Genomic DNA, 135764 nt, shown 5'->3' on the forward strand with positions numbered 1-135764 from the left:
ACCCAGTAAGCAAATCTTCCTCCTTCTGATGGGTGAGATGGGGGGAGGCATGGGGAAAAACTCTTTAAAAACCTTCAACAAATATTTGTTGAATAAAGAAATGAGCAAATAAAAAAGTATTCTCTAATCTCACTCAGATCGGTCAATTTCTTCACACTTGAATGTTTTAGAACATTAATCAGTGACGGTTTTTCATCTTCAAACTTTCATATCTCCCTGAACTCCTCAACTTTGAGGGAGCATCCTTATAAATTTTATTGCTGGTGTATTTAAATATTGTTTAATCTAAAATGAAATCTTTCTAGGAAGAAGACTTAAGCTTGTTCTGGAATCTTTTGTTCTGTTAGTTCCGTTTCTTCAGGTCTTCATTCTTTTCTGTTGTCGTGGAGTTTGAGATGTCCCTTTCATGGTGTTGATTTTGGTCACATGCCCGATGATTCTTAGTTACCTGCTCATCTTCGTGTTTGAAAATTACAGTTCTCCTGACCCTTCTATTTGCTATAATTTGACTCAGGAAAGGAGTGCTGTTAACTTGACATTTTATATCCACCGATTTACCCTCAGGGCAAATTATACCACTAAATCTACTTACTACATGGGCCAGAAGAGAGAGTAAATCTAACTCAGCTAGCTCCCGTGTTTCTTTCTAAGTAATCACCTTGATAAATGCCCCCGAAAACTTCCTCCGATTTTTTAAATCCACTCACAATACATTTGGAGTTTCCTAGAACTGCCCCAGCTTCTAAGTTTGTGGTTTTCTCTGGTTTTATTTCTCAACTATCCTGACTGTGTCTGACTCAAATAAATACTTCCAATTTATATTTATAACACAGTGGAGGGACGGAAAGGGCAGAGACCAAATAATGAAGCAAATGGGGTAAAAATGAAGCAAACGTTAGCAACTGGTGAATCTGAGCATAGATCGTAGGGCGTGTTCTTTGTACTCTTCTTATTCAAATCACTTTTCTTTACATTTGAAATTATATTCCAATACTAACTTGTTTTAAGAAGCTGGCTATCAAGACAATCTCAAGTTCCTTACTTGTCACTAATTCCCCAAACCACACTTAGGCAACGGACCCACGCATGCCCCTGAAAATGGCCCTTATAAAACCACCAGCGAGTCTGATGGTTCAAAATCCGGTAAATGTTTTCACTTCTCATCTTAACAACTCTCAGCTGTATCGGACACCATCGGCTGCTACTTCCTTTTTGAAACAGATTCCTTAGGATTTTGTTTCCTAGTCCTGTGCCACTGCCCCTGCTCAGACTTTTGTGCAACCTGGCCTCCCACACAACCATTACTTCTTGGACCCTTGATCTTAGACCCTCGTTTCTTGCCACCTCTTTACTTGTTCTTCTAAAAGATCTCACCCTTGCCCAAAATGTCCATTAAATAAATATACCAATGACTCTCAAATTTCTATCCCAGCCAAAGAGTTTGCAGAGACCCGGAGTCACCTCAGCATTCTCACTGGGTCCCTTCAAAGGCACCTGGGAATTCCACATGTCCCGAAGTGACATATGCTCTTTTAGGGTCCCCCAAATCCATAAATTCATCCACTGTGTATTCAGTCGCATGAGCCAAAAGTCTTGGCTTCTCCGTCTCGACCATACTCAAACCCTTGCCAACTCCTGTTCCTTTCATCATTTATCTCTTGTATGCATTCGTTGCCTCTCCATCTTCAAAACCATCAGTTCCTCCCAAACTTCCTACTATCTCTCACCTGGCTCCATAGGCCTCCTTATCTCCTCTCTTTGCCTCCTGCCAGAGGTCTATCTCCTTTTTTTAAAATCTTATTTTTATTTTTATTTTTATTGGGCAATACTGGGGAACTGTGTTTTTCCATGACTAAATTTTTATTGGGGAACAGTGTATTTTTCTAGGACCCATTAGCTCCATGTCAAATCATTGTTGTTGGTGTTTTCAATCTAGTTGTGGAGGGCATAGCTCAGCTCCAAGTCAAGTCGTTGTTTTCAATCAAGTTGTGGAGGGCGCAGCTCACTGGCCCATGTGGGAATTGAACCGGCGACCTTGGTGTTCTGAGCGCTGTGCTCTAACCACTAGGCAGCCCTAGAGGTCTAGTTTTAACAAGCTAATGTGACCACTTGTCTCCTTACTACTCCATCGCCCTCAGGATAAGGCTTTGGGTTGGAGTCCACGAGCTTGCATGGTCTGACCCCCTCATCCCCACCTGCACTATGCTAGCCACTTTCCTACCTCTGGCCCTTTGTACATGCTCTCTTCCCCAGCTGAAACTCACTTCCCCCAATCCTTTCTTTACCTGATTCACTTCAGACTTTAAATGCTATCGCTCCCTGATCCAACTGATGCAATAATAACAACTTCCACATATTGAATCAAGGGTCAGTCACTGTGCTATTAAACCCATTGGCTGACTTCATATTCCCCATGAGCTACAAAGTTTGTTTCAGTTTTACAATTGAAATCACTAAGCCCAGAGATATGAGAACACTTGCCCAAGGATGCACAGCTTAGCTAGCAACGGCAAGACTAGGGCTGGAACTCTAAAACACATGTTCTGTATGAGCCAGCAATCCCACTTCTGGGTACATATCCAAAAGAATTAAAATCCCAAAAAGATATCCGCACTCCCATGTTCATGGAAGCATAATTCACAATAGCCAAGACATGGAAACAACCTAAATGTCCATCAATAGATGAATGGATAAAGCAACAAAGAAAATGTGGTATTGGGCCAGCCTGGTGGCTCAGGCGGTTAGAGCACCATGTTCCTAACTCCGAAGGCTGCCGGTTCGATTCCCACATGGGCCAGTGGGCTCTGAACCACAAGGTTGACGGTTCAACTCCCGCAAGGGATGGTGGGCTGTGGCCCCTGCAACTAGAAATGGTGGGCTGTGGCCCCTGCAACTAGAAAACGGCAACTGGACCTGGAGCTGAGCTGCGCCCTCCACAACTAAGACTTGAAAGCACAACAACTTGAAGCTGAACAGCACCCTCCACAACTAAGATTGAAAGGACAACAACTTGACTTGGAAAAAACGCCTGGAAGCACACACTGTTCCCCAATAAAGTCCTGTTCCCCTTCTCCAATAAAATCTTTAAAAATAATAATAATAACTTCTTAAAAAAAAAAAAGAAAATGTGGTATTATCCACACGATGGAATATTATTCAGCCTTAAAAAAAAAAGGAAACCCCACCATATGCAATAGCATGGGTGAACCTTGAAGACATTCTGCCCAGTGAAATAAGCCAGACACAGAATAACGAATACTATGATTCCACTAATATAGCTGAGGTCATCAAAGCGGAACATACAGTGATGGTTGGAGAGGCCAAACGGAAGGGGAGGGAGAGCGTTTTTACTGGGTCCAGTTTCAGTCAGGCAAGATGAGTAAGTTGTAGGGCTCCATTGCACAACACAACGCCTATAATTAACGGCACGTACTATGACGACAGTCCTCGGCGCTGATATTTTGGTAAAATAGATCTCACATTAAGTATCCTTAACATACTTTTTAAAAAAGAAACATACCCTGCAGTCTCATCTCTACTCCTTCCTCACTGGGCTTCTCCCAACACACACACTCACATGAGAAGCTGTGCCTGGATTCACATCCCAATCCTGCATACAATTCCACAATCCCTGATCCCAAGCCTTGGAAGCCAGACATGTTTTGGAATCCACAATTTGCAATGGGAATGGGAATGTACATAGCCTATTGTGAGATAAAATATATATGTTGGTCTCTGCCCGGGGTTCCTGACACAGGGCTCCTAAACCTTCCATGCCCCAACTGCAGCAATACTAACTTCCACATATGGAATCAAGTGTCAGGCACTGTGCTATTAAATCCATTGTCTGACTTAACATTCCCAAAAGCCCATAAATTCCTCAGTAATAAGAACACAAGGAGCATCTTTTGGTCTAATGAGGCAACTCTGGGTGGCCCCTGGATCACCCCTGGATGGGTCCTGTCACCAGAAAGACCCAGCCATGATTAGAAGCTGGGAATTTTCAGCTCCCAGCATGCCCCCATCCGCCAGAGAGGGGAGAGAGCTGGAAATGGAGTTAATAAGAGAGCCTCCATACAACCCTGACAGTAGGAGGTTCGGAGAGCTTCCAGGTTGGTGAACACATCCACACCGGGAGGGTAATGCCCCCCAACTCCACAGGTGCACAAGTTCCTGCACTTGAGACCCTCCCCTATCTCTTCATCTGGATGATCATCTGTCCCCTTCCTTATCTCCTTTAATACACTGGTAGACGCAAGTCAGTGTTTCCCCGAGTTCTGGGAGGTGCTCTAGCAAATTAATTAACCCAAGGAGAGAGTGGCTGGAACCTCCAATCTATAGCTGGTTGGTCAGAAGCACAGTTGATAAACGGCTTCAACTGGCCTCTGAAGAGGGGCCAGCAGTCTTGTAGGGCTGAGCCCTTCACCTGTGGGGTCTGGTGCTATCACCATGTAAATGGTGTCAGGATTGAGTTGAATTCTTAGACATCCAGCTGGTGTCTAAGAATTGCCTGTTGGCGTGAGGGAAAACATCCACATATTTGGTGATCAGACGTGTCAGAAGCCAAGTGTTTTGTGTGGGTAGTAAAGGAGACTCACATGAGAGAAACTCACAATAAGGAGTAACTGGGTTTTTCCCCGACAGGAAAAAAAAACCAAGAGGTTTTGCTTTACACATATGTTACTGCCACCAGGGGCTTCTGGAACACCCGAGTAATCAAGCATACTAATGCCCTTGCTTTATGGCTTAAGAATAAATAAAGACCGTAAACACATCTACACGGGTTCAGTTTGGACTGCCAAAAGAGCTGTGGAAATTGACCTGTTTGGGGATTTTAGAGTTGTGGGTACAAGATTATGAAGCTGTAGTTGTCTTTACAACACCCCATCTTTGTATAGTTGCCTTTGTCACTTTGTAACCCCCATTCTGGCAAGGGTATGTTTATAACACCACAGCTAGTTCATTGTAACCCGTCTCCTGTGAACTGTTGTTTCCCTGTAACGTGCCCATGCGTCATTATATAATTCCACGTGTATATTGGGTGTCACTGATTGAGGATTCCACCTCACTATTGCTCTGTTTTTGTTACACCTCCTTGATGTCCCATTCTATTTCCACCACGTACTGTCTCTGTTGCTGGCCTTGTCTATCAGCTTTTAACACTCCCCTCTGTTGTATCACTGTGTTGTTGTAACATCATTTCTGTCTGAGTGTTCTGCTAATAACAGTTGAAGTGTATTGAGTGCTTATCAAGAGCCAGGCTTGAATATGTATTAAATGTATCAACTCCTGTAACCCTCCATAATAGTATGCTGGGCTGTCATAGCAAAGTACCACAAACGAGTCCTTAAACAGCAGAAATTTATTTTCTCACAGTTCTGGAGACGAGAAGTCCAAAACCAAGGTGTTGGCAGGGTTGGTTCTTTCTGAGGGCTGTGAGGGAAGGATCTGTTTGCTCCAAGCCTGACTTGCAGATGGCCATCTTCATATTTGCATGGCATTCTCCGTGTGTGTGTGTGTGTGTGTGTGTGTCTCCAAATTTCCCCTTTTACAAGGGTACCAGTCATTTTGGATCAGGGCTCAGCCCAACGACTCCATTTTAACTTAATTACCTCTTTAAAGACCCTTGTCTCCAAATACAGTCACATTCTGAGGTCCTGGGGGTTAGGAATTGGGGAAGAGGGCACAATTCAACCTCAACTTTTATGTATTCTTTGAGGTCTCTTACAAGTGACTGGGGTTCCAAGCAGTGCAACTCTAGAACTTATACTGTCAACCACTCTACCTGTAATTGGCTGTATGACTTGGGCTAACCTCCAGGAATCTCGGTTCCCTTGCTTATAGAATAGGAATAAAAATAGAATAGTACCTTCCTAATGGAGTCCTTACAAAGCAATTCGTGTCTGGGACCAATAAGCATTAATAAATGTCAACTGTGGTTATTGTTGCTATTGTAGAGTTTCAACTGCATACCTTGAGTCTTGGGAACATCCTACAAGATTTGCAGCTGAAGCATCCTTGCTGTGCGATACCCACACACCCAACATAACCCAGAAAGTAGGACAGTCTCTCAGATCCCAAAGCCACAAGGAAAACTACCAACAGCCTTGAAGACCTGCTTCCTTGGGGACCTGTCTTCAAGGTCATTTGGCAGCATGGAAGTGAACCTACCCCAGAAGGAAATTCATAGGAGAATACTCAAGTGTCCCATGGCCCCCAAGGGTAGATACTAGATGTACCCGGTGGAAGAGTGTCCCTCCAAGATTCATGTCCTTCCTGGAACCTCATATTATGACCTTATTTGGAAACAGGGTCTCTGCAAATATAATTAAATTAAGATGTGGTCATACTGGAGTAGTGTGGGCCCTACATCCAATATGACTTGTGTCCTTATGTGAAGAGAAGAAAAACAAAGACAGAGACACACAGAGGGAAGAGGGCAATGTGAAGCTGGATGCAGAGAAGGGAGTAACACAGCTACAAGACAAGGAACACCAAAGATTGTGGGTAACACTGAAAGCTGGAAGAGGCAGGGAAGGATTCTTCCCTAGAGACTTTAGAGGGAGCATGGCCCTGCTGACACCTTGATTTTGGACTTCTGGCCTCCAGAACGGGGGGACAATATATGTCTGTTATTTTAAGCCACCCAGTTTGTGACATTTTGTTAGGGCAGCCCTAGGAAACTAATAAGGTCTCCCAGTAGGCATAAGGTATCCTATGGCACCAGGAAGAGACAAGTAGGAAATTTAGGCCCCTCCTCTCTCTCTCTAGGGCTCTATGGTCTCACCTGTGCATTCCTGTGCATCTTCCTCTGCTCCTTCTCTGTACTCCAGGCCCTTTCATTCTTCTCTCTCTGCACTTGGGGCCCTTTCATGCTTCTCTCTCAGGTACAGTTTCTGATTCCTGACCTGCCCACTTTCTACAGAGATCTGATTGGCCCAGCTTGAATCATGCATTCACCCTGGCCCAATCGTCTGTGCCAGAGGAGAGGCATCACCTGGTGCCAAGGGTGCTATTCAAAATAGGCAACAACCAGTGTAGCCAGATGCTGACTAATCAGATTTGACTGTGGCCCCTGGACCAACAATTCTGGGTGTGCACCAAGTGTGAAGGCTTTGGATGCTGGGTCGCAAAGGCCATCCTAGGGGTCCAGAGGAACCCTCCAGGAATGGGGACCGGGGGTGATAGGCACTTGCCAACCGGTATGGGACTGGTTTAATATAATGTAATGACTGGCATGGTCATATTCATGAGTGTCACCTCAACGTCAGCTGTGCCCACTCAGGAAGGTCAAATCCCTTGAGAAGGGGTAGAGATGGGTCAGGCAGATGGCATTTACCGCCACTTCCACATCTTCATGGCCGTCCCACAGCCTCCTGTCTGGCCACTGGAGGCCACTCTCCCACCTCTGCCTCACTCACCCCCATCTCTCCTCTTAAGGCCCATCAAGGTCACCTGCTCCAAAGACTTCTCTGTCTACCCCAATCCCTTTTGTCCCAGGTCTGTAGGGAGAACCAAAGTTTAGCTGGTTTATATGGTCCAGTGGGTGTAAGACCTACATGGTGGTGAAAATTATGGGGTTGGGGGAACTGGCCATGTGTGGAGGGAAAGAGGGATGCTGGAAACACGTGTGCTGGCACGTGTTTAACAAGCCGCTCTCCAGAGGGGGGACGTGACATTGTGTATTTATTATCAATTTTACAGGCATAAGTGATTGTGAAGCACACCATTTACAAATAAAATGGGAATACTCTTCATTGCAAATTCCATATAGTCAGTTGATTCTTACAAAATGCCTTACTGTGTCCTGCTCTTGTTGCCATAGCCAACCTATGGATGCAAGTGACGAGTGAATGTGGGTTGATATTTTCCTTTAAAGACTAAGATAAAATGGAATGACAAAGTCCACACTTCACCTGCCTGGCCGAGAGCAACTTCCTTGCTAAATCAGATCATGGTTTGAAAACACTAAACGAAGACTTCCTTGTTTTTTTATGTGCGACATTCACAATGTAACAGGCACAAGTAAGACACACTTTTCAGTCTAATCTAGAGGCTTAACCTCATTTCCCCCAGCACTTTATAAGTCTAGATAATCAACAGAAAATAAAGCAAGCCCTAACTTACAGCATTTGCTGATTCCTGTGGCTGATTTTAAGTTTCCCGTGTGATGTCACTGAACAGAGTTGGCAAGTGACGTCCTGCAGAACCACCTTATATAGTATTTCCACCACACATTTACAATAGATGGAAAAACCTCAAGAGCATAGATAAACTGGAAATAATAAAATCCTTAAAGCGTAGGGTGGTTGTGAGTCTCAAATAACACACTGTCTGGCATCCAGTAAACGCTCAATACACGGTAGTGATGAAGTTTATAAACATTTTATTATCTGGTACCACATACCATGTCACACTCTTCCCCATACCCCAGTCACACTGAGTCACGGACAATCATAGTTAGTGTCAAGCCTGACTATTAGATGTCAGCTTAGCAAAGACTGAGGTTTGGGTCTCTCCTGTTCCCAGCTGTGTCCCCAACACCTAAAACAGTGCCTGACACATAGTCGATGATCAATAAAAGTTGTGTGAATGAATGATGCTCACACAACAAAGAGTTCTGCAGACCTCCCAATAGCTAGCCTTTCGCATCCCATGGGGGGGCTAGGAGTGAGTCTTTATATCTCACATATTAACATAAATAAGGATTTTTTTTCGGTCTGCTTTGCTTGATGATGTTTTTCTATCCCTACACGGTATGTGACTCAATAAATATAAGTGGACTTATAATAAAAAGTGCACTATCTGAGCTCAGGCTCATAATAAATACCAAGGGTTTGGGCAGAGCAGAAATGGTAGTGGGACCTAGGAATCCTCCAGGAGGGGTTGAGCAGCTGGGAACCCTGCCCAGCCTGGTGAGGTAGAGAAGCTGGGAGCCATCACCACAGCTCCCAACTAGGCAAGGCAGGGTTCAGTCTCCCTCCAGGAGGTGACAACTGGGTAGTACCTCATGAGGGCTGTGGGGAGGGGAGTGCAGCGGGGACCTTGGTGGCCACTCGATAGAGGCCCAAGACCGTGGCACCTTGTGCAAGCTGCCAGGCCAGGCGTGCCGCTGCCTCCGCGCTCAGGCGAACACCCAGGCGCTGGCCAGCACCCAGATGCATCAGGCCACCCCGGAAACCAGCCACTGAGTCCCGGGCTTCTGAGGATAGAGGAGGCAGGTTCAAGGTCAGGGCCAGAGCTTCGGCCCCTGCACCCAGCGGCTGCAGATGCAGGGCAATGGAGACCCAGCCAGAGCCAGCGCTGGCCACCACGCGTCGCAGTTCCAAGTGCAAGAAGACATAGTAGATGCCGGCCTCATCTACTACCAGCTCCCGTGTGCGCTCGTCATAGCTCACACCGGGTGCCAGGAACACGCCTTTCAGGCCTGGGTTGCTGTACCAGTGCAGGAGCCCTTCGGTCAGCAGTGCTAAGGGAGGAAGAGAGGGACGCTAAGCATGGCTGTGGGCAGGGACACAGCCCTACGAAGTGGGTGGCAGCACTGAGGAAAGGGTAAGGGGCCTGTGAGGGAGGCAAGGGGTTTCCAGAGGGAGGTGGGGCTGGGGGTAGAGAGTGAAAGATCTTTAGGAACCGACAAGGAGCAGGAAGAGAAGGAACGGGGATGCCAAAAAGGATGAGGGAAGGGAACAGGAGACTTTCGGAGTAGAAGGAAGGGGTTTAGAGAGGGAGGTGCCGGAAATGGGGGAGATAGAAGGAAGGAGGGGGGGTGAGGGAGAGTGGGCCGGGGTTTCAGGAAGGCTGAGGAGAAGAGAAGAAAGAAAAGGGGTAGAAGAGGGAGGGGACGAGGGTCTAAGGAAGGAGGGAAGGGAAGCGAATGGGAGGGAGGGTCTGGACCTCCTAGAGCCTAGAGGGAGAGACCAGACCAGGCTGGGATTTGAGGATCCAGTCCCAGCTCTGAGAGGGCAGGTTTTAGGTGGGCACAGGTGGGGGTCAGCTGAGAAGGCACCTAGAGGTCAGAAAGAGGGACAGCTTTCAGAGAGGGGAAGGGAAGAGGGTCGGATTGAGTCAAGGACCCCTCTGGCTCCCCAGACCCTTCCTCCTTATTGTCCTCCTGCCCGGGAGACGGGGAAGGCGCAGGACACTCACCATCTCGGGCCACCAGCTGTGCGAACACGCCCATGCCCTGAGGAGGAAAGGCAGAAAGTGGGTAGAGGTTCTCCCTCCCGCAGCCCTCGGAAAAGGGGAGCCCTGAGCTCCCCTTCCCCCTGCTCCAAAAGAATACACCAAAACACACGCACACCCGACGTTGGGGTCTCAACCTGACCCAACCCGTGCGGTCTGCAAAAGGACAGCACCCGCAGGATTCAGTACGAAAAAGAAGCGAGATCGCTCCAGCGGTCCTTGGAACAGGGAGGTATTGGGAGAGAAAGCGGGACTCCCGGAGGGTACAGGCGAAAGTCGAGGTTTTCCGGGAGCTGGAAAAGGAAGTGGGGGTCCCCTAAATGGTTTCGCATAAAGAAGTGTCCCTCTGGGTCCGCGATGGTGAAAAGGTCCCGCCCTGGGGCGCTGAATGCAGACAGGCTCATACTGGGGGAGGAGATGAGAAGGGGAACCCCCGAAGTCCTGGATAAAGAAAGGGTGCCTTCAGGAGTCCGAGACGGACGGACCATCGGCCCGGGGGGTAGAAGTGGTCGCCTTGGGGGTGCGGGTGAAGAAGGAGTCCCAGAGCGGGGTAGGGGTCTCCCCCCGGGGCCGAAGCCGGGGCTCATCTCACCTGCGGGGAGTCGCCGAGGCCGGCGCGGGCGTCGGGGACCTCTGGGAGTCTCCAGCTGGGCGCGAGGCTGGGGCCGGGCGAGGCGGGCCACTGGGTCAAAGCCCAGACGCGGACCGCGCAGACGGCGCAGACCGAGGCGAGCAGCAGCAGCGCGGCGCTCAGTACCCAGGGCAGCAGGTGGCAGGCGTGGCCCCGAGGCGCGGGCGGCCGTGCGGCCTCGGGGTCCGGGACAGCGTCGGACGATGAGGGCATGGCCGACGACGAGCGGCTACAGCTAGGGCCCAGTGCTCCGCGCTTTATACGGAATCCGGAAGCCCCCCCGCTTTCCGGGGCGGAGTGGGTTGGGGACCTTGGCGCCCCGCCCCCGTCCCCATCGGGCCAAACTTTCCCTAACTTTCTTTTCTCCGGATTTCTTTTCTCTCCTTCGCCCTTCAGCCTGTTTCTTCTTTCTCTCTCTGCCTCTCTGGGCTCCTCTTTGTATCTCTCCTTTTCTCTGTGTGTTTCTCGCTCTTTGTCCATGTTCCTGTTGATTGTCTCTGAATTGGATCGCAAGGGATTCTTTGGTCCCTCTTTTTTTCCGTGTCTCTCTCTGTCTCTGACTGTCGCTGTCTGTCTCTAATTATCTCTGTCTCTGTGGCTCTCACTTTCTGAGTCTCTGTGACTCTTTGTCTCTTTCCCCTCCTTCCTGTCACGCCCACCAAGGTACTCTCAGGGATCCGCTAAAGCCAACACTTCTGCAAAGGGTTCAGAGGACAGTCAGGCCTCAGCCCCTTTCTCCTCTGGAGCATAAACCCCCCAGTGGAGCCCTGAGTGCCATGCTCAGCCCTTCCCCCACCCTCCCTCACCTTCCCCAGGATCACTGGGCCTTCCCTGGCCTGCCCCCACCCACCCACCTAGACCTGCTTCCTGTCAGGAGCCCCCCATGGACCCCACAAACAGAAGGCTGGAGAATCCAGGTAGAGAAATTCCCCTTGTAGGAAAAGGACACTTGAGTGAAGCAAAGGAAATTCAAATTTCCCATTCACACAGGCGGGGGCGGGAAGAGAAGCAGAAGAGCAGTTAAACTTGGCCAAAAAGAGGAAGCAACCCCGGATTGAAAGATGGGAACAAAAGCCCTGGGCTGCACTAGAAGCCTTGCTCTGCCCAGACAACCAAGGTAGACATGCCAACCCCCTGACTCACCCCAGGCCTCACTTTCCCTATGTAAAGTGGGAGATTGGATGGCGCCATCAGTTTCAGGCTTCTGCCAGCAGTCGGGGAATTTTAGTATCCGAGGCCTGCCATGTGCTTGATCTTGCACTGGGCCTGGGTGGGGACTTGCGGGTAGAGAACCATAATGATACTGGCTGGTGTTGATGCACAGGTGCTAAATGCTTCCGTTATGTGAGTGGTTTATAAAGTGTGATGTCCAAACAAACAATAGCAGCGTCACCTGGGGAGTTGAAACTATGCAAAATTCTAGCACCTCAGTCTGTTGATACTGTGGGACAGGACGAAGCCGGCAATCAGTGTCTTAATGAGCCCTCCAGAAAATTCTGATGCTTGCCCAAGCTGGAGAACCCAGGTTGTTCCTCCTCACCTGTAGTACCTCTGCCTGGAATGTTCTTTCCCCAGATCTGCAGCCAGCAGACATCTTCTTGCCATTCAAGCCCCGTTTCCAACTGTCCTGGGTAAAGATGACACATGGAACACCAGCCTCCACTTTCACTCTCCTAAAACCCCAGTGCAGTGGCCGTTCAGTGACTGTTTTAAACCTGAAACAAAATTGTAAGCCAGCAGGTGGAAAGCTAAATATAATTTCCCTCACAGAATTTCATCATCATCATCCGCCAAGGCTGTTGTTATTGAGGACTCCTGACAACCCTGAAAGAAAGTGTACACGTAAAATAGAAGTTTCGTGAAAGTAAATTTCCTAGAAGAGACATCCACTTTTCTCCTGTTAACCTAAAAATAAAAGGCTTTTCAAAGCAAGAAGCAACAAATGTTTATTTAAGATCGATAAGAATAGCTCTTCAGCAAGCGTTAACTGATTCAGGCAGAAGCCCAAATAGTGTCTCCAATTCGGAGACAAAAGCAAGGGGTATTTATGAAAAGGGGAAGGGAATAATTATATCAGTAGAAGGAAGGTGTTTCTATTGGTGCAGATAACATAACAGAGTGATGTTAATTCTAAATAATGATTTTAATTTTCAGTTCAGGAGTCCTCATTCTGTAGTCATTGCATCTGCTTTCTTATCCTTGCAAACAGTTGTTTGGGACACAATATTGATGTAGGCCCAATCCAAAGGATATTTTGCCATGTTTTAACACTCCAACGGTTTGAGGCACCAGATGTGCAAGGCAGTTCCTCTGGAATGGAAGCTCCAAAACTCCATTTTAAAATGGCTCCATTTATTTATACGTATATATAGTTTTTCTTTTTTTTTTTTTTTCTGACACTACCCATCTGGGTGGAAAAGCAGCTGGGTTTTTTCCCTCCAGAGAACGGAAATGGCAGAGTTTCTAGTCAAAGGAACGGAACGGCAGTCAACTGTAAAAAAATCACTCTGAACACAGGAATATTAAGCAAACCTGTGAATTTGAATGTGGGAGCTGAAACTTCCCCACCCTCAACCCTTGCCCCTACTCAGCGTCCGGGACCCAGGAGGTAGGATGGTGAAATACCCATCTCTGAGGAATATGACCAACCAGGAAGAAAGATTTAAAGATGCTGAGGCCAAAGGGCCCTCTTCCATATCATCGCCCTGCCAAGGAGCTCACCGGCCACTGTGGGCCTAGTCCTAGCCCATAGCAGGTGACAGCCAAAAAGAACAAAAAGAGGAAGTCAGAATACTCCAAAGTTCACCATCTCAAACAACCCAAACGAAAGTTCTCTTTCTCAGGCCTGATTACGTCACCCATCAAATTTCCTTACTAGCCAGTTCAGCCATCTGGAATATTCTTGTTTGTTTGTTTAGTTGCTTACAATTATTTTTCTCCATAAAATTGTTATCTTCTGAAGAGGAGTATCTTTGCCTGCTTTGTTTCCATTCTACCTCCAGTACCTAGAAAACTGCAGGCCTCAATAATATTTATTAAATGAGTGAATGAATGAATGAATGAATGAATGAATGAATTATAGCATAACAAGTAATAGCATGTGCTCTCAGAGGTCCACAAACTACAGTCTGCAAACTATGAAATTCTTGTTTGATTGTTTTTGTTTTTCAGTGGCTGAAAAAAGTCAAAAGAAGGAGAATACTTCCTAACGTGTACAAATTATATGAATTCAAATTTCAGTGTCCACAAATAAAGTTTTTTGGCACATAGCCATGCTCATTCACGTGCATATTGTCTATGGTGGCTTTTGCAATACTACAGCAGAGCTGAGTAGTTGTGACAGAGACTGGCCCACAAAACCCAAAATATTTACTCTCTCTGGTCAATTTCTGAAAAAAAAATTACTGCCTCTGCTCTAGAGTCTTGAATTTCAGCTCTGAAATTTCTTGCTGTGTGATCTTGGGCAAGCAACTTCACCTCTATGAGCCTCATCTTTCACACCTGTGAAAATGGGAATAGTAGATCTCCAAGGGCAGCTGAGAGCTTCTGTGAGCAGTGCAAGGCACATTGTAAAGGCTCAGAAAAAAAGAACTGGCATGATCACTGCATCTTGTCTAACAACTCTGGTACACCGTCATCCCCTATGCATGGATACAGAAACCAAGGCTTCACAAGTTGAAATCTTTTAGCCAAGGACTCACGGTGAGTGTTCTGAATTCCTCTCCATGCCGAGGGGCTTGGCATAGTTCTGTATACCCGCTTCAGGGAGAGCAAACAAAGTCTGGCAGCCTGAGGAAGGCTCAGGCCACAGCCAAGGAGCACCATGACGTGTAGCTGTGGTTGGGACATCTGAGCAAGGGAGCCCCGCCCACCGTGGAGCTGTCAGCATTAACCTCCTAGCACCTCTTTGTTCAGCTGTCTCCCTGAGGTGAGCGTGGGCCCATTTTCCTCATCTTTAGAGGAAGGACCTGAATTCTCATGCTCACCATCATAGGGCTCAAGGGAGCAATTGGGCAGGAAGCAGTTGGAGGGGGAAGCACCCCTCTTCCACGTCGGAGGCCCAATGAACAGGCACCTCCTCCAGGAGGTGTGCCTTGATTTTTCCTAGAAAAAGTCATCTTTGTTTCTCTGGGTTCTCCATTGACCCCCATCCCCTGCATATGGCCCTCCCAGTGTCAGCTTTAGCTGGCCTGGATCCTCTGTCTCCCTCAGGGCAGGGCAAAGCCTAACAGAGAATGTTAGTGATGTTTACTGAGTAAGAGCACAAGCAAGTGAGCAAAAGACAAAATGGGGGGGGCGGGGAGGTTGTGATGTGAATTGAGGGAAAAACAAAAGGGGGAAGGAAACCATGGAGTGAGGTCTATGGGAGTGTAAACACGTGTTGAAGGAGGAATTTCGTTGCCCACATTAGCCACGTCTCTGAAAAAGCTGGGTCCTGGATGGGTGCAGCATGTGAGTGTTTGCACCTATAGTATTGGGTAAATGCGCCAAACATGGTGGTGCAAAGCAAGGGAGCTTTGTGGAGTTAGAGTGCACAGCCGGCTACTCTGGACTTGTATTTCCAATGTAATAATGCATTCTCAGAGATGGGGTGGTGGAGTCCATGCATTCACGGGTGTGTTGCTAGTTGAGGAACAGCAAATAGCACAAGGTCCAAACTGGTTGGCTTCAAATCCCAGCTCTGCCTCTTGCTAGTTGTATAACCTTGAGCAAATTCCTTCATCTCTCTGTGCCTCCCTTTCCTATCTGGGAAATGTGGCTAACACCAGTGACCGCCTTGTAGGATTAGTGTCCAGAACAGCACCTGGCATACAATAGGTGCTCTGTAGGGTTAGCGGTCACGGCTGCGGATGTAGCTGACTGTCTGGCATCTCTGTGTGACTGTACGCAGTTGTTGAACTTGCGAACAAACACCCAGGGTCCAAAGATTAGTGTGCAGACATGTGTTGCAAAATATTCAATGAAAAGAGTAAAACTGGTCATAAAAAGCAAAATGGTCAGATTGTTTGTAGAATTGGTTCTCTAATCACAGGTGTGAAAGTTGAGTCATCTCTGAATTCCATAGAAATCTCTAAGGGTTGAAGAAATAGATTCAGGGTGCTACATTCAGGGTTTGTTTCAGAGCAGAGACATTACACAATGAATTTCTGGAAGGTACACGAACAGCGGGGGATTTGGGGCTGAGTTAATTTGGGCCTTCCACTATACATGCTTTTGCCCATTTGCATTTTCCACGTGTTACTGTTTTGCTTTGCTTATTCCTTTTTTTGTTTTTGCGCAAAATCGTGGTCAAGTACACACACACAAAGAAAGAAACCAGTGGCCTGAGCTGTTTGGAAGGGAAAATTTAGTACCGGTGACATCAAAGACAGGAAATCGTGTTTCCCTGCAAAGGACAGCGGAGTAATATAGAGATGGGGAACACCCAGGCAGACCAAGGTAGGGCCCAGGCAGCTCAAAGGGGCCCCGTTTGAGAAGCCAGCTCATTCTGCTGGGAAGCAAGCCAGCCTGCCCCAAGAAGGAAGTCGAAGCGGGGGCTACCACCTGGAAGGGACTCTCCAACTTGCCCGGGAGGCAGCTGCCACATAGACAGGTACAAGACACCCCTTTGCAGGCAATACACAATTGTACAAACCAAAGCAGACACACCACACAGACATACACATTCTCTCTCTCTTTCTCTCTCTCTGTCTCTCTCTCTCTCTGTGTTTCTCTCTGTCTCTTTCTCTCTGTCTCTCTCTCTCTCTCACACACACACACACACACACATACACATACACACACACACACACATACACATACACACACACACATTGAGACACATACCAACAGGCACACACAAGGACACACAGAGGGACACAAAAGATGTTTTCTTTTCATTTCAGGGCTTATACCATCAAGCACACGGAGAACAGAACAGTCGCACACAAAAAGACACACATACCAAAACAGACTTGGGGATACACAACACAGACATACGCAGTCACACACTGAGACAGACGCCCAGAGACACAATCAGATACACAAGATCAGTCACCCAAGCTAGCCACCAGCACACAGAAGGACACACCCGTGGCCATGGTCACACATACCCACTAACACACAGCCTCAGAGAGACTCAAATACTCTGGGATAGGCAATCAGGGACACACAATATCAGACACCCTGAGACAACCAAAGGCATAGAAATCACACTCCTATGCAGGCAGACCTGGAGAGACCAGGAAGACACACTTGAAACAAAACACAAGGGACTACAACCAAACGAGCCCAGGCCTCTCCCCCAGTGGAGACCCAGGCTCCATCCTTCAAACCGCTCAAAACCCACCATCTCCGAGAGGGGACCGAGGCTCTCCTTCTGGGGGCCTGTCCCTCCCTCGAGGGAGCTCTGGGTGTAGGCCGCGGGCGCCACCTGGTGGACCAAACGTCTCAGTACAGAGCTACACGGAGTTGGTGGAGAGAGGGGCTGAAAGGAAAAGGTGCTTTAGGTCTTCCACGTCAAAAGCAAAGCCCGCAGAGGAAAGAGCGTGGCGACGAGGGAGTGGGGAGACAGTCGGCAGAAGCTGTCTCCTTCTGGATCAGGTAGGGCCTTAGCTGGAGTGGGATGGAAGACTCTCACCAACCCCCCACTCCAGGCAGCTCCGCGCCCAAGCGGGGCCCGGCGGATGCTGCTGGGACAGTGGAAGACGGTGAACCCGGAGACGGATTCCCATTGGTCGGTGCCCGACCAATGAAACGCGGCGAGGGCACCCGGCGGGGCGACCTTTGACAGAGGGAAAGGTTCTCGCCCGCTTATCCATGGCTCTCAGCCAGCAGATGACTACCAGGGAATGGCCCAAGATGTGGAATGCCTATTCAAGGAGACTGCGGGACCAACAGGATTATCACGAGACTGTGACCCTCAGAACCTTGAAAAAGGTGGGTCCGCCCCTTCCAGGGCTGACCCGGGTCTCCCAAACCCTGCCCACTCCCCAGCCCCAACCACATCCCTGTCAATCTCCCTAGACCCCGCCCACTCCCTAGCCATCAGCTTCCCAGGTCCCGCCCATTTCCCCGGGACGTTCTCCCTGTGCCCCGCCCAGTTCCCCAGCCATCAGCCACCCAACCCTGCCCACTTCCCTGTCATTCTCCCTAGGCCCCACCCGCTTCCCTGCAATTACCTGCCCAGGTCTTGCCCACTCTCCTGCCCCACCCACTTTTCTACCTTTCTTAGTCCAACACCACCTTCTCCCCAGGCTACACCCTTCTATTGTCTCCTATCTAAAATCCTCGCTCCTTTCTTGGGTTCCACCTTTCCGGAGCTCTGCTCCCCTTCCTAGTCCAAGCATTCAATCCATCCCCATCCGTAGTCTGACCTCCCTGGGGACTTTGAGGCCTGTGGGTCTGACCATTTTGTCTAATTCCTTTAGGCCCCTCCCCTTTTGTGCCGCCCTATCCTCTTCCAGGCCCCACCCACACTGTAAAGACCCTACCTCAACACTGTCAAGTCCCTGGTGGGAGATGGGGACTCCTCCCTAAGGAGCAACAGAAGCCTCAGTTTCCCTGGCCCCGCCCTTCCTCGGGAAGCCCTCTCCCGCTTGGCCGTCTAAGGTTGCCCTACAATGGGACCCTGTCCCTGCGCGCTGTGGTCTTCATCAACCCCCATGGAATCAATAAATTTACTACATATGATCATGGCCTATTTCAAGCTGGTTGTCCCGTACCAGTGCCTGTGGCGCGGGCCCCACGCAGGTCACTCCTGTCCCATCCGCTGCCGCACTCCTGCACCGCCAAAATGTTGGTGGCTTTGGACATGTTCTGTCTGCTGCTGGGTGAGCACCCTTCCCACCAGTCTTGAGCCTCACATCCAGACACTCAAGAGGCGGTGGAGGGGTATGTCTGCCTGTCTGCCTTTATCTGAGGGTGGTTAGACTGGGGGCCCTGGTGTGTGTAGTTGGCCCGTGTATCTTTACATCCGTGTGTTGGGATATTTCTGGGATGTCTGGGTCAATATCTGTCTATATGAATGGGGAGAAAGGGACTCTCCAGAAGTGTGACTTGTGTATTTACCTGTCTTCCTGAGTCTGGATGCTGGAGTCAGTATCTGGCTTTGTGCGTTTTTTTTCTGTTTTTCGTCGGTTTTTTTTCAGTCTTTCATGACTTTATCTTCTCCCTTCAACCATTTATTTTTTCAGCCTTTTATATGATTTTATTTGCTGTATGTCTTTTTGAGTTGTGCATATGGGTCTATCTGTGTGTCTGGGAGTGGTCTGTGTTGTATTTACACCTGTGTGTGCATGTATTTCCATGTGTGTGCCTGTGTGTGTATGTGCATGCGTCTAGGTCTGGCTGTGTCTGTACTGGATTCTGGGTGTAGAGCGTATCTGTGACTGTGTATTGTATGTTTGTGTCTCTTGGGTCTCTGTGTTGTGTGTTGTGTTGTATTGTGTTGGGAAAGGTGTGTTTATTATGAGTGACGTCTATGCATGCACTTGGGACCTATGATTGTTCATCTGGGTTGGGGAGTGGATCCAATGGTATTTGTGTAGCCGGGTGTGTGTCTGGGTCCATATGGGCCTATGTATATTGTGAATATATTGTTATATTGTGTGTCTGTGTGTGTATTTCGGAATCTGTACTCATATGTCTGGGTTAGACTGTTTGGTTGTATTATATATGTCAGACTCTGTGTATGCATATATCTGTGCATATGCTAGCCCCGCAACTCCCCAGTGGGCAAAGCCAGTGACTAAAGCCCCCTCATTGGACCAGGCTGGGACATTAGCTTTGCCCTCCCAGCCCAGGAAGGGAAGTGGAGGCTGTGGGAGGCTGAGTTCCAGCTACCCAGCTCCACCAGACTTCAGTGGGCAACAGAATGACAGGGTCAAAAGAAGGGTGGGAGGCCTGGAGGGAGGTTCATAGAGTGGGCTGGCCTGACAGAGAGCCTGGCACCTGCTGGAGACAGACCCCCCTGCCCTTCCTGAATTCGGGCAGTGCTAGATGAGGGGCTCTAGGTCCTGCTCGCACACAACACCCACTCCAATATCTCCCAGCTCAGTCGGTTACAGAGCCATAGACATAGGCATGAAAACACACAGAGACCCCAGATATAGCCACACACACACACACACACACCCATGGATACACATGCATCCTCTCACACACAGACTCTAGCCAGGAGCACACACACCCACACAGGCACCCATATGCACCACAAACACCTATTCACACCTATTCACACCACACATATATGTGATGATATGTGCACATCCCAAGACACACACATCTGCATTCATGTACATCCCCAAGCACACAGGCACACATGCCACGACATACCACATACACATGCCTCCAAAAACACATAGTCACATACGAGGTGGGATCAAATAATACGGTGAATGTTTAAATTTTTTTAATGTATTACAGTAAAAGCCACATTGCCATTAATGCCCCTCAAAATACTCCCCCTCACTTCAAACATACTTATCCCATCGTTCTTGCCACTTTCTGAAGCAGTTCTGGAAGTCCTCTTTCATGAGTGTCTTTACTTGCACTGTCGTGGCTACTTCGATATCCTGAATCATTTTGACTTTGGGGAAGAGCCAGAAGTCGCACGGTGCCAGATCCAGTGAATAAGGTGGATGAGGACACACTGTAATGTTTTTATTTGACAGAAATTGAAATATTTATTTGACAGAAATTGAAATCGTTTCATATAACTGAAACAATGTGTAACATGGAGCATTGTCATGATGGAGGATGATTTATAGCACACTTTAAAACACACCTTTTCTTAACCATAGCTCACACCCGACTGATTACACTGAACAAGTTAAAACTTGTCACACACTGTTACTAAGGTTCAATGCGCCGCTTCCTGTATTGAAGAACCCTGACTCTCCATTGGATGGCACTCGGCAGCAGCATTCACCATATTTTGTGATCACAACAGAAAGGCTCTGTGTCATACATAACTTCTAGTACGGCAATTTCTGTTCAACAAAAACATTACGGTGTGTCCTCATCCACCTTATTCACCGGATCTGGCACTGTGCGAGTTCTGGCTCTTCCCCAAACTGAAAATGACCATGAAAGGTAAACATTTTGAAGTGATTCAAGACATTGAGGCAGCCATGACAGCACAAGTGAAGACACTCACAAAAGAGGATTTCCAGAACCACTTCCGAAAGTGGTAAGAACCATGGGATAAATGTGTTCGAAGTGAGGGAGAGTATTTTGAGGGAGATTAATGGCAATGTGTATTTTACTATAATAAATTTTTAAAATTTAAACATTCACCATGTTGTTTGATCATACCTGGTTACAGCAAAGACATCGAGACTCATACACACCAAAAGAGACACATGAGAAGATTCACACCAACTCACAGCTACATAGAAAAACACGAGAAAACGTACATCTACATACATTCATATGTCCACACCAGGAAACGTACATGCTCAGAGACACACTTATGTAGCAGGTGACATAGATATAGATAGCCATAAGCACGCACACACATTCACAGATGCAAAGACGCAAAGACATGCACAGCCACAATCACCCACACATATATTCATACATTAGGATGCACACACACGTACAGAAAAAGTGAACCCTCACACCCTTGTATATATCCTCAATATCCTAACACTTTACCCGCCTCATTCACAGTACCCCCTCTCATAATGGGTCCCTGCAGCTCTGTCCTCCTCTGGACTTCTGGTCAGACTATCCTCTTTCCCACCCTGCCACCATGTCCATGTTGTGGAGACACAGGGAAGATAGACTTCCCAGAAGGCCAAAGGAGAATAAGCCACAGGTGAGCCATCCTTGAGTGGGGTCTCCTCCACCGCCTGCAGTCAGCACCCCCACTGTGCTAAGTGAGAATGAGTCGCTAGTGCCCCACATCTGGAGCTTCTTTTGCAATGACACCGTCATCAAATACCCTTGGTGGCTCATTACATCCCTGAGGACTGAGCCCTCATCACCATGGCCTTCTTCTTCATCTCCGTCTTCACAGTAACGGGCGGGTCACTTTCACTCCGTGCAGTGATGACCTGCCACAGGCAGTCTTCACCATTTTTCCTGGCAAAGTGGGGACCCCCCCATTATAGGCCTAAGGCAGGAGAAAGTACCACCTCTTTTCCTAGTAAAATGGGAAATCTCACTACTCGATGGCATAGAAGAAATTCTTTCCTTGAGGAAAAGGTAAGGCTCACAGCTTGTTGACATTGAATAGAGGAAACGTCAGCCTCTTTACCTTAGGCATGGAACAAAAGGAAGTTCATCCCATTTCCCACAGAGAAGAGGGAAGCCCCATCCCTTATATGCATAAAGCTGGTTGCAGTCCTGCCCCTTTTGGGGGAGTTGGGACATCTCCCCCTTTCAAACACAGAGGAAACACCCTGCCTCATTTTTCTGCTGAGAAGGAAAGTCCCACCATTTTCAGGCATTCAGGAGGAAGTCTATCTTTTTTTCCTGGTAGAATGGGAAATCCTGCCCCTTTCAGATATGCAAAGAAATCCTGCCAATGTCTGACATAAACTAGGAAGATGTCCCACCTCTTTTCCTGGTATAACAGGAAATCCTGCCCCTTTCAGATATGGGACAGGAAATCCTGCCCATGTCTAACATACAACAGGTGCCACTCTATCCCTTTGCCTGGTGTAACAGGAAGTCCCACCCCTTTCAGATATGGGACTCCTGCTCGTGTCTGACATACAATAGGGACATGTCCCACCTTTTTTCTTGGTGAAATGTTAAACCATGCCCCTTGCTTCATTGACATAGGAAATCCTGCCCATTTCAGGCACAGTTGTGAGACAGGCCCCCATGCACGAGATGAGTGTGTGTGTGTGTGTGTGTGTGTGTGTGTATGTGTGTGTGATGAAATGAGAAGCCCCACCTTTTTACCTGGCTTAGTGGGAAACCACACCCTCCTTTCCATAGGAAATGTTATGTGACCTGTTTGGGAAAAGATGTTGAAGATTTCCTACTCTTATTGCCCCTTCCCCCTGGCAGTAATCCCTGCCTGCTCCACTCCCACCCTGCAGATCAACTTGGGAGAGCGGATGCATGTCCAGGCCCTGCAGCTGAGCTCACGGGCCTTCATGAGCAGCGCCTACATGGCCATGGTCTCTAAGCAACTGGGCGCCTTCATGTTTGGCGGCATAGCCCGTTTCTCCCTGACCAGCATGGCCACGAAGATCACCAATCACCTGAGCCCCCACTTCCTGGCCATGTGCCTGCCCCACCTGGCTTCCTCCTTCAACTGTGAGAGCAGCTACGTCACCAACTACACCTGCACCAGACACCCTGAAGACATCCTCGATGCCAGGGAGTGAGTGCGTGGTGAGGGGAACCCAGGCATTGTTGCTTCCCCGCCCTAGCCCCAGCTGATGTCAGCCGTACCCCTGCCCATCTCTCACGAAATCCTTCTATCCTGAGCACACCTCTTTTGGGATGTACACCATGGTGTATCTGATGGTGAGTGTTGGCTGGAGGTGGGCCACACACCCGGCAGTCGGAGAAAGCTCCATTGTCCCCCATTCCCCATCCCATGCTTGGTGCCAGCAGTGCCAGGCACGACTTCCATTGAGCTTGTGTGTGTACCTCTGGAGTTGGGAGGACAAGAATGGGGAGGGCCTGTCTCCTCTTAAGGCTCATTCAGCATCCCTGTCCCAGAATGACAGCTTCCAGAACCCTCTGTCTCCCCCTCCCTGCAGCTGGAGAGGGCCTGTGCCAGGCTGGGTCCATGCCCAGGGCTGGGTTCCACCCGGGGCTGGGGGAAGGGAAATCATACCCAGCTGAGGTGTAGGTCTTAAGTCTGGGCAGTGAAGTGTCAGGGGGAGCTGACGACCAGGGGACCCTCTGGGAAGGAGCCAATGACCCACATGCCCAATGGACAAGGAGAGGACAGACTCTGGTGGTGAAATTGGCTCACACACATGGAAGCCAGCCCAGCCAGCCCTGGGCACCGGGGTGGACAGACAATGACACAGAGGCCAAGGCCATGGAGCACGTGACAGTCACACAGCTGCTTTCACACCAGCAACCCAGCAACACTGTTTCTTGAAAGACAACCCATTTGACTGCCAGCCTTTATTTTTTTTTTTTAAGAATAAGTAACAAAGTAACTACAGCTTCTGTTGTGATAAAGGAACGGGGTCCTTGAGGGTGCAGTGTAATGGCCCTATCCCAGCCTCAACTGTGTGTGACACTGGGTGAGATACTCCTGGGGCCTCCATCTGTAAAATGGGCATGTAAACAGCACCTGCCTCCTAGGGTTATGGTTTTATGAGATAAGACATAAACAAGCAGATATACTCAAAGCACTTAACATAGAATGTGGCCTAAATGTGACTATAATATCTTTCATAATAGGCAAAACAGACTCCCTCTGCCCTCTGGGGTGGACTGAGGGTTGAGGTGTATATCAGCACAGGTGGGGTGTCAGTGTGGCCCCCACATGGCAGACAGATCACACACAAGTAGGAAGCAGGCTTTGCCCTCGTTTTGTGGATCTCATAAAGATAAGGCTGTCGATTTCCTGAGCAGGATGTTCTGGGTCTCCATGAATTCCCTCGCCTCGAGTGTTCCCCAAGTGCTGATGCCTGATTTCTCTCTGAAACACACAACAGCCACTTTCTCATTCTTCCTGCTCACATCAAGGAAGTCAGTTTAACCCGGTATTTAATAATGGGTTATTGGTTGCTTTTTTGTTTTTCTGTTTTCTGTTTTCCATTTCAAAATCGGGAGCCCAACCCCTGCTTTTTGAAGCTTTTCTGCTGAGGCCAGCCTGGCTCGTTTGAAGATCTGACACTGGCAGGAGGTGGCAGTTCGGGGCCAATAGGGCCTCATCTAACTGCTTGGGAAATCAGTCAACGTCTAACAATTCTCCCAAGTCTAAATCAGGGTTTCTCTACCTGGGCGCTGGCATTGACATCTGCGGTCCAGTAATTCTCGGCTGCAGGGGCTCTGCATTCCATAGCCATCTGACTCTGAGGTCCTGGTCCTGCACTCATTTACATACACAGCCTGAGTGGGACAGAGAGAGGAGGTGACTCAGACGCTGAGGGTCACCCTGGCTTATACCACCTGACCCATCAGGAACTTCTTCTGGAGTCCAGTGTGAGCTAGGGGTCTAACTCAATGTTTTGTCCCCAAATAATTAACACCGGGCTTATCAGCCCTCAGCACTACTGACATTTGGGGCCAGATAAGTCGTTGTGGTGGGGGGAGGACTGTCCTGTGCTCTGTAGAATGTTAAGCACCATCCATCAGTGGCATGCCATTAATTAGCGCATACACAACCTCCATCCAGGCATGACAACCAAAAATGTCTCCAGATATTGCCAAGTGTCCCCTGGAGGGCAGAATCGCCCCTGGTTGGGACCACTGGTCAAAACTAGAGGCCACTGGCGAATGTGAGGTCCCAGCCGTACAGCTGACCCCACTGCCACCCCACAATAGCCAGAAGCCCTGGAGGTGAGGAGGAGTCTTCTGAGATGGCAGAACTGGAGGCTGCCAGCTGAAGGTGATCCCAAGAGGTCTGGCCTTGACTTGAGGGACAGGACAGGAAGTCTTGTTCAGCCCTAGATAATAATTGTAATACAAACAGCTACAATTTATTGTTTACTTTGTGCGAGGGGAAACTGGGGCCACCTCATCGTTAACTGGGCCACCTTATTGTACCCTCCCAACCGGACTGGAGGGTGGGCATTCCTGACTGCCCCTTCTTGCCAATGAGTAAATCCAGCCACAGAGAGAGAAAGCTGCCAGTGCAAAGTCATATGGCCAATGAGAAATGGGAAGGTAGGGTGACGGCTTGCAATAAATCGTAACACTGGAGCAGAGAGGTGCTGATGTGGCGGGAGCAATGCAGCTCTTGGGTGCTCACTATCCCCCCTAATGTGAAATCTGGCTATAAACCTTAAACCTTGATGTTCCACCCAGGCAAGGCTGGGGTGAACCCCCCTGCGACGAACCCAAAGCCCAAAAGAGGTGTCCAGGGGGAGCGCATGGATCTCCCAAACCTCCATCAGCTTCCAAAGCATCCCCCAGTGAAACCTGGAAGGAAAATTGTGGTTTTACTGACTGCACAGCTTCAAGACAAGTCCTCCCGGAACGGACTGCCCCCCTCAAAGAAACAGATCGCAACTCCAGAGCCCCCAGCTCGACCCCACTAGGAGCCCTCCCGGTAATACAAGGGTTCTGGCGAATGGTACATAGACGGAATGTAGAGGGAGGCTGTGGGCAAATAAACTGAGACAGGGCCGCCCGGGCGTGGGGAGGCAGGATCTCCTCGCAGCTAGTTTACCGGGCCTTTCCCTTCCCCCGCGCAATCTCTGCAAAACCCGGGGGAAATGGTGCTGGTAGCGCCTAATGGGCCTCCCCGCCACGGTCCGAGGTGAGGGCTCAAGGGGCCCTGGCGAACCCCAGCGCGTGTCCCGGGAGGTCCCCAGGCCGCTGGGGAGGGAGCTCCCTCCACCGCGGCCCCCTCCGTGTTGGGGCGGGACCAGGGGGCGGAGCGGGCCGGTGACCGCGGTGACGTCCCGCCCGCTTTTATAGAGGCGCCCCGGGGGCGCAGGGACCTTGCTTCGTCGCTGCCACCGCCACAGCGTCCACCTCCTGCCCCGCCACCGCAGCTCCCAGCATCAGAGACACTGCCGCCGCGTCCACACAGTGCCACTGCCATGCGCGAGATCGTGCACCTGCAGGCGGGCCAGTGCGGCAACCAGATCGGGGCCAAGGTGCGCGGGGGACGGGGCCCCGGGAGGCGGCCGAGAGGAGCGGAGCAGGTCCTAGAGCTCCGCAGAGTTACCCGATCTTGGGCCTTTTGGGGGACGGGGTCGTCAGGAGGCCAGCGCCCCAGGGACGGTGGGGAAGGGGGTGCAGGGGCCGGGCCAGGCTGGGAACAAAGAGGCTGATGGGGGTTGGGGCCCAGTTTTCTGTCCGCTGGCCACAGCTGGCTTCACAGCTGGCCCACTGTCCCCTGCACACGCACAAAGAGACCCAGCCCATCCCCACCGGCTGCAGCCAGACCGAACTGACAGGAGCGGCTTGCCTGGGGTGATGACTGCTTCACCCCACCCCCACCTCTCCCTTCTTGCTGTTTCATCCCTGCCTCCCCACCATGCCTCTAGGTACCCCATTCACCTTGCTGGGGTATAGGTGGCAGCCAGGGAAGTGATTGGGGGTCCTGAGTCCAGAAGATGGAAGCCCGGGGCAGGCCTGGACCCCTGCCCCCCTCTCTTGGTTCTTACCACTGCCACCACCATCCCTCTAGTTCTGGGAGGTGATCAGTGATGAACATGGCATAGACCCCACAGGAACATACCATGGGGACAGTGACCTTCAGCTGGAGAGAATCAACGTGTACTACAATGAGGCCACAGGTAGGGCATAGGGATGCCTGTGGGAGTGGGGATGGAGAGGGGCTGGGAGGGGACAGCATGCTGGTTTCTGGCTCTTACCCCAGCTGCCTTCCATCTGCTTCCCTGCAGGAGGAAATTATGTACCCAGAGCTGTGCTGGTGGACCTGGAGCCAGGCACCATGGACTCAGTTCGCTCTGGCCCCTTTGGCCAAATCTTTCGGCCTGACAACTTCGTGTTTGGTGAGTCCTGGGCAGAAAACACAGTCAGGGAAGGCCCCTCATTCCTTTCATTTCCAAACACTTGGCAAAATTTTTCCACCTATCATCAGAAACTCAATGGTGACCGTGGGGCCCCACAGCCCAGTGGGGAAGGCCGGCAGGGCAGTCAGCATTGTGATGGGAGATGCATCCGATACAGCGGGGTGGGTGTGGGTAGGGAAGGCTTCCTGAAGGAGGTGGCATTTTAATTTAACAGTATTGACCAACACCAGACCACTTGCATGCAAATCCTAGTTCTTCCACTTCATGCATTGGACAAATACTTATTGAGCACCTACTGCATACCAGGCCCTACTGTATCCCCTGGGGATACAGCTGAGAACAAAACAGACAAAGCTTTTTGCACCCCCTCCCCCCACCAACCTGACATCCCGGTGGACGGAGGTGGGATGAGAATATAAATAAGTAAAACTCAGGCGCTGATCCTCTCAGCTAGGTGACTTTGGTGGGCTCCTGAGTCTCTCTGTACCTGTCTCCTCATCTTTAAAACAGGGATTATAATAAGGTCTACTTTGCAGGACTGTGAGGCTTAAAGCCATTGGTATGTGTAAAAAATTTAGAACAATCCCTAGCACAGAGGAAAAGGTAAATAAGCATTTGTTGTTGTTTTCATTATCATTGTTATTATTAATATCTGCAGCCTAAATGATGAGTAGGACCTGAAGTGACCAAAGGGCATTGAGGGGAGGAAAGATGTGCAAGGTGGAGGGAACAGCTGCTGGGTGAAGGAGTCAAAGATGGAAGCAAAGAGGATGATTAATAATAACAAAATTATAATAATTTACATTATATGTAATAACAATTTTATTATTTTTATTCATCTACTTGGATGGCTGGGGATGGGCTCGCCCCACAACTGCCTATGTGTCCCCTTCCCTCTTCAGGCCAGTCGGGAGCTGGCAACAACTGGGCCAAAGGCCACTACACAGAGGGCGCGGAGCTGGTGGACGCTGTCCTGGACGTGGTGCGGAAGGAGGCTGAGAGCTGTGACTGCCTGCAGGGCTTCCAGCTGACCCACTCCCTGGGGGGAGGAACAGGGTCGGGCATGGGCACACTGCTCATCAGCAAGATCCGAGAGGAGTTCCCGGACAGGATCATGAACACCTTCAGCGTGGTGCCCTCGCCCAAGGTGTCCGACACCGTGGTGGAGCCCTACAACGCCACGCTGTCCGTGCACCAGCTGGTGGAGAACACCGACGAGACCTACTGCATCGACAACGAGGCCCTGTACGACATCTGCTTCCGCACCCTCAAGCTGACCACGCCCACCTACGGCGACCTCAACCACCTGGTGTCGGCCACCATGAGCGGGGTCACCACCTGCCTGCGCTTCCCGGGCCAGCTCAACGCTGACCTGCGCAAGCTGGCCGTGAACATGGTGCCCTTCCCGCGCCTGCACTTCTTCATGCCCGGCTTCGCCCCGCTCACCAGCCGGGGCAGCCAGCAGTACCGCGCCCTGACGGTGCCCGAGCTCACCCAGCAGATGTTCGACGCCAAGAACATGATGGCCGCCTGCGACCCCCGCCACGGCCGCTACCTGACTGTGGCGGCCGTGTTCCGGGGCCGCATGTCCATGAAGGAGGTGGACGAGCAGATGCTGAGCGTGCAGAGCAAGAACAGCAGCTACTTCGTGGAGTGGATCCCCAACAACGTGAAGACGGCCGTGTGCGACATCCCGCCGCGCGGCCTCAAGATGGCCGCCACCTTCATCGGCAACAGCACGGCCATCCAGGAGCTGTTCAAGCGCATCTCGGAGCAGTTCACGGCCATGTTCCGGCGCAAGGCCTTCCTGCACTGGTACACGGGCGAGGGCATGGACGAGATGGAGTTCACCGAGGCCGAGAGCAACATGAACGACCTGGTGTCCGAGTACCAGCAGTACCAGGACGCCACGGCAGAGGAAGGAGAGTTCGAGGAAGAGGCCGAGGAGGAGGTGGCCTAGGGTCACCTCATTCACTTTATGTCTGCCCCCAGCCCCCAGGCTGCTTACTTTGACCCTTAGAGCCCTCCTTGGGTCCCCAGGAACCCCGCATCACCTCCAAGACTGACTGACCTCTGGCCCTTTGACCCTACTACCTTCACTTCACACCTGACCTGTCATCCTTTGACCCCTGAGCCCCACTTTGTCTCCTACCCCCTTGAGCTCTCCCAACTTCAACTCCGGCCAAGAGCCCTGCTTCACCTTTGACCCCACAATCCTCACCTTTAACTCCATGAGCCCTCCTTCACCTCGCCTTTGACTTTACCCACGAACCCAACGCACCCCCAGGCCAATAAGCCCCAGTTTACTTTTGACCCCCTACCTTAGAGCCTCCCTTCACCTCTGACTTTCCCTCACCTTTGCTCCCACAAGCCCACTTGCCCTCTGACCCCGCCTTCTCTCTGGCTCCTGTAACTCTGTTTGGTCTCTGAGCTCACTCCCCTCAGCTCCAACTGACCTTGGCTTTCCATGGGGTGGTAAAGGAGTGCCACAGGGGGAGAAGGAAGCCCTGGAGCATGTGGACAAGAGAGGCTGGGCCCCCAACCCTCCCCACACTTCTCCCCGCTGCCTGACCCACAATAAATAAATAGTTGTCCTGCCATGTTTCTGCCAAGTTCCTTTTTTTATCTCTCCAACAAGCAAGGGCTCCCTCCTGTGGGACGGCCAACAAGCAAGGGCTCCCTCCTACAGAATGGAGGTGGGCACCAAGGGGACATCTAATCTGGGGGTCAGGGGTAGGGGGTCAGAAGTTTTGGAGTCAGACAGACCAGGCTATGCCACTAATTAACTGTGTCGCGTTGAATAAGCCACTTGCCCTCTCTGATCCTCAATTTTCTCACTTATAATGGGATCATGTGCTTCCCCCTTCCATGATCCCACCCACCCACCCAAGGGATGTTTGTGAGGATTCGAGGAGATCTTGTGAGCAGAGTGCCTGGCACAGTGGGTGCTTGCCAATGGAGCTGCTGCCATTTTCTGTGGGGCATCTTGCAAGTATGGAAAGCAGAGGAGGGAATCTCTAGGGAAGAATGCTGAGGAGATGGCAGCCTGGGGCTAGCACCCAAGGGTCAGTCCTGCCAGAATAACAGTCACTAACATGGATGGAGCTCTTCAATGTCCTGGCACATGTCTCATCTCATGTAACTCTCACACCAACTGTGTAATGTCTGAGCTTTTATCTTCTTTCAAACAAAGGTTATGATAGACAAGGTGTATCAGCTTTTTCTGTGTAACAAACTATCCCAAAATGTTAGGGGCTTAAAACAGCAGTTATTTATTTTGTTTCCAAATCTGTAATTTGGGCAGGGCTTGGCAAGGCAGCTCATCTCTGCTCCCTTTGGCATCAGGTACAGAATCTCAGCTGGAGGCTGAGGAATCTACTTTCAAGGTGGCTCAGTCACATGGCTGCCAACTTGATGCCAACTGTTGGCTGGGGATTCAGCAGGGGCAGGTAGGAGGGCATCAGTACCTCTCCACAGTCTGCTTGGGCTTCCTCACAGCATGATGGCCGACCCCTTCTCCTCAAGAGCAAGTATCCCAGGAGAGCAAGCAGAATGCATTGCATTTTTCTGACCTAGCTTCAGAAGTCACTGGTATCCTCTGGACGCCTAATCGAGGCCATCACCAAGATCTGTCCAAGTTCAAGGAGGTGGGATATAGACTCCACCTCTGGAGGGTAGAGAGGCAAAATACCAGAAGAGCCTGTGGGATGGGAGTTCTCACTGTGGCCGTCTTTGGAAATTACAATTTGGCCCCATGACTGTGAAGCAGTGAGCTGGGTTTGAAAGCCTGACAGTTTAAGTCTAGAACTCTGATTCTAGTTTGTCAGCCAGAGTCCAGTGTGGAGACCACTCTAGGCATATTAAGCAGAAAGGGATTTAATATAAGGATTTAGGGGTTTATAATCGTTGGAAGGGCTGAGAGAGTGGGCTGTAGGCCAGGGCTTCTTAAACTTCAGTGTGCAAAAGATCACCAGGAACACTGCTAGCTAACACACAGCTTCCTGGGCCTCACCCTAGAGTTTTTGATTCAGCAGGGTGGGGGAGGTGGGACCCAAGATTGCATTTTTAACAACTTCTCACGTGATGCTGATGATTCAGCCTATGAGACCACATTTTGAGTAGCCCTGAAATAGGCTGAAACTACACAAAGCTGAGCCGCCAAGGAGCTACTTCCTCTGTTTGATGAGAAAGGTGGAGATTCAACAGGCTGCCATCAGAACTATCAAGTTCAAGAACACCTACCTCCCAACACCCACAAAGCTGGAGACAGGTCCGCTGGAGTGCTGAACACAAAATTAACTAAAATAAATATAAAATAAAATTAATTAAAATGAATATTATACAGCAGGACACACACACACACACACACACACATGCGCGCGCGTAGTTTCGGTGGGGGGGGTCACCTCACTTCTACCTTCCAAATCTTTCACAAGCATTTTTAATTGGTAGAATCAGTTCTGCAAACAGAGCCAGAGCTGCAAAGAAGTCTGGGAAATGTAGTTTTTTTCCTAGCTTCTGCACTACAAAGGAAGGCAATCCAGGAGTGTGAGGAAGAAGGGAGGGATGCTGAGAGCCCATCAACTGTTCCCACCACACTCTATGCTGGACCACTGGGCCCTGACTGGGACCCCAGTCTCCTCACTGGGTCCCACTGCAGCCAGGAAGAAGTGTGAGGAAGGCAGCCTGGATACACAGCCAGCAGCAACCCTCATCTGAGCTGGGCCAGCACAGTGTTGGGTAATGGAGCAGGAAGACAATGGACTAGGCAATGAACTTCGCTGTCTATCATCTCAAACCTAATGTGGCCACAAAAGAACTCCCTATTCTACCCCTAAAACATCCCTTTCCCCAATGAGAGGCACCACCTCATTGCTTACCCCAAATCTAGGAGTCAGCCTTGATTGATCGTTTCTCACACCTAGCACACTCTTCCTGTCTTTTGTTGAGTCCAGTTGTCTCTGTCTCCGAAATATATCGCAAATCCAACCTCTGCTTTTCACATGTCTTTACTCTGGTCTAAGCCACCATTATTGTTCGCCCAGACAACCCCGCCAGTCACTTCCCTGAGCTCCCTTCTGCCACCCCTGCCCCCTGCAGTGTATCCTTCCACAGAAACCAGAAAGGAGCCTTTATATGCAAATAAGAGCCTGTACCTCCCCTGCTCAAAACTGTCCTGTGACTCCCATCTCATGCAGATTGAAACCCAAACTCTTGCCTGGGTCTCCACCCCCTGCTGACTACATCCCATCACCCTCACCCTCTCTCATTAAACTGAAACTACAGTGACCTTCTTTATGTGTTCAATCATATCACGCTTGATTCAACCTTAGGGCCTTTGTACGTACTGTTTCTGCTACCTCTTTTCCCAGATGTGTGCATGGCTGGCCCCTTCTCATCTACAGGTTTAAGTTCAAATGGTACCTTCTCTCAGCAGCATTCCCTAGCAACTCTAAATTAGCACCAGCAGTTCTCCATCACTTATCGATTTGTATACTTGTTCCTTTTGTCTGTCCCCTACTGTCCCCACGGGAATGTAAGCTTCATGAGGACAGGAATCTTAGTCTACCTAGAACAGCTTGATACAACACAGGCCCTCAGTAATTATTTGTTGAATGAATAAGCAAGTGAATGAATGACTTCATGCCACACTGGGAAGCAAATGTCTTGTTTTCTCATCTTAAAGTCAGAAAATAAAGACATAGAGAGTGTGGTGGGGGTGGGGGTGGGGGCAGCTTTTAAGATGGCTCCAATGATCCCTATTTCTCCCACTCATGCTCTTGTGTGATCTCCCCTTGAGTGTGGGCTGGCCCTGGTGATGGCTTCTGACCAACAACTTATGGCAAGGTGATGAGATGTCACTTCTGAGATCAGATTACAAAAGTTTCTGACTTCTGTCTTGACGAACGCTATTGCCTTCTCAGCTTGTTTAAGTTGATAAAGCAAGCAGCATATTAGGAAGGTTTACATGGCAAAGAACTGAGGGCAGCCTCTGGCCAACAGCCAGAAAGGAACTGAGGCTCTCAATCCAACAATCCACAATGAACTGAACCCTGCCAGCAGTCACACAGTGAGATTAAAAGCAGATCTTTCTCCAGTCAAGCCTTCAGATAAGGCCATGGCCCAGCAGATATACCTTATTACAGCTGAGACACCCTGCCGTAAAGGACTCAGCTAAGCCAGGACCCAGAGTCCTGGCCCCCACAGAAACTGTCAGATCCTAAATGTGTATTCTTTAAGCCATAAATTGCAGCCATTTGAGATACAGCAATAGTAACTAATACAGAGAGCTCAAATGACTTGCCTAGGTCACACAGACACAACAGAACTGAGTTAGGTCTTGAACCCAGGTCTCTCTGACTCCAAGGTCATTCTCTTAACCACTTACCTGATCTGCCTCTCATAAGAACAGACAGAACATAGCAGAAACTTGATTCAGGTTTGCAAGTGTGTCTAGGTATCCTTGTGTTTCAATATGACATCTGTCTGCCTATGTTTCCATCTCTTTCTTAGTCTGCAATTCTGTGTCCAGCTGTGTCTCTCTCCATGCATGTGACTATGTCTGCTTGTGAATATGACTTGCAGCTGGGCCTTAAGACTTGTGGTCTATCCCTTTGTTACTGCTCTAGCTATGCCTGTGCTCTATGCCTTTCTATCTTTTGTCTGTGTATAGTTCTCTGTTATCTTGTTTGTATGTCTATCTGTCTGTCTGTCGTCTCTGTGTAAACCTATTTGTAGCTGCATCTGTCTGTTATCATCTGTCTGCATCTATCACCTGGCTGGTCAAAGACTGCTCCTTGTGTGCGCCATCCTTCTGTATTTGTCAGTTTGTGTTTATGACTGTATCCCGCCTGTATGACTTCGTATTTCTCTGTGTCTGTCTGCTATCGATGGCTGTTCCAGCCTATTTGTCTGTCAGTCACTTCCTGGCTCTGTGTGTGTGTGTGTGTGTGTGTGTGTTGTCTGTCTGTACCTGTGTTCTGACTGCTGTTGGCTGTCCACTTCCCTGGTGATCCAATGTCCACTCTCTGGTCCAGCTCCCTCTGGTGGTCCTACAAGGAATGGCCAGTACAAATGGACCAAAGGAAAGAGGAAGAGTTGAAGGAAGAGGAAGCATTTTAGGCAAATTGTGAATCCTGGCTGCACAGAGAGGAAAAGGCTTGGGTGTAATGGTGGGAACCAGACATGACCTGGTCTGGCAGGATGGAACTGGGGGTCTGCTCTCTGAGACACCGATTGCCCACCGATCCCGGGAAAGGGCTGGGAGAAAGGATGCTTGGGTTTTTCACAGTGGGTGGGGGCAGGGGCCTCCCTCCGTAGACGTCACCCACTAAACTTCCTCTCTCAGCCACACAGGAAGCTGAGCCGGCTCAGGGCCCAGCCCTGCGCAAGCACGGCCCCCAGGACCCCTAGGGAAAGGGCCCCACCAGGCCGGCCCTGCAGGGACCATGGGATCCAGAGCTGAGTAAGAGTGGCCCTTCCCCCATCTTCTGAACCAAGATTCCCAGACTAGGCCTGGGCTGGGGCCAACGGGAGGGGGGCTGGCGCAGGCCCGGGAGGGACTAAGAGTCACAGGGGCAGGTGCCAGAATTGGAATCAGGGCAGGACTCTCAGCTGGCTTACAATATGGACTCCACTCTCAGACACACTCAGGCCACTCTCGGCCCCTCCTCCTCCTGCACCTCCCCAGCTCTGTGTGGCTAAGTTTGTAACTCAGAGCGTATACCTTTTGGTAGATCTGAGTGACAGGGAGCATGGCTTCTGGTTGTCAGCAGGGTGGGAGGGAGGACTCTGTGTGTCCCTGTGTGTAAGTGCTTGTGTGATATTTGTGTCAGCATGAGGGCGAAGTGGTAGGGCTGCCCATGTCAGGGACTGTGCATCTCAGTCAGACCCCATCCTCTTTCTCTGTTGCCCTCCAGGTCTTGCTGTCTCTCTTCCTGAGAGCAAGTCCCAGCACCCTCTGCGTGGTGGGCAGAAGGGGGGATAAGGGAGGAAGTCAGAGATTGCAGGGTTTACAGAAGTACCAGGGCACACTGCTCTCCTTTCTCTGATGAGAATTTTGGGGTCAGCCCCTGGGGCCCCATAAAGCCTCACATACAGAGATGCATGGGCAGGGCCTCTTGCTCTCAAGACCACAGAGACGCTCGCACATTTACTCAATCATAGTCACAGCCACACAAGAAAATGTGGACTTATTTACCTTTACACTGGCTTGGTCACACAGACTCACCGTCCCGTCCTACCTGACACATACACTGAGCAGCCTCATTCTTTCAGGTTGACATGAATTTGGGATAAAATCACAAATACACACACACCTGCATGCTCACACCAGTCATGCACACACACACAGAGTCACACTCTCACTCTGCTTCATACTCCCAGTCACACACACACAATCAGTACCATCACATGCACAGCCTCACACAACCTACACAATCAAATCCTACACAATCAAAACTGTATGTGGGTCATGCACACACAGTTGCACCAGTCACACACAATCACACACATACAAAACCCACATAGACACAGCGACAAACAGAAGCAAGTCCATGGACCCACTACACCCTTTCTTGTCCCACAGAGGGGGTACCCCTGCCGTGTTTGATTGGTTCTTTGAAGCAGCCTGCCCTGCCTCCCTACAGGAGGGTGAGTTGGGGGCATTGGGTGAAGGGGGAAGATGGAGGGTGGGCCTGGGACCCTGAATTTAGAGGCCTGCTCTTCCCACAGATCCCCCCATCCTGCGGCAGTTCCCCCCAGACTTCAGGGACCAGGTATGCAGGCTGTCTCCTTGCTCCCCTGGGCCAGGGCCAGTCCCCTTGGGGGAGGGGACTTTGTCTTGGATGGGGAGCTCAGGGATGGGGCCCAACCTAAGTGGCCAAACTGTGTGCTTTTCTCCACCCCCAGGAAGCTATGCAGATGGTGCCTAAATTCTGCTTCCCTTTTGATGTGGAAAGGTACAGAAGGAAACAGACACCAGGGACCCAGAGACCCAAGGACTCAGGGATTCACACATCCAGGGGCTTAGGGACCCAGGGACTCAGGCACTCAGGGACCCTAACAACTAGAGACCTATACATCTAGGGCCCCACACTGGTGGACACAGTACTAGGAGAATTATAAGGGGAGGGTGGGAGCTTGGGGAGCTGTGATTCCCGGGTCTCTGAGAGCCTCTCCCACCTCCAGGGAGCCCCCCAGCCCCGCGGTACAGCATTTCACGTTCGCCCTCACCGACCTGACCGGCACCCGTCGATTCGGTTTCTGTCGCCTCCGGGCTGGTGCTCACAGCTGTCTCTGCATCCTCAGGTGTGGAATATGGGGCGAGAGGGAAAGGAGGTCTCGACCTAGAGGCGCTTCATGGAACCTGTGTCCTCTCTCCACAGCCACCTTCCCTGGTTTGAGATGTTCTACAAGCTGTTGAACACAGTAGGGGACCTCCTAGCCCAGGACCAAGTGAGACCAACCCCCCTATCATTCTTGGGAGTCCCAGCCCTCACCCCACCACACCCCCAGCCCTGCTTAGAACTCCAAGGCCTTACCTGAGCCCCTTGGCTACTCCCAGACCACCCAGCCTGAGTCAAGGCTTTCAGAATCCCCAATCCACGTTTTGGCTCAGACACCCCAACCCCATACAGGTCTCGGAGGTCGAGGAACTTCTTCTAGATCTGCTGCAGCATCCGCTGCCGGGGACCCAGGCCTCAGTGGAGCTGGTGAGTAGTCCCCAACCCTGGACGTCCGACCCCAGGTGGACCGGGAGGCTGCGCCCCAGCCTTGAGGACCACACAACTATACCTGTCCTCCAGGGCAGCGGAGTGACGATCTCCAGAGCGCACGGCATTCCGCCCCCTGCCCCCGGGAACAGCAGGCCGGTGAGCAGGCCTGGGGACCCTGGGAGGGAGGGCACTCAGGTACGGCCAACCCTTGATTGATCGGTCCCCACCCCTACCCCCCGCCAAATCCTCCACCAGCTTTCCTGCTTCGTGGCCCCCGACCCAGGCCGCCTGCCATCCATTCCTGAGAACGTGAGTGGACATCTGGGAGGGGGCTCTGGGGGCGCGAGGTCCCAAAACCCACAGGGGCCGCCAGATCCTGTGGTCCCTCGCACCTAGCGCTTCTCTCTGTCCCTCAGAGAAACCTAACGGAGTTGGTGGTGGCAGTGACCGACGAGAACATCTTGGGGCTGTTCGCGGCTCTCCTAGCGGAGCGAAGGGTCCTGCTCACCGCCAGCAAGCTAAGCACGGTGAGGCGAGGCCAGCCGGGCAGGGGAGGAGCCGAGCCCTGACTTCTTCCCTGGGGCCAGGACGACGGGGGCGCATTCCTACTCTAACCCCATCGGGCAACACCCGAGGGCTCTGCCCTTTTCAAGGTCAGGGTTGAGTTGAACCCTGGCTTCGCCCTTATGGGGGTTGTCAGAGTGGACTGCGCTGTAGCTCCTCCTCATTGGAAACGCCAAGTCCAGACTCCACCTACTAGGGGGTCGTAACAAGACTGGCTCCGCCCCTCTGAAGAGTAAGATCAGGAAGCGCTAAATCCTATCTCCGCCCCTAGGGGGGAAGGACGTGAGGGTAGGGGGTGGAGGCTAAATGCTGGCTCCACCTCTAAGGGCGGGTCCAAATGAGTTGAATTCTAGTTCCGCCTCTTTAAGGGTGGGGGTCAATGAAGCTGAGTCGTGACTCCATCCCTAGGGGCGGGACTAGGGCGGGCTCAGTACTAGCTCCGCCTCTTTCGGGATGGAGCCAGTAGGCTGAGTCGTACCTCTGCCCCAAAGAAATTAGGATCCCGGAGGTTGCATATTAGCTCCGCCCCCTAGAGGGAGGCTAGTGCTACGTCCTGGCTCCACCTGCTCCAAGCACCGTAATTTACCGAATTCTTGGTGTCCACTTGATCCCTGAGGGGTCTGAGTTTTCACCTTTTACCCAGTAGCTGGTGGGAAGGAGGTGGGGTGGGTGGGAAATGGAGGTGGGAGAGCCACCGTCCCAGAAAGGGCTTTTGGAGACGGGGATCCAGGTCTGACTCCAAGGCCCCCTACCCGTCCCTAGCTAACCTCGTGCGTCCACGCGTCCTGCGCCCTCCTGTACCCCATGAGCTGGGAGCACGTACTGATCCCCACGCTGCCGCCGCACCTGCTGGACTACAGCTGGTGAGGGGCCGGGACTTGGGAGGGGCAGGGCCTGGGGAAGAGGCGTGGGGTTCTGGGGACCCAGGAGTGGTGCCTGCATGACCCTGCCCCCTCGGTCGTCTGCAGCGCCCCCATGCCCTACCTCATCGGAGTCCACGCCAGTCTCGCCGAGGTGAGTGGGAGCGGAACTGGACTTCGAGGGCGGGCGGAATACCCCTACCCTCTACATCCCCAGGTACCCTCCCCTGCCAGGGATCCTCGAACTCTGAGCGGCGGTCCCCCCTCCCACCCTTCATTGCAGAGAGTTCGGGAGAAAGGCCTAGAGGACGTAGTGATGATGAATGTGGACTCCAATATCTTAGAGACGCCCTTTGACGACATGCAGGCGCTGCCCCCAGACGTGGTCAGTGTCACCCCCTCCCACCCTCCCTGCCGTGTCCAAGAGGAGGAGGCCCGCGCCATACCCACCTGCTCAGCTCTGCTTTCCTGTCCTCTAGGTGTCCCTGCTGAGGCTGCGCCTAAGGAAGGTCGCGCTAGCCCCAGGGGAAGGGGTTTCCCGTCTCTTCCTCAAAGCCCAGGCTCTGCTTTTTGGGGGCTACCGCGATGCGCTCGTCTGCAGCCCGGTGAGCAGCGGGGACGCCGAGGGAGAGGCCCCGGGGGCCCCGAAGGATTCAGAATAATATTGATACCTAGCAGTTATAGAGTGGTTACTCTTTGCCTCCGTTTGCTCATCTGTAAAATGGGATCCAGATAGTACCCACCCAATGAGTCAATGAATGGGCATATACAAAATGCTTGGATAGTGAGTGCTCAAATGCTAGATTTTACCATTACTATTATCTTTTTTAATGCTGACCACAGTATATTATGAGATATATGCCATTATGGTCCCATTTCACATATGAGGAAACCGAGGTTTGGAGAAGTCCCACAGTGGGTGAATGTTGACGCTAGGACTTTGATCTGCTGACTTTCAACTCCCCACACCCTCAGTTTTCACCTACTGTATAAACACTTGAGTAGAGGGTTCTATCGTGAGCATCTGTCGTTCCTGTGGGCTCTACCTTTACAACACATCTGGAATCTGCCCATTTCTCCCTGTTCTCTGTCTCCACCTTCGTCTAGTTCCCATTACTGCTCACCTGGATCAGCACACTCGCCTCCCAGACAAGTCTCTCCTAGGCTCCCACCCTCCCCTCCCATAGTCTGTCCTCCCAGAAGTGACACCTTAGTGAGGTCCCCTCCCTTAGTGAGGGTGGGAGCCCTCTGAGACTCCCACCTCCCTCGGGGTAAAAGCCCAGGTCCTCCCCACAAGGCTCTGCACAAGTTCAGGCATACAGCAGTCGCTCAATCAACGTTTGCTACATAGATAATAAGGTATAGTGAGTGAGGCAGCTGGAGTCCAGGAGAGCCTGGGGAATTCAAGACCCGTGTTCTTCTTCCAGGGCCAGCCAGTAACTTTCAGTGAAGAAGCCTTCTTGGCCCAGAAGCCAGGGTCTCCCCTGCAGGCCTTCCACCGGCGGGCTGTGCACCTGCAGCTGTTCAAACAGGTGCGCCAGAGCCCTGCCGGCGGGGCTGGGGCAGGCGGGGCTCTAGCAGGATCTCCTACCCATGGGTCCCAGGTTAGGGGGCCAGGACTGAACTCGGGTTCCTAAAGATGGGAACCCCTAACCTGAGTTCCTGAGGATTAAGAACTACTCCTAGGTCCCTGGGGAGATATGGATAGGACCAAATTCCTGTTTCCGGGTTGTGAGTCGGTGCAGGTTTATGGAAGGGGCGTGTCCTGAGTGTGCACTGGCTTTGGCGGGAGAAGGCTGACCAAGACTCCAGTGTGGGGTGGAGGGGTGTAAGCGGGCCAGACTTCTGCCTTCCTGAAGGAAGGTAGGCTGGACTCCAGGATACTTCAGTGAAGGCCTGGGTTCTAGAGTCCCTGACAGTGGGATTGACCTCTTCCAGGGTCACTGAGAGGAGCTGGGAGATCTGGAGTGGCAGAGTCTGACTTCCGAGTCCCTGTGAGGGGTGGGATCTGGTCCCTGAGGACAGGTCCTGACCTGGGGGAGGGTAGACTGTTGGACTTCTGGCTTTCTGAGGTGGGCTCCAGAATTCCTGGGTCCTGGGGGTGTGTCGCTAGAGGAGCCAGGGATGGCTTTTACATCTCGAGGGCGACAGGACTCCTAGTCCTCGCATTCATATGTGTTGATGGTGGCCCTGTGTCTAACTCTCTGACCCTCCCTACCCCAGTTCATCGAAAGCCGACTGGAGAAGCTTAACACAGGAGAGGGCTTCTCAGATCTCTTTGAGCAGGAGATCACCTGCATTGGGGACTCCTCAGGTGAGCCCTGCACCTAGCCCCAGAGTCCCCACCCCACCAGCAGCATCCCAGCCTGAGCCTGCCTGCCATGACCACACTCTCTCCTCGTTCTAGGCACACTTCGCTCCTACCAGCTCTGGGCAGACAACCTAAAGGTATTAACAACCAAACACTCGTTTACAGTTTATTATTGGATTAATTTAATCCCACCACAATCCCTAGGTAGGGTCATTTTGTTCATTTATACAGGTGAAGACATAGAGGCTCAGAGGAGAGGGACGTGTCCGACATCAAACAGCCCTGGGGTGATGAGGGGTCTGGGGTAATCCCTGATGCCCAAACCTCTCTCCCTTGCCGTTCTCTCCCCAGAAAGGTGGTGGTGCCCTCCTGCATTCGGTCAAGGCCAAGACTCAACCAGCCGTCAAAAACATGTACCGCTCGGTAAGGCTGGGCTCGACAGGCCACTGGGCTGACAGGGTATTTTAACCCCACATTTAAAGTGCAAACATTTTTATCAGAACTGAACCAGCAGTTAAACCATTAACGATTCTTCCCACTTTTATTTTCCATTCACCATTCTCATTTTTGTTAGGATAATTTCTTTCCTATTTAAAATTAATGACCAAGATTCATTTTTTTTCTTTTGTCTTTCTCAAACACTGCAAACCCCACTTTTGCCCTTTTGGGTTTTTTTCTCCCAAGCCCAAGTTTCCTGGGACCAACTTTTGCAGCTCTGAATTGTCCATTCAATGTTATTCTTCGCTCGACTTTTGAACATCACATTTTTATGATGTTCTATTTTTGCCACCCTCTGTTTCATTTGGAGGTTATTTTCCCCAGGAATAGTCCTTTTGTGTAGTCAAAGGGGCGAGAGCTTGTAATGACTCTTTCGGTGGTGCGTGGGAAACTGAATATATTTGTGAGACACAAACATGAATAGATGGCAAGATGCAGCTGTCCTAGGGGACAGAGGGCTGAGTTCTCAAATGCCCAGGGTCAAATCACCTTGAGTCTGATTCTCTTTTGGCTCCTCCATAGGCCAAGAGCGGCTTGAAGGGGATGCAGAGCCTTCTGCTGTACAAGGTAAGGCTAATGGCCAATGGCCAAAGGAGGACTGGGGAAACAGGGCTCCTGATTCACCCACCCTCTTCCTAGGATGGGGACTCTGGCCTGCAGAGGGGAGGCTCCCTGAGGGCCCTGTCCCTCACCAGCCGCTCAGATCGCCTGCAGCAGCGCCTGCCTATTACCCAGCACTTTGGACAGGTAAGATGCCCCCGCCCCCACCCCAACGCACACACCTGGAATTACCACCAAGTCCTCCTCCCATCCTCAGTCTCCATCTAGACATCTTACCTCCTTCCTTGTGTACCCCAGTAGCTGGTGTCCACACTCACCCTCCTTCACACAGCCCCGACCCCATAGCTCCTGAGGCCCACCCCCAAAATCTGTCCTTTGCAGAACCGGCCCCTTCGCCCCAACAGGAGACTCCGACTGGAAGAAGGACCTCCTGAGTCCCTGGGGGAAGGGTAAGGCTCTAAGGCAGGGGGAGGGGCAATGTTGGAAGTGGGAGGCCAAGGCTAAGGGGGAAGACAGTCCCCAAATTCCAAACCTGCCAGAGCCCCTGGACTGGGGCTGGGGGTTTGGGGCAGATATTCGAGGCTACCCATCCTCTCTCAGGACACCCCCTCTGAGCCCTGAGGATGCCCAGGACCCATGGGCAGAGGAAGCTCTGGACAGCAGCTTCCTGGGGTCTGGGGAAGAACTAGATTTGCTGGGTGAGATTCTGGACAGTCTGAGCACAGGAGCCACAAGGACAGGCAGCCTGCGGCCCAGCCAGAGCTTGGACTGCTGCCACAGAGGGGACCTTGACAGCTGCCTCAGCCTGGTGAGCTCCCCAGTCCTCCCCCACTTGTCCATTACCCGCCAGCATATCCCCCATCTAAAGTCTAGCAACTTGCTCATCTCCCCACCCCCACCCAGCCCAACATACCAGGAAGACCAAGATGGCAGCCAGATGAGGAGGACGCCCCAGAGCCCCAGCCCCAGTCCCTGCCGGCCAGCATGCCATATCTGCAAACACTCCAGCCTTCGGACACCAGGAGCTCCTCAGAGAACCTCCCTCCCCAGCCGCCCTCAGAGGCCAATCAAGAAGTCACTTCTCCATCCCAGTCTTCAACAACTGCAGACCCAAGCTATCAAAGGGCCCCTGAACCCTCTCTCACAGAGCCCTGTCATCGAATCCAACATCTCTCCCCTCCTCATGAAGCAGCCGGAGATCCCAGAGCCCAGGGGAGCCCCTGCTCCCAGCTCTTGACAGCCCCTACCCAGCCCAGCCCTCCAGAAAGCCAACTTCAGGTCCCCACAGAGCCTAACTCGGATATCACCTGGACATCCCAACCCCTTGACTCTTCCTCAGATCCTGGCTCCCCAAAGAACCCCCGAGCCCAGCCTTCTGAGGGCCTGCTAGCAGAGCACGCTCACCTCCAGTCCCCCAAGGGGCCGGGAGCTCCCAGATCCCCTGCTGCACCTTCTAGCAACCAGCAGGAGCCTCTGGCCAGGAGCCGGCCCAGAGTTGCTGAACTTAAAAAGTGTTTTGAAGGTTAAGGATCAGGTGTCTGGAGAAGACACCAGTCCCTCAATAAAGCCACAAGAGCCCAAAGCCAGTTTTTCCTGGTGAGTTTACTTGGGGGCCCTCTCTCTGCTCAGAAACCCACCCCATCCAACCACCACCTTGCCTACTGGGATAGCCTCCCGCTGGCTTCTAGGTGCAGCGAAAAGCCCTCCCTTCCAGGAAGCCTTCGTAGCCCTAGAACCTTCTAGAACCCTCGAAAGCTTACAATTCATCCCCCCACAGCCTAAGAGCCTTTAATTTATCTCCTCCACCTGTTCTAATTCCTGCCCCCACCAGCTCAAAAAAAGGTTTTATTTGTCATTACCAATTTTACATATATATAAAAAGTGAGCAGCCCCACCCTCCCTTGCCCTCGGGGGCAGTCTCTGAAGCACCTTTGTCCCTTCTATTCTTAAATATGAAGCTGGATGGGTTTGAAGGCCCAGAGAGGGACCTGCCTTCCCCCACAGTCACACAGCAAGGGAGGCATTTGGATAGAGGAAGGGGAACTAGATGGGCAGGCAGCCCCGCACTGTCTCCTTGGAGTCCTGGGGAGCCCGGGCCTCAGCTGCGTGGGAGAACTGAAAGGAAAGGAGAGGGGAGTTGTCGGGCCTGTGTGGAGATGGTGCAGCAAGCAGGGAGGCGGGTCCCCAGCCCCAGCACCCCCAACGGCAGGCAGAGTCAAGCAGAGGTGACATGCTTCGCGGAGCCAGCCCAGCAGGTGCCCTGTGGCCCCCCAAGTCCTTCTGAGCCATCAGAGGCTGGTGTCTTGCTGGCAGCTGCTGTATGGGAGCAAGCGCCAGGCAGTTCTGGACAGTGGAGGTGTCTGTGGCGGACCCCAGCATTCAGATGAGCCGCTCCTCGGGTGGCAGCTTGAGGTTGGGGGGCGGTGGCGCACGGGCACCCACCTGCTCCTCACTGCTGGGCCGGTAGGTGCCTTCTGTTTGCCGCTTCTCCCGCAGTTTCCGCACCAGCAGCACCAGCCCCACAGCCAGGAGCAGGGCGGCCAAGAGGGAGAAGACCACAATGATGGCAGTGGTGGCCTCCGTAGACTGCCAGAGAGGGGACAGGTGTGACTTCCCTGAATCTGAGAATCCTAGCCACTCCCATCTTAGAAGTATCCAGGGTTCCTACTACCCCCACCACACACCTGCCACTTTTGGTGATCTGGTCCCTCCACCCTGATCCCTATCTAGCACGTCTGGAGCTCCCAGTACACCTACCACACCTGGGGTCCTCCTCACAAGCACCAGCCACATCTTGGCTCCTAGCTCCATCTCCCTCCTCCTCAGAGGGCTATGGGGCTCCTGACTCCCTAACACTCACCACCACTCCCCCCCTTCCTGTGGTTCTGGCTCTCCCTAGTCTGGGGCCCTGGGTCTCCCCAGCTGCCATGTTGGTATTCTGGTCTCTCCCACTTAGGGTGCTCCAGTGCCACCCCTCCCCCACCCTGACCTGTCACCTCCGGGGATCTGGGACCCCTTCACACACTACACGTGGACTCCTGAATAACATCCTGCTGCCCTCCTCCCACTTATACCCTCGACTCACCAGGGCCCCATTGGAGCTGGGGCCGGGGGTAACGGTGCTGTTCCCATATGCAGTGGGTGTCGATGCTGTGGGGAGGTGGGTAGAGAGGATAAATGAAGCCCCATCTATCTCTTCCATCTTGGCACATCTGCACCTTCCTTGAGCAACCCCCCCCACCCCCAGAACTTCACTCTTCTGGGTCTTCCATTCTCACAGAGACTGTCGCCTGGCATCAAGGGACCGGCTTAACTGTATTTGCTCCTCTGGCCACCCCCAGCCCAGCAGAGCCCAGCAGTGAGTAATCAGGCCACAGTAGTTTGCAGTTTGCACTGAGTTGGGGGCTCTGATAATGGACGGTGTCCAGAAGCCCAACCCTCCTTCCCCCTCCCCCACCTCCCTGGCCTTCCCTCCGCCTTTAAGGATCAGGGCAGATCTTGCTTTTCCTTGGAGTATCTGACTCATACCACCTCCCCCCCCACCCCCCAGGCTCTTGAAACTGGACGCGGACTGACTGTCTGGGTCCGCACCTATGGCCAGCATGGTGGTCAACCTGCGCTCAGAGCCCCAGGCAGGCCTTGTCTTGGCTCCCAGCCTGCCCCAAACACCTCAGCCATACTGACTCGGGTATGCAGGCAAGCTTCCTCTCCCCCCAGCTCAATTCTGCCCCAGTAAAGAACTCAGGAATGCTAGACCCACTCCGACTAACCAAGGAAGGACTCAAGAATTCTAAATCCCCAGCCCTGACCTTGCAGACTCCTGCCCCCAAGGCACTCCATGCCCGCTCCCCAGTTCTTGACCTCTCAGTATCCCAGGTCCCCAGAGCCCCCGCCGGTACCTACTTTCCCCCCAGGCCCGGCCCCAGCGGGCCTGCAGCAGCGGCAGGCCGAGCGCTAGGAGCAGCCCCAGGCTGGGGCTCGCCATGGGTCGGGCGACCGGCTGGTGGCACCAGGTACCGGGCTTCTCGCGCGTGCCGTTCCTACCGCATCTCGGGCCGGGGGTACCTGCGACCTGGCACCTGAGGGCTGGAGGAGAAAGGCCAGGGCGTGGGGGAGGAAGCTGGACCCAGGCGCAGGCCCAGGGGAGGGGCGACCCGCGGCAGGGCACCCCAGAGTCCCGCCCCGCCCCGGCGCCAGAGGTCAGAGATTAAAAATTAACTCGAGGAGGCACGTTCCTGGGCTCGGGAAACCGAAGGGGAAGAGGAAAGGGGTCAGCAGGCCAACCAGCGCGACCTGCCTCCCTACCTGGCCCGCGCGTCTTCGATCTCGCTCAGGTTCCCGGTTCAATTCCCTCGTTCGAACTCTCGGTGCGTCCCTCTGTCTCTCGGTCGGAATCCACCGGCTCCTCCCGCTCACGTGACCCGGAAAGTTTAGTCACTCACCTGGGAGAGGAGCGCACTTCCGGCTTGTGCACCTGAGCCTTGATGAAAGGGCGGGGCCAGGCGGGAGGCGGGGCCGCGCCCAGGGCGCACCTGTAACGGGAACCCAATCCTATAATGGGGAGGAGTAAAAAGGGGCGGAAGCGCGCAGGTGCAAAAGTAAATTTCCACCTGTATTACGGGGACATCTGTAGGATCGCACAGGTGTGGAGGCACACGGGTGATAGAGACACCCGGGTATCAGGCACTCCTGTCTGGGGCAGACTCAGATGGGGAGTCCCTAATGAAAAAATACCTGTGTGGTACATACCTGCATGGGAGCAAACCTGTAAAGAAGACATCTGCACGAATATGTAAGAAGCACACCTGTGGAAGACATCTGCATTGAATCACATCTATTTGGAGTATAGCCGAATGGAAGCTTACCTGTGTGGAAAACAGCTGTATAGAACACACTTGAGTTATAACAACCAGGTGACTGAGGCACTCTGGTGTAGGGTTTTGAAAACACATTTGCATCCATCACCTATGAAATGAACAAGACTTGTATGAGGAATTCCTGTGTGAAATGTATTGGCGATACCTGTATGAGACACATCTACATTTATAGTCCACCTGTATGGGACCCAGTTATAAGGAAACAGACCCATAAGAGTGTATACTTAACTGGAACACACCTGTGGAGTGAGGGGACGCTACATAATGCATTCCTGGGTAGATTTCTGTTGAGGAGCATGCCTGCGAGGTAAGGCAAGTAGTCTTGTATGAGGACCGTCTGCATAGAATTGAGCTCAAATGAGAAAGACTTGAGGCCATCTGTATGAACTACGTTTACATTGAAGCACATCTGGTGGCTGGGCAGCAGGAAAGCAGCTCATGTGCATAGAGGCCCACTCGTCAGGGAAGTATCTGAGAAAACACCTGTTTGGGGAATCTCCACGGGAAAACATCTGTATCCCCCATGCTGGAGGGCACCTGCAAATGAAAACATCTGTGAGGGGGTCCTCTATAAAGGCACGTTTGTCTGGCACACGTCTGTTTGAGCACACCTGTCTGGGCAGAAGCTGAGTGGGATCCAAATGTGCCCTCGGGACTGTCTGTATCTTTGGATAAAAGACGACGATAATAAGATGACCTCCCTCCTGGTGACTCCTGAGTGAGAGTGATGGTTAAGGAGAAATTAATCCCTTTTAGGGTACAGAGTGATGGGTAAGAATCCCAGGTCTCATGAAATTCCTGCTTTGCCCCTTCTGGGCACGTGGACTGGGGACAGCGCCTTAATCTCCTGCTTCCTCATCTGTGAAGCGGGAAAGCCAGTCCCACCTACCTGATAGGGTTCACGCGAGAGTCCAATGAAAGGCCTGGCATGTGCAACGCACTGAATCCTTAATAGCTATTGTTATTATTCGCCGTCTAGTGGTCTGGGCGCCCCTCCCCCTAATGGTGAATCGAGAAACTGCGCTCTAAACTAGTGGGAGGGACATTCGGCAGGTGCAACAAGCGCGACAAGCTGAGGCCCCGCCTCCTGCGCTTGGTTACCGGGTCCCTGTCCCCAGCCGCGCCTGTCACACTGAGACCCCCCCCCCCCCAGGCCGATCAAGAGAGAGCAGTCAGCCGGGCGTCTGGATGCGGCGTCAGCCCCTTTAAGATTGCCAGGCAAGCCCAGAGCTGCGGGGCCCAAGGCTGCCCAGGGTCAGCCGGAGGCCCCACCCAGGTGGGTGGGCGAGGCGGGACAGGCGGGCACCTCCCAGGCGGCTCTGGCCAATAGGAAACCGATTTTGCAACCGCGCTGCGGATTGATCTTCCGTTTCCTGGTCTAGGGGGGCCGAGAAAAGAGGCGCGCGGGCGGGACGTAGGGACCGAGGGAGAGCTGCGTCGTGCTCTTCAGTTTCTGTGGCAGAGGGGAAACTGTGAAATGACCTGGGGGGCAGATGGCGTTAGGTTGGTTGTTGAATATCTCCGGGAAAAACGAGAACTTTAGTTCCTGAAGATTAGTAGGGGAGGGAGGTCAAGTGGAAATGGATTAAGAAACCCAATCTCTAACATCTCCCTATTCGCCCCGTTGGGCAGAGGATAAACTGAGGCACGCAGAGGCGGAACACTGAAACCAGAACTGAGACCATTAATCTTTCTAGATCCTCATCCCAGAATGAACCTTGGTGCTGCCTAGGCTGTGCCATACCCGAACATCGCTGACGTCCCACCCCACACCCCAGCTCCGCCCCCAGTCCCCTTCCCTCAGAGGATCGGGGGAGGAGACGCAAGTCTGGCGCGGGCGGCAACGGCTAGCAGTCACCGCCTCCTGCAAGTGCCAGAGCTAGTCCGGCAGCGCCGAGGCTGCGGTGGCAGTAGCGGACCTGCGGGACCCCGGGGGGGAAGGGGGAGCCGCAAAGCCCCCGCTGAGGCCGCTGCTGCTGGGCCTCCCCTTCCCCCCGGACGGGCGCCATGCGGGGGGGTCCGGGCGAAGCGGAGCGGCGGCAGCGATGGGGTCGCCTCTTCGAGGAGCTGGACAGTAACAAGGATGGCCGCGTGGACGTGCACGAGTTGCGCCAGGGACTGGCCCGGCTGGGAGGGGGCGACCCAGACCGCGGCGCCCAACAGGTACCCACGCCGGGACCCCAGCTTGGCGAGCCGCGCTCGGGCCCTGCCTGCGCCCGGTAACCCGAGTCCCTGAATGGAGTGCCGGGAGCCGTCAGGAACTGCCTGTGGCTGGACTCCAGCAACTGTACCCAGCCTAGGCGGCTCTGTCCCCTTTCCCCTGCCCACCCGTGTCTGAGCCTAACAGGTTCTTTCATGACAGGGCCACAGAGGTCCCCGGGCCTGCAGTTCGACTGCGGTCCTCACCCTCCTCATGCCCCCCTCCCCCAACCCGGGGTAGGGGATGTCTGCCTGAGAATGGAGTCTGGTCCTATCCTGCCCACTGCCCTGGACACACCCTCCTCAGAACTCTTTGCACAGCCCAAGACATACCCCTGCTTTCACCTCCCGAAGACACACCCTTCTCCCCCTTCTCTGGGCACCCCACTGCCCTTCCAGCCAGCTGCCCCAGCCTCTGTGTTTACATTCCTGTCCTTTCCTGGGCTTGGCTCAATGCCCCAGGCTGCCCCAGCCAGGGACCCAATCCTGTCTGAGGCCATCCTCAGCTGGGGATGAACCTATCAAAGCAGGAACTTGCCCCTCCCCCATACACAGATATCCCCCACACCTGTAGCCCCAGAGGCCACTGGAGTGTCTCCACAGCATCCTGACACCTCCAGTCCAATGTCCCACTTTCCAGGTGGGAAAACCGAGACCCCATGACTGCTCAGCTTGGATCTATCATTGCCTCAGGTTGCCCAGACTTGTCTCTAAAGGGAGCTCCTGAAACTGCCATGGAACAGGTTTTTATAAGAGACAGCTGGGAAGACAGGCTTTCAGAGACAAGAGCCAACGCTACCTCCCACTTACCAGCTCTGTAACCTTGAACAGGTTACTTGACCTTGGAAAGCCTCAGTTTGCTCTCCAGGAAAACTGGACAATCACTGTCCACCTCACCGCCCTACTGTGCCCTTGGACATCTTGTTGAGAAGCGAGCTGATGGAGGGAGGGGGTGACTTCCCCTGTCCTCTGTGCTCTGGGGCCCTGGGTTCCTGGGGCATAAGCTTGTTGTGCCTCCTCCAGATGGGGAGCAGCCTCCTGGAGCTCCCTCTGTCACTTTCCCTTTGCCAGGGCCTCTCCCCGGAGGGTGGTGCTGACCCAGATGGCGGGCTGGACCTGGAAGAGTTTACCCAATACTTGCGGGAGCGGGAACAGCGCCTGCTGCTTCTGTTCCACAGTCTGGACCGGAATCAGGACGGTAAGGCCCGAGGATAGGGCTGTGGGGGCCCAGGAGACGCCAGTGGGGTTAGAACTGACGATGCCAGGAGGAGTGAGGCTGCTTCTCCCTGATGACTCACAGACTATTTTGGGAACTCTCATCACCCCCAGCTAGGTGGTTCGGGGCCCAGCCAGCCCATCCTACTTCCTTTCCGTTTTGGCATGGGACCCTTAGATTTTTCGAAGGGACAAAGATTCCCCTCTATTGCTCTTGGATTCCCTATGGGACAGAAACCCCCGCTCCCCGTAACATCTTCTAGGTCTCCGATATCACCTCTTGATCCCCTATGGCATAGGGGACCCCATAATTACCCCTGCATTTACACTTTCATTCATTCACGAAACAGAGGACCCCCCAACATTTCCCAGTCTCACTTCTCTGATCACAGTCAGGGCCCACCCCCAAGACTGCTGCAAACCTCCCCGTGGGTTCCTGGACTCCCTGGTCTTCCTAGACCACTCCCATTCTAAGCTGTCCTGCTCCTTGGTCCCAGGGTCCCCCACACACACACCATTCCCTGTCTCGGGTCCCCTTTCAGGTCACATTGATGTCTCTGAGATCCAGCAGAGTTTCCGAGCTCTGGGCATTTCTATCTCCCTGGAGCAGGCGGAGAAAATTCTACACAGGTGAGGAGTTGGGGTCTGGAATCTCAAGTAACTCTGGTCCTTGGGACCCTTCAGCCACCTCGAGCCTCTGGGTCCCAGACCCAGTCTCATGTGGATGGAACTGAGAAGTGGAGCTTTGGAGTCAGGTCCATTTTGGGCCAGTCATTTCACCTCTCTGAGCCTCAGTTTCCCCCACTGTAAAACGGTGAACTCTGGGTGCAGAGGAGTGTGGTCTACTTCTAAATATGATCAGAACCTCACTCCAACCCACCCCCAGCCTCAGGAACTGATTTTGTCCCACCCCCAGCATGGACCGTGATGGCACCATGACCATCGACTGGCAGGAATGGCGTGATCACTTCCTGTTGCATTCTCTGGAGAATGTGGAAGACGTACTCTATTTCTGGAAGCATTCCACGGTGAGGTGGGAGTGGCTTTCCTAGCCTGGTAGCGAGGTCCTCTTCCCCCTGCCCTGGGGGCCTAGATCTGGTCTCCCCAGGGCATGGAGGGGCTGGTCAGGATGCTCTAGAAGGAGAAGCCACTGAGAGCACTCAAGGGATGAGACCCTGCTCCTTTTTTCCTCCATTTGAAGCCCCGGGAGGGATCTGCTGGGCTCCTTATATGGGATGTCCCTGGTAGGATCTTGTGTGGTCCTGGAAGGATCTTTTGGGATCCTTATGTAGGAGACCCTTGAGTGGGATCCTTCATAGGGATCTGATTGGCTCTAGAGGGATCTTTATGTGGTAAATCCTTCAACGGGATTTGGTAGAGGTCCCCAGGGAGGGATGTTAGGATCTTATGTGAGGGACAAATGGCTTGGATATTTTGGTGGGATCGGTAGGGATCCAAGAGGGATCTCCTGGGCTCTCCAAGCAAGATTCACTGGTGGACTGTCTGGGTGTCCTGGGATTCATGGAGACACCCCCATTTAGAGCTGAGTTACATCTCTCTGCCCCCACCGTGGCATGACACTCCAGTCCCTGCATCCGCAGGTCCTGGACATTGGCGAGTGCCTGACTGTCCCTGATGAGTTCTCGGAGAAGGAGAAGCTGACCGGCATGTGGTGGAAGCAGCTGGTGGCCGGTGCGGTGGCGGGCGCTGTGTCGAGGACAGGCACAGCCCCCCTGGACCGCCTAAAGGTCTTCATGCAGGTGAGGGGCCCTGGAGAGACCCACGCCCTCCCCCAGACCTGGGCCCCTGGAGGGCACCCCAAAGTCACCTTGTCTCCCCGCCCAGGTCCACGCCTCCAAGACCAACAGGCTGAACATCCTGGGGGGCCTACAGAGCATGATCCGAGAAGGGGGTGTGCGCTCCCTGTGGCGTGGCAATGGGATCAATGTGCTCAAGATTGCACCTGAGTCAGCTATCAAATTCATGGCTTATGAGCAGGTGGGGCAGGTGTGGGGCGGTGTGGACTAGGATTTGCAGGATTGGCTTGGGGGTGAGGAATGTCTGCAGGAGTGTGCATCTGCTGTCCTGCATGATGCCCAGAGCAAAAGGACAGTAGAGAGGAGGTCCAAGTGCGTGGAAGGCTCCAAACCTGAGGTCCTGCCCACCACTCTGTGTCCCATCCTCAGATCAAGCGGGCCATCCGGGGGCAGCAGGAAACACTGCATGTGCAGGAGCGATTTGTGGCTGGATCCTTGGCTGGTGCCACAGCCCAGACCATCATTTACCCAATGGAGGTGAGAAGGAGGGACCCCGGCAGAGGCTCCATTGCAGAATGGGAAGCCTGCAATGACCGTTTCAGTCCACGGTGTGATAAGCATTGGGGTTATAACTTTGCCTCTCCCTGATTCAGACTGTAGCTTATTACAGCAATACTGTTTCATGTGTAGTCTGACTGTGTATCACAATTGGAGATGTCACTTCTGGGGACAGTGGTGTTGGTTATAACTGTTTAGACAGCCATTGGGGGGGCCAGCTGTTTATGGATATGCCTCTTCTAAGGATGCTGATTTCCAGGATGCTTGTTCCCAGGGGAATCATTTCTAGGTGAAACTGTTTTCAGAGAAATCACTGCAGGTTGTGTAGTGCATTAGTTAGGATTCTGAGTGATGGAAAACTCAAATCACGTAAGTGAAGTCTGGGGGTGAGCAGTTCAGGGCTGGTATGTGCCTTCAAAGTGATAGAGACCAAGGTCCCTTCCTACTATCCTGTTGTCCTACCACCTCAGCATGTAGCAGCCACCTCGTGGACCAAAATGGCTGCTTGTGCTCTGGTCATCACATCTACATTCCAGCCAAGAAGGAAAAATAGACGAAGGAAAGAACACCTCCTTGCCTTTAAGTATGCTTTTTGAAAATCATGCACACCACTTCTCCTTCTGTTTCATTGGCTAGGACTTAATCACATGGCTCCGAGACACCTAGGGAAGCTGAGAAATGCACTCTTTATTTCTAGAGCTGTATACTTGCCAAAAATTACAGTTTCTATTATTAAGGGAGAAGGGACCAAGATATTGGGAGGCAGTAGTGGCTGCCACATGCAACTCTGAGGGGCATAACCATTTCTAAGTATAGAAATTAGGGACAGCAGAACATTCTGGATAGAGAAAGTGTTTTTTATTTTTTGTTTTCAAATTCAGTTATTCTCAGGGCATCTCCTTCCAGGAGTAGCTATTTCTAGGTGTCTTCCTTCCTGGATGTAGTGATTCTGGAGTCAGCTTTCGAGGGATAACCGGGTTCTCTCCAGGTGCTGAAGACGCGATTGACGCTTCGCCGGACGGGCCAGTACAAAGGGCTGTTGGACTGCGCATGGCAGATCCTGGAGCGAGAAGGGCCCCGCGCCTTCTACCGTGGCTACCTGCCCAACGTTCTGGGCATCATCCCCTACGCCGGCATCGACCTGGCCGTCTATGAGGTCTGTGGGCAGCCTGTCCTCTCTCCTCTCTTCTCTCTGGGGTCTGCTGACAGGCCACGCCCTTCCTGTGGGGCTGACTCAGTTGTCCTTCATGGCGAGGGGAGATAATCCTGGGCTGGAGAAGCACCATGGGCCTAGGGACCCTGGAGAACCCCTTCAGATATTAGGGATCCCCACTCTTCCACTTACCACTGCAGTTTGGCCTCCCTGGGTCTCAGGACACAGGAAGTCAGGGCCCACTCCAGCTCACAGAATCGTGACAGCAGGTGAAGATGAGCTTCAAAGATGCCCCTTTTGCACCACAGCGTGTATCACACCCGGCCTATATCTCCAGGCCAATGTCTTCTTCAGAGCCTGCCCATTTCAGCAGCTGTGTCACCATGAAAACCACACCCTGTGACCAGCATCTTGGGGCCTTTATCAGAAAAGGGAAGAACAGGGATTATGACTGTTTCTCTTCTAGGAACTTCGGCCATTACGTTTACCTACTCCTGCTGGGGTCACCAGTTTGTCCCAGTTAGCACAGCCCCCAGTGTCAGCAGGCATCCCCCGGAATTTTTGTATCTAGGACAGAGCCAGCTTTATGGGCAGACGACCTGTGCACTTGCCAAGGGCCCTGCACTCAGAAGGACCCCTCACTTGGTTTAAAGCCCTGCTAATTCCTAATAATCATTGAATGAGGGACTGCACATATTTTTATTTTGCACTGGGCCCCACAAATTACATAACTGGTCCTGATCTAAGATCCTCCACACCTGCCATCCATACCTGCCCTCCCAGCATCTAGTATCTAGCAGCCAACTAAGACATGAGAGCCGGCCATCATTCATTCATTCATTCATTCATTCATCCAATTGCTTAAGCATCCGTATGTACTGGGCGCTGGGCTGATTGCTGCGGATATAGCATTAAATGAGAGCAATACAGTCCTTGCCCCCTGGGATTCACATCAATGATCAAGGAAGCCAGTCAACCAGTAAATAAGTACTTTCAGATCCTGCTAAGTTCTCAGAAGGTAATAAAACAGGATATGTAATCGAAAGTAATAGTGGACGGGAGAGTGGATCTAGGAATGACTCTGAGAAGTGACCTTGGAGCAGCCATAAGTTAAACATATATTGGGAAGGAGTGTGAACGTGACAGAGGGTACGGTGAATGCCAAGGTCCAGAAGCAGGAAAGAATTTGGCCTATTGGTGGAGTGGAAGTCTTGAGTGGCTGGAGGGAACTGAAAAGTCAGCAAGGACTCAATGAGAAAGAGTTTGGATTTATTCCTAGTGCAACAGGAAGCCATTGAGGGTCATGAGCAGAAGTAAGACATGGATGAAACTTATTTCATCCATTCTTTACCAGAAAAGAGAGTTTGGAGGTCAAAGTAGTTTGAGAAACCCTTTGCCCTCTTATGTGAGGTGTGATCAAAGAATACGGTGAATGTTTCAATTAAAAAAAAATTTATTACAGTAAAAGACACATTGCCATTAATTCCCTCACTTTGAACACACTGATCAGATCATTCCTGCCACTTTCTGAAATAGTTCTGGAAGTCCTCTTTCGTGAGTGTCTTCAGTTGTGCTGTCATGGCTGCCTCAATGTCGTGAATCATTTTGACTTTGGGGAAGAGCCAGAAGTTGCACTGTTCCAGATTCGGTGAATAAGGTGGATGAGGACACACTGTAATGTTTTTATTTGACAGAAATTGCTGTACCAGAAGAGATGTGTGACACGGAGCATTGTCATCATGATGATTTATGGCGCACTTTAAAACACACCTTCTCTCAACTGTAGCTCACACCTAACTGACTGCACCTAACAAGTTGAAACTTGTCACTCACTGTTACTAAGGTTCGACGTTCTGCTTCTCGTAATGAAGATCCCTGCTTTTTCATTGGATGGCACTCAGCAGCAGCATTTACCGTATTTTTTTTTTTATTATCACAATGGAAAGGTTCCGTGTCACACATCGCTTCTGGTACAGCAATTTCTGTCCAATAAAAACATTACAAAAACAAACAAACAAACAAACAAACAAACATTACAGTGTGTCCATCTTGACCTTATTCACTGGATCTGGCACCCTGCAACTTCTGGCTCTTCCCTAAAGTCAAAATGATTCAGGACATTGAGGCAGCCACAACAGCACAACTAAAGACACTCAAGAAAGAAGACTTACAGAACTGCTTCAGAAAATGGCAAGAACAGTGGGATAAGTATGTTTGAAGCTAGGGGGAGTATTTTGAGGGGATTAATGGCAATGTGTCTTTTACCGTAACACCTACAATTTTTTTTAATTTAAGCATGCACTGTATTGTTTGATCACACCTCATAGTTTCAAAATCGATGTTAGTCCATTAAAGACTCTGAGAAGTCCTGCAGAAAAGTAAGAACTTTTTTTTAGCCCAGTGTTGGCCCCACTTATCCAGGCATCAGAACCTGTTTTTCAACAGAACAGTTTAAAAAAACACTTAAAACAGCTGTTTGGCAAATATTGCTCCAGACTCAAGAGAAGGCTATTTAACATCGTGAAGGCAATAATGGTAAAACACTTGCTTCTCCTTTGCCCATTCCATGCCCAGGCCAGATATCACTAATCCATCACAGCACTGAAGTCTGAAATGGGTCTAACTGGGCTAAAATCAAGGTGTTGGCAGGGCTGCGGTCCTTCTGAAGGCTCCAGGGGCAAATCTGTTTCCTTACCGTATCCAGTTTCTAATGACCGCCTGCATTCCTTGGCCTGCGGGCCCTTCCTCTGTCTTCAAAGCCAACAGCCTAGCATCTTCCAACTCACCTCTCTCTCTCTTTCTTTCTCTTCCTCTCCCTCTCCCTCTTCCTCTCACCTCTGCTGCCATCATCACATCTTCTTCTTTGACTCTTATAAGGAGCCTCGTGATGACATTCAACCAACCTAGGATACTCTAGGATCATCTCTCCTCTCCAGGTCCTTAATGTAATCCTATCTGTAAAGTCCCTTTTGCGACATAAGGTTCCCTATTCACAGGTTCCAGGGATTAGAGCATGGACATTGGTGGGGGGGGGGGACATCATTATCACGTATCATAGAGAGCTGAGGTGGGGACTGAGTGAGAGGGTGCAGGTAAAATGTTTATGTGGCACCTAGTGGTAAAGACTGCTCAGCTAGTACCAGCCATCATGGGATACAGAGCCAGCCAGGGTCCTGGTGTCAGCCACCTCCAACCCACCCCATTCCCCTCTTCCCCCCTGCCAGACCCTGAAGAACCGATGGCTCCAGCAATATAGCCACGACTCGGCAGACCCAGGCATCCTCGTGCTCCTGGCCTGCGGCACCATCTCCAGCACCTGTGGCCAGATAGCCAGTTACCCCCTGGCCCTGGTCCGGACCCGTATGCAGGTCCAAGGTGAGGCCTGGGTGGGAGGATGGGGCAGGGAAGGTCTCACAACTTGGGTCCCACCTCCCCTTCCCCAGCTCCTCCTCCTGGGTTGGTAGAATCCCAGGCTGGAATCCTCCTGGATTTGGATGGCCTTGACTTATCCCAACCGTTCTCTGGGACTCAGTGTACCCATTTGTGACACTGGAATGAGAGCCCTTAACCCTGACTAGGAGAACAGATGCAGCGAGTGATGGAAGAGCGCCCTAGCCATCTTAGCCCGGAGGCCGCTTGGTAGACTTTAGCATTTCTGGGCTGGTAACTTGGTATCTAATTTGTAAGGCTGGGTTATAGTGAGGGAAAGGCAAGGAACCAGGTTAAGGAGGAGCGGGGCCAGGCTGGTTTTGTTTTATTGTGTGTCTCTTTTTTTTTCTTTGACGAGTTCTTTCCCAGCCTCCCATCTACTATCCCTGAATCTATTTTGGGAATTTCCTCTGGAATTTTAGCATTTGTATTCTGTAAATTTCTCTGGAGGGTTATCAGTACATAAGACAGATATGGTCCCCCACCCTTAAAGAGCTCACAGACTGGAGAGGAAGAAAGATGCTGAATAAATCTTTCCACAATTGAACATGGATTTAGGGCTGAATAAAGGGGAGAAGGAGCCCGTTAGACTGGGGTGCCCAGGAGGGCTTCCCTGAAGATCTGGCTTTGGAATGGAGGTTGCAAGCATGACAGGGACGAGTAAGAGCTAGCTGGGAGCAGAGAGTGGGACTCCAGTTTCAGGAAGAGGACACTTCTGTGCCCTTCCCCACCACACACACACACACACCCCTGCTCTGTTTTGAATCGTTCCCCAAACTTGGGTCATCCAGATTGAAGTGAAAAGGTGGACAGCCCACTCCAAGGCCAGTAGAAGTCCTGACTCTGAGGAGTGGTAGGTCCTACTGTTAGTCTAACCCTCCTCTCTCCTGCTACAATGGCCACCTGGCCCAGCCCTGGGAAGTAGGAGGGGGAAGGGAGACGGGGACCTTTGCCTGACCTGGCCCCCCGCCCCCTCCCAGCCTCCATCGAGGGCACCCCCCAGCTCTCCATGCTGGGTCTGCTCCGTCACATCTTGTCCCAGGAGGGCGTGCTGGGCCTCTACCGGGGCATCGCCCCCAACTTCATGAAGGTTATCCCGGCTGTGAGCATCTCCTATGTGGTCTACGAGAACATGAAGCAGGCCCTGGGGGTGACGTCCAGGTGAGGGACCCAGAGCCACCCCCACTAAGATCCCTCACCTCAGTCATGACGTCCCCCATACCTCAGCCACTGGAGACTGGTGGCCCAGCCAATGGATCCCAGGGACACACCCACACTCAAACCACTGGATCCCCATACTTCATTCACTGGGTCCTACATCCCACGTCAAGCTATCGGATCTCATGTTTCCCTGTCCCACGCAAACACTAGGACCTGGACCTCAATGTCTTCACCACTGGATCTCCCACAACCCAGCTAACCAACCCTGAAACCCCAACCACAGGAGCACATATCGCCATATCTAAGCACTCAGACCCCAGCTCCCTCAGGCACCAGGTTTAGTGTCCTCATACCACACTGGATCTCAGATCTCCAACTCCACTCGTGGTTCCCAGACCCCATGCTTTAAGCCCTGGATCTCCAAGCTTGGCCACTGGATTCTTGGTATCAAGAAACCTCAGCCACCACATCCTGACAGTGCACTGCCCCGATCCTGGGGCCCCCACACTGGATCCCAGATCCCCTCGCCCCAGCCACTGGATTCCTGAATTCCTTTACCTCCACCCTGAGTCCCAAATCCCTCTGCTTCGAGTACTGGACCCCTACATTTCTACTACTACACCCTCAACCCTCAACCCACCGGTCTCAGATCCCAAGCCTCAACCTGCTGGAACCTGACTCGTAAAACCACAATCACAAGAGCCCAGCGGCAGAGCGAGTGGGTCCTGGCAACTGCAGCTATTGGATCCCCAATCCCTTCACCGCAGGCCCTGGATACTGAAACCTCACTCATAGGAAATGGACTCTGGCCCTTCCAGGCACTGGATTCCAATCCCTTAGCCCCTGGTTTCTGACCCCAATCCTCCCAGGCACTGGCTCCTGAACACTCAGATACCATGTCTAGATCCCAATAGGCTGATCGCAGCATCCTGGATCTCACGTGTCCCCCATCCCAGACACACACCAGCGCCCAGAGACCTCCTCCACCATGACATGAACCCCCGTAGTGTAGGGAGCCTGTGGGAACCCCAGGTCCTGGCCTCCTGAAAACCCATGAGACTTGTCCAGTTTCCTGAAATGGCTCGCACTGACACTGGGTCCACCCCCCCTTCCTTGCATGGCCACACCCTTGGGTCCTATGGGCACACTGCTCCCTCCAATGATCCCCCCCAACCCTCTGCAGTGTCTTCCACTCCCAAACTTGTCGGCTGATAACCCTCAGAGCCTGGGTACCTCTGGAAGAGCCAGCTGCTCTTTCCTGGAGACTGGCAAGGAGGTAATCTGAGGTAGGGGACACATTAAAGGGACCTCCCCCCAACCCCAGCACTGCCAGCCTCTTCTCAGTCTTCAAAGGTGGAAGCCAGGGGCAAATGAACACAGACCACCTTCCCTAAACCCAAGCATCCAATTACGCAAAATGGACCAAATCCCCAGAACTCATTCCAGGTCTATTTTTCTATGGAGAGGAGCAGACATCTTCCAAACCCCCACTCTCACAACTAACCCAAACCCCCAAGACCCCCTCATACATTCTGCACTTTATAGTTGGATCCTGAGCTTAGGATAACTGGGGGACTCCTCACAAGTATTTGGGGAACCCATTAAAGGACTGCAGAAGAGGAACTGGGATGTTTGTAGGGGGTGGAGGACCCCCCCCCCGCAAGGCTTCCACCTCCTCCCACCTACACCATACCCCACCTCCCTGCCTGTGTGTGTTATTTCAAAGGAAAAGAACAAAAGGAATACATTTTCTAAGCTCTTTTCATTGTGGTTTTTACTGAAAGGGGATGGGTAGCTGTGGGACTCCTTCAAACTACCCATGGGGAAGGGACATGGGCCACCTTCCGTCACTCACAGTTGAGGAGACCAAGAAATGACTCCCTCTTTGAGCCTCAGTTTTTCACATCTGTAAAGTGGGGGCAGGGAGCAGTCCATATTCAAGAGCTCTTCTAATTTTCCTGTATTGTTTCTAATTGAACAAGTGTATTCATTTCCTGGTGCTGTCATAATAAGTTACCACAAATGGGGCTTAAAGCAACAAATTTTAGATTGATATTATTTTTATTGTGGCAAAATACACATGGCATAAAATGTACCATCTTAACCATTTTAAGTGTACAGCTCAGTGGCATTAAGTGCATTCAAATTGTTGTACAACATTCCCCACTATCTCCAGAACTTTCTCATCTTCCCAAATTGACACTCTGTCCCCATTAAACACTCATTCCCCTCCCCTCCCCCAGCCCCTGGCCCCACCATCTACTTCCTGTCTCTATGAATCTGACTCCTCTGGGGACCTCCTGTGAGTGGCATCACAGTGTTTGTCCTTGTGTGTCTGGCTTCTCTCACTGAGCATCATGTCCTCAAAGTCCATCCACATCGTAGCAAGTGTCAGAATGTTCTTCCTTTTTAAGGTTGAGTAATCTTTCATTGTCTGGATGGACCACTGTGTTTATTCATTCGTCCATCAGTGGATACTTGGGTTGTTCCCACCTTTTGGCTATCATGAATAAAAAACAACAGAGGTGTATTTTCTCACAGTTTTGGAGGGCAGAAGTCTGAAATCAAAGCGTCAGCACAATCGTGCTCCCTCTGAAGGCTCCAGGAGAGGGTCCTTTCTGCCTCTTCCAGCTTCTGGTGGCTGCCAGCCATCCTTGGTACTCTTTGGCTTGTAGACACATCACTCCGATTTCTGCCTGTGTTTATATGTCCAAACATGTTCCTGTGTGGACCATGATGGTCACTCTTCAAGATATCCCCTAGTGACTTCTGCCTTTTAGTATTCACATTCTTATGTAATCCCTTTTCTCAAGGGGATTATAAGGTGGGTCTGTATGACCAAGAGAATACAGCAGAAGTGATGGTACATTACTGACAAGATTAGGTTATAAGAGACACTGCAGATACCATGTTTTGTGTTTTAAGCTGCTGTGGTGTATGTGGGGGATAATTTGTTATGCAGCAATAACTAACTGATACATATACACATCCATAGATATGATTTTTCACACAAATAAGGGATCAAGCTTTGTTAACTATTTTGTATTTTTACTTCATTTGAATTTTGTCATTAGCATCAATTCCCAGGAGGGGTTTGCTGAGTCAAAGGATATGGCTATCTCAGAGTCGTGCCACCAGGAAAATTGTATGTACCGTGTTTCCCTGAAAATAAGACCTAGCCAGACCATCAGCTCTAATTCGTATTTTGGAGCGAAAATTAGTATAAGACCCGGTCTTATTTTACTATATAATATAATATAATATAATATAATATAATATAATATAATATAATATAATATAATGTAATATAATATAATATAATAATACAATACCGGGTCTTAAATTAATTTTTGCTCCAAAAGACACATTAGAGCTGATTGTCTGGCTAGGTCTTATTTTTGGGGGAAACACGGTAATATACACAACTACCAACAAGGAATTAGCATTACCAATTTCACTGCCGCTACACTGGCATCAAGCATTAGCATTTTAATTTTATTTAATTGGACCAACTGACGTCCATTTTCTTGTCTGCATTCTTATACCCCATGACATTATGCCTAGCATTTAGGAGGTCCTGCTAACTGACATGTAGTGTGACACCAGACAGGCTGCTTTTCTCTTTCTAAGCCTCAGTTTCCTCACCTAAAAAATAAAGGATGGAGAGGCTCCCTTAGCCGGGGAAGTGGGGGGCTGTGCCCACCTCTATGAACCCCGTGGGTTCTCCTGTTGGTCCCCACTCGACTGCGCCTGCCTTGAGTTGTCCCCACCCTGTGGGGAATCTTACTCGTCATTGGCTGACCAGCCATCTTTTTGGGGCCAAACAGGGAGACATAAGGTGCAAGCAAAAAATAAAAATAAAAAACTAAAAATAAATAAAGGATGTTTCCACTGATATCTTTCAAAGGAAAACAGCTTGCATTTATTGAGCAAGTACTATGTACCTTGGCTCTATGCTAAGCCCTTTAATGTATTGTCTCATTCATTTACTCATCATATATTTATTGAACAATTACTTTGGGCCAGATCCAATTCTGGACACGGGATACGGAAGTGACTAAAGATACATTGACCCTACGTTCCAGTCGGGAGAGACAAACAATACATAACGTAATTGAGTGAATGCATAGTAGTGTAGAAAGCAATGGTGCTATGGAGAAAAATAAAGGAGGGAAGGGGGATAAGGAATACCACAGGGTGGAGTTTCAATGTTAAAACAGGGTTGTCAGGGAAGGCCTTGAGAAAATGACATCTGAATACAGATTTAAAGATGGTGAAGGAGGGATGCATGGGGATGTGTAGGGAAACTGTATCCCAGGCAGAGGGAACAGCCAGTGCAAAGGTCCTGGGGCAGGACTGGGCCTGCCATTTTGGAGGAACAGGGAGGAGGCCTATGTGGCTGGAGCAGAGTGAGCGAGGGGAAGAAAGGGATGAGGTGAGGGCAGGGAAGGGATGGGGGCAGGTCGTGCAGGGCCTTGTGGGCAACAGGGAGGACTTGAGCTTAACCCCGAGGGAGGTAGGAGCCCTGGAGGGCTGTGGGCAGAGGAGGGGCGGGACCCGACTCAGATGCTCACAGGTGTCTTCTGATGGCTACAATGGGGAGGACAGACTGGGAGGAAGCAATTCAGGAGCAGTGACAGGTGTGACTAGGATGGAGGTGACTGCACTGGTCCAGGTGAGCAATGATGGGGCTGGACCAGGGTGGTGGCCCTGAACATGGTAAGAAGCAGCCAGATTCTGGATATATGAGGTCTGGCAATTAAGTTAACAAATTCATCCTAGAAAAAGTGCTACAGACCTCATTGCTGACTATCACTATGGTCACCTTCTAAGTACTCCCCTTGGGAAGCTATGCACCTATGCCAGTGCCTAGTCCACCCTTCAAAGCAATTTTGGAACTCTTTTTCTGGAATGGCCATCAGAGCTATTGTCGTATTATCCTTGATGTCCTGAATGTCATCAAAATGTCTTCCTTTCAATATTTCCTTTATCTTTGGGTAAAGAAAGAAGTCATTGAGGGCCAGATCAGGTGAGTAGGGAGGGTGTTCCAATATGGTTATTTGTTTACTGGCTAAAAACTCCCTCACAGACAGTGCCATGTGAGCTGGTGCATTGTCACGATGCAAGAGCCATGAACTATTGGCGAAAAGTTCAGGTCGTTTTCGTCTAACATTTTTTTTTTTTAAGGGGAACAGGATTTTATTGGGGAAGAGTGTGTACTTCCGGGACTTTTCCAAGTCAAGTTGTTGTCCTTTCAGTCTTTAGTTGTGGAGGGCGCAGCTCAGCTCCAGGTCCAGTTGCCGTTGTTAGTTGCAGGGGGCGCAGGCCCACCATCCCTTGTGGGAGTCGAACCATCAACCTTGTGGTTGAGAGCACAGGCTCCAACCAACTGAACCATCTGGCCACCTGGGAGCTGAGCGACAGCTCATTGACTTCATTCTACTTGCAAAGGGCGCAGCTCGCTGGCCCATGTGGGAATCGAACTGGCAGTCCTGTTGCCCAGAGCCCGAGCTCTAACCAACTGAGCCACCCATCCACCCCCTCATCTAACTTTTCAGCACTTCCAAATAGTAAACTTGGTTAATTGTTTGTCCAGTTGGTACAAATTCATAAAGAATAATCCCTCTGATATCAAAAAAGTTTAGCAACATTATTTTGACTCTTGATTTGGACTGATCTAACTTTTTTTGGTCGTGGAGAATTGGTTGACTTCCATTGTGCACTTTGACACTTTGTTTCGGGGTCGTATTGGTACACCCATGTTTCATCACCAGTGATGACATGGCCCAAAAGGTCTTGGCAAACTTCGACTCTGCTTTGCTTTTGTTCATCGTTGAGCTCCTTTGGGACCATTTTTGCTCACACCTTTCTCATGCCAAGATTTTCAGTTAAGATTTTCCTAACTGTTTTTCTATCGATGTTTACTTGGTCTGCTATGCTTCTCACAGTCAGCTGATGATTTTGACACACAATTCGACGAATTTTCACAGTGTTTTTGTCAGTTCTGCTCATTACTGGCCTCCCTGACCTCTTTTCGTCAATGACGCGTTCTCTCCCCTCAGAAAAACGTTTAATCCATTTGTGCACTGCAGTTTTCTTTATGGTATTACCCCCATAAACTTGGACTAACATGTCCCCAATTTCATTTCCACTCTTGCCAAATTTAACAAGAAATTTAATGTTTTTGTTCGTTACTCTAATTCAAGCTCAGACATTCTCGCGATGGCACACAAAAATATGCAACAATAATAATGAATGCCACTCAGCAAGACACCGCCACATGTCGACACAAACACAGCTGTGAGGCACTAATATACCCAGGTTATGAAACCTTACCAAGCTGTTTGTACAGTGCTGCCAATGTAAGTGCAAATCTTGGCAAGTTTGCGAACTTAATTGTCAGACCTCGTTTTTTGAAGGTTAAACCCACAGGATTTGATGACAGAGTGTGGACATGAGAGAAAGGGAGGAATCAGGGATGACATCAAGGTTTTTGATCCAAAGAACTTGGAGAATGGAGGTGCCCTCAATGAACTATTGTTGGATCCTATTGACAGCACTATGTGGTAGAGCTTTGCATTACTTCCAATGTCCAGATGGGGAAACTGAAGCTTAAAGAAGTAAAGCGGGTACCCCACCATCACACACAGCAAGAAGTGCCTGAGATAAGATTCCAACCCAGGTCTTTCTGACTCCACACTTATGCCTGTCTTCTTTGGGAACCAATTGTGTCTCTTTCCCCCAACGCTCCAGAACCTTTCCATTCTCACTTCCGTCTCTTATTGCCATGACAATGAAACACAGTGTATTAGTTTCCTATGGCTGCTGTAACAAATGACCCGAAAACTGGTTGCTTAAAACAATACAGATGTTTTATTCTAAAGGGCAGAATCCTGATGTGGGTCTCACTGGACTAAAATCAAGCTGTCAGCAGAGCTGGCTCCTTCTGGAGGCTTCGGGGGAGAATCTGTTTCCTGGCCTTTTCCACCTTCTAAAGGCTGCCTGCATGCTGTGGGTGGTGGCCCCTTCCTCCACCCGCGAAGCCAGAAATGGCCTTAAAGTTTTTCTTACATCATCTCACTCCAATGCCAACTGTTCTGGCTCCCTCTTCCCTGTCTAAAGATTCATGAGATTACATTGGGCCCATTCGGTTAATCCAGAATAATCTCTCCATGTCCTCATCAGCTGGTTAGTAACCTAAATTCCACCCGCAAACTTAATCCCCCCTTTCTCATATAACACCTTCACAGGTTTAGAGGAATTAGGATGTGGAGATTTTAGGGGGAGGCCCTCACTCTGCCCATCATGTCCAGCTAGGTCACAAGGGCCTCTGTGACCTCGTCATCCACTGGGACTCAAATTTGCAAGGTGCCCCTCCCACATGGTTGCTGGTAGGCAAACCTCTCATCAGGCATTTGAACCTCAGTGTGCTGACTCTCTAGTTGCCATGGGAGTCAAACCTGAGGAAGCTCAGAAGCCTTGTTCAAGGGTCCAGACCCTGTTTAAGAGGGTCAAGGCCTTCTTCGCCAAAGCTCCACCCCCATCCCCACCCCCACCACCCCCACCCGTCTCTCAGAACCTGGGCTGTATACATGTGTTTGGGCATGTGCATGAAAATGACCTGCAGCACCTCTCATCACAGCAGGTAAGTTGGGAACTACAGGTCATGCAGTATCTCTAGCCAGGACTGCAGGAGGAGAAAGCCATAGCCCCTCTGCATGGCCCACTCCTCTCCTAGAATTTCATCTTGAAGCAGTGAAGACCAGGGTAGACCTTGCACCAGGAGGGGACTCTGGAGATGTGTCTGGGGAAGCCGCTCCAGCCTGGCTGAGCATGGGCAAGAGCTGGGTCTGCCCTGCAGGTGCTTGACACTGGAGAGCAGCTGATGGTCCCCATGGATGTTCTGGAAGAGGGAAACGAGGGAGCCTGGTGGAAGTTCCTGCTCTCGGGAGCCATGGCTGGGGCAGTGTCTCGCACTGGCACAGCCCCTCTGGACCGTGCCAAGGTGTATATGCAGGTGTGTGTGGGGGGGAGGGGCACAGTGCTGGGGCCACTGGTGTGCAGATGGATAGAAGTGGAGCAGATCGAGTTCAGGATGGGAGTGGTGGGTTTGATTGGAAACAGGTAGGAGGGTGGGGTTGGGACCTTGGCTGAATGGAGACGGAGTGGGGGTTTGAGTTGGAGATGACGATGGAGCTGACATGGGTGGGGCATGGAGAAGAGTGGGGGAAGGAGTTGAAAGAATGGTACCAGGGACCGGGTTGGGTGGGGATCAAGGAATTGGGCCTAGGGGTCTTTGGATGGCTTTGAAGACAAAGTAGGACTGGAGAGGAGAGGAAGATGAGGGAGAGATAGGAATGTGGCTTCGTGTTGGGTTTAGGTCTGCGTTGGGCTAGGTAATTCTAGTACTAGCCAGGGAAGGAGCTGGAGAAGGAATGGGGATTAGAGGGGTTGGGGTTGGGTGGCTGGGGGCAGGATGGGCTTGAGCTCCAGGATGGGACAGAGATGGAGGAAGGGTGGAGGGCTCTCACAGGGCCAGAGGCCTCCCTACCCCCAGGTCTACTCCTCCAAGTCGAACTTCATGAACCTGCTGGGGGGGCTACGGAGCATGGTCCAAGAGGGGGGCTTCCGCTCCCTATGGCGAGGCAATGGTATCAATGTACTCAAGATCGCCCCTGAGTATGCCATCAAGTTCTCCGTCTTCGAACAGGTAAGGAATGGTCTGCTTTCCCCAGTCCCACCCTCAAGCCCTCATCTCTTCCATAACCCCTTTCCCGCCACCAAAAAAAAAAAAGCCCAGATCATTCTCCAAGACACACGTTCACCCTCCAGGTCTCAGACCTCTCCCCTTGGATGGGTTTAAGGTAGGAAGATGGTTATTCTCTCATGCTCCTCTTCCTGTCCTAGTGTAAGAATTACTTCTGTGGAGCGCATGGGTCCCCACCCTTTCAAGAACGTCTCATTGCTGGCTCCCTGGCTGTGGCCACCTCCCAGACGCTCATCAACCCCATGGAGGTAAGATAATACCTCACAGAAGATGAAACAAGATGAAAATTCGTTGTGGGCTGGGCTTCTACCGCTTCCTTCTCCCCCTTCTCCCTCCTCCTTCATGTAAAATATATATCAAACTTTTATTTCAGATGGTTATCCAGCCACCTCAACACTATTTACTGAGTGGGTGCCATTCTTTCTTCCCCAGTGATCCAAGAAGCCACCTTTGTAATTTAGAAAATTCCTGTATATATTTGGGTTTATATCTGGCCTTTCTCCTCTTGTCTCTCTGGTGTCTGTTCTTGTGCTACTATCTTTTATTTTATTTTTCTAAAGAATAGACTATTTTGTAGAGCATTTCTAGGTTCACAGAAAATTTGGGCAGAAAGTACAGAAAGTTCTCATATAATTCTCCCCACATATACAAAGTGTCCACTGTTATTCACATCTTGCATTGGGTCGGATATTTGCTACAATTGACAAGCCAATATGGATGCATTGTCATTAACTGAAGCCCACAGTTGACATTAAGTAGGGTTGTACGTTCCATAGGTTTTAACAAGCGTGTAATGATGTGTGCCCACCATTGCAGTGTCATACAGAATAGTTCCACTGCCCTAAAAAGCCATTCTACCTATTCACCCTCCCTCCTTCCCCTTGAATCCCTGGCAAGCACTGATCGTTTTACTGTCTATATAATTCGGCCTCTGTCTTTAATTTTTGAGGCTTGGTATTATGTTTTATCATTCTCCATCCCTCTCTCCTTTACCAGTTTTCCAGGCTATTATCCTCTGTTGCTTTTTCCATATAAACTTTAGAAGCAACTTGTCTAGTTCAGAAGACAAATTCACCTATGGGTATTTGTTTTTCACTGGGATGGTGTTCATTTCATAAATAAGTTAGAAACAATTGCCATCCATATGATGCTGAATCCATGTATCCAGGAACATATTCATTCGCTCAAGTCTCCTTTTATGTTCTTTAATGGTCTTGTAAAGTTTTCTTCATATAATTCTTGCCCTGGTCTGGTTAAGTTTCTTCCAAAGTGTATTTGTTTTCATCAGCTGCATAACAAATCACCACAAACTCAAGTAGCTTAAAATGATGGGTTTTTATCTCATTGTCTGTGGGTCATGTCTGGGCACTGGCTACTCGGGTTGTCTGCTCAGGGTTTCATCAGGCAGAAATCAAGGTGTCAGCTGGACTACCAACGAATCCACCTGAGGCTTGGGTCATCTGCCAAGCTTCCTGGTCATTGGCAGGATTCAGCTGTTTATGGTTGTAGGACTGGTGGCCTCAGTTTCTAGAGGCCATCCACTGTTCCTGCCACACGGTCCTCTCCACAACAGTATGTTTGTTTCAGCCCAACTGGAGATTGTCTCTGATGTTTCCAATCTCATTACTTCTGTCTCCAGCGATAGACCTCTTCTAAACGGCCCTCCTGATTAGGTCAGGCCCACCCAGGACAATTTCGCTTAGGGAAAATCAACTGCTTAGGGGGCCTCTATTACATCTGCAAAATCCTGTCGACTTTGTCATTATCATGTAACCTGATCAGGGGAGTGACATCCCATCATGTTCACAGGTCTAGCCCATGCTCAGGGTGGGGGGGGCGGGCACTATACAGCGTATGCCTATCAGAGGGGCAGGAATCTTGGGGACCACCTTAGAATCTTGCCTACCACACTGGCTGTTCTGTCTTTTGCACAATTGTAGAGTTGCCAATATTTTTATAGAGGCATTTCGATAAAAATTCTGATTTCTGGCTCTTTCAGAAAACTGGCATATCTGGCCACCTGGGGCTTACACTGTCAGGGTGCTACATTTGGCTCATATGTTAGGTGGAAGCTTCCGCAGACCCCACTCGGCTCACGTCACTTGGCCTCTTGGCCTCTGTCAGCACTTGAGCTTGTGAACCCTGGGTTGAGAGCACACACAGGCCAAGGGATGGCACACAGGGGGTTCTGGGCTTGACACCAGCTCTGAACATTCCTGAGTAGTTTCCTCATTTGTCGATGGGGACAGTGAGCGCTCCTGAGGGTCGTTGAGAGGATTAAATCTAATGAGCTGCCTCACTCCTCACCCTCCCCAGGTGCTAAAGACACGGCTGACCCTGCGCCGGACGGGCCAGTACAAGGGGCTGGTGGACTGTGCCAGGCAGATCCTGGAGCGGGAGGGCACCCGCGCCCTCTACCGTGGCTACCTGCCCAATATGCTTGGCATCATCCCTTACGCCTGCACCGACCTGGCCGTCTATGAGGTGTGGGTCTTGCAGAGGGAGTGGCAGGAGTGGTGGGAACCTAGGCCCCAGTGAACTTCCTCCTGTCCCCTTTTCTCTTGCAGATGCTCAGGTGCTTCTGGCTGAAGTCAGGCAAGGACATGGAGGACCCGAGTGGCCTGGTCAGTCTGTCGTCTGTGACGCTGTCCACGACCTGTGGCCAGATGGCCAGTTACCCTCTGACTTTGGTGCGCACCAGGATGCAGGCTCAAGGTCAGCCTGGCCCTAGAGGCCACTGTGTATGCCCCTTCCCCCTTCACACCCCCTCTCTGACCTTTCTCATATCCCCAAACTCTCCGCATCTGATTCTGCCCTCTTGTGCTGACCTTGAACTCACCACGACTTATATTCACCCCCAAATCTGATCCCAGCCCTCAAATGAACACTGCAAATTACTAAAATGAACATCTATCTTCCAAATGACTCCCCACCAAATGTGATCCAGGCCCCCATACTGGCCTCAAGACATCCCAAATGACCTCCCAACTTCTCCAAATCAAACCCAACCCTCAGTTGGCTCCAAAAATCGAAATGGCCCCTAAATTCACCAAATCTGACCCTTAGATACCCAAAACTGGTATATTTCCCCCACAACCCTGGAAATTCCCCAAATGTCACTCCCTCGAATGGACTCTCAGCCCCTAAACAAATTTTCAAACATCCAAACGGGTCCTTAGCCAACCACCTTGATCTTGAAAATGTCCCCAAACTACTCAACACACTCCCCAAAATCTCTAATAGAGCTTAGAAATTCTCTCCCAAATAAGCTTGAATGTTTTCTAAGATGTTCCCGAAAACAAACCCTGAAAATTCCTGGCAGAATTGATTTCCTTACTCTCCCCAAACTGACCAATTTCCTCTAAAAGTCTTCCAAACTCCTTTCCAACCAACCCCCCAGACCCCGCGCCTGGTTTCACCCCACTACCTCCCAACATTCCAGCCCTCCAGGAGGCTGGGTCATCTCTGACTGAAGCCCTGAGCTTGCCCTTGTCCCCACAGACACCGTGGAGTGTTCGAACCCCACCATGTGCGGAGTCTTCCAGGGGATCCTGGCCCAGCAGGGCTGGAGGGGGCTATACCGAGGCATGACCCCCACCTTACTGAAGGTGTTGCCGGCTGGAGGCATCAGCCACATGGTATATGAAGCCATGAAGAAGACCCTGGGAATATAGGCAGTGAGCTAAGCGATACACTTGGGCAGAAATGGACAAGGAGCCCCCCAGGCTCTGGTCCCAGGGCAGTTTTTGTCAGTACTAGCAGGCTGGGGGCCTGGATCAGAAGATGCCTGGGGCCCCCTCCCCAGGATGCAGCCTGGGACAAGTTTGGACTCCTAGTGGTCTGTCCTGGCTCCAGGGTGAAATGGTGAATGTGGAATAAACCTGGAATAAAGAGATGATTTCTGCTACTTGGGTTCAGGAGGGGAAATGGAGACCTGGATACTTGGGTCCAAGGAGGAGCTGTATATCTGGGCTCCTGGAGAGGGGCTGGGTACCTTGGGCCCTCGGTCCTGAATGGGAAGCCTTGATGATGCCAGGATCTAGGAGAGAGGTTGAGGACCTAGTATCCGGGCTTGAAGTTCAGATTCTACAGCCTTAAGTGAAGCAGGTGTGGGGTATGGAATTAAGGTTTGGGATCCCTCAGTCCTGGGAGGGAGCCAACGGCCTAAGACCCTTGAGTTCAGGAGGGGAGCTGGTTCCATGAATCCTGGAAGAGAAGATCCCTGGGTGGAGAGAAGAGAGGGGATACAGGGGATCCCTGGGTTTCCGCTTGCTCTCGGATCACTTCACCCCGGCAAGCACCCGAACTCCAAGGCCTCAAGCAGGCCACGTGCATGGCCTACCCAGCCAGGCTCCAGGGGCGCTAACCCTGACGTCAGGCCTGAATTCCGGAGGTCGGTAGCCACTGCCTACGTCGGCTGCCACTCACTCCCCGCTCCAGCTAATCCCCTATAGCCGTCTAGTGGCGGGCTCCGCCCCAATGCAGCGGCGCTTCCACTGGCTCCCACCAAAACTGGGCACTTTAATTCATTGCTACTTGTCCGGAGCGGTGTCAGTCACTTAACACCCGCCCCCGTCGCTCAGCCATTGGCTTAGAAGTCAAAACTAGAAAACGATTCTGGTTAACATGGAAAGTAATCCCGTCCAAACCCAAGCACGTCAACCAGAACTCGTCAGGGATTGGATTAAATTGACTGTCAATCCTTACAAGCACCGCCTTCCGCTTGTACTCATTGGCTTGCGTACACGACTATCTCACCGGGTGCCCGCCCAGCCCGTTCAGAGGGGCTTTTCGCTAGGACCCTCCTTCCTGTCCAGTTCTGAAGCCGCCCCGCGATTCTGTAAATCCAGCTTTATTGGACCTTCCGCCTTCCCGGATCGCCTTGATTTGCCCGCCCAGCGCCTGTAGCCCGCAGCCCATTGCCTCCGAGAGCTCTCAGTCACACGGCGCCTCCCGCCCATTGCCTCTCGCGGCACTCCGATTGGCCGCTCGCCTGCAGAGCCCGCGATTGGTGTCCGGGGAGCGGCGGCGGCTTCCCATTGGCCCGGCAGCGCCGTGGGGCGGTGGGAGGGGGCGTCCCTCTCCCCCCTCGTAGTCTTCCCAGCCGCTGGGTTCCCAGAGTGCTCCGCGGCCGTGTGGAGCGAGGCCTTGTTCCCGCGTTGAGCCGCCGCCACCGCCTCCTCCTCCTCAGCTTCAGCCTCCGCGCCAGGCCCGGCCCCGCCGCGCCATGTCGGACTACAGCACGGGAGGACCCCCGCCCGGGCCGCCGCCGCCCGCAGGCGGGGGCGGGGGGTCCGGGGGAGCCGGTGGCGCCGGGGGAGGCCCTCCACCGGGCCCGCCGGGCGCGGGGGACCGCGGCGGCGGCGGTGGCCCAGGCGGCGGCGGCCCGGGCGGGGGGTCGGCTGGTGGTCCCTCTCAGCCCCCTGGCGGGGGCGGCCCTGGGATCCGCAAGGACGCCTTCGCCGACGCCGTGCAGCGGGCCCGCCAGGTGAGGAGGCCGCCGGCCTGAGGGGGGCGCGCGCGCGGGCGGGGGAGGGGGCGGGGTCACGTGCGCGCGCGTAGGGTCGCGGGGGGGGGCCTCGGGGGCCGCCGCGGGGTCACGTGGGCCGGTAGGCTGGGACTTGGGCAGCCCCTGGCGCCTCGAGTGGGGTCCCTCACGGGTGACCCCCTGCTGGGGGAAGGGGCGTCTGGGGGTCTCCAAGGGCGGCCCCTGGCTGTGTAGGGGCTCTGGAGCGCGGCCAGTCACTTTGGGGTCCCCCCACCTTAATACACACGAAAGCATGCTCCACTCTCCTGGAAGGAGAGGGTCCACCTTTCCCGGGGAAGGTCTTGTTTTGCCCGAACCTCTCCATCAGGGGAAAGCCCTGTTTGCCCCAAACCCATTCCCGTTTAAGCCCGCCCCTCAGGAAGAAGGGACTTGGGGAGAAAATACCCTTCTTGAGCGTGGAAAGGGGACCCATTTGCTGCCAGAGCGGCCAAGCACTAAGGCGAAATGGGGAGGGTGGGTGTAGGAGCTGGCTCTTTTTGGTACTTCCGGTGGCTTTTAAGCGTGTTCTGTTTCTTTTTGGGAAAGAGGGGAAGGTCCCACCACAGTGTTAGGAGTCTTGATGACAACATGGAGGTGTCACATGCTGGTGGGACTGACCTCCCCAGCTCCATTTGCATCCTCCCTGGGGGCCTGGAAGGGAGGAGGCCTTCAGAACGGGAGGACTTTGCCGCCCTTTTGGGAAGCAGACCCCGGTGGACCGGGTTTGTCCCAGTGCCTCCAGGGCATGGTGGGAAGTCCCGTTAGGTGAACGCCCTGTTCCTGTCCTGTGTGGTCTGTGGCTTTCTCACCTGTGGGGTGGGCTAGGGTTCTGATGTGCATTTGATTTGCTTGCCCACTGAACTGTCTTCATTGAGAAGCAGCTATGACTGGGGGGATTGGTGCGATCTGTTGGGGTGGGATAAGATACCCATCTGGCAGCCCAGGAGCTTTGCTGAAAGTGTTGTAAAAATATTGAGAGAGGTGAAAAGGTAGCTCCTTAGTTCCCGGTTTGTGTTTCTTTGGGAAACTTGTAGTAATTCCACAAATGGGTTCTATGGTGTTCACTTGGTTGTGTTGGGTTTATTTGAAGTTGCTGTTCATGTGGCTAAATTGTAACATGTGTTCCAAAAGGGTCTTTTGTTTTTGTTCAAATGTAGATTTCAGATGCCCTGAAGCAAACACTTCCTGAGATTTGTTCCACAAATGCAAAGATTCTGAGGGTGAGGGAGATAAAGGAAAGTTGTACCTTTCAGTATCCCAGAAGAATGTTCTAGTTCTCTGCAGCCCTCCCTTGTGGAGACCTGAGGACCCTCCATGGCACCGAGCGTCTGTTCTTTTCACCCTTAGAACAAGTTGGTGTGGGTTACAGTCTGGCCACAAACAATTTAGGCCCAAATCCCATCGAGAAGGGGAGTTTTGAAATTCCTAGATAACTCTTGTACTCTGAGGCCTTAGGTGAAAACTCCTTCTAGAATGTCTTAACAGGCTCTTTCCTAAATTAGGAAGTAACCACTCCCAGGCCAGACAGTAAGACAGGACAACTGAAGAGGCTGAGAAGTTGATCTGAGCACCATGGAGGGTTCTTTGGTGGTAATTCTTCTGTGCTTACAATTTCATTTCTAGATTGCAGCCAAAATTGGAGGCGACGCTGCTACAACAGTGAATAACAGCACTCCTGATTTTGGTTTTGGGGGCCAAAAGCGGCAATTGGAAGATGGAGGTAACTACCTGCTGGGAGGAAGGGCTGGGGGTAGAGAGTGAGGTGCCTTTGTTTGAATGTGGTTCAGAGTGGGGGGGAAGCCCGCTGCCGTTCGGTCTTTTAAAACCTCAGCAATTCCAGCTTTGTTCATTCTTTTTGTTGGGCCGCCATCCTGAGGTATCAGGTGGCTGAGAGGAGGGCAGATTGACTGTGGCTAGGTCCAAGTTGTAAGTTCTCAAGATCGTTCCTCCCCTTCTGGTAGGCTGGGGAAATGCTTGCATTTTATTAAGGCCCCGTGTAAGTAACAATTGGCTGGCCCTGGGGCATATGGCATTACCCACAGTAGCCAAAATGCTCAACTGGGTGGCCAGCTGACTTTTTTCAACTAGGACCCCACTGCCTCAGGTCTCGTCCTAAGCTGGAAGGACTCGAGTGCAGCCATCATTGTTCCCCCATTATAAAAGGCTTTTTGACCCTGAGTGCTGGTAGTGGGATTGATGCAGTCTGCCTCCCTCTGGGGTTGGTCTCTGCTACTCCTGTCTCAGCTCTGATATTGGGGGAGAGGGGGGTGTGGAAGAAGGGGGATCGTTTGCCCAGACATGTGGCACCAGCCTCAGATTTGAGGCAGCTGTGGGTGGGTGGGTGCTGCATCTGACATCCTCTCTCTTTCACAGACCAACCGGAGAGCAAGAAACTGGCTTCTCAGGGAGACTGTAAGTCCATTGGGTGACACAGGCAGAGGGCCGCTTCAGGGTCTTAAGAGGTTGTTAGGAGTCAGGAGCTAGGAGCCCCTGTCCTTTATGGAGGCTCCGGGTATTCATCATCTGGGATCCATGAGCTTCAGGGTGCCCAGTGCCTGTGCTTCTAGGAGGTGGGCTCAGCCTGTAGTAATGCTAGTCGGCCCCCTGCGGACAGGAGTCCCGGGAGACAGTGGTGTTTGGGGTCCCAGAGAGGAGCCAGGCCAATCTTTCTTTGGATTGTTTTCCCTGCAGCCATCAGTTCTCAACTTGGACCCATCCATCCTCCTCCCAGGTAAGTTGTGATTTGGCAAACATGTCCTTTACTTGTCTGTCAGCTGTCTCTGGTCTTTCTTACTGCCCTGGGGGAGAGCTCTGGCTGGGGGCAGAAGGCACTGCCTTCATCCCTGTACTTGCTTGTCTGCAGGGCTGGAGGGAGGAGAGGGTTGTGCAGTCGGCTGTAATGATGGAAGGGTGGTCTCTGCGCCCTGGTGCTTTCTGGGTTGGAGTGGGGATGCTGAGAAACACAAACCTCTGTCTTCCTAGAAAAGGCTGGTTTTTTGGTTTTTGGTTTTTTTTATCTGTTTTCTACAAATACTTGTTCCCCTGAGAGCTGGTGGAGACGGGGGGGGGGGGGGGGGGGGGGGGGGGCCAGGGGGTAGTCTTTCCTGCCTTTTTGCCCGCTAGAATGACCTCAGTGGATCTGACATAGAATCCTTTGCAAAGGGGCACATTGTTTTTGTTTTTGTTTTTTTTCTTAATGGACCAGAAGTTTTATAAAATACAATAAAAATGATTGTGAGGAAAATGAAATGAAAAAGATACAAAATTCGTTTTTTAAAAAGTCAACAGATATAAAATGACTCCATCAGATTGCTATGAAAGTGTCCCATGTCTCCCTCCCGGAGTCAGTGGGGCAGCACTGGCTCAGGGACCATGCTCTCCCAGAACAAGCCTCTCGTGGCCCAGGTGGGGAAACTAAGGCCTCGAGAGGTAAAGTAACCCATTGTGGAGAGAGGGAGCCCTGGCCCCCATGCTGTTAGATTTGGCTTAGGGGTCTTGGTTCCATTATAGGAAACAGGGTCAGAGGCCAGAAACATCGGGCGGCCTCTTCTCCAGGGAGAACCCCTGGGTCTTTATCTCTCCTCTGCTTCTTTCCTGTTTGAGACTGACCGTCCTTGTTTCTCTTTGCAGGACTTCAATGACAGAGGAGTACAGGGTCCCAGACGGCATGGTGGGACTAAGTGAGTGTGGGTCACTGTGGTCAGGAGCGCCCATTGTCCCCCACTCTGGGACAGTGTCCTGGGAACCCCTGCCAGCCCAGGAGCTTTGGTCTGAAAGGGTCTCCTGTGTCCTGCTCGCCCCTGTCCTCTCTGGGCAGGGAGGACAGTGGAGCTCTCGACATGACTACTGCCCCCAGAGTGTCAGCAGGGCCGTGGACCCCACCACCCAGTCTTCTCAGTGCCGGCTCCTCTGTCGGTGTCTGATTCTCTCCTTTCTTCTCCACCTAGTCATTGGCAGAGGAGGCGAGCAGATTAACAAAATTCAGCAGGATTCGGGCTGCAAAGTCCAGATCTCGCCAGGTATGAGTGAGCTCGATTCGTACCTGAACAGGCGCTGGGCTGGGGCTGGCTCTTTGCACTTCAATAATCCCCTAACTTTTGCCTTGACTGGATAGACGCGAAACGGGCTGGTGTTTTTTTATTGTGTTGTTGGTTTATTGAGTACCTTCTATGTGTCAGGCTCAGTGCAGTATTAACTAGTACAGCACCTCGAGGCATAGCTGCAAGGTTCGTTTTCTTTCATTTTACAGTTGGGGGGAGGGCTTAGGGAAGATCTAGACTTGATCACAAGGAGCCTTGTTCCAGACCTGCTCTGAACCATTACGTTACGTTGCCACCTAAACTAAACAAGAGGCTGGGAGGTGCATTAGAAAGAATCGCTTTGAGGTGGGGCCTGGGTTTGAAACCCAACTCTGCCTGCTCCTCTGCAAGTGGCTGCTTTGCTGGGTTTTTTGAGGACTTGCTCTAGCAGAGGAGTTTATTGACTAGAGCACGTGCATGTAATTGTCAGTGGTGGCGGGAGTGGCCCTGGGATTGGACCCTGTAGAATCTGCCCCCTCTTCCACCTTATTCCCTAAAAGCTCTGCTTCCGTTGTTGGACTTTAAGCTTCCTGACTGTGGCCTTTATAGAGCAGCCTCCCAGGTGTTTGGAGAGGTAAATTGTCGGGCTGCTGAATGGTGGTAGAAGTGGCCGTTGATTGTTCTGGAAGTTTCCTCGTTTCCACCAAAGGCCTTTCCAGGGTCTGCAGACACGGGAAGGCAATGAGCCTATCTCCTCTTCTCTCCAGACAGTGGTGGCCTCCCTGAGCGCAGTGTGTCCTTAACAGGAGCCCCAGAGTCTGTCCAGTAAGTGCCTGGCTGGGCCAGTCATTGCCATGGGAGTGGGCAGAAGCCCTGTCTATCCCTTTGAAAGTTGGAGAAGACTCCCACACCGCGTCCTTGCACCCCGGCCCCAGGGACCGTACTTTCTTCCTTGTCATCTGTCAGATGCAGATGTTGGAGTCACCTTCCCTTTTAGCTGGGGGGGAGGGGGCGCCAGGCCAATGCCATTTCAAGTGACAGCACCCCATTCTTCCCCTTCCCAGGAAAGCAAAGATGATGCTGGATGACATCGTCTCTCGGGGTCGTGGGGGCCCCCCAGGACAGTTCCATGACAACGCCAATGGGGGCCAGAACGGCACGGTGCAGGAGATCATGATCCCTGCAGGAAAGGCCGGCCTGGTCATCGGCAAGGGTGGGGAGACCATTAAGCAGCTGCAGGTGAGGGCGGGCGGGCTGCCTGTGGCCGGCCGAGGGCCCACCCAGCCCACCAGCTCTGCCACCCCCCACCGCTGCCGCCCTGAGTGCACTAGTCGCCAGAAAGTCCTTTGAAAACCCTACACTGACAGTCAACATTGGTTTTAAAGGAACGAGCTGGAGTGAAGATGATTTTAATTCAAGATGGTTCCCAGAACACAAACGTGGACAAACCTCTTCGGATCATTGGGGATCCTTATAAAGTGCAGGTGAGTGCACCCTGCGGGTGGTGGGGGTTCTGGAGAAGTGAGGCTGCAGGCAGGTTGGGGATTTGAATGCAAGTGGAGACGTTTTCAGGAGCACTGGCTTTGAAGTCAGCCCAGGACTCAGTGTTCTTATGTCAAACCCTCCCTCCCAGTGGTCTCTATGTAAGCAAATGGCCTAAATTCTGATCCTGTTTTCCTGTCTGGAAAATGGGGGTGCTGGCCGCGCCTGCGTCTCAGGGTGGCAGTAAAGAGCTCTCAGCACCTGCGTGTTGGTCCTTCCGTAGCTTAGTTAGGCCTGAGATCCTCGGTTTGTGGGAGGCTGCGGATTGCATTGGGCAGCAGGGCTGCCATGTGTATACCGGGCCCTGTCTTTGCAGCAAGCTTGCGAGATGGTGATGGACATCCTCCGAGAGCGTGACCAGGGCGGATTTGGGGACCGGAATGAGTATGGGTCCCGGATTGGTGGGGGCATTGATGTGAGTGTGGGCCTCCCCGGGATGGAGGGCCGTGGGGTGTGGGCTCCTCGTGGCCAGTGGGCAGCAGAGGGCAGCTGAGCTGTGGGGGCAGAACCTGGCTGACATTTCTGCTGCCCTCCCTCATTGCCCCCTCAGGTGCCAGTGCCCAGGCATTCTGTTGGCGTGGTCATCGGCCGGAGCGGAGAGATGATCAAAAAGATCCAGAATGATGCTGGTGTACGGATCCAGTTTAAACAAGGTCAGGGTCGAGCCACGTGATGTGCCAGCTGCTCCTGTTCTCTTAAGCTCACCCTGAGGTCCACTTCGGGCAGCTTGGCACCATAGTTAGCCTGCTGAGCCTCTCGGTGCCTCGTTTCTTCTAGACCTCGGGACAGCCTGTGAGAGTCGGTCATGGGCACACTTGCCAGGTCCAGAGGGAGCGTGTTTTTTTCTCCTATCGAATCTACCCTTTCCCTCTCCCCCACCAGAGGCCCATTCTGACAGGGCATCTTGGGTAACCTGGGCATCCTGGGCTGGATCAGATCACTGCCTTGACTCTGGGCTCCTACCAAGCCTGTGAGTCCCTGAGGGCAGGTCTATGGGGAGGAGGGACTCCTCTGATACTTTTCAGAGGTTTTTAGTTCTGTAAAATGGATCCTTAGTTCTGGGGATTCCAATTGCAGAAAGAAGCCTCAGCTACCGCCCTACCTAGCTGGTGGGTTTCCTTCTTTGAGGATGTGGGCCCGTCCGCCTGCCTCCTTCCTCACTCCTGAATACACGGAGCGTGGCGAGTGGCACTGAGTCTGAGATGTCTGAGACACTTGTCTTGGCACAGTGTCTGCCCTGAGGAGGCATTGGTTTGGAGTTGTGCTTCTCTTTTGAATTTTGTGTCTGCTCTCTGGGTGCTGGCCGCAGATGATGGGACAGGTCCTGAGAAGATAGCTCACATAATGGGGCCCCCAGACCGATGCGAGCACGCAGCCCGGATTATCAATGACCTCCTCCAGAGCCTCCGGGTAAGTGGCGCACGGTAGGTGAGAAGAGCTGGTGGGGGCAGAGGGGACTGGCCTGGCTTCCTGCCTTCATTTTCCATCTTCCTGTCTTGCAGAGTGGTCCCCCAGGCCCACCAGGGGGTCCTGGCATGCCCCCTGGGGGCAGGGGCCGAGGAAGGGGCCAAGGCAGCTGGGGCCCTCCTGGCGGGGAGATGACCTTCTCCATCCCCACTCACAAGTGCGGGCTGGTCATCGGACGGGGTGAGTAGGTGCCGCCCTGCCCTCCATCCCTCCCCTACTCTTCTGCTCCTCCTGCCATCTCTTCACTGCCTGTGTCCCCTGCAGGTGGTGAGAATGTGAAAGCCATAAACCAGCAGACGGGCGCCTTTGTAGAGATCTCCCGGCAGCTGCCGCCCAATGGAGACCCCAACTTCAAACTGTTCATCATCCGGGGCTCACCCCAGCAGATTGACCATGCCAAACAGCTCATTGAGGAGAAGATTGAGGTGGGCTCGGGGAGGGTTCTGGGAGGCTGGGCCTGGCGCCTATCTCCCGCCCACTGACTTCGTCCCATTCTCCTTCCTCCAGGGTCCCCTCTGCCCAGTCGGACCAGGCCCGGGGGGACCAGGCCCTGCTGGACCCATGGGGCCCTTCAATCCCGGGCCCTTCAATCAGGGGCCACCGGGAGCTCCCCCTCAGTGAGTATTTCTGTCAGCTGCCTGGGATTTGGGACATGGGGGTCGTTAACACTGGCAAGAAGAGTGACAGGCACCATTTCCATTTTGATTCACCACCAAGAGGTCCATCCCTGCCTTTCAGAAATGCTGAGTTTTCAGGCCCCAAACAGGATCCAGTCCAGCCCTCTGTTTTACAGATACCATTTTGTACAGACTGCTATAGGGGTTGCTCTCGGTCTCCAGCCCATGCGTAAATCCGTGCATGTTGAATTGGGAGGCGTGGTTTCGTAGCCTGCGTCTGCTGATCGGCTCACACCTTTCTGTGGGCCCTCTTCCTACCAGCCTTCCCTGCCCCTTTAGAAGAGCAGCCCTGGCTCATGTGTTCCCTTTCTTTCATCCTGCAGTGCTGGGGGCCCCCCTCCTCACCAGTACCCACCCCAGGGCTGGGGTAATACCTACCCCCAGTGGCAACCACCTGCTCCTCATGACCCGAGTAAGTAAGGCCGCCTGCTTGGGGGCAGCTCTGGGCCTGGGCACGAGGCCGGCTTCCTGTGCCTCCCCTCAGCCCGTGTTGCTCTCCTCCTGCAGGTAAAGCTGCCGCGGCCGCCGCAGACCCCAATGCAGCCTGGGCCGCCTACTATTCACACTACTACCAGCAGCCCCCAGGCCCCGTGCCTGGCCCCGCACCGGCCCCCGCAGCCCCACCCTCGCAGGGCGAGCCCCCGCAGCCCCCACCCGCCGGCCAGTCAGACTATACTAAGGCCTGGGAAGAGTATTACAAAAAGATCGGTGAGTGTGAGCGCCGCCTCGGGGGGCGAGCGGGCAGCTGCACCCTGAGCTGTCCTCTGACCTCTCAGTGCCCGCCTCCTGCAGGCCAGCAGCCCCAGCAGCCTGGAGCTCCCCCGCAGCAGGACTACACGAAAGCCTGGGAGGAGTACTACAAGAAGCAGGGTGAGCTCCACACAAAAATAAGTCGTGGCATGTAGTGTGCAGCACAGAATGTGGCTGGTGGCGTCGTAACTGCAGACGCGCGCTTACAGACTCAGTGCTCACGTGCTGAGGAACACAACTGGCGAGTGCTGGATGTACGCCGGAAACTAGCAATATTGGATATCAACCGTATTTAATGTAACTTTTTAAAAAAGCAGGCTGAGCCGGTGGGGCCTGGGGGGGACAGGGCCAGGCCCGCTCTTGCACCCAGCCACACTCACCCTCTCTTCCACAGCTCAAGTGGCCACGGGTGGGGGTCCAGGAGCACCCCCAGGCTCCCAGCCAGACTACAGCGCCGCTTGGGCTGAATATTACAGACAGCAAGCCGCTTACTACGGACAGACTCCAGGTCCTGGCGGCCCCCAGCCTCCACCCACACAGCAGGGACAGCAGCAGGCAAGTGGGAATTGCCACCCTCCTCCTCCTCCTTTTTCTTTCCAACCCCCGGCCACCGTCCATCCTGCCTTAGTGGGTAGCGCCGGAAATCCCTTCCCCTGCGGGGTGTGTCCTTGATGCCTGCAGCGGGGGCCATGTGGCCGGAGGTCTCCGGGAGTCCCCAGGAGCCGGGGGAAGTGTGCGCTGGGTCCAGAGGTTAAAGAAGAGGCCTCCCTCCGCCGGCCCGCTTGTTCCTGTGTAACGCTGTCTGTCGTGATGCTGGGGGAGAGCGCGAGACAGATAAAAGGTGGAACTGTTGAACTGGTGGGTAGTCCTGGGGGTGGGGCAGGCCAGCCGGCCGCTGAAACGTTGGGCACCATCCTGGCTGCTAACTCAGAATCTGGCCACTTGGGAAGAAAACGGATCATTTTTCCCTTCTCTGCATTACTTTTTTGGTTTTTGTTCTTTTTGTTTTATTTTTAAGCCCACGATCTTTCCCCATCCCGGTGTCCAAGTGACTGTGTAGGCGGCCCCAGCACGGGGCGGCCCTGGCTCCGGTGGGGACTCGGGGAGCCTGCCAAGGGGACGGCCCTGGGGCCCCCCACCCACTCCGCCTGGGCTGGGCCTCTGCTCTGGCGCCCGTCTCTGTGTCCCAGTCTTGTCTGTGAAGTGGGCATGACGATCGCTGCCACCTTCCAACCTACCTCACAGGGGTGTTGTGGGGACACCGTGATCTCTGAGATTGTTCATGTTGTGATGCGCCGGGAGCCGCCTACCTTCCCCTCCAAACCCCGAATTGGCTTCTCTCTCTCTCTCTCTCTCTCTGTCTCTGCTCTGCGGCCCCTGCTTCTCTCCTCCTCGCTTTTGTGTCCCTCTTTCTCCTCTTCCATCAAGGAGCCAGTCTGACTTCAGCCGAGTCCCTGGAGCACTTGACTAGACAGTTACAGACACGTCCTGCTGGCCACCCACCGGCTAGGGAGAGGGGCTTCCTGGCCCCCTCCTTGCCAGCTCCCCGTCTCCCGCCCCTGCCTCCCCTCCTCGTAGTGACCAATTCCTATCTCTTCCCTCTCCGCAGGCTCAATGAATCGAATGAATGTGAACTTCTTCATCTGTGAAAATTCTATTATTTTTTTTTCATTTTGTTTTGTTTGGGGGCTTTGTTTTGTTTTGGTTTTTTTCTGTTTGTTTGGTGAGAAAGCGATGGCTACCATTGGGGGGGTGTGCAGGGGAGCCCTCTCTGTGAGTGGCTCGGAGGTCAGTGCCCGGCTCTTGCTCTTTCACGTATTGTGTGTGTCTCACATGCTCTTTTTTTTCCTTTCAAAATTGGGATCCTTCATGTTGAGCCAGCCATAGAAGATAGCGAGAACTAAATCTCTGCCAAAAAATAAAATTTTTTTAAGATAAACACAAAAAGCAAAACAAAACCTATAAAATTATATATATATATAAAAAAATCTCTATACCACCTCCCCTCAGCCTTCCTGAAACTGCCTCTTTCAGGGGAAAGCGATTCATTTTCTCCCTACCACCCTTGGCCCTCTTCATGTTTTTAAAATAAACGTTTAAAAAGGAAAAAAAGTCACTCTTGCTATCTCTTTTTTTTAGTTAGAGTTGGAACATTCCTTGGACCAGGTGTTGATATTGTGGGACCCCCCCCCCAATCAGTCCAGCCCCTCAGCCTCTCTGCTCCTCCTCTCGCTCCTCCTTCCGTCCTAGCTTGGCTTCCCTCTGGCCCCTCCCGTGCCCCCACTCCCAGGACTGGTCTGTCGTGTTTCATCTGTTCAAGAGGACATTGAAACTGAAAACAAATTGAGAACAAAACAAAAAAATTGTATGGCAGTTTTTACTTTTTATCGCTCGTTTTTAACTTCACAAATAAATGATAACAAAACCTCCCCATGTCTGCTGGGTGCCGTCTCTCTTTCTCTCTGTCTCTCCACCCCGTAGAGTTTTGAAGCAGATGTTTGTTCTTTATAGATGTTGTACAAGCCTGATAACAGTGATTGGAAGTTACAAGCTTTGTGTTGTGTTTTTTCTTTGTTTTTAAGAAAACAGAATTATAAGAGAAAATAGTTTTCTGCAGGCGCGGCGTTGTGCTTTCCTATAACTTTTTCCCCCTCCCCCCATTTTTTTTGTTTTTGTTTTTGTTAAATAAAGTGCTTTTTGTCTAAAACTGCGTGCTGGCCGCAGTGTGTTTATAGAAGAACAAGACTTGGCCAAAGAGAATGGGGTACAGGCCTCCAAAGACTCTGCCCTGGGGTTTTGCCTTGCAGGAAAGGAGAAGCAGCCTGCCTGGCCTGGTGCTGCAGGCTCCCTCCCCACCGAGGATGGTCCTTGGGGGCAGGCGTTCCCATGGATGCAGCCTGCCACCACAGCAAACCCGGGCCCTGCCTCCCGGGAGCCGGCCCAGCCTTACTACATGCCTCGCTGTGGCCTGGTTCATTAGTGAGCGCTGACGTGGAAACCGGGCCTGATAAGGAAAGGGTGCCAGTCCCAGTGCTTGCCGGCACGCCGTGGCCTGCCAAGGATGAGATGGCAGGGTGAACTGGGGGCCCACTTGAACTGCCTGGCCCAGGGACAGTCACCTTGAGGCACACAGTGTGGCAACACTGTTCCTTTTGGATTTACGCTTGAATACCAACACTTAAAAATCACTTTGCACATTCAGAGTCAGTGCCTGGGCCCGGGGGCTTAAATGGCAGCACCAAGCAGGAGCCAGCAACAGTGCCGCCTCTAGGTGGGGCTCTTCACATCTCGAGGCCTTCCACGGCTCTAGGAAGCTGCCCCTGTGGGAGTGTGTTGGTGGCCCTCAGCCCACCCTGTGGCACTGTGGGCCAGGAAGGGGCGTGCTGTTGCTCTGGGGTCGTGTGGTTAGCTGAGAACCCCAGGCTCCCCTCAGATGCCATACCTTGCAGGCCCTGTGCCCCCTCTTCTGAGCCCTGTGTGGGTTTGGGGGTAAGGGGAGCATCAGCCCCCAACCCCCTCCAGTCTCTGCAGGCTTTCGATGACAGAGCAGCACTTAGCAAAAATGTTTTCTGGAGCTTCTTCTGCCAAGATCTAGAGGGGGAAACGAAAGGGTTGGTTCCCAGTCACAGTGGGGTTATTGCCGTCTACCCCGACAACTAGGGTGAAATGGGTTCACATTAATTGCTGGTAAGGAATCAACAGAGTCCCAGGGCCATACAGGTGAGGGAAGAGGGAGATGGGACAAGGTCACGTGTTACGGCTGGCCACTAGGCGACACAGGCTGTGCAGAAATGCTGTCCCTCCAAACAGGCCATAGAGGGGCGGAGGTGGGGGAATCGCCCACTAGCCCTCCCATGCAGTCCGTGGTCAGAACTAGTTCCACAGGCGTTGCTGTCCCTTTAGCTTCATCTCATGTTCCCAACTCCTGTGGGTGGGAGGGAACATCACCAATGTTCCCTATGTTCATAACAATGAAAAGGACAGGAATGTGTGGGTCACTTGGAGAATGAAGTTATCCCTACTTTCTATCTTGGGAATCTATCTGGCTGCATTTGTGTTGAACTGAGGTTGGCCAGTTGTCATAATGTTATGTTTTGTAGATAGGATCTAAAATGTATTGAATGTTTCAGTTTGGGAGCCATTCTGTTTAGACCTTAAACATTGTCATAGCTGAGAGGCCACAGACTGCACCACTACTGCCTAACAGAGGGACTGGAATTCCCCCGTGGACACGGTGGAGCAACGGAGGCCTGGAGAGACCTGGGGTCACGCTGGATCTGTTCCCCTGGGAACCAGGGGGCTGGGTGGTAAGCAGGGAGTACCTACGTTTCGGAGCAGGTTCTTCTGCTGGTAGAAGGTGAAGACAGGCTCACACAGGGTGTAGTGCGTCTCCAGGCGCTGGAGGATGGCCGGCTCACAGTCATCCCCCCGGTGCTCCACCTGGCCTCGGTGCAGCGCTCTGCGGACCATCGTCTCCATGGAGCAGTCAAACACCATGACGACGTCAGGGGGCCGGCCCACCTACGCAACGGGGAGAGAGCCTGGGTGAGGAAGAAGCTGGGCTCGATGGCCCCTTGCTCCCCCAGAGATCAGGAGTCTAAGATTGTGGGCCCAATAAAGAACAATCAGGCCCCTTGGGTCCTTTTTTAGTTCCAAGTTTTTGTCTTGCCTACTTCGTTTTTGGATGAGTAAGACTTGGGCAGAGCTTTGTTAACACTGTCAGGAAAGAGTGAAGAGTGCCTCAATATCCTCAGCCACCCAGTTTCACCCTCCTTGGAGGCAACCAACTATTGTTTTCTTGTGTCTCCTCCTGGAGCTATTTTAGGCATATAATGTGCAAGCCAATCCAGTTCTGATACACTTTTTTCTTTTTTATACAAGTAGTGAAGACACTGATTTGCCCTTGACTTCTGTTCACTCTGTATAACTGGAAGTGACTCCATATTGGCGCATGAGGTTCCTGATTCTTTTTAACCACTACGTAGTATTCTGCTGTATGGGTGTACCATAATTTTTTTAACTAGTCCTTGTTAATGGGTATTTACATTGAAATATGCCTTTTAAGATAGGATTTAAGTGGTCTTCACTTGCCTTCCTCTTGCCCAGAAACTTTCACTGGAGCTCCCCGCTGCCCACACCACTAGTCTGCCCTCTGACTGGCCTCATCTCAGGGACACCCTCCTGGATCACAATGGCTTCCCACTGGAAGTTCACCTCCTAGTTCCTCGAGAATTTGCTTGTAAAATAGAATCCAACAGAACATTTTTAAAGTTCACAACCAAGTGGGATTCATTCCAAGAAAGCAAGGATGGTTTGATACAACTTACTGTATTAACATCTTAAGAAAAAATCATGATCATCCTCATAAACACAGAAAGGGCAGTGACAAAATTCAGCACACATTCTCAATTTAAAAAAAAAGAATTGATAAAAGTATCCTCAGCCAGCATCTTAATGGAAACTTGCTTTCCCACTGAAGTCAGAAACAAGGCAAAATGGCCCCATCTTGCTACTGTGATTTGGTAAGGTATGAGAGGATTAGCTAAAGCAATGAGTTAAAGCAATTTGAGAACTCTGAATTGGAAAGTAGATAAAACCATGTCTGTTTGCAGATGATGTGATTATATTTCTGGAAAACTCAAGAAAATCAATAGATAAACTAGTACAGACTTAAGAGAAGGTGATAAAGTAATGGGATGTAACATTAACATACAGAAGTCAAATCAAACATGTATTCAAAAATCAGAAAAGAAGGCCCCCTTTAAAACAGCAACAAAAATACAATATAACAAGCTAAGCTCTTCCAAACATGTGCAAAGTCTTAAGGAAAATCTTCAAGGAAAACTTGAATAAAACATTCCTCAGTGACTCAAAAGAGACTTGGAACAAAAGGAAGATAGAAATGTTCTTGGATAGGAAGACTCAATGTTACAAAGGATCTGAGAGTTCTTAAATTAGTTTATAATTTTAATGTGATCCCTATATGATATTTTTTTAGTTGAGTTGGGTTACTTCTAACATTCATCCACAAAATCAAGCAGGAATGGCCGGGAGAAGCTGGGCAAAGGAAAAGCAACGGGTGTTTGGGGCGGGGGCAGAGGCACCCTACCCTACCAGATATTAAAACCTAATAAAGCCACATAATTAAAACAGCAGTGCACAAGGGGATAAACACCCCTGGAACAGAATAGAAAGCCCAGAAATAGACCTAAGTGAAAGTTGGTATATGGCTAGACTGGCATCTCAAATCAAGGGTAAAAAAGACAGACTTTTAACTAAATGATGCTGGAACAACTGGATCGCAATTTGGAAAAAGATCAAAATCGAATCTTTACATCATTCCAAAAACTAGGGTAAGTTCCAGATGGATCAGAGATACAAATGTAAGAAATGAGATCACACAAGTACTAAGTAAACCATGGAAGAATTCCCTTATAAAACTAGGATTGGAGAAAAAAAGAAAACAAACAACCAATAACTATAATATGACTCAAAATTCAGAAGAAATAACAAAATATTGATAAATTTGACCAAAAAAAGGTAAAATAACTTATGGCAAAAGAATAAAGAAAGCAAAGTCAAAAGATGATTGACAAATTGGGGGTGGGGAAATATTAGCTACCATATGATCACAAGGGGCTAGTAACCCTACCATAGAGAGAATTCCTGGAAATCAAGAAGACCAACATTGTGTTAGGGGAAAAAAAGCAAAGGAGACAAGAGTGCATAGAAAAAATGAAACTTCAAATTTTGGAAAAGATGGTTAACCTCACTCATAGTAAGGGTGAGTAATACCAATTTAAAACCACTGAAATACCATTTCACACCAAAGCAGGTTGACAAACATACAGAAGTTTGGCAGCAGCCTCTGTTGGTGTGGCTGGAGGAAATGGGCACTTTTGCCTGCTGCTGGTGGCAGTGCAGAATGAGGAGTGAGGTGACATGTAGTAAAATGGTCTATGCGTTTCTTTTTAATCCAGCAATGCCACTCCTTAAAACCCATCCTAAAGATACTAGCAAAAAAACAAAACGACACACAAAGATTATTTAGTGTAGAATTGTCTGTAGTGACAAAAGATTGCAAACAACTTATTGTCTATCATTAAGTTGTTCAACAACTTATTGCCTTTGGGACATCAGGAGAATAAAAATGGCACTGCCACACAATGGAATACTAGTATATTGTAAAGTTTTTAAAAACTGAAGACTAGTATGAATGTTGGTTTTTGTGTGAGACAGAGGGACACACACACACACACACACACACACACACACACAAAACCTTCTTTGTGTTTGCAAAAAGAAACACCAGAAGGACAAACCAAAAACTCGTGAGGAAGGGAGGGCATACTTTGGGGTGGGGAGTGGACAGGGATGAATGGAAACAAACTCTGGATATACCTTTTTATGTGGCTTTTAACTTTGGAATCATTCAATAATTTACAAGTTCAAAATTTTTAAAAAGCAATCCCTAAATATCAAAAACCAAATGAATGAATGTATCCAACTGGGTGTCAATTTTTTCAAGCGACCCAATATTTTATAGTACATCCATAGTAAGATTCAAGAAAACCAGTGCAGCAAGGAAATCTTAAACTTCCTTCGGGAGTTTTATTCTTAGTTGTTAATATTGCTATGTTATTTGGAAACTAGTTTGCATTTAGTGGGATTATGCAAGTGAGTACGTTAATGGTTAATGGTATTAGGAACCAATATTTTTAGGGGAAAAAAGAAGTAAAAACACTGATGTTACTTGTGAGCTGGAAATATCATTATCAACTTCCGATTTTTTTTTCCTTTCTAAAGTGTGTGTTTCCTCGCTCTGTCCACTGGAAAAGCCTGGAAACAATGTAGCAGTGAGTACCTCTGGCACCCAGATTGGACACCACTAGAAAAGATCTCGTTGGAGAAATGTCTGGTTCCAAAACTGGGCAGGAAATGTGAAAGGTGGGGGGGAGAAGTCTTGTGTCAGAAAGCAATTTTAAAAATAACTTTTGTCCTTTTGTTGAAAAGGACACAAGTGACAGTGTGAAAGGGATCCAGTTGGCCAAAGATGTGACAGCTTGAGCACCACCAACAAAAAAAAGACTGCAGTTGATTGACACACATTAAACATATGAAGACCCATGAGTTCATAAGGAAGAGAGAGAGAACAAAACAAAGGAAAACAAAATAATGAACCTCATTGTCACCATTGGAGGTAACTAGGACACCAACTCCTTGGTCCGAAAATTGGCCATTAAAGGGAAAGTGAAGCATTTATCCCCCCTGTCTGGTAGAAACTGTATTTCAGGATAACCAAATAGCCCTCGTTGAGAAAGGACATTTCTTCCTTAGGGAAGAATTCCTGCTAATCAACGTGGGGAAAATGACCAGAAAAGATAGTTACCACGAGATCAGAAATTGATGGGAGTATGTAGCTGACACTGTGGAATGTTTAGGGTGCCACAACAAAACAGCACGGGCTGGTTAGTGACTCAACAGAAATTCTGTTTTCTCCCAGTCCTGCAGACTGGAAGGCCAAAATCAAGGTTTCTCCTGAGGCCTCTCTCCGTGGCCTGCAGGTGCCACCTTCTCCCTGTGTCCTCACATCCTCTTCCCTCTGTGTGTGTCTCTGTCCTAATCTCTTATAAGGACACTAGTCAGATTACATTAGCAACCATCTTAATAACCCCTTTTAACTTAATCACCTCTTTACAGACCCTATCTCCCAATAGTCACCTTCTGCGGTCATGGGGGTTAGGACCTCAACATAGGAAATTGGGGGGACAAAATTCTGCGCCTAACAGGCCCCCTGCTAAGAGTGTGGCAACCAGGCATGTAGGAGCCTCCGGAAATAATACAGTACAAACAAGGTTCAAATGCAATGCCCTACACCGAACTTGTAGCTGATGCAGGTACCACCAAGCAGGGGGAGAAGCCGACCACCGAGGAGTAGAGACGATCACAACCCTGCCAGCATCAGCACTGGGCAGAAGAAGAACTCTGCAAGCACAACACATCCCCTGTTTCTCCCACTTTCTCAAGTCTGCGCCCTGGTTCCCGGTGAACACTCAGAGACTGGACTCATCGGAACACACGTGAACACCTTTAAACAAGAAACCCGCCGTGGCAAAGAGACAGCTGAGCACCACATGCCACCCGATGGAAGTCCACATGCACGCTTATGATGTGCGCTGGAAAAACCAATCTGACTCCTGAACCAGACTCCAGGCACACTACCAACTTCCAGGAAAAATAGAGAGAGGAACATGGTCAAAACAAAATGAACTTTGCAGTCAGCAAAACCCACACTATGAGAAATTAGAACCAGAGACTCGACTTCTTCAATAAAATTGCAAGAAATCAAAAGCAACAGAGATGGCAGGAGCACCTATAGATGAAAAGGGACCTCAGAGACATAGCAATCATTGCAGTGGGTCACCTTTACTTAAATCCTGATTAAAACAAGATATGAAAAGAAAAAGCTTTTGAGATGTTCATGGAAATGTGAATATTGATCAGTTATCTGCTGACATTAAGGTGGGATAACAGACGTGTTGCGATTTTACAAAAGTCTTCATCGTTTAGAAAATATAAACTGAGATATTTATGAATTTAAAAATGCACAAAACATATCGAATCTAAGTACACCTGTTGTTACCTTTCAGTGTACCGGGCAAACGAGGGATGGAAGGAGACAAGTTAAACAGTGCCATAAAGAAGGAAGCACAGGGACAAATCCAAACAGGAAACATTGTACAGGACCACTAGCTGCCCCAGATTTTCAGCGGGTCAAGGGCAGCCAGCAGGGAGGACGGCCTGCCCTGGATTAGGGGAGACCTAGCAACTGTGGACCTGGTTTTACTCCTAAATCTAACCAGCTGGAAATAAAAGAGACATTTTTCAGACATTGAGGAAATTCAAATGTGGACTGGGCATCAAATGTTCCCAAGAGATTCACGTTAATCGTCTTGGCATCCGTTGGGTGAGGAAGTGCCCATAACAGGATCTGGGATATGCTTCAAAATGCATAAATCGGCAATCATGACCAGACGTTTTGGCACAGATAAAACAAGGATGGCTTTGGGGCGGCCAGCTACCCTGTTTCCCCCAAATAACACCTAGCCGGACAATCAGCTCTAATGCGTCTTTTGGAGCAAAAATTAATATAAGACCCGGTATTATATTATATTATATTATTATATAAGACAGGGTCTAATATTATAGTAAAATAAGACTGGGTCTTATATTAATTTTTGCTCCAAAAGACACATTAGAGCTGATGGTCCGGCTAGGTGTTATTTTCGGGGAAACAGTAGCTCAGTGGGTTAGAGCGCGGTGCTCTTAACAACAAGGTTGCCGGTCCGATCCCCACATGGGCCACTGTGAGCTGCGCCCTCCACAACTAGACTGAAACAACTACTTGACTTGGAGCTGATGGGTCCTGGAAAAACACACTTAAAATAAATAAAAGTTTTTTTTTAAATATGCAAGGGTGGCCAAACCTCCATAACGATCTTGGTACGTGGGGTTATTAGATCATTCTGGTTCTGTGTGTTTGAAATCTGGCATCACAAAAATACCAAAGATTTCCTTGCTGGCTTTTCCACTCAAGGGAGCGTGAGCACCCACACATGCCACAAACCCTTCTCTCTCCTGGTGAGGACAGCGGCTGTGACGTGGGTGCCTCTCCACGACGCTTCTGAGTTTGCCTGAGGCTGTGCAGGATAAACGTTCATTGGTGATTCACTGCCAACGCTGTTATTTTAAACTTTGAATTCCATAAACTTCTTTTTTTACTTAACTTTTTTGTTTTAAGGCAATGATAGCACTAAGGCAAAAGGAGAGTGAATGTTACTTCTGTGGACGTAACTGTAAAACAAATACATACGAATACTAATAGCCTGGTTTTGGTATGGAACGATGGTCAAATAAGACGGCGCCCTTGGGGGGAGCTGGGTGAAGGATACAACAGGACCTTTCTACCATTCCGGCAATGTCCTGTAAGGCTAAAAAAGTTTTAAAAATAGTAAATGTTCTTCCGTGAGCCCCCTAAAATCATTGTTTGCAGGTGACACTTTGGGAGAAATATCGGCCCAGATAAATGGGCCTCCTAACTCTGGGCGTTCATTTTAGTCCAACCTGATTACAATGATCGGAGCTCCACAGGCTTTGCCTGGCTCTGCCCACTGTCCCTTGAGCAGACGGTGGCCAAACCTCCTGCGGGGCTTCCTGTGTATTCATTTGACATATGCTGCCCACCAAGGGCAGGCTAGAGTCTGAACAAACAGTCCTGCCCCCACTACCTATATTGTGTGACCCGAGGCAAGTTCCCCAATCCCTCTGTCAGAAAGCAGAATGCCAACAGTACGAGAACCGTTCTTCTAGAATGTTCTGGAAGATCACAGTTAACCTATGCAGAGTGTGGAGAACAGTGCTGGGCTCAGTAACAAGCTCAGGACGAGTTCATGTTGCTGTTACCATGGGGACATTCAGGCCCTGTGTTGCCAAGTCAGGCAATTTTTAAATTTTTTTTTTTTTATTGGGGAATATTGGGGAACAGTGTTTCTTCAGGGCCCATCAGCTCCAAGTCGCGGTCCCTCAATCTAGTCTTTGTCTTTCAATCCAGTTGTGGAGGGTGTAGCTCGGCTCCAAGTCCAGTCCCCATTTTCAGTCTTTAGTTGCAGGGGGTGCAGCCCACCATCCCATGTAGGAATTGAACCGGTAACCTTGCTGTTGAGAGCTCACACTCTAACCAACTGAGCCATCCGGCCGCCCCAGGCAATTATCAAGAGAAGTTGGGAGTTTTGATGTGGCATCTCCCGAGTTTTGAAAGTGGGCCACTCATTTAAAATTAAAAAAAAGGGTCAAACACTCTAGAGACAAAACTGAACACATTGGTGGATCGAATAGGGCCTGAGGGCTGGGAGTTTGTAGCCTCCGTTCTGAGACTTTGTGGCCATTTGTGGCGTCCATTCAGCTGGCATTTATGACTGGGTGCTTACTTTAGGGCAGGCACTGGCCCAGGGCTGGCGAGGGCAGAGGAGTCCACTAGCCCAGCCTTTCCCCTCAGAGCTCCCAGGCCGGGAGAGGGAGCCCATCACTTACCCTTTGACTTCGTCACAATGAGCCCCACAGAAATGCTTCAATGGAGGTGCGAACAAAGGGCAGGGCCCCACCCAACAGGGGACAGCTGTCCCAAGCTGGGTGACCTTTGTTTGATTCCCACCTGGTCTTTTTTGCTAGATTCTTCTTCTGGAATCTAGCAAGTTCCAGAAAAACCTGGAGGCCTACAGCCTGCCTCAATTTCTCTTTTCCTGCTCAGCCATTTTCAAATGCTCCAGTCCTTGCTGTTCAGGTGCCCGGATGCGCCTTTTCATAAAGTCAGCGTGGCTGACCTGTAAAAATAACCTGAAGAAATTCATTCCAACTTGTCCAGCACCGGCTGGCTCCTCCCTCATCTCTCAGCTAGCTCTCCAATATCCCCCCTTCAAGGGGCCATCTGAACCACCCAAACTGAAGTAGTGTCCCTCCAGGGTGTCATTCTGTCTTCTGTTCTTCACTACACTTATCGCTAGGAGAAATTTCTGTTTAGTTTTACACATGATGTATCTCTCTGTTTTTTGGCATCCTAAGAGCAAGGACCAAGCCTATCTCACGAATGCCCGAGTTCAGAGTCTGTCTTCATGGACTATTTGGGGAATAAATAGATGGACGAAGAATTATATTCCATTTTTATGGCCCAGAGATGCTGCTAAACACCCGTGCTACTCAGTGGGCAGGCACTGTGCAGGGAAATACTAAAATGACTTTGTCTTTGCCCTCAGAGAACTCTCTAGCTCTTCACCTGGGTTCTAGAAGCTTCCAACAACCTGACTCTTCCTTGATAATACAAAACTCCATTTCCCTCTGTTCATCTCCTCTCCCCTGAGTCTCAGCCCTTCTGATCTCCATCGTAGGAAGGGAGGGGGGAACAGCTCCACGCCTTACACCCTAACACCCTCACACAGTTTTGGGTCACTCACAATGCGCTCGAATTCCTTAGCTTGAATCAGCTCCCGAGGGAAGCCATCGATGAGGAAGCCCCGGCTCTCTGGGCAGGACAGCATTTTGTCATTGATCATATCTAGGATGATACCCTGGGAAGGAAAGGGGTGATGGGTCATTGTCCATAGGCCCTCACCTATGAGGTCACCTTGGCAAGTTGTCTTTCTCAGTCTGGACCTCTGATGAATTTGGGAAACACCTGCCCACCACCCAAGATTCCGAGTCTGCCCAATGCCCTGGGGCCTCCACAAGCTCTTACAAGAAGTAGGTACAGCGGCTGTCTACTGGACAGGCATCTACTGTGTGCCAGGCTGGCTGGGCCTCATTTGCTCATCACAGTCACCTTACAGGTAGGTACTGGAGTGACCTTATTCTGTGGGTGAGGAAATAGGTACAGAGGAGCCAATGATATATGTGCCCAGGGTCACAAAGGGAAAAAATACTAGCTAATTTTATTGAGTGCTTCATAAGTACCAGGAACTCTGCCAAGTGTTTTATAGGAATGATGTCATCCAAAGCTCACCACAGACTCTTGCTGTGGGTCTAGCTGCTCTCCCATTTTACAGATGGGGACACAGAGGTTCAGGGCAGCCAAACAGTGGCAAGGAGGGGAGCCACAGCCTTCCAGGCCCATCAGCTTCCACAGGGCCTTTCCGGGAAGTTCGTCCCCACGTAGCCCCTTCTTCCCTCCACCCCTGCACCCATGAGCTCTCACCGTGGGCACCAGGAGCCCCCGTAGCATGATTTCACGAATCTTCTGGCCCCGCCGGGTACCGCGTTGGGCCTCCTGCCGCAGCAGCTGGCCCAGCCCCACATGGCAGAAGCCATACTTTGTCGCCATGTTCTTGCACTGCGTGCCTTTGCCACAGCCTGGCCCACCCATCACAAAGATGATCAGGGGGGACTTGAGCATCTCTGCGGTGACCAGGGAAGAAAGAGGGAGACGCATTGGTGCCGGTAGGGGTCAGTGGGCACTGATGCGATTGTGTCCACAGCTTAGTGCATATACTGGACACAGTCCTGCTGGCATACCCACTTTTGCCTTAGGGTGGCATCTGAGAGTGTGTCCTGGCCCATTGGTGTATCCAGGCATGGCATGCGTTAGTGCTGCTGTGGGTTCAGTGGATGGTGTAAACCTGAGCAGGCTAGGCCCTTGTACACAGCATCTCCTGGAGGTGTCACAATGACTCTAACATCCCAATTTACAGTTCAAGAAACTGAGGCTCAGACAGGGGCAGGTCCATCCCCCAGACGCATTCCATACCACCCTCCCCTTCCTTCACTCCGGTCCAGCCCCCAGTGGTGGCCTGGACTCCTTTCTGTCCCTTGAACTTGCCAAGCTCATTCCCCCCTCAACTTTTCCCTAACTTCTAGGAAATCCCTGCCCCAGTGCCTTCAGGTTGCAGCTCACCCATCATCATCCCCTGTGTCAGAACCCAATTTCCTCCACAGCAAAGGCCACGATCAGTAATGACTTTGTGTACTTTTTCTTCTTTGTCTCCCTGCCAGACTGTACTCCATGAGGACAAGGACTATTTCTGTCTCACTTGTGCCTATATTTCTATATTTCTAGTAATTTACAGTTCCTGACATATAGTAGAGGGTGAGGACTAAGTGAGTGTCCACGACTACCGGCCATGTCTACGGGGTGCTGTAGTTTATGGTGGAATTTTGGTGTCTTGCTTCCCTCCACCTTTGCTTAGCCAACTTGTATGCATCCTGCTGGGCCCAGCTTAAATTTCCCCTCTTCCTTGAGCCCTTAGAGCCAGCTGTGCTTTTCCTGTAGTATTTCCTGAATTGTAGACACCGTTTTCTGAGATCGTCTCCTGCACTATACTGTAATCTCCAAGGGGACAGGGAGCTGGTTTGGCACAGTCACTATGGAGTGCCCAGAATCCAGCACAGCAACCGCTCAAGTCGATTAATGAATGGCTGATCTGTGAGCATGCGCAGTTGTATTACTACTATGGGGGGGCCACACCTGGACAAGTGGGATGGGGTACTTGTACCTTCCTCTTGCCCTCCACAGCCTCCTTCCCTTTCCCCCAGTAAGCCAGCCATCCCGCGATATTACCCTTCTCCTTGGGTCTCAGGGGCCTGCCCGTTTTGGGCAGCTTGGACTTGAACAGACCCATCCTGCCAACGACCCGTGGGGTGGTCGCGCCCCATCCCCGCTCAGGCCCTGATCTCTCCTGGCTCGGCTCAACGTCACAAGGGCACCTGTCCCAACCATTTAGCAAGATCATGGGGTGTCCGCGGAGCAGGGGGAGCAAATGAACCCCAAAAAGGTTCAGATGGAGTCGCGGCGTCTCAACGCGTCAGAGAAGGCCTCGGTTGCTATGGTGACGCGGCCTCCTTGGACTCACTTCCGGAGTGGAGCAGCGCAAGCGCAAGGCGCCGAGAGCCCGCGAGGGTGGATAGGTTTTCTCCGCTCCCAGGATGCCCCGCTGCCCTTGCGTGACGATCTCACGGGGAGGGCGTGCCCATATGTCATGATTAGATTAGCCGTCCTGTGTAAAGCGGTCATCCGGTGTGCGCGCGCTGGGGGCACTTAATTCAGACGCGGACTGCCTCGCCGCTCTGAAAGGGACCGGGAAACTAGGTGACAGCGCGTTGAAGGGCCCGGGGCAGAGGGGAAGTTGCCATCGTGACGCGGCCTGCGGGAGAGTTTCGCTTTCACGTTAGTCGGCGGCGCAGGCGCAGACGTGTTAGCAGCGGCCGCTGAGGCGGAAAGCTGACTGAGCGCCGCTTTCGGGTAGCTTTTCCCTGGATCGGTGGCACCACGGACTTGGGGTCCTCGATCCTGGCCAGTGACCCGACACCACGAGGGCAACTTCCCCCGGACAGAGGGTCGCGGACCCTAGAAGAGACGAAAAGGACCCGGATCGGATCAGACCCTAACCGCTGACCCTTGCCCATGGCGGCCTTCGTAAGTATGTGGCGGGTTTCAGGAGACCCTGCGGCGGCTTCTGCAGCCCCTCACTCGGCCTCTCGCTTTCTCTGTCCGCAGGGCCCCGGCAGCCATAATATCACTGAGTATGTCGTTCGAGTTCCCAAGTAAGTCCCAAATCCCACCTCCCACCCCCCACCCCCCAAAAAAGGGATTAAAACCTTCCCAAGCCTCTAGGCGTTCCCGGCGCTGCTTGTGATTCCACCTCCTGAGTGGCAGCGACCTGAGGGCGGGGCTGGGTTTGAGCTGAGGCCTATCTATGGCATCATTGTTTTTTGAACAGAGTGATGGAAGGAATGAATGAATTCTTAGTGCGTTAATATGCAGTAGGATGCAGCCCCTGGCCTAGTATTTCCTCTGCCAGGAATACCTTTTTCCCAGCTGACAATGCTGCTGCATTCTTGTTGATCCCAAAAATCCAGTTCCAGTATTTTCCTCCTCCAGGAAGCATTCCCTGCTTGCCCTCCCTTCTTCTCTCCAGGGCTGAGTTCCAAATTATCCCCACATCTCGGGTTCCCCTAAATCGTTGTCTCTTCTATATGGGATTGGGAGTATGGATCTGGCTCCGCTGACTGACTGGGAACCTTTGGGGTGTATTAAAGGCTCCCATCATTGCCTGGCATGAAGGGCTGAACTGGGGAGAGTTTGTTGGATGGATTGATTGAGCACTGCCTCTTCTTGCCCATTCCAGAAATACAACCAAAAAATACAACATCATGGCCTTCAATGCAGCCGATAAAGTCAACTTCGCTACTTGGAATCAAGTAAGTCCCTGTTCCAAAAGGGGTTAGAACTTGATCCTGGACTCGGTGGTTATAATAGTTGCTTAGTTGTAATAGTATCTAAGGCTTAGTTTTCTCAGCACTCCCCCAGTGCCGAAAAATGATGAATAGGGCCCGGGCTGAGCTGCTGGGCATCACTTTGAATAAGATTTGTTAGGCCCTGCAGGAGGCCTTCTGAAAGGAGAATATTTAGGGGTTGTGCCCACTGATGGGCATTTTGGGCCTAGATTTATCTGGGCAAGGGAAGGGGAGACAACCTGTAGATGAGCTCAGAGCCCCCGTTGTCAGAAGCTCTGGAAAGGGCTTTGGAAACTGTCTCAGTCCATTGGGGCTGCTCTGACAGAACACCATAGACTGGGTGGCTTATAAATAATAATAGACATTTATTACTCATAGTTCTGGAGACTGGAAGTCCAAGAGCAAGGCCCCAGCAGATTCGGTGTCTGGTGAAACCCACTTTCTGGTTGATAGACAGCAGTCTTCTCGCTCACCGTCCTCTCAGAAGGGGCGAGAGAACTCTGGGGTCTTTTTTTTTTTTTTTTAAGGACACTCATCTAATTCACCAGGTCTCCACCCTCATGACCTAGTCACCTCCCAAAGGCCCCACCCTTACATACCATCCCACTTGAGAGTTAGGTTTCAACGTATGCATTTTGTGGCGGAGACACACAAACTTTCGGTCTGCAGCAAAAACCACTAAGGGTTTGAAACAGGGTGTTGTAAAGTGATCTCTGTGGGGTTGAGGCAGATGAAGCAGGGTTGAGGCGATAGCTCTGGTCATGGTGAGCGATGATGGTCTCGAGGCAAACAAGAAGAGAAGCGATTGAATGATGGTGTGTTTTGGAAGTGGAGCCAACAGCGTTTGTTGATGGATTGGATATGGAGGGGTGAGCGCCAGGGCAGAATTATAGACATGCATTTCAAAATAATTTCTACTGCTAAATTGCCCAGAGATCGAAATTTGGAAAACCTCAGCCTTTAATGGCATCTGAATTCACGGGGCGGTCCAGAATCGAATGCAGAGAGAAGAGGGCCAGTTCCAAGCAGGTTGTTTTTCCTGACCAACCACAATGGTTTTACTTGTTGTTGTTTTTTAAACAAAATTTTTTTTTTAAAGATTTTTTTTATTGGGGAAGGGGAACAGGACTTTATTGGGGAACAGTGTGTACCTCCAGGACTTTTTCCCAAGTCAAGTTGTTGCCCTGTAAGTCTTAGCCGTGGAGGGTGCAGCTCAGCTCCAGGTCCAGTTGCCGTTGCTAGTTGCAGGGGGCGCAGCCCATCGTCCCCTGCAGGAGTCGAACCAGCAACCTTGTGGTTGAGAGGATGTACTCCAACCAACTGAGCTATTCAGGAGCTCAGCGGCAGCTCAGCTCAGCATGCCGTGTTCAATCTTAGTTGCAGGGGGTGCTGCCCACCATCCCTTGTGGGACTCGAGGAATTGAACTGGCAACCTTGTGGTTGAGAGCCCACTGGCCCATGTGGGAATCGAACCGGCAGCCTTTGGAGTTAGGAGCATGGAGCTCTAACCGCCTGAGCCACCGGGCCAGCCCCACTTGTTGTTTTTTTTAACTTACTTGGAAATAATTTCAAACTTTCAAAAGCTGCAAAAATAGACGTAGTATAAGAAAGGCTTGCCTGAATCCCTTCACTCACATTCACTGAGTGCCAACTTTCTCCCCCTGTTTGCCAAGCAGGAAGTTGGCTTGGAGTATCTGCAGCTCAGTCTGGGGGGGCGTATAGGGTGTTCTTGGGGGTGGGGACACATCTCAAGCAAAGGCAGACACCCTGATGAGAGGTTTTGCTTCCTGCTCCCTGCCCTGTCCCTCCAGGCCCGGCTGGAGCGTGACCTGAGCAACAAGAAGATTTACCAAGAGGAGGAGATGCCTGAGTCAGGCGCGGGCAGTGAGTTCAATCGCAAGCTGCGGGAGGAGGCTCGGAGGAAGAAGTATGGCATCATCCTCAAGGAGTTCCGGCCGGAGGACCAGCCCTGGCTGCTCCGTGTCAATGGCAAATCAGGGAGGAAGTAAGTGGTGGTGGCGACAGGTGCCTGCCCTCTGCTAGGGGCTCTCTGTGAACTTCTGTGACCCATATGCACAACTAGGGTGACAGCATGTCCTCTCACGTGAGGTTTTATTTTTGAAGATGAACTGACTTGGTGCTGGTGCAGGAGCTCTAAGGACCAGGATGCAGGAAGCCCGGGCACCTGCGTTGGTCCTTATAGGCAGAGTAGGACACTCTGTAAAATCGTCTGGACTTTTGGGGGGGAAGAGTATGAGGGTGGAGGACAGGAGGTCGCCATGGTTCAGGCCTTCCAGCCTCCGATTTTGCTTGGAGAACCCAGGTGGCTCTGTAGAGGGCGAAATGGGTGGGCCAGGGCTGGTCCCTCTGGCCAGGCCATGACCATGTATGTCCCTCTGCAGGTTCAAGGGCATAAAGAAGGGAGGCGTGACAGAGAACACGTCCTACTACATCTTCACTCAGTGCCCTGACGGGGCCTTTGAGGCTTTCCCCGTGCACAACTGGTACAACTTCACGCCACTGGCCCGGCACCGCACGCTCACCGCTGAGGAGGCCGAGGAGGAGTGGGAGAGGTGCGTGAGCCTGGGCAGGGCTGGGATGGAGGCAGGACGCAGAATCGTCATTCCCAGCTTCACCAGCAGGGGCCCACAATGACTGTAAATGGGGTCCATCACCATAGCTGTGTGCCGAGCTGGGAGCTGGGGACTCCATGGTGACCACGTCAGACCCCAGCATCCCTCAGGGAGCTCCCAGTCCAGTGAGGACACCAAACCATCAGGACACAGGGTCCTGTGAGAGCTAAGGAGGTGGTGGCTGGGCTGAGCCCTGGAGCACAAATTGGCAGAGCAAGGCAGGGTGTCCCTGGGTGCCTTGTGTTCTCCCAGGCTGGTGTCTATTGCCTGAGATTGGTCTTGAGCCCGAGAAGTGCTGGGATACCAACACCACACCCAGACCGTTTCCTGGAGGGCCCTGGGGCAGAGGGAACTGAAGGGCCAGCTCTCCCTGTGTGATGTTAGGGTGTGAGTCCCCTGGCGTCAGATCATCCCTCATATCACCTTGGTCATGTCTGTGGGTCCCCTCTGGGGATACCCAGTGAGGTATCAGATCTCACTGTACCCTCACCCCTGCCCACAGGAGGAACAAAGTCCTGAACCACTTCAGCATCATGCAGCAGCGACGCCTCAAGGACCAGGACCAGGACGAGGAGGATGAGGAGAAAGAGAAGCGTGGCCGCAAAAAGGCCACTGAGCTGCGCATCCATGACCTGGAGGACGACCTAGAGATGTCCTCTGATGACAGCGAGGCGAGCGGCGAGGAGGGTGAGCTGGATGGAGCCCCCTGGTGGCCAGGGTGGTCAGGACAGCCGCCTGAGTTCTACCTGGGGCTTAATTTATAAAGGTGGCCCAGTACAGCATGGAGAGGTTAAGGCCATTGAAAGAAAAGTTGAGTCACCGTCCTCTGGGAAATGAGAGGCAGGCACAGCACACCACAGGGCCACTTGGGTGAAGCACCAGAGTTGGCAGGAGGCGGAAAGGAGTGATGGGAAGGACTCGGCCACAGCCTTTATCGGGGCTTCTGAGGGAAAGACAAGGCAGGGCAGGATGAACACTTCGGATTGGCCAGTTGGTTCCAGGGGTGATTTAGGGCAGGGCATCCCTGAGTGTGAGATTAGAGAAAGGGGCTGGCTGGCGGTATAGACCTGGGATTGGTTGGTTTGCGTGTAAGAGATGCACCTCTCAGCAAGCTCTTTCCTTTCTCTAAGACGTGGCTACTTCTGGGTGTCTCTCCCGTATTGGCAAGGTCCCCAAAATGTCCCAACATGCTGAGTGCTTAGCCCTCCTCCACTTCCCCAGGTGCCAAAGCCCCCAAGGCCAAGAAGAAGGCGCCGATGACCAAGGCGGGCCGGAAGAAGAAGAAGAAGAAGGGTTCGGACGATGAGGCCTTTGAGGACAGTGACGATGGGGACTTTGAGGGCCAGGAGGTGGACTACATGTCTGACGGGTCCAGGTGAGGCAGGTGGGAGGTGGCAGTGAGAGCCCGGGCCAGCCTGACGGATGCACTCACCTTCTGCCGGCTCTTACAGCAGTTCTGAGGACGAGCTGGAGGGCAAGCCCAAGGTCATCCAGCAGGAGGAGGGACCCAAGGGTGTGGATGAGCAGAGTGAGAGCAGTGAGAGCGAGGAGGAGAAGCCGCCTGAGGAGGACAAAGAGGAGGAGGAAGAGAAGAAGGCACCTACGCCGCAGGAGAAGAAGCGGAGGAGAGGTGGGCTCGGCGATCAGTCCCTGCCCCCTGCCTCTCAGACCCCTTCTCTGAGACAGAGCTGAGGGTGGGCGCAGGGCTTTCTGGGCCTGACACCCCTCCTCTGGTCTTTACAGACAGCAGTGACGAGTCAGACAGCTCGGAGGAGAGTGACATCGACAGTGAGGCCTCCTCGGCCCTCTTCATGGCAGTAAGGCCCAGCCCTGGCGCAGAGGGGTGGGGGTGGACGTGGTACCTGTTTTCCAGTTCACATCCCCGATCCCAAAATTCATAGAAAAAGAAGACGCCCCCCAAGAGGGAGCGGAAGCCATCGGGGGGCAGCTCTAGGGGCAACAGCCGGCCAGGCACACCCAGCACAGATGGTGGCAACACTTCCTCCACCCTGCGGGCGGCTGCCAGCAAGCTGGAGCAGGGTGAGTGGCCTTCCAGCCCCAACCCACCTACTGTGACCTCTTGACCTCTGTCCTCGTTCTCCCCACTGAGCGGCAGGATCTGAGCCCAAATTCGGGGCAATCGCCTATTTACCCCTGAGCCTCGTGGGCCCATAGTCCTGGCACCACCTCACCTGGGGGTTTTCCCCACGGTCCAGCCTCCCAATTCTAATCCTCAGCCCTTCCTCTGCTCCCACAGGGAAGCGGACCAACGAGACCACAACAGCCAAGCGGTTACGCCTTGACACAGGGTCCCAGAGCCTGTCCGGGAAGTCAACTCCTCAGCCCCAGTCCGGGAAGTCAACGCCCAGCAGCGGGTAAGTTGGCTGAGGATGGCAGGGGCAGGGCGGGGGCCGCAGGCAGGGGGGCTTCCCACTCACTTCCCCAGTTTCCACTGGCTCCTCAGCGATGTGCAGGTGACCGAGGACGCCGTGCGCCGCTACCTGACGCGGAAACCCATGACCACCAAGGACCTGCTGAAAAAGTTCCAGACCAAGAAGACGGGGCTGAGCAGCGAGCAGACAGTGAACGTGCTTGCGCAGATCCTCAAGCGCCTCAACCCCGAGCGCAAGATGATCAACGACAAGATGCACTTCTCCCTCAAGGAGTGAGGGGCTGGCCCCTCCCCGTCTGCCCAATAAATAAACTCTAGTCTCCAGAACTTCAGGGGCTCTTTTTTTTTTCTTTTAAAATTTTTTTATTTGATAGGGGAATATTGGGGAACAGTGTGTTTCTCCAGGGCCCATCAGCTCCAAGTCGTTGTCCTTCAAGCTAGTTGTGGAGGGCGCAGCTCAGCTCCAAGTCCAGTTGCCATGGTTTTCAATCTTTAGTTGCAGGGGGCGCAGCCCACCATCCCATGTGGGAATTGAACCGGCAACCTTGTTAAGAGCTCGCACTCTAACCAACTGAGCCATCCGGCTGCCCCACTTCAGGGGCTCTTGAATTCCACACACTCACTGTCATGGGTCCCACTCCCCATCTGTCACCTGCTTCATGATTCCCAGGACCTGGCATTGATAAGTCTGGAAAAACCTCAATTTACTTTGCCTATTGTCTCCGGCACCTCCTTCCGGAACCTTTAGGTGCCTCTTAGAACCTATTTCAAATTCTGGGTAATTTATTCAGGTCTGTCTTCCACTTTACCAGTTCTCTCTTTAGCTGTGGCTTACCCACCACTAACCCATTAAGTACTTAGTTTCTCTTTCAGATCAGCTGGTCTGTTTTGAGTGTTTTGCCCCTAATGTTTTTGATTCCTTCTTTCATATTTTTATTTTATGCATCCTTGTCTTATAGTTTCCGTCAGACAGGTCAGTACCTGAAGCTCATGGCTATCTTGTTCTATCTTCTGACTTTGTGATCAACTCTTGTGTTTTGTAATCTCAGAAGGGGGGCTGGTGGCCAGCTTGGAGCTCTTATCTGTGGGACTCCTGAGTGGTCTACTTTGCAGAGAAGTCCTTCCAGATGGTTTTTGCCTTTGCTCCTGCCAGGAGTCCCAGCCTGAGCCCATTTTGGATAGTTCTTAGCTCCGGGGCTCTCCTTATGTGTTGGCAGAAACCCAAACCCCTTTTATTGCTGATGTTGGCATCTGGGCCCTATTTTTCAGCTTTCCAGTGATGTTTCTGGGGCTTTCCTTATTTTCTTACAAGTTGGTTATGCATTTGTTTTTTGTAGCCTTGCTGTTCTTTGTAGCATTGGTATTCTATAGTGGGAGGACTTTCCCAGTTCACAGACAGTAATGCTGCTGGAAATGGAATTTTGAACCTTTGTCCTGAGTGATGCAGCTGGAGACAGGACATCAGGCTTCCATCTCGCCTGAGACTGGAAACTGCAGGTGGAAAATTCTTTCCACAGGCTCTTGGCTGCCAATCGCAAATGCCTGAGATGTCAGGCTAACTCCTAGGAATGTCCCAGGTCGGTCCAACCTCCTTCCCCGTGCTTCCGCTAGGCCTTTTTTGGGGCAGCAGGAAAGACGCCTCACCCCTTGCCCTGGCACTTTCACCCTGCACTCTGCCACGTGGACTGCAGTCTAAGACCTCCCTACCAGGCCAGGCCATGTGCCCCAGTGGTTGGAAGCAGGGGCCTGGCATTCAGCAGGACCTGGTTTCAAGTCCTATCTGTGTTTCTAAATTCTGGGTGACTTTGGATGAGGTTCCCCCCCCCCCCCCCCCCTTATTGAGTCTGAAAGTCTCAAAAAGCACTGCAGTAAGAACAACCACACCAAAATGATTGAAGCAATCCACTCTAGCTCGAGTTGCAGGCATTTCCAATCTTTTGCTGATACAAGCAAGGCAACAAATAGCTCTGAGCTTTTGTCTTCACTCATCTGTGGAGGACGAGTTCTGGAAGTGGGTTTCTAGGGTCAAAGGGATGGGATTTACAGTTTCAGTAGCAAATGCTCAACTGCTACCAACTTACACTCCTACTCACAGCGCAGGGGTTTGCCTGGGTCACACATGCATGCCAGCCATGTGGAAGCAAACTTTGATTTTTGCCAATGTTGGGTGCAGTCTCACCTGTGTAAGGTCGAGCACCTTTCTCACATGCACAAGCTATTTGAATATCCTTTGCCTCAAAAGCTCTTACAAGCTCCTCAGTGCCAGGCACTGTATTAAACACTAAATGTGCCATCTATCCTCAGAACCCCGCATGGGAGGCCCCCTTTCACTAGTGAGGGACAAAATCTCACTTCCCAGGCGTCACTCTGGGCTGGGTATGGAAGTCATTGTGACCTGCAGCTGCCACTGAAACCCAGTGGGAGTCAACCTGCACTCCGGTGCCCTGGACACTGGGATGGCAATGAGGCCCCAGAGTCCTCAGGTGGGCCTTCTAGGAGTCCCTTCAGGGTGAACTTCCTGCCCCTTGTGTCCCAGCTCTTGGCTGTCCCCAGGCCTCTCCCTTTTCCTGTTTTGATGCTGGTTCAGCCAGGCCCGGAGACAGGGGCATGATGTCTTAATCCTCCAGGCAGGAGTCATGATGGAAGAGTCCCCATTAGCTAATCCACCTGCCAACCCACCTCTTCAACAGACACCCATTCCACATGGTGCCTAACACAGGGGCTCCTGAGCCTCAGCTCCCTGCCTGAGTGGGAAGGGGACCCAAGGGGCTCCTCCCACCTCTCCCTCCAAACAGCAGGTTGGTGGGGACCCCGGTTGCTAGCCCTGGGCTGGGCCCTGGCAGTCTCCACAACTCTCGTAAATCGTCAATCGGGGTGGAGAGGATGTCGGACATGGGTCTGTGGAATGTCTGGATGGGGGGGTGAGCCCTTAACACTTAGAAGCACAGGATGCGGGGCAGAGGGAGCCCGCCTGCCTGGGTCTGAGGATGCGGAGGGGAGCTGGTGGGGGACATGGGGGTTTTCGTGCCTGGGCAGCAGCAGCTGGCAGTGAGGAGGTTATTCCCCAGCCGAGATGGGGATAAATTGAGAGCGCAGGGCACCCCCCTCAGGACCTGCCTTCACAATGGCCACAGGAAGAGTCCTGCTCAGCTCTCTGCTGCTCCTGTCACTGCAGCTCGGCTTTGGCGGGGGCCCTGGTGCTCCAGGGGCTCCGGTGGTGGAGGGCACGCTCTCACCTGAGCCAGCAGCGGACAGAGGAACCTGGAGGCCACAGCTGGGTAAGGACCTCCAGGACCCCGCCTGATTGCCCAGCTCCTTCCTGGCCAGCCCATGCCCACTATCAGTTGCCCCTTGTTTCCCCCAGGTGCCCGTCTGCGCAGAGCCCCACCTGGGCCGTGCCAGCTGTGGAGCCTGCCCCTGCCGGTGGTGGAGCTGGGCCTGGGCTATGCTTCAGAGGAAACAGTCATCTTCCGCTACTGCGCTGGCAGCTGTCCCCGAGGTGCCCGCACCCAGCACGGCTTGACCCTGGCCCGGTTGCGGGGCCAGGGCCGAGCACACGGTGGCCCCTGCTGCCGGCCCACCCGCTATGCTGATGTGGCCTTCCTCGATGACCGCCACCACTGGCAGCGGCTGCCCCAGCTCTCAGCGGCTGCTTGCGGCTGTGGCGGCTGAGGGTGCCCAACCTAGGGACCTGCAACCACACCAGGAGTTTGCTGCCTTATTTATTGGAGACTGTGATGACGAGAAGAGAAGTGGGTGGGCTGGGGCCACCAGCAAGCAACACAATAAAGGAAACTGCTCCTGGAGCCTTGCGACTCTGTATTCAGTGGGGTGCACCCTGACCCTGCCACCTTAGCTCCCGGTGGGTGGGCAAGTGGGGCCCTCGGCTTCCCCTGAAGATCCCAGCCCCAGCAAAGAGCCAGTGCAAGGAATGCCGGCTTGTCCACTCTCCAATTTTATTCACAAACACAGTGTCTCTGAGAAGCTGGGGGTCAGCAGGCTGGGGGTGGCTGCCCAGGCTCCCCTGGGCCCATCTCCTCAGGGAGGGAGCGGCAGATCACCGAGATGCGTCGGCCCCGGGGCACCCGAAGCTCCCCAAAAAAGGACTCTTCGTCTCGAAGGATCTCATGGGAGAAGTCATAACGGGCTGAATCTCTGTAAGAGAAAACAGGCTGTGGCTGAGTAGGGTGAGGGCACCCTTATTTCAGGCTGAGATTCTGCTGCGTGGGGGATGGTAGTATTTGCTGTGGGGGCTGAATGAAGTGCTGGGTGGTGTCTGACGAGCGGTGGGATGGGGACTCCTTGGCTGGACAGTACCTGAGGATGTACAAAGAGCGTGGCTCCAGCAAGAGTTCTAGCCACTCTCCTGGCTCCTGGGTGTGCACCAGGCGCATGACACTGGGAGACAGCAGGGACAGCCCGGCGATGGTGGCTCCGCAGAACTGGAAGAGGCAGCATGGTGGTGGGTCTGGCTCTGGCCTGGCCACCCCCTACCTGGCCCTCCCCGGGGGAGCTGGAAGGTTCTGGCCTCTGCCCACCTTGACGCTGTCCACGTGTGGCTTGATGTAGCCCCGAGGTTCCAGGTCTAGCACATGCACTGAAGACAGCAGGGTCTGGCTAGGGCCAAAGGCAGCCGCCTTCACACGCTGCAGGATGGCCCGGCTTGCCTCTGACCAGCGCGACTTTTCTGTCTCTCGGAAGCCATGGATGGCCTGCACAGAGAGCTCAGGTCAAGTATGGCAACTCCCGGGGGGAACTGAGAAGCTGAGATGTGGAGGGACAGAATGCAGAGCAAGGGGCTGGTTTTCCCAGCATGACCCTTGACCTCGCCCTCAACTCACAAACTTGGTCCTATCTAAGCTATGATCCTGGGTCTCAAACTCTTGCCCCATCTAGTCTGTCCTCAGTACTTGGTACCCACACTGAGGCTGGATTCAGTCCCAAATCCCTCCCTAGTGCTGACTTCGCCCCAATATTCAATTCGGTGTCAGTCTCCGCCCCCAACCCGTGACCCTTCCTCATCTCGCTCCACACCCGTTTCTGTCCCAACCCTGCTCCTGTCCCTCAAACACCCCTCAGTTTCAGGTCCTGCCTCCAGTTACGGCCCTGCTCTTGTCTTCAAAGTGTTCTCCCTGGCCCCAATGACTCCAATGCTTCAAGACTCCGCCCCCATCCCCAAGGTCCTGCCCCCAGCCGTAGCGCCATCCCATCCCAGAGCTCCATTCCCCTGTCCCCGCCCCCTACGCCCCGACGGGGCCACGCCTCCAGCATTGCCCGCCTCACCGCGTCCCAGTGGTCGTATTCGTAGCGGCGGCGACGTAGGTCGGGCTCCAGCTCGCGGCTCAGCGTCTCCTCCTCGGCCGCGGTCAGGAAGGCGGGCCGCACCACAGCTGCGTCTCGCAGGCGGTTCAGCACGGCGGGGCCCGAGCCTCGCACCCAACTCGGCCCGGACAACGTCCGCCGCGCCAGCTGCCAGCTGCCGGCCATAGCCCCGGAGCCCGGGAGTGGAACCGACGGGGTTCGGGGCAACGCCCCCGCCCCAGAACCATTGGCTGCGGCTGCACCGTGCCCCTCCACGGATTGGCTTTCTTTAACGTCCCGCCTCTCGTTCAAGGCGACAGCTTGCCCTCTCAAGCTATTGGCTCCTGCTAGAGCCCGCCTCCTCTGCTGCGCTATTGGGCGCCATCACGTCAGTAGTTTAGACTATTGGCTGTCCGGCAAGTCCATCCTCCAGGGCGCAAAGGCAGGATCTGGCTTGGGGTCCCGGGTCTGGAGTCATAGAATTTGGGCCTTAGGACTGAAGATTAAAGGTCGAGTACATTCAGTCTGAGATGAAGGGGTCGGAGGCACAGGGGTCAGGGGCGTGATGTTAAGGCAGGTTTATGGGATAGGGCCAAGTTTTCAGAGTTAGGGGTTGTGGCCAAAGGTCAAAGCGAGGCATCATCCACTTTATGGGATTATTCCCACTAGCATGCAAACAGGCTGGTTTGCATCTTATAAACAAACAAAAACCAAACAAACCCAATTCTTTTCTTCTTGGTAAAATTGGCATATCACCATTTTGCAGCCCTTGCTGCAATATATAGTGGATCTAGACAAAGATTCTCATTGGCTCCCAAACACGAAAAGTGGGACAAGTGAACTTTCTGTGCCTCCTGATGGCAGTACACAACCCAAACTAAGAGGTTATTTGCAAAAAAGTGGAACCTGAGTCCTATCAGATTTCTCTAGGTTTATACACCAAGTTATGGGAAATTCCAAGGACGGACGTCACCACCTTTCCTGACCCAGTCATCAAAATCCAGACTGAAAGTCTGCAAGACAAACGACCCTGTTTTACCAACAAGTAAATTTCAAGGAAAGACACTGAAGAAAAAGGGGGCGATTGGGAGACTTAGAGATCTATCAACTAGTTGCAATGTATGGACTTTATTTGGATCCTGATTTGAACAAACTAAAAAAAAAACAAAAAAAAAACTGGGAAAATCTGGATACTGGTTATTTGACCATAGTAAGTACTGTAAACTTTTAGGTTTGAAAATGGTATTGTGGTTGTCTTTTAAAAGATTACTTGTCCTTTTAGAAATACATACTGAAATATTTACAGATGTAATGAGAACTGAGATTTACTTCAAAGTAATCCAGGGCCTTGGGGGACAGGGAAGGACTTATCACAACTGGCCGTGAACTGGTAATTGTTGGTGTGATGGGTACTCGAGGCCACATCCTGTATTTTCTATTTGTGTGTATAAAATTGTCCAGAATGAAAATTTAGCCAAATGTAACCAATGAAGATAGTCAAATTAAAAAGTCCTTTTGACTTAAAAAAATTTTAAAAGTCACCCGTTCTCCCTCCAGCCGCAGCCCCATGTTCTCTGCTTCCTTTAGTCATTCCTTGAACGACTTGTTTAGCTCCAGTATTTTCTGGCCCATTCTTCCTGGGTTCACTCCAAACTGGCATTTGGCGCCCCCAGCATCAAAAAGTGCTCTTATTTGCCACTAGTGACTTCCGTCGTGCCAAGTCTAGTTGCCAGTTCTCAGCCTGACTGCTAATTCATTGACACGCATGTCTCCTACATTTTTATTTCCAACCCCGATCCCAGACTTACCCATCCCTTGAGATGTCTGAGGCACATATGACATTGAAAATGTCCCAAATCAGCTTCTGATCCTGGCTCATGAACCTGCTCAACCCCCCAGCCTTCCTGTCTGTTAATGGCTCCATTTTCCTAGCTGTTTTGAGCCAATCCCTTGGAATTTATGATTACTTTCGCTCTCAAATCTCACATCCCGTCTGCCCTGCCTTTAAAACCTGGCAGGGATTTGACCTCTTCTCACCACTGGCCGCGCTGTCAGCCTTCATCTGGATCATTGCAACAGTCTCCTAACTGGCTTTCCGGTTTCTGAGCTTGCTGTACTCATCCCACCTCCGCATGGGAGCCATAGTTATCCTTTCTGTTCCTCTTCTCAAAACCCTGTGGCTCACCCCCTCCTTGCTAAGGCCTACCAGTCTTTGGAGATCTGTAATCCTCCACTTTGTGCCCCATTCTTCTCCACTCTCCCCATCACTCACTCCACTCCAGCCTGTGGCTCCTTCCAGGTGCCAGGCCCTTCCTGCCTCAGAGCCTTTGCACTTGCTATGCCCTCTGCCAGGACTGCTCTGTCCCAGGATAGCAAATGCCTCCCTCCTTCACCTCCTTCAGGTCTTTGCTCGTGTCACCTTCTTAGCAAGGCCTTCGCTGCCCACCCCATCTACACACACACACAGTCTCTCTACATACTTCTTTCCCTGATTTTGTTTTTCAAACTATCTACCCCCACAAGAGTACGTTCTTTGAGGTCAGAGATTTTTGTGTTTTCTTCACAATGTGTCACAGCCTCCAGAACAGTGCCTGGAATGGCGTATGCACTCAGTTGAGGTTGCTGAAGTTAGGGAGATGGAGGACAGAGTTTCCAGGTCAGGATGAAAGCAGAAGGGACCGTGTGAAGCACATGCATGGTTGTGGAGCAGGGAGGCCAGGTGTCACAGGAAGGGAGCAAAGACTACAAAGATTTAATTTAAAATCACAGTGTCTCAGCCAGGATACCTGCCCTTAGGGGCACCCCCAAATCCAGAGGTCCTCAAGGGGCCCGTCCAGGCTTGGCAGTGAGGGGCGGGCAGGGCTACAGCCCCACCATATGGCCCCTCAACTTTCCTCCAGAGGGTGAAGTCCACTCAGATGCTTGCTGGGGCAGGTTCTGCTGCCGTCGCCGCCACCACAGGCTCCTTCTGCACCAGCTCAGGCTCGTCCTCACCATCCTGGGGTGGGTGCACCAGGACCTTGTCTAAGATGCCAAACTCCTGGGCCTCCATGGGGCTCATGTAGCGGTCTCTCTCCATGGCTGACTCTGCAGAGGGTAGGGAGGGGGAGGCAGGACGAGTGGTTAAGAGCAGAGACCTGAAGCTGGGTTTGGATCCCTTTCTGCCACTTCTTCCCTGTGTGACCCTGACTTCCCCCTTTATGCCTCAATTTCCCCATTGCTAAAATACCTATTGAAATTTTAATTTTTTTACTTGTTATTGATGGATAATACACATCCAGGAGAGGGCATGGATCGGAAGTGGATAATATGGTGAATTTCAGACTGAACGTAACACACATGGCCAGCATCCAGATCAAGAAATGGGATGTTGCCAGACCCCCCTGAAACCCCGCTCAGGCACACTTCCTGTCACTAACTCCTGCCCAAGAGTAACCAGTATCCTAACAGTAGTCTGTCAGCATAGATTAATTATGCCTGTTTTTGTTCTTTACATACATGGAATCACAGTATTACTCTTTTCCACTCAGCTCTAGGTTTCCAAGGTCCATGCAGCCTGCTGTGTGTCATTGTGGACCATTCTCTCATTGCTTTTGGCATTCCGCTGTGTGAGTAACCCTCCACTAACGCACTCACTCACTCCATTGCTATGGGCATCAGGGTATTTTCCCATTTGCTGTTTGTATGAACAGGACTGCTGTCAGCATCTTTGGTGGACATTGCACTCAGTTCTCTCAATTACATGCTGAGCAGAGGAACCCTGCATCTTTCCGCATATTTAGCCTTAGCCAGTAGTGCCAGACAGCTGAAGTCAGGGAGCTGCAGGTCAGTGCCTCAGTGGCTGCACCATTTTCACTCTGGCCAGCAGTGAATCAGCATTCCAGTTGCTCCGTGTTCTCGTCAGCATTCAGTGTTGTCAGTATTTTCTATTTCAGTCGTTCTAGTGGATTGAAATGGCATCTCTTTGTGGCCTAAACGTGCCTTTCCCTCATAACTCACGATGTCATGATGAAACATCATCACTAAAGATGGTGAGCATCTCGTCGTATGTTTCTTGGCCACTCGGAATATTCTTTGTTGAAGATCCTGCTCAAACCTTTTGACCTATCTCCATGAAGTTTCTGTGAGGATTCTGTAAATTGGTCTTTTTAAAGTGCTTACAACAGGGGTTCTCAAATCCCCCTGGGGACACTGGGCAATGTCTAGAGACAGTTTTGTATGGTCAAAATTGCAGGGTGCTCCTGGCACCAAGTGGGTGACAGCTAGGGATGCTGCTTAACATCTGACAATGCCCGTGACAGCCCCCACCAGAGGATGATCCGGCCCCAAGTGTCAATAGTACTGAGGTAGAGAGGCCTTGGCCTAGCGCAAGGTCTGTCACTTGCCTCTGAGTTGGTTCACATACAGGGAAGCAGCTGGGGGACCTGCCTGGGGAGGGGCACTCACCAATCACCTGCAGGCTCTGTTTGGTGTGCTTGGCGTAGATGTTGTACAGCTGCTTCTTGAGTTTCACGATCTCCTCTGCCTGAATGGCGATGTCTGTAGCTTGGCCCTGGGGGAACATCCCAAGAGGCAGAAGGTTGCAGCCAGTGTCCGCCACTCACGGGGAGGCTGGAGATGGGTCTTGGGAGCCCCCTCTGAACTGCAGACTACCAGTGCTCGGGCAGGCAGTGAGTGGGCCAGGGCTTTGTGAGTCCCTCCACATCCTACTTCCTCCTGGCCACCACCAGGAAGGCTCCCTGGATTAAATATAGTTTCTTATTTTCTGTGTCTGGGCCTCATTGACCTGGAGGAATGGTCCATCCCAGGGCTAGCTAATTCTTTTTTTTTTTTTTTTTTTTTTTGCTAGCTAATTCTTAAATACAGCAAATAGCTCTCCCACAAGCACACCTTTCATGTGCAAATCAGCCAATCCAGGGCCCACATTCCTACCACCTCCTCTGGGGACTCTGGACCACTGTCCCCTTGCCTTGATCACCCAGGACCAGGTGCCAGACAACTAGGGACAGCTCCTACATCCCAGAGCTTGTTGCAGTTATTCAAATTAGCCAGTCGTAAGCCTGTTTATCTTGACTTGCCAATTTTTTCCCACAGAAACTACAATAAAGGTTCTTGCCAAGTTTTCCTCCTGCTCCCTCTGCCTCCCGACCGACCCTGATGATTCCTTGTGTGGCCCTGCCATCGTCTGTGTGCCCCCTCCTGGAAACTGTGAGTAACAGCCTTTTCAATGGCAATCGTCTTTAGTTGACCTCACCATACCTGCACAATAACAAACCCTACATTTTAAAACACTGACACCCCCACATGACTTCCACCATCATTGCTCTGTCTAGACCCCTGTCCCCCATCCCCGAAGCAGATTGCAGGGCCTGGCACTCACCCGGGCGCCCCCAGAGGGCTGGTGAATCATGATGCGAGAGTTGGGGAGTGAGTGGCGCATGCCTGGGGTGCCGGCGGCCAGAAGCAGGGAGCCCATGCTGGCAGCCTGGCCTACGCACCACGTGCAGATTGGGTTCAGGATGTACTGCATCGTGTCATAGATGGCCAGGCCCGAGGTCACCATGCCACCTGCGGGGAGGGGTGCAAGTGAGTGACTGTGCCGGCTCCTTCCACCATCCTTTCTGTATTGCAGCCCTTGTTCCAGGGAGGGCTGATGTGGAGGTAGCCCTTTAGAGCAGGGATCTGCAAATACCTCCGGGGGTTGGGAGGTGACAAAATAGGTAACATGGGCCAGGTAGGAGCAAAATGAGAGTGCTCCAGAGTGATCTGATTGTTGCCACATGTGCACATGGGCCCAGGGGGACCAGATCTGCCAAACTTTTAAGAGATACTAGGAATTGGGAGATGTGGTAGCTAAGAGTGAAGCTCTAGAGGCAGCCTGCCTGGGTATGAACCCTGGCTGGGCAACTTCTCATCTGTGTGGCTTTGGGCAAATTACTTAGCCTCTCGGAGCCAGGGTCTCCTCGTGGATTGTGGTAACTAAACAGTACCTAGCACGTGAGGTTGCCATGAGGACCAAACAAGTTGAATGTGTGTATGATACATTGCTTAGAAAAGCGCTTGACACAGTAAGTGCTCAATCAAGATTCGCTATTCTTTTTATTTCGGGGTGGTGGTGGTGGTGGTGGTGGAATCAACCAATTTTAAAATGTTGACAACTAGGTCAGGTTGGTAAAATGTTATGTGTATGATCAGAGTCAAGTTCAGCTTAAGTTCTGTGAACCTAGACTTAAAAGCAAAGAACAAGCAGCTTTTGGAGGTTTCATACTCTTTTGGGATTCTGAAGGAAGATCGGAACCCTTTCTGTCTCCAGAGAGAGAACATCCCTGATGGGGTGGGTTGGGGGGGGGAGTCTTGGTCCCTTGGGTGGGAATCACCCAGTGTGTCCAAGGAGCGCTCCCGGCACCCAAGGGAGGCTTCGCTCACCAGGGCTGTTGATGTACATGTGGATGGGCTTCTTGTTGCTCTCAGACTGCAGGAACAGCAGCTGCGCAATAACCAGGCTGGCGACGCTGTCGTCGATCTGCAAGTGGGAATGGCGCGGGTGTCCTCAGATGGGGGTGGGGAGAAGGCTAAGGGAGGCGGTGAGGGGGTGGCTGGGGATGAATCAGGAAACCAGGATGGGGGTCAGAGCCCGAGTAAGACGGGTCGGGAAGAATTCAGGATCCAGGAGATGTGGGGGGGTGGTTGGGATCCAAGGAGTTTGGCTCACGGGAAGGGGGGAGTCAGTGGGCTCAGAGCACAGGAAGGGAAGCGGTCAGGAGGGCTGGAACCCAGGAATGGGGAGGAGATCATAGGTGAGGGAGGGAGTCAGAAATCAGGAAGGACTAGACTTTAGTCACTAGAGGGAATGGAGGAAGTGGAGGGTAGCGGGGGCCAGGAGGAGGGTCAGAAGGCTTCTGTGACCAGAAAGTGGAGTGTCAGATTGGGACCAGAGCGGAACCTGGGGAGGAAAGTCAAGGGGAAGAGATCAGGGGGCCTAGAGGGTTCCACAAGGAGGGTCGCATGGGGTCCAGGCGGGCGCAGGGGAGGATCCGGGCGCGGGGCGCTCACCGGACCCATGACGCACACAATGCGCTCCCGTAGCAGCCTCGAGTAGATATCATAGGCGCGCTCGCCACGACCCTGGGGGAGAAAGATATGGGTGAGGGTCAAGAGTTGGCCGTGCCCCCAGCCCCGAGCCCTCAGGCCGTGTCCCGGGTCGGCCGCAGTACCGTCTGCTCCACCACGATGGGAATGAGCGGGAGAGCCCGGGCCGCCGTCGCGTGCAGGCTCCGCTGCAGGGCTAAGCTGGTGTTGGGTGTCCGCTGCGGGGGGAAGGGGGCAGCGAGGCTAGGCCCCAACGCGGGGAACCTGCCAGCCGCCACCCGGGCCCCCCCCACCAATATTCTGGGCCACATCCCGCCGCTTGTCCGTTCCGGCTTCCGTCCGATGGCCGAACTACAACTCCCGGCGAGCTTTGCGCTCACGGCGCTTGCTCATTAGGTCACCCATTCCGGAAACAGGGCGGGGAACGTTTAGGGGCGGGGCGGAGCCTGGAGGGGGCGGGGCTAGGAAGGAAGTGGAACTCAGGCGGAGCTGGAGAACTTTCAGAACTTTTAGTTCAAATCCCTTTACCGACAAATTCGTCATGATTTTCTGCTCTTCATTACTTATCTTAAAAATCAGTTTCATTGTGCTCACTGGGACCTGGTCTTGGAGAGCTTCTAGCTTGATAGGACCAACTCCTACCGAGACCTTCCTATTCATCTATGGTCATGTGTGGGATGGAGGGAGGGACTCCAGGCTGTGGGAGCCCAAGTGTGGGCTCAAGCGCTGACTTACTGTGTGATCTTAGGTGCATTACCTAACCCCTCTGGGCCTGAAGTTTCTCATCTAGAAGATGGCAATGATCAAAGCCGTCTCACAGGGAAGGATATAAGGATACCTGTTGCTGAGGCAGCATATTGAAGTAATTTGAGTTCAAATCTTGGTTCCATTACTTAACTAGTTGTGTGTCCTTGAGCCTCAGTTTCCCATCTGTGAAACGGGGATTATGATAATAACCTAGTTCTAGGGTTGTTGTGCCTACGATCCTCAGAATGGGGCCTGGAATGCAGTAAGTGCTCAGCTTGTATTAGCTACTCATATTGATGTGTATTAGTTACTGATGCTTTAGATCAGGAACCACGGGATTCCAAGAAGTCCTCTCAAATAAGGGTCCATTTAAAGTGGGTTTTGATGCATATGTAGGAGTTCACAGGCAGACTGCCAAAGGGCTGGACTCTAAACTCAATGCTGAGTGCCCTAGATAAGGACAGTTTTGTAACCCTCCATGCCCATAGGGGATCCCAGTCTGATGGGGAGATAGAGCAGGGCACACACATTTCCCACTCTATGGACTCTGGGGCAAGACAGAAAGAAGGACACGGAAGTGGAAGAGTTTGGTGATACCCCTGGCAGAAGGCCCAGATCTAGGCCTCCTTGGCAGGGGTTGGGGGTTGAGCTGGCATTTGGGCACTGGGAGTGGTGTTTCCTCAGCGAAGACTGAGGAAGTAGGTGGGCAGCTAGGGCTGTCCTAGTTTCTACTGTGAGTCAGGTGGGTGGCCCTTCCCAGCCGGTTCCCTCAGGGCCTGAGCTCCCGCCCTACCCTAGGGAGAAGGGCCATCAGCTGTCACCACCTCTGCATCCCTCCCTTCGACATTTCCCCACAACCCCTGCCCACTCTGCCTCCTAGATACCAGCTCTATCCAAAGTTCAACTACTTTTCACCTCTGCCTTGTCACTACCCGCAGTAACTCCCTTGTCTGTCTTCCAGCTTTACCTTGTCCCTTACCTCGCTGCTATTTCTTCATTCAGTAGCCTGAGTGATCCTCATAAAAGCTAATTGAACGAAGTCCCTTCTTTGCCTCAAACCCTCTCCTTGGCTTCCTGTCACCCTGCTGACTTCTAACCTCATCTTCTCCCACCTCCCTTCCCTGCTCTGCTCCAGCAGTGACACTGGCCAGCTTTCTGTTCCTCAAAGATGCCAAGCTCCATCCAGTCACCTAGCTTTGCTGTGTCCTCTTCCTGAATCTAGCTCCTGAGTCTCCACTCAAATGTCACCTCCTTAGAGAAGCGTTCCCTGATCTCCCTTGCTATCCCAGGCATGCTCTGGAACATTTGCCTTGTTTAATTGGCTATCCAAAACAATTCCATCAATTCATTTGTTTCTTCTTTATTGTCTGTAGATGTGACCTCCGTGAGGTCAGAGGCTTTGTAGTCTTATTCAACTCTGTGCCCCTTGGAACACTGTTTATCAAAACTTTTTGATGAGGACTCACAAGGAGAAATACATCTCATATGGTGTCCAAGTACACAAAACTACAGAAGTTTTATGAAATGATGTTTATATCCTTACTTTAAGCAATGTCTTCTGATATTTTCTATTCTATTTTATCCTGTTTTATTCCATTTCATTCGTGTTTGGGTTTCTCAACCTTGGCACTGTTGACATTCTGCACGGAATAATTCCTTGTTGGGGTGGGGAGGCTGTCCTGTATCGTCCGATGTGGGAAGCATCCCTGGCTGCCACCCACTAGATGCCAGCAGCATTCCTTCCTCCATCTTAATAACCAGAAATACCTCAGACTTTGCCAAATGTACCCCCCAGAGGGCAGAATGGCTCCCAGTTGAAAATCACTCACTTAAAGTGGGCAATGACCTGAAATGGAAAAAAGCAATATTTGAACAGTGCCTGACACGTTGTAAGTACTCCATTAATATTTGATGTTTGTTTATTCCTCCAAACTTTGCTCAGTAAATTCTCAATGAATGAATGACTGTTTTGGCTCTTGGCTGCAAATCCCACCAGTTTTAGGTTATCACTCCGTGATCAGAGAGGAGCTCTGATCACTGTTACCTTTTCTAAGATGAATGTAAAACAGGCCTATTGAATTGATAAAAACTGAAAGTTAAAAATAAAGAAATGGAAACACTGAGGATTGAAAAGGCTGTGGGTAAATGGATAATCCTACAACTTCTCTGGAAACTAACCTGACACCAAATTTCAAATTCGCACAGTCCACTTCTAGTTACTCATTTTTAGGAAATGATCAAAGATGAGCACCAATGTTTGGCCACAAGGCTGTTAATGGCAGAATTGTTTATGTACCTGTTGTCTTGGTTAGCTATTGCTGCGTTACAAAGCACCCCTATGCTTAGAGGTTTAAAACAACCACAACTTATTACTTCCCAGAATTTGGGAATCTGGACTGGGCTCAACAAAGTGATTGTTTTCCATGTGGGGTTTGCTAGGGCTGGAATATCTGTGATAAACATTCTTCAGTCACACATCTGGAACCTCAGCTGGGCGGGCTGGGCTTCTCTCTCCACGTGGCTGCTTGGGCTTCCCCACAGTATGGTGGTCTTTACTTCTCACATAGCAACTGACTTTCCAAAGGGAGGAAATGGAAGCTACCTGTCCTTTTAAAAGCTTGCCCTGCAAGTCACAGGGCCAAACCCAGATTTAAGGGGAGGGAAAAGGGAGATAGACTCTTGGCGGGGACAGACTAGAAGGAAAGAATTGATGATGGCTGTCTTTGGAGACCGTGACCCACACTCACATTAGCAAAACATTGTAAATAAGGGTCCAGTAAAAGGGAACTGATGGAATCATTTAAATTTTAAAATGAAAAAAATTACCAAGTATCTATACAACTGATATTTATTGAGTGCCTACTCTGGTCCAAGGTTTATTAGTTCGGCATGACTCTGAGAGAGGGAAGCCTAAGTACCAGTGTCTTAGACAAGGTACTAGGGTCTTTCTCCCCAAGTAACAGTCTGGAAGTTGGTATCCAGGGTGGGTAGAGTGGCTGTGTACCAGGAAGTCTCTGGGGACCTTCTCCTTCCAGCTTACCCTCAGCCATCCCTCGGGTAGGGCCCTTCTTGTCTTCAAGATCCAAAATGGAGTTGCAGGTAGTATGTTCCCATTTCAAAAAGTAGATGGAGGAAGGGAGAAAGAAGGCAAAGGGTGCATCCTGGCCAATCTTGAAGGCGGAAGGCTGCTGCCCACCCCTCTGCTTACATCCCATTGGCCAGAGCTTAGTCACATGGCCACACCTTGCTGCAACGGAGGTTGGAAAATTTGTTCACAGAAGTGATATTTACTGAGCACCTACTATGTGCACAGCACCGGGATACAGCAGGACTAAAACAAAACAAACAAGCAAATACAAAGAAAAAAAGACAAAACTCCGTGCCTTTGCAGAGCTTACCTTCCATCTCCATAACTCTCTTCAAGGAAGGATTTGCCACCCAGAGAAGGGAAGTATGGTCAACAGGAATCTCTAGCTTCCATATTTAGGGTCAGTCTCAGTTCAGTGAGCCACCGTGCTCAAGGTCACAGGCAGCCCACACCCAGTGACTGCGCTAGGCAGAGGACTAGTGCCCGGTCATTCTGACTTGACATGTGACACTTGGATGGTCAGTATTCACTCTAGAGTCCCTCACCAGTTGACCAGGCTTTGTCCAGCCTGAAGCACAGTTCAACTTCACAGTCCCCTTTGCCCATTCCTTCTTCCTTGCATAGCTGTTAATCCTTAACAAATATCCTGGACCCTAAATTCCGTCTGACCATCTGCTTCTGGAGCACCCAGCCTATGATCAACGGCATCGTTCTTTCTTATGGCTGCAGAGCATCCATTATATAGGAAACCCTTAATTTATTTAAGCAGTCCCTTTTGGTGGATGTCTTTGTTGCGATGAATGATGTTTTTCTCTTATCAAATTTGTCTTTTAAAGGGACCCCTCTGCCTTGACGAGTCCTTGGGCTTCTTTACCCACACCCCCTTATAATCTCATCTGGTCTGCTGGCTTGAAATACCTATGTACCCAGATGCCTCCCCGGTTCATCTCTCCACCCAGATCTCTCTCCTGAACTCCAGACCTCCCTCCCTCACGTCTCCCCTTGGATGTCTAATTAGGCACCTAAATGTGAACATGTTAGACATGAATCAGTGATCTTATTGCCTAGCCTGTGTATCCCTTCTTCGTCCTCTCGCTTGCTCATACTGAAAAACATGGGAGTCGTCCTTGATTTGTCTCTTTTCATAACACTTCAAATCCAATCTGTTGGATAATCCAGTTGGCTCAACTTTCCAGGTTTAGCCAGAACTCAGCCCCTTTTCACCACACTGCTTCTCTGACTCAAGCCACCATTATCTCTTGTCTGGACAATTGCAGTCACCTCTTCCCGTTTGTCCCAGTGTCCACTCCTGATCCCCTGTTCTCCTTGCAGTGGCTAAAGGAACACTTTTAAAACTTAACTGAGTTCATGTCATTCTTCTTAGAACCGTCCTGTAGCTCCCTGCCACACTCAACTCCAAGTCCTAATAATAGTCTACAATGTTCTACACAATCTGATAAGATGTCTCGTCTTGTTCCAGGATGATCTGACTTCACCTCCTCTGACTCTCCCGCACGATACACTCACTGTTTATTTTGTTTACTGTCTCCCCTACTGAAGTGTAAGCTCCTCAGAGTAAGAGTTCTCTATTCTTTTCACTGCTATACTTCAGCACCTAGAATGGTGTTCGGCACAGTGTAGGCCCTCAGTAAACACTTATTCAATCAATGAAGGAATGGCTAATGGGTGGAAAATGGGTTATGTGAGGCAGTGGTGGAGGCAGAGTGTGACAGTCAGGGTTGTTTGTTCAAAGCAACAGAAATTTTCTTAAGCAGAAAGAGAATCTTGTAGACACTAGAGGCTCCCCAGCTTGCGTGGGAGTCTGGAAGACCTGTCTTGGAAAAAATAGGCAGAAAGCTCCAGAGACTGAGCATTAGGGACAATTTGGCTTGGTGGTCACAGCCACCCCAGGACAGCACTACCACCATGATGGACGCTGGCACAGGCAATGAAGTCCCCACCCCCAGAAGAAATGAGTTGAGTATTGGAAAGCCAACAACAACAACAACAACAACAACAACAACAACAACAAAATATGGCAGATATCTCCTACAAAGGAAGACCAGAGATGGGGCAGGTGTAGCCATTCGGAAGAGAAATGTGGAGGCAGCTAGTGTGAGGGGGAATCTAGAGCAGGAGGTGGATTTGTGAAATGGTTAGAAGGTAGAACACATAGAGTTTGCAGACTGCAGGACAAATTCTTCTCTAAAAGTCATGTTTCTCCTTTGTAGCAGCTATCTGCTGCTGCATAACAAATTACCCCATAATTTAGTGGCTTAAAACAATAACTTTAAGCATCAATAACAATATGTGTCACATGGTTTCTGTGGGTCTGGAATCCGGGGGCAGCTTAGTGAGGCATTCTGACTTGGGGTCTTTCATAAAGTTGGAGTCAAAATGTCAGCCAGGGCTGTAGTCCTATCTAAAGGTTTAACTAGAGTGGAAGGATCCACTTCCGGGATGGCTCACTCACATGGCGAGCAAGTTGGAGGCGGGACAAGTTGGATGGCTTGCTATTGTCAGGAGGCTTCAGTTCTTCCCCATGTGCAACTCTTGATTAATTATCCTCACCGCATGGCACCTGATTTCCCCTTAGAGCAGGGGTGTCCAAACTGCGGCCCGCGGCCCAACTGCGGCCCGCAATCCATTGTTAATTGGCCCGCAGCAAATTCCAAAAATATATTTTGTTTACTTAAATAAACCAGGTGAGGCAATACGTACTTCACCTCCAGTGAGTGGCCCAGCTGTTTGAGTATTTTACCGCATATGGCCCTTGGTGAAAACGATGAAAAAAGTTTGGACACCCCTGCCTTAGAGCAAGTGAGGTGGCTGCCTTCCCTCTAGAGGAAGTGATTCAAGACAATAGAGTGGAAGCTGTAATGTCTTATATGACCCAGCTTTGGAAGTCACACACTGTCACTTCCCCACTATTCTAGTGGTCACACAGGCTAACTGTGATTCTCTGTGGGGCAGGGGCCTACACAAGGGGGTGAGTACCAAGAGGGGTGCATCATTGGAGGCCATCTTGGAGGGTGGTCACCACACCCTTCCACCCAGGGACTACATTTCCCAGCATCCCTTGAATCTGGGGAACCCTGTGAAGAGCCAATTGGGAACACTCATTTTGGATTTTAGATGAGTGAGCAACAAACTTCCATCATACGTGAGTCATCAAACATTTTGGGGTTTGTTCATTGTGGCACCTAGTATTATCTAATTCAGGAATGGATTGAATGTGGGGGGTGATGGAAAGGGGAGGTTCAAAGGTTTCTGACTGGAGCCATTGGGATCATGGAGATGTCTTACTGAGACGGGGATGTGGGTTTGGGGTGAAGATGATGACTGTATTTAGGGCAGGCTTTCTCAACCTTGGCAGTATTGACATTGGGGTCAATACCCCAATTTGTTGTGGGGCTGCCCTGTGCGTTGTAGGATGCTGAGCAGCCTCTGGCCTCTGCCCACTAGATGCCAGTGGCATCCCCCGATTGTGTCCACAATGACTGTCTCTAGACACTGCCTAGTGTTTCCAACTGAGAACCCCTGGATTAGGATCTGGTAGCTTTGGGCAGCCTGTGGATATCCAAGCGGAGATTTCTGGGAATGGGTTAGAGTGAGAGGAGATCAAGAAGGGCCTGTCAGAGAAGCAGGAGGGGAACCAGAAGTGTGTGGGGGTGTCATAGGTCAAAGGAAGAGAGTGGATCAGGCAGAAGAGTGAGTCTGGCAGAGGCACAAGGCGTTGAGGTCGCTTGTCAGTTTCGGAAGCATGAAATGCTTTGAGGAGCCATTTGAGTGGGGAGGAGGAGGGGCATATAAGTGGGGTGTCAGCAATAAAATTGATGTCGTCCATTTTTATGGGCATGGGAAGAGTCCCACGGTGTAATTAAAAAAATATATTGGAATATAACATACGCTCAGTAAAGTGGACATGTCTTAACTGTACAGCTCGATGAATTTTTTTATGTGGGTGTACACCTGTGTAACCATCTCTCTGTCCAAGATCTAGAAAGTTCCTTCATGCCCCTTCTCAGTCAGTACACCCTGAACACCCCAAGATACTTCCGTTTTGATTCCCTTGATGTATTTTCTAAGGGGAAAAACAAGCAGGTAGTAAGATAATGTTGACACCACAGTCTCAATATTGCAAATATACATATGGGTTGGGAGCATACACTGCTAGATGCTAAGAGTCTGTGAATGGTTAGATATGGGTAATTTTTATTTTCTCCGTGTGTTTGTGTGTGTGTGTGACATCATAAGGATATCTTGTTTATTTTAAAATTGAAGTGAAATTCACAGAACAGAAAATTCACCATTTTGAAGTACACAATTCAGTGACATTTGGTGCATTCCCAATGTTGTATGTACGACCACCACCTCTATCTAGCTCCAAAACATTTTTTCTTCCCCCCAAAAGGAAACGCTGTATCCTTTAGTAATCACTCCCCCCAGGCCCTGCAACCACTAATCCACTTTCTGTCTCTATGGATTTACATTTTCTGGGTATTTCCTATAAGTGCAATCAATCATATGTGACTTTTGTGTCTGGCTTCTCACTGTGCATGGTTTGAAGGTCTGTCCCTATTGTAGCGCGTGTCAGTGCTTCACTCCTTTTATGGCTGAGTAATATCCCAGTGTATGTCTGTATCACATTTTGTTTATCCATTCATTTGTTGATGGACACTGAGCATGTCTTGTGTTTATCATAGGAATAAAGATGGTGTCAGTCTTTTACATTGGAAAGTATTAAATTATTATTTAGTGGTGATTGTGGAGAGTTAAGGGATAGTGGAGAAGGGGAGAGAGTCCTGGATCCAATCTCAACCCCACCTCTTAGTTCCTGGGACCTTGCGTGACAATCTGAACCTCTCATAGCCACAGTCTCCTCACCTGTTGAACGGGGAGAATCCCCTTCTAGGCAAGTGATTAGGTGCTTCATAAAAATCTCTGTCACTCCCCCACCTCCCCCGCCACACACATGCTTGTGTGCACGCTCAAAAAATGCAGTCCATCTGGTAGACCAGCCTCTTAAAATACAGTGTTTATGGAAAGAACACAATAAAAAGTGTTGCAAAGCCATGAAGTTTTCTAAACTTTAGTCATTCAAGTGTGTGTACCAGTCACAAATATTTTACTTTAAATCACTTTAGTTAAAACATTTAAATATAGTATTTATTTTAAATGTTTCCCATACCTGTAAAAATGGTATCATGTATTAGAAATTGAATAAATAAATACAATGAAAGCACAGCACTGTTTTTAAGTGCTGGGCGAGGAACCCCACTTTTCCATATACTCCTGGGAAGATTCCCTAGACACTCAATCTGACTGCCTCAAACTGCCTATGGAACATCAGCTAAGCCTGTGGGACCCCTGACCCATTTCTGCCAGTTTCTCAAGGAGCCCAGGTCACCCAAACACCACAACTCTGTACACCCTTATTTTTTGCTTCTCTCTCCCCTGTCCTACTTGTTTTAAAGTCAACTCTATCAAAGTGTAGCATTCAGATAATAAAATGTATCCATTTTAAATGTACGTGGTTTGATGAATTTCAACAAATCCATGTAACCACTACCCCAATCAAGATAAAGAACATTTTCATCACCCCAAAAGATCCCTTGGGTCCCTCTGCAGTGAACTGCCATCCCATCCTCCTCCCCAAACAACCTAGATTCCCTTTACTAGAATTTCATATAAATGGAATCGTGTAGTATGTAATTTTTGGTGACTGGCTTCTTTCATTCAGCATAATGTTTTTGAGATTCACCCATGTTGTGTGCGTATTCTTTGATTTGTTCCTTTTCATTGCTGAATAATATTCCAGTGCATGGATGTACCAGGGTTTCTCCATTCATCAGCTGATGGCTATTTGGGTTGTTTCCCTTTGGGGTTATTACAAATAAAGCAGCTCTGAAGGTTTGTGTACAAGCCTTGGTGAGAGCATACATTGTTGCTTCTGCCGGGTAAATACCAAATGTTGACTGGCTGGATCCTAGGGAAGATGTGTATTTCCCACAGTGGCCGCACCACCTCACACGCCCACCAGCAGCGTATGACGTTCTAGTTGCTCTGCATTCTCAACATCACTTTGTAAAGACAGGTTGTTGTTTTAAAATCTCAGTTCTTCCGGTGGGTGTGTAGTGGTGTCTCTGTGGTTTTAATGTTCCTTTCCCTGATGACTAATGATTTTAAGCATCTTTTCGTGGGCCTTTTGGCCATCTCTGTATTTTCTTTTGCAAAATGTCTGTTCTAAACCCTTTGTCATTTTGTTTGACTTCTTCTTATTGACTTGTACGTGTTCTTTATATACTCTGGCAATAAGCCTCTTGTCAGACATGTATTGCGGATATCTTCTTCTAGTTAATGACATGTCTTTTCATTTCTTTCTTTTTTTTTTTAATCGGGGAATATTAGGGAACAGTGTGTTTTTTCAGGATGTCAAGTCGTTGTTTTTTCAATCTAGTTGTGGAGGGCGCAGTTCACCGGCCCATGTGGGACTGGAACCGGCGACCTTGGTGTTATGAGCACTGCGCTCCAACCACTGAGCTAACTGGCCGTCCGTTGGTAGCTCAGCTCCAAGCTCAAGCTGTTATCTCTCACTGGCCCATGTGGGAATTGAACTGGCGACCTTTCGCTCCAGCCACTGAGCCAACCAATTACCCATCAACGGCCTAGCTCCAAGCTCAAGCCTTTGTTTTCAATCTAGTTGTGGAGGGTGTAGCTCACTGGCCCATGTGGGAACCGAACCGGCAACCTTGTTGCTTAGAGCTCGTGCTCTAACCAACTGAGCCATCCAGCCTCCCCGTCTTTTCATTTCTTAATGGTCCTCCTCAAATCCTGAAATGCTTCGGGCCGGCCCGGTGGCTCAGGCGGTTAGAGCTCCATGCTCCTAACTCCGAAGGCTGCCGGTTTGATTCCCACATGGGCCAGTGGGCTCTCAACCACAAGGTTGCCAGTTCAATTCCTCGAGTCCCACAAGGGATGGTGGGCAGCGCCCCCTGCAACTAAGATTGAACACGGCACCTTGAGCTGAGCTGCCGCTGAGCTCCCGGATGGCTCAGTTGGTTGGAGCATGTCCTCTCAACCACAAGGTTGCCGCTTCGACTCCCACACGGGGTTGGTGGGCTGTGCCCCCTGCAACTAGCAATGGCAACTGGACCTGGAGCTGAGCTGCACCCTCCACAACTAAGACTGAAAGGACAACAACTTGAAGCTGAACGGCACCCTCCACAACTAAGACTGAAAGGACAACGACTTGACTTGGAAAACAGGCCTGGAAGTACACACTGTTCTCCAATAAAGTCCTGTTCCCCTTCCCCAATAAAATCTTTAAAAAACAAAACAAAACAAAACAAAAAACAAAGCAACAATATTAAAAAAAAAAATCTTGAAATGCTTCAGTTGTGCCCTCGGGAAGTCATGGTCCTTCCTAAGCAAAATTTCCCACATTCTCAGCCTCTTCTAAGAATGTCCTCTTTACGTTCTTTCCCCAACAGAAGCCTGGCTCTCCCCTAGGACCTTAAGCTCTTACGTCGTGGCTATTTTTCCTTCTAATTCCCCACACGCTGTGCCTCTTGGGGTGAGGTGGGTGTCTTTGCTTCTTCCTCTTCCTTAAAACTCTGCAGCTTTGCACCTGAGTTCTCAGACTCTGCTGCCCTCTCTGCTTCATCTATCAACCCTCAGGTCATGCCCTCTCATTCCTTCACTATTTTACCTCCTGGTTCATTTTTCCTTTCTTGAAAACTTCTCCGGTCGTTATTCTTAGTGACATCACTCACTATCCACCCAGAACAGGGTTTACCAGTCCCAACACTGTTGACACTGGGGCCAGATCCTTCTTGCTCCTGGGGGACTGTCCTGTGCATTATAGGATGTTGAGCAGCATCTGAGCCCTGTACCCACTCAATGCCAGTATCACTCCCACCCCCGCGTTGTGACAACCGAAAATGTCCCCAGATATCACCAAGTGTCCCTGGGGGGCAAAACTGCCGTTGGCTGAGAACCACCGAGCTTGATAATCCTTCCAGAAATGGGGCTCTCAGTTCCTTGAACTCTTCTCTCCTAGTGAGCTTGCCCTCCAGTGTCCCTAAGCTCCCAGCTCTCACGATCTCACCTCAGGCCTTGTCATTTCCAAAAACCATATCCCTTCCCATAGTCTCAAACACCCTACTCCCTGACCTTCACTTCTTTTCTTTCCAGCTTACTCCATTGGGTATTAGTATTCAGACGGCTCTGCCAGCACCTGTAATCCATGGATTCTTCCCCCTTTTCTCTGTCCCCTCACCCAGTTTAGAGCCATGTGTGGGGACAGAGCCCCAAAAAGCAGTTTCCAGGCTCTCGGCCTCACATAGAAAGGTGCTGGCTCAGGTAGTAAATGGCCATCGACTGTGATCAAATGGCCATCAGCTGTGGCTAGTTGGCCGTCAGCTGTAACCAGTGAGCCATTGGCCACTAATATAACTGCCGTGGCTAGGCTAGCAGAAAATGGGGGCCAGCAAGAAGATGGTGGCTGAGCCTGCAAGCGGCACAGTGAGGGTTGAGAATTGTGTGGCTCCTGTTTCCTGTGTCTCCAACCCAGCCGCCAGCGAGAGTATAGTGGTGTGACTCCCTTACCTATGGCTCCGTGGGTGTTCCTTTTTGGCCTCACCATGTCCTGCGTTCTTATGTGGGGAGCAGGACCAGAGACCCCGCAGGCCACCCCGCACGACACCATGGTATGTCACTACAATAACTCCTTGACAGATATCCTCTACCCCCTCATCTGCCTCTTCCCTAGTGTCGTGCGGGGCGGCCTGCGGGGTCTGTGGGGTCTCTGCTCCCGCTCCCCACACAAGAACGCAGGACATGGTGAGGCCAAAAATGAACACCCACGGAGCCATAGGTAGGGGAGTCATACCACTATATTCTCACTGGCGGCTGGGTTGGAGACACAGGAATCAGGAGCAACACAATTCTCAACCCTCACTGTGCCGCTTGCAGACTCAGCCACCATCTTCTTGCTAGCTCCCCCCTTTTCTCTTTTTTTTACTAGCCTAGCCACGGCCGTTATATTCATGGCTAATGGCTCACTGGTTACAGCTGACGGCCAACTAGCCACAGCTGCTGGCCATTTGATCACAGTCGATGGCCATTTACTACCTGAGCCAGCACCTTTCTATGTGAGGCCGAGAGCCTGGAAACTGCTTTTTGGGGCTCTGTCCCCACACTCCACCCCTACAGGGTCTCGCCTCACAATCTACGCGACAAGCGTCTTCCACGAGGGGCCCTGTGCGAGGAGCCTGGAGGTGAATGTTATTTCCTGGACACAGCCAAGCTCTCTGGTCACAGCCAGGGTTTCTCAGGGCACCACCAGTACTTCTGGGCACAGCCAGACTTCCTGGACTTCTTATGGTACCACTAGTCTACCCAGGCACAGCCAGGGCTTCTCAGGGCACCACCAGTACTTCTGGGCACAGCCAGACTTCCTGGACTTCTTAGGGTACCACTAGTCTCCCGGGGCACAGCCAGGGTTTCTCAGGGCACCACCAGTACTTCTGGGCACAGCCAGACTTCCTGGACTTCTTAGGGTACCACTAGTCTCCCCGGGCACACGAGGGCCTCTCAGGGCACTGCCACTCTCTCTGGGCTCAGCCAGACTTCCTGGACACAGCCAGGGCTCTCAGGGCACTGCCACTCTCTCTGGGCTCAGCCAGACTTCCTGGACACAGCCAGGGCTCTCAGGGCACTGCCACTCTCTCTGGGCTCAGCCAGACTTCCTGGACACAGCCAGGGCTCTCAGGGCACTGCCACTATCTCTGGGCTCAGCCAGACTTCCTGGACACAGCCAGGGCTCTCAGGGCACTGCCACTCTCTCTGGGCACAGCCAGACTTCCTGGACACAGCCAGGGCTCTCAGGGCACTGCCACTCTCTCTGGGCCCAGCCAGACTTCCTGGACACAGCCAGGGCTCTCAGGGCACTGCCACTCTCTCTGGGCACAGCCAGACTTCCTGGACACAGCCAGGGCTCTCAGGGCACTGCCACTCTCTCTGGGCACAGCCAGACTTCCTGGACACAGCCAGGGCTCTCAGGGCACTGCCACTCTCTCTGGACACAGCCAGACTTCCTGGACACAGCCAGGGCTCTCAGGGCACTGCCACTCTCTCTGGGCCTCTCAGGGTACCGTGCTGGAACAACAGCGGCTCACAGTCAAGGTGCTTACATATTCTCAATGGTGGCCGGTCAACACACAAAAGCAAACATCCCCCAGTTCCACTACATGGTGGTATGTTCCCAAACAGTCAAGCTGTCCATTAAATTAGGGATGGAAGGCAATTCCCCATAGTCCATAGTCATTGCCAGGGCTGTCCTGGGGGTGAGGGACGACCTTGACCTCACCCTCAGCTCCCAAGGAGGACTCAGCAAGCGTTTCCTCCTGGGACTACAAGTCCTGCATCCGGGCTGTCTCAGCAAACACTTCCCAGCTCACAGGGCCACAACAACCTTCGCTTTCTCCGCCTTTGCTGGTTGGGGAACCGTCCACATCTTCCCACCCCTCCACGGGGTCCAGCTCTCTGGCAGCTGCTCCTCCTGGTCTTCCTGAGGCTGAGTGTTCATAGGCACAAATTGCTCCACCGCCCTTCGGAGAGCTTTGGCCGACACCGTACCCTGCTCGCTGCGCCATGTGTCGTGTGGGGCGGCCTGCGGGGTCTGTGGGGTCTCTGCTCCCGCTCCCCACACAAGAACGCAGGACATGGTGAGGCCAAAAAGGAACACCCACAGAGCCATAGGTAGGGGAGTCATACCACTATATTCTCACTGGCGGCTGGGTTGGAGACACAGGAATCAGGAGCAACACAATTCTCAACCCTCACTGTGCCGCTTGCAGACTCAGCCACCATCTTCTTGCTAGCTCCCCCCTTTTCTCTTTTTTTTACTAGCCTAGCCACGGCCGTTATATTCATGGCTAATGGCTCACTGGTTACAGCTGACGGCCAACTAGCCACAGCTGCTGGCCATTTGATCACAGTCGATGGCCATTTACTACCTGAGCCAGCACCTTTCTATGTGAGGCCGAGAGCCTGGAAACTGCTTTTTGGGGCTCTGTCCCCACACCTAGTCACATTTACCTGGCCAAACCTAGCTTGGGTAAAGCCAACCTCCATCCCTCCTCCCCTACCCTTGGGCATCCTCATACACTGCCATGGTGACTGGTTTCCCTTGGGATTCTTGCCCAGCCATCCTACGACAGCCCCTGGTCCCTTCACTCACCCACTCTCTCATGGGAATGTCCTACTGCTCCTTCTCCCCTCAGGCCTCCCCCTTTCTTCTCACTCTCAGCTCTCCACCTTGCCTCCTGTCTTCTGAGGAAACACAACCACAGAAGACAATGTCTACGGTGTCCTACCGTGTCTGCCCATCTCCCTGCATTTGAGCCGTCAGCGTTGCCTTCTTTCTTATTATCACGACAGAGCTATCATGCTGCCAGCCAAGGCCAACTGTCTCAGTCCAGCTCACCCTGGATTCTATTCCACTCAAGGTCATCACTCTATCAAGTCTCTGCTTTCTCTTACAACATCATGTGTTCCCTCTCTTCCCCATTATTCTCATTAGCATATAAATGTGTGATAACTTCTCCCATCTTAAAAAAAAGCTTAGACATTTGATTTCACACTGTCCTCCAGCTACTGCCCATTTCTTTATTCTCCTTTACAGAAAAGAGGTCCTTTTTAGAGTTGGATCTCCTCTTGGTTTCCACTCTGTCCCTTTTCATTGTCTCTTCAACCCACTCTAATCAGGCTTTCCCCCCACAACTCCACTGAGACACCTGTCAGGATCCCCAGTGACGTTGAGATGGGCAAATCCAGTGGTCACATGAAGGAAACTAGAATAGACTTTGAGATGAGTGAAAATGAAGATGCAACATCAAAATGTGTGGGATGTAACTAACGTGGTTCTTAGAGGGAAATTAATAGCTGTAAATGCATATGTTAAAACTGAAGGAAGATATCAAATAAATGACCTGAAATTACTACAAATTCAGTGGGCAATTGTCAATTCCTTATGTAGTTAGTCCTGTTAGCAGCTTTGACACAGTTTATCACTTCCTCTTTTTTAATTGCAGTAAAATATACGTAACATGAATTTTATCATCTTTACCAGTTTTAAATATACAGCTCAGTGGCATCAAGTACATTTACATTGTTGTGCAGCCATCCCCACCATCCACCTCCAGAACTTTCTCATCTTCCCAAACTGACTCTCTGTCCCCATTAAACACTAACTCCCCATTCTCTCCCCCAACCACCATCTATTTCCTGTCTCTATGAATCTGACTTCTAGGGAGCTCATATAATTGGAATCACACAGTGTTTGTCCCTCTGTGACTGGCTTATCTCACTGAGTATCATGTCCTCAGGGGTCATCCATGTTGTAGCAGGTGTCAGAACGTCCTTCCTTTTTAAGGCTGAGTAACCTTCTATTGTCTGGATGGACCACTGTGTTTATCCATTCATTCATCCATGGACACTTGGGTTGCTTCCACCCTTTGGATATTGTGCTGCTGTGAACATGGGTGTATAAGCATCTGTTTGAGTTTCTGCATTCAGTTCTTTTGGGTAGATACCGAGGAGTGAAATGACTGCATCACATGGTAATTCTATTTTTAGCTTTTTGAGGAACCACCATGGTTTTCCCTGCCCTAGCCTTGAACCTGAACTTTGTTAGAAGGGAAATTAGGAAGTGTTAGTGAGATGCAAAAGACAGGCCTCATCAGACTGAGCCTTTTTCGTCAGAAGAATTGAACAACTGAAAAGGGAAGAACTTTCTCCCCAGGCAAGTTAAGGTTGTTTGAGGCTGTGTACAGATGCCGGCCACATCATTTCAGGAATTAGGATGAGCAATCCTGCTGGCTTTCCTGGGACTTTTCTCAGCACGTGGGACTTTCGGTGCTCAAACCGGGAAAATCCTGGGCAAACTGGTATGAGTGGGTCACCCTACCAGCAGCTCTTAGTTGGTCCTGTTCCACACTCTGGGCAACTTCAGCTCAACCCACCAAGTCAGTTTCCAGATGGAGAAACGAAATCTGTACGCGTGTCCTACGGCTGCTGTGACAAAGGAATACAGACCTGGGGGCTTAAGCAACAGCAGTTCATTGTCTCCCAGTTCTGGAGGCTGGATGTCCAACATCAAGGTGTCGGCAGGGCTGCGCTCCCTCTGGAACCTGGAGGGGAGCATTTTTCCTGCCTCTCCCAGCTTCTTGTGGTTTTCTGGCAATCTTTGGTGTTGCTTGGCTTGTAGAAGCATCACTGCTATGCTGTGTCTTCACAGCATCTTTTCTCTGTGCATGTCGGTGTCCAAATTTCCTCTTTTTCTAAGGACACCAGTCATATGGATTAGGGCCCTCCCTAAAGACCTCATCTTACCTTGATGACCTCTGCAAAGACCCTATTTCCAAATAAGGTCACGCTCACATGTCCTGGTGGTTAGAACTTCAACATTTCTGTTTTTGGTGGTAGGGGGGAACAATTCAACCCATAACCCAGCCTTTGAGAAAGGGCTAGGAAGGGACAGGCAGAGTCTTTCCCTTTGGATCACAGTGATCTCAGCTGTAACATGGAAGAGATTTATAAGCCTAAATGCTGTGAACTTTAAAATCTGGCAGAAATCCCAGCTGGTTATATGTTTCCCAAATTGTCACCATTCCCCTACAGATTAATAATAGATAGAGGGCAACAAAGATGGACCTCAGAATAACCATTGGGAGTTACTCGATTTCAGAAGAGGAGGCAATGAAAGATGCACATTATGGAACTCTCTTGGAGGGAGGAATGGGACAGGAGTTTGGTTAAAGAGATGCTTCCAAACAAGGATTGCCAGATTGAGCGAACAAAAATACAGGATGCCCATTGAAAGTTGAATTTCAGATACACGAGCAATTAGTTTTTAGTGTAAGTCGATCCCATGCAATATTGAGGATACACTCATGCTAAAAATTATTCATTGCTTGTCTGACTTGAAATTCAAATTTCACTGGGCATCCTATATTTTATCTGGCACTGCTTCTCCCAATGAGTAATGGAGTTAAGCCACATTAGAAGGTGACTGTGATGAACTTCTCGAAAACTTGAAGCCACTGAGGGATGGACTGAAGCAGAAGCAGTTCCCATGGCTCTGAGGATGGCTCCAAATGGATATTTAAGGATATATTCCCTCTGCTCGTCTGGCGTATCAGCAGGTAAATGGGAAGGGAGCGTACTGAGCCCAGTGAAAACACCTGTGTGACTCTTCTAGCTGCATCCTTCCTGCTGATCCTCTCACCAAGATGACCACTCTTCTGGATTTGGTGTTTACCACTCCTTTGCTTTTTTTTTTTTTAAAGCATTTTATCACCTCTGTATGTCTCCCTAAACCTAAGGCAATATGAAAATGTTTTACCAGATCTTAACCCTTTAACTGACGGGTTGTGAAGTCCCAAGAACAAGGCAGGGTGGGCAGGGATCACCCTGGAATGAGAGAGGCTTGAAGCAGCAGCTAGTTACCAACCACCATTGCCATGTTTTAAGAAACTGATACATTCATACAGGTGTGTTACTGCTGAGTAGCAGCCCTGCCCTAAATGTTATTTGTTAGATGTGGCCTGATTTTTTATCATTCTATAAACAGATGTACTGTTCTGTGACATGTTGAAATTATTTTTGTCCAGCGTTATCTTGTTGAGAGTCATTCACACGAATGTATATCCCTGCTGTTCATTTATTTAAATGTATTCCATTGAATGAATACACCACCATTTATTTATCAAATCTACAATTCAGGAATATTCAGGGTAATGCCAGGGTTTTGCTATGGCTAGCAGGGCTGCTCTGAGTAATTTTGTACATGAATCCTGAGTCCACCTGTGAGAGTTTCTCAGTCGGGTGTAAATGTGGGAGGAGAGTTCTTGACTGCACGATATGGTCATTTGCAGTTTTACTGTATGCGGCAGGGCCAGCTCAGTCTGTCATAAAGATTCTCGTTCCCTTTCTGTAGGGAATAGCTGAGGAGCAGCTACTGTGCCAGACACTACATTTCCCAGCTCCCCTTGTATCTAGTCGAGGTCAGGTAACTCATTTTGACCAATAGAAAGTATGCCAAAGTGAGGCGCGGCCTTGTGGACTGAGGTGGTTAAGGACCCAGTGTGCCTTCCATTTGCCTTTGTTTTCTATGAGGACCATCTGAAAGCTTCACGTTGGGGTAGAAGCTACAATTTGGGGGAGGAGGTCACGTGTTGAGAATGGAGGCATCACAAGATAGATGGAGCCTGGACCACTTGACAGACAGCCTTTTACTCTTTTACTCTTGAGACACTGAGATTTGCTGTGTTTTCCTATTATAGCAATTGACCGACCTTGCCCAGGAATACACTAGATACTGTCAGCTTGTTTTCCCAAATCCTCTCCCTTTACAATTTCGTATTTCCACCAGTCAGGGATGAAAGTTTCCTCGCCAATACTTCTTATTAGCCAACTTTTTTTTGTTTGTTTGTTTGTTTTTACTTCTCATTTTGAAATACTTCAATTACAACAGAAAAGTTTCAAGAAGAGTACAAAGAATTGCCATGTACCTTTCACACAAATTTACCAGTCACTAACATTTTGCCATTCTCTCTCTCTCTCGCTCTTTCTCAAAGCAAGTTGCAGACATCGTGTCCCTTCACCCTTAAATATCTAGGCATGTATCTCCTAAGAACTAGGATACTCTCTTACACAATACAATTCATTTATCAAATTAAAAAATCTTATGTACACTGAGATGATACTATTATCGATGACAAAGTCCATGTTCAAATTTTACCAGTTGCCCCATCATGTCTTTCCTAGCCTCTTCCCTAACCCTTCTCCTCCCCAACTCTTCCTTCTTTTCCTTTCCCACATCCCACCCCAAACCCCATTCCCCCTGTGTCTCCAGCCTCACCTCCATCCTTTTCCCCTGCCTCACTCCCAATTCCACCTTCAAGTCTATCTCAACCCCAATTTATTTCATCCCCATTCTCAGCCCCCAGCCCCTCTGCCGCAGGCCCACCTCTTTCCCCCTGTGGGAAGGAGGTTCATGGTTCCCCACAAATGCCCATGTTCTCATTCCTGAAACTTGGGAGTGTGTTATTACCCTCCATGGCAAAAGAGACTTTGCAGCTGTGATTGAATTAATGATCTCTAGAGGAAGAGACTATCCTGGATTATCTGGGCCCAACATCATCTCAAGAGTCTTTTGAAGAGGGTCAACATCCGGAAAAATGGAGGTGTGGTGCTGGAATTAGAAGGGGGAATGATGCACTTTGAAAATGGAGGAAGGGGCTGTGTCCTGAGGAATGCAGGCAAGCTCCGGAAGTGGGAAAAAGCGAGGAACAGATTCTCCCCTAGAGCCTCCAGCAGGAACCAGCCCTGTTGACACCTTGATTTTAGCCCTATAAAACTAATTTTGAACTCCCGATCCCCAGAACTGTAAGGTGATAAATGTGTGTTGATTTAAGCCACTGTTTGTGCTAATTGGTTTCAGCAGCCATGGAAACTCATAAACCCTCCCAGGCTCTGGCTCTCCACACCTGCTCTCTAGCCTCCTTTCTCTCCCTAGCAGAGGGAGAGCGTCGCCTCAGCACCTACACACCTGTCTGGCTGTCCTAGTTCCCTAGTCAGCTCTATGCAGGGCGATTTCCCAAGCTCTCCAGGCTGGGCTGGGCGTGG

General features: G+C 51.2%; 13 protein-coding genes and 1 long non-coding RNA gene across 26 annotated transcripts; 8 read left to right on the forward strand and 6 right to left on the reverse strand.

Moving 5' to 3' along the window:
• Nucleotides 1-8415: 8415 nt before the first annotated feature.
• TNFSF9 (TNF superfamily member 9) lies at nt 8416-11079 on the reverse strand. Its single transcript, XM_033134734.1, has 3 exons — nt 10775-11079; nt 10147-10183; nt 8416-9469 (listed from the first exon to the last, which is right to left on the reverse strand). Exons 1-3 carry the CDS (start codon nt 11024-11026, stop codon nt 9009-9011), a joined length of 750 nt encoding a protein of 249 aa, XP_032990625.1. The 5' UTR covers nt 11027-11079; the 3' UTR covers nt 8416-9008.
• Nucleotides 11080-17653: 6574 nt separating this feature from the next.
• On the forward strand, nt 17654-23139 carry LOC117038524 (phospholipid phosphatase 1-like). Its single transcript, XM_033135478.1, is given in 4 exon segments — nt 17654-17731; nt 18545-18592; nt 18595-18624; nt 22849-23139. Coding segments are annotated over 4 exon segments (447 nt in total).
• A 3213-nt stretch (nt 23140-26352) lies between these two features.
• Nucleotides 26353-30032, forward strand: TUBB4A (tubulin beta 4A class IVa). The gene is made up of 4 exons (XM_033133808.1): nt 26353-26547; nt 27084-27192; nt 27301-27411; nt 28335-30032. The coding sequence occupies exons 1-4, from the start codon at nt 26491-26493 to the stop codon at nt 29390-29392; spliced, it is 1335 nt and encodes a 444-aa protein (XP_032989699.1). The 5' UTR covers nt 26353-26490; the 3' UTR covers nt 29393-30032.
• Nucleotides 30033-30158: 126 nt separating this feature from the next.
• Nucleotides 30159-37309, reverse strand: LOC117037620 (uncharacterized). The gene is made up of 5 exons (XR_004425562.1): nt 37228-37309; nt 36671-36849; nt 34406-34484; nt 31675-31731; nt 30159-31061 (listed from the first exon to the last, which is right to left on the reverse strand). It is a non-coding gene; the product is annotated as an uncharacterized LOC117037620 (long non-coding RNA).
• DENND1C (DENN domain containing 1C) lies at nt 34641-43492 on the forward strand. The gene is made up of 23 exons (XM_033133805.1): nt 34641-34897; nt 36020-36084; nt 36166-36209; nt 36343-36392; nt 36622-36741; nt 36819-36888; nt 37071-37145; nt 37239-37304; nt 37404-37457; nt 37565-37675; nt 38475-38575; nt 38681-38726; nt 38856-38957; nt 39052-39177; nt 40000-40104; nt 40796-40886; nt 40980-41020; nt 41235-41306; nt 41904-41948; nt 42021-42128; nt 42324-42391; nt 42543-42750; nt 42846-43492. The coding sequence occupies exons 1-23, from the start codon at nt 34881-34883 to the stop codon at nt 43467-43469; spliced, it is 2409 nt and encodes an 802-aa protein (XP_032989696.1). The 5' UTR covers nt 34641-34880; the 3' UTR covers nt 43470-43492.
• A 34-nt stretch (nt 43493-43526) lies between these two features.
• Nucleotides 43527-47942, reverse strand: CRB3 (crumbs cell polarity complex component 3). Of its 2 annotated transcripts, XM_033133812.1 has the most exons (9): nt 47709-47942; nt 47217-47356; nt 47059-47119; nt 46808-46907; nt 46248-46661; nt 45846-46028; nt 45028-45092; nt 44385-44528; nt 43527-44057 (listed from the first exon to the last, which is right to left on the reverse strand). In XM_033133812.1, exons 6-9 carry the CDS (start codon nt 45925-45927, stop codon nt 43986-43988), a joined length of 363 nt encoding a protein of 120 aa, XP_032989703.1. In that variant the 5' UTR covers nt 45928-46028; nt 46248-46661; nt 46808-46907; nt 47059-47119; nt 47217-47356; nt 47709-47942; the 3' UTR covers nt 43527-43985. The 2 variants fall into 2 exon arrangements, with proteins under 2 accessions (XP_032989703.1, XP_032989702.1); XM_033133811.1 differs by having other exon boundaries at nt 46248-46907.
• A 710-nt stretch (nt 47943-48652) lies between these two features.
• On the forward strand, nt 48653-60052 carry SLC25A23 (solute carrier family 25 member 23). Of its 2 annotated transcripts, XM_033133806.1 has the most exons (11): nt 48655-48982; nt 50090-50216; nt 50776-50863; nt 51150-51261; nt 51835-51993; nt 52079-52231; nt 52420-52527; nt 53537-53704; nt 56926-57076; nt 58111-58291; nt 58941-60052. In XM_033133806.1, the coding sequence occupies exons 1-11, from the start codon at nt 48827-48829 to the stop codon at nt 59143-59145; spliced, it is 1608 nt and encodes a 535-aa protein (XP_032989697.1). In that variant the 5' UTR covers nt 48655-48826; the 3' UTR covers nt 59146-60052. The 2 variants fall into 2 exon arrangements, with proteins under 2 accessions (XP_032989698.1, XP_032989697.1); XM_033133807.1 differs by lacking the exon at nt 52079-52231 and having other exon boundaries at nt 48653-48982.
• Nucleotides 60053-66158: 6106 nt separating this feature from the next.
• Nucleotides 66159-70951, forward strand: SLC25A41 (solute carrier family 25 member 41). Of its 2 annotated transcripts, XM_033133809.1 has the most exons (6): nt 66159-66308; nt 66849-67001; nt 67199-67306; nt 69375-69542; nt 69626-69773; nt 70560-70951. In XM_033133809.1, exons 1-6 carry the CDS (start codon nt 66177-66179, stop codon nt 70730-70732), a joined length of 882 nt encoding a protein of 293 aa, XP_032989700.1. In that variant the 5' UTR covers nt 66159-66176; the 3' UTR covers nt 70733-70951. The 2 variants fall into 2 exon arrangements, with proteins under 2 accessions (XP_032989700.1, XP_032989701.1); XM_033133810.1 differs by lacking the exon at nt 69375-69542 and having other exon boundaries at nt 66161-66308.
• A 1233-nt stretch (nt 70952-72184) lies between these two features.
• On the forward strand, nt 72185-83469 carry KHSRP (KH-type splicing regulatory protein). 6 transcript variants are annotated; one of them, XM_033133815.1, is made up of 20 exons: nt 72185-72301; nt 72446-72546; nt 74209-74305; nt 74959-74997; nt 75277-75316; nt 76216-76265; nt 76533-76604; nt 77372-77429; nt 77669-77843; nt 77990-78088; nt 78463-78561; nt 78697-78799; nt 79456-79556; nt 79649-79793; nt 79878-80038; nt 80121-80230; nt 80614-80702; nt 80798-80998; nt 81083-81160; nt 81435-81712. In XM_033133815.1, the coding sequence occupies exons 1-20, from the start codon at nt 72286-72288 to the stop codon at nt 81710-81712; spliced, it is 2112 nt and encodes a 703-aa protein (XP_032989706.1). In that variant the 5' UTR covers nt 72185-72285. The 6 variants fall into 6 exon arrangements, with proteins under 6 accessions (XP_032989706.1, XP_032989707.1, XP_032989708.1 ...); XM_033133816.1 differs by having other exon boundaries at nt 72193-72298; nt 72443-72546; XM_033133817.1 differs by having other exon boundaries at nt 72195-72298; nt 72449-72546.
• Nucleotides 81629-96371, reverse strand: LOC117037622 (adenylate kinase isoenzyme 1). 3 transcript variants are annotated; one of them, XM_033133819.1, is made up of 5 exons: nt 96144-96371; nt 94785-94984; nt 94048-94161; nt 85367-85561; nt 81629-84631 (listed from the first exon to the last, which is right to left on the reverse strand). In XM_033133819.1, the coding sequence occupies exons 1-5, from the start codon at nt 96313-96315 to the stop codon at nt 84542-84544; spliced, it is 771 nt and encodes a 256-aa protein (XP_032989710.1). In that variant the 5' UTR covers nt 96316-96371; the 3' UTR covers nt 81629-84541. The 3 variants fall into 3 exon arrangements, with proteins under 3 accessions (XP_032989710.1, XP_032989712.1, XP_032989711.1); XM_033133821.1 differs by lacking the exon at nt 96144-96371 and adding an exon at nt 95481-95845; XM_033133820.1 differs by lacking the exon at nt 94048-94161.
• A 178-nt stretch (nt 96372-96549) lies between these two features.
• On the forward strand, nt 96550-103171 carry GTF2F1 (general transcription factor IIF subunit 1). Of its 3 annotated transcripts, XM_033135300.1 has the most exons (13): nt 96555-96749; nt 96829-96998; nt 97080-97126; nt 97711-97783; nt 99631-99824; nt 100222-100392; nt 100955-101139; nt 101674-101827; nt 101904-102082; nt 102196-102269; nt 102354-102492; nt 102710-102827; nt 102917-103171. In XM_033135300.1, the coding sequence occupies exons 2-13, from the start codon at nt 96987-96989 to the stop codon at nt 103119-103121; spliced, it is 1551 nt and encodes a 516-aa protein (XP_032991191.1). In that variant the 5' UTR covers nt 96555-96749; nt 96829-96986; the 3' UTR covers nt 103122-103171. The 3 variants fall into 3 exon arrangements, with proteins under 3 accessions (XP_032991192.1, XP_032991193.1, XP_032991191.1); XM_033135301.1 differs by having other exon boundaries at nt 96550-96998; nt 101907-102082; XM_033135302.1 differs by having other exon boundaries at nt 96554-96998; nt 97622-97783.
• A 2797-nt stretch (nt 103172-105968) lies between these two features.
• Nucleotides 105969-106516, forward strand: PSPN (persephin). Its single transcript, XM_033133375.1, has 2 exons — nt 105969-106122; nt 106209-106516. The coding sequence occupies exons 1-2, from the start codon at nt 105969-105971 to the stop codon at nt 106514-106516; spliced, it is 462 nt and encodes a 153-aa protein (XP_032989266.1).
• Nucleotides 106517-106780: 264 nt separating this feature from the next.
• On the reverse strand, nt 106781-108437 carry ALKBH7 (alkB homolog 7). The gene is made up of 4 exons (XM_033134453.1): nt 108128-108437; nt 107383-107556; nt 107162-107286; nt 106781-106999 (listed from the first exon to the last, which is right to left on the reverse strand). Exons 1-4 carry the CDS (start codon nt 108329-108331, stop codon nt 106837-106839), a joined length of 666 nt encoding a protein of 221 aa, XP_032990344.1. The 5' UTR covers nt 108332-108437; the 3' UTR covers nt 106781-106836.
• Nucleotides 108438-110875: 2438 nt separating this feature from the next.
• CLPP (caseinolytic mitochondrial matrix peptidase proteolytic subunit) lies at nt 110876-115596 on the reverse strand. Its single transcript, XM_033134452.1, has 6 exons — nt 115360-115596; nt 115199-115270; nt 114572-114668; nt 113526-113713; nt 112592-112697; nt 110876-111232 (listed from the first exon to the last, which is right to left on the reverse strand). The coding sequence occupies exons 1-6, from the start codon at nt 115543-115545 to the stop codon at nt 111060-111062; spliced, it is 822 nt and encodes a 273-aa protein (XP_032990343.1). The 5' UTR covers nt 115546-115596; the 3' UTR covers nt 110876-111059.
• Nucleotides 115597-135764: the final 20168 nt, after the last annotated feature.

The sequence above is a fragment of the Rhinolophus ferrumequinum genome, chromosome 18, assembly GCF_004115265.2.
Source record: "Rhinolophus ferrumequinum isolate MPI-CBG mRhiFer1 chromosome 18, mRhiFer1_v1.p, whole genome shotgun sequence".
Lineage (NCBI taxonomy): Eukaryota > Metazoa > Chordata > Mammalia > Chiroptera > Rhinolophidae > Rhinolophus > Rhinolophus ferrumequinum.

Coding starts and splice junctions, on each gene's coding strand:
- TNFSF9 (XM_033134734.1), bottom strand. CDS start 11,026: ATGCCCTCATCGTCCGACGCTGTCCCGGACCCCGAGGCCGCACGGCCG. Junction 10,184..10,774: donor GCCTCGGCGACTCCCCGCAG/GTGAGATGAGCC, acceptor TTTCCTCCTCAG/GGCATGGGCGTGTTCGCACA. Junction 9,470..10,146: donor ACAGCTGGTGGCCCGAGATG/GTGAGTGTCCTG, acceptor TTCCTCCCTTAG/CACTGCTGACCGAAGGGCTC.
- TUBB4A (XM_033133808.1), top strand. CDS start 26,491: ATGCGCGAGATCGTGCACCTGCAGGCGGGCCAGTGCGGCAACCAGATC. Junction 27,193..27,300: donor GTACTACAATGAGGCCACAG/GTAGGGCATAGG, acceptor GCTTCCCTGCAG/GAGGAAATTATGTACCCAGA. Junction 27,412..28,334: donor GCCTGACAACTTCGTGTTTG/GTGAGTCCTGGG, acceptor TTCCCTCTTCAG/GCCAGTCGGGAGCTGGCAAC.
- DENND1C (XM_033133805.1), top strand. Junction 38,576..38,680: donor CACCTGCTGGACTACAGCTG/GTGAGGGGCCGG, acceptor GGTCGTCTGCAG/CGCCCCCATGCCCTACCTCA. Junction 39,178..39,999: donor ATGCGCTCGTCTGCAGCCCG/GTGAGCAGCGGG, acceptor TTCTTCTTCCAG/GGCCAGCCAGTAACTTTCAG.
- CRB3 (XM_033133812.1), bottom strand. CDS start 45,927: ATGGCGAGCCCCAGCCTGGGGCTGCTCCTAGCGCTCGGCCTGCCGCTG. Junction 45,093..45,845: donor GGGCCGGGCCTGGGGGGAAA/GTAGGTACCGGC, acceptor ACCTCCCCACAG/CATCGACACCCACTGCATAT. Junction 44,529..45,027: donor CCAGCTCCAATGGGGCCCTG/GTGAGTCGAGGG, acceptor CCTCTCTGGCAG/TCTACGGAGGCCACCACTGC.
- SLC25A23 (XM_033133806.1), top strand. CDS start 48,827: ATGCGGGGGGGTCCGGGCGAAGCGGAGCGGCGGCAGCGATGGGGTCGC. Junction 50,217..50,775: donor TCTGGACCGGAATCAGGACG/GTAAGGCCCGAG, acceptor GTCCCCTTTCAG/GTCACATTGATGTCTCTGAG. Junction 52,528..53,536: donor CCATCATTTACCCAATGGAG/GTGAGAAGGAGG, acceptor GGTTCTCTCCAG/GTGCTGAAGACGCGATTGAC.
- SLC25A41 (XM_033133809.1), top strand. CDS start 66,177: ATGGTCCCCATGGATGTTCTGGAAGAGGGAAACGAGGGAGCCTGGTGG. Junction 67,002..67,198: donor AGTTCTCCGTCTTCGAACAG/GTAAGGAATGGT, acceptor TTCCTGTCCTAG/TGTAAGAATTACTTCTGTGG. Junction 69,543..69,625: donor CCGACCTGGCCGTCTATGAG/GTGTGGGTCTTG, acceptor TTTCTCTTGCAG/ATGCTCAGGTGCTTCTGGCT.
- KHSRP (XM_033133813.1), top strand. CDS start 72,286: ATGTCGGACTACAGCACGGGAGGACCCCCGCCCGGGCCGCCGCCGCCC. Junction 74,306..74,958: donor GCGGCAATTGGAAGATGGAG/GTAACTACCTGC, acceptor TCTCTTTCACAG/ACCAACCGGAGAGCAAGAAA. Junction 79,557..79,648: donor ACCTCCTCCAGAGCCTCCGG/GTAAGTGGCGCA, acceptor CCTGTCTTGCAG/AGTGGTCCCCCAGGCCCACC.
- LOC117037622 (XM_033133819.1), bottom strand. CDS start 96,315: ATGATCTTGCTAAATGGTTGGGACAGGTGCCCTTGTGACGTTGAGCCG. Junction 94,985..96,143: donor CCTGAGACCCAAGGAGAAGG/GTAATATCGCGG, acceptor TGGTCACCGCAG/AGATGCTCAAGTCCCCCCTG. Junction 84,632..85,366: donor AGAAGAACCTGCTCCGAAAC/GTAGGTACTCCC, acceptor TTCCCCCTCTAG/ATCTTGGCAGAAGAAGCTCC.
- GTF2F1 (XM_033135300.1), top strand. Junction 97,127..97,710: donor TATGTCGTTCGAGTTCCCAA/GTAAGTCCCAAA, acceptor TGCCCATTCCAG/AAATACAACCAAAAAATACA. Junction 100,393..100,954: donor GCCGAGGAGGAGTGGGAGAG/GTGCGTGAGCCT, acceptor CCCTGCCCACAG/GAGGAACAAAGTCCTGAACC.
- PSPN (XM_033133375.1), top strand. CDS start 105,969: ATGGCCACAGGAAGAGTCCTGCTCAGCTCTCTGCTGCTCCTGTCACTG. Junction 106,123..106,208: donor AACCTGGAGGCCACAGCTGG/GTAAGGACCTCC, acceptor TGTTTCCCCCAG/GTGCCCGTCTGCGCAGAGCC.
- ALKBH7 (XM_033134453.1), bottom strand. CDS start 108,331: ATGGCCGGCAGCTGGCAGCTGGCGCGGCGGACGTTGTCCGGGCCGAGT. Junction 107,557..108,127: donor AATACGACCACTGGGACGCG/GTGAGGCGGGCA, acceptor CTCTCTGTGCAG/GCCATCCATGGCTTCCGAGA. Junction 107,000..107,161: donor CGCTCTTTGTACATCCTCAG/GTACTGTCCAGC, acceptor TTTCTCTTACAG/AGATTCAGCCCGTTATGACT.
- CLPP (XM_033134452.1), bottom strand. CDS start 115,545: ATGTGGCCCAGAATATTGGTGGGGGGGGCCCGGGTGGCGGCTGGCAGG. Junction 115,271..115,359: donor CCATCGTGGTGGAGCAGACG/GTACTGCGGCCG, acceptor TTTCTCCCCCAG/GGTCGTGGCGAGCGCGCCTA. Junction 114,669..115,198: donor TTGTGTGCGTCATGGGTCCG/GTGAGCGCCCCG, acceptor TCCCACTTGCAG/ATCGACGACAGCGTCGCCAG.